The 143,147-nt window shown below is 45.3% G+C and overlaps 4 protein-coding genes across 6 annotated transcripts; 2 read left to right on the forward strand and 2 right to left on the reverse strand.

Annotated features, from left to right (window-relative positions):
- Positions 1–10,973: 10,973 nt before the first annotated feature.
- On the reverse strand, positions 10,974–22,094 carry Hus1 (HUS1 checkpoint clamp component). 2 transcript variants are annotated; one of them, XM_032916705.1, is made up of 8 exons: positions 22,003–22,094; positions 21,465–21,592; positions 21,208–21,384; positions 19,194–19,301; positions 18,121–18,195; positions 13,633–13,732; positions 12,849–12,968; positions 10,974–11,302 (listed from the first exon to the last, which is right to left on the reverse strand). In XM_032916705.1, the coding sequence occupies exons 1-8, from the start codon at positions 22,052–22,054 to the stop codon at positions 11,220–11,222; spliced, it is 843 nt and encodes a 280-aa protein (XP_032772596.1). In that variant the 5' UTR covers positions 22,055–22,094; the 3' UTR covers positions 10,974–11,219. The 2 variants fall into 2 exon arrangements, with proteins under 2 accessions (XP_032772596.1, XP_032772595.1); XM_032916704.1 differs by lacking the exons at positions 10,974–11,302; positions 12,849–12,968; positions 22,003–22,094 and adding an exon at positions 21,661–21,729 and having other exon boundaries at positions 13,299–13,732.
- Positions 22,095–28,747: 6,653 nt separating this feature from the next.
- Positions 28,748–61,762, reverse strand: Sun3 (Sad1 and UNC84 domain containing 3). Of its 2 annotated transcripts, XM_032916838.1 has the most exons (10): positions 61,688–61,754; positions 52,138–52,199; positions 45,332–45,435; positions 44,148–44,188; positions 43,232–43,403; positions 41,166–41,250; positions 35,280–35,395; positions 34,071–34,238; positions 30,599–30,691; positions 28,748–29,154 (listed from the first exon to the last, which is right to left on the reverse strand). In XM_032916838.1, the coding sequence occupies exons 4-10, from the start codon at positions 44,174–44,176 to the stop codon at positions 29,035–29,037; spliced, it is 783 nt and encodes a 260-aa protein (XP_032772729.1). In that variant the 5' UTR covers positions 44,177–44,188; positions 45,332–45,435; positions 52,138–52,199; positions 61,688–61,754; the 3' UTR covers positions 28,748–29,034. The 2 variants fall into 2 exon arrangements, with proteins under 2 accessions (XP_032772729.1, XP_032772728.1); XM_032916837.1 differs by lacking the exons at positions 28,748–29,154; positions 30,599–30,691; positions 52,138–52,199 and having other exon boundaries at positions 33,887–34,238; positions 61,688–61,762.
- Positions 61,763–61,863: 101 nt separating this feature from the next.
- On the forward strand, positions 61,864–74,729 carry C11H7orf57 (chromosome 11 C7orf57 homolog). Its single transcript, XM_032916839.1, has 6 exons — positions 61,864–62,014; positions 65,551–65,736; positions 67,236–67,344; positions 69,332–69,488; positions 72,793–72,890; positions 74,036–74,729. The coding sequence occupies exons 1-6, from the start codon at positions 61,960–61,962 to the stop codon at positions 74,484–74,486; spliced, it is 1,056 nt and encodes a 351-aa protein (XP_032772730.1). The 5' UTR covers positions 61,864–61,959; the 3' UTR covers positions 74,487–74,729.
- Positions 74,730–120,603: 45,874 nt separating this feature from the next.
- On the forward strand, positions 120,604–139,468 carry Upp1 (uridine phosphorylase 1). The gene is made up of 9 exons (XM_032916741.1): positions 120,604–120,708; positions 121,512–121,586; positions 129,700–129,765; positions 132,857–132,977; positions 134,470–134,628; positions 136,444–136,558; positions 137,984–138,193; positions 138,425–138,571; positions 139,254–139,468. The coding sequence occupies exons 3-9, from the start codon at positions 129,719–129,721 to the stop codon at positions 139,391–139,393; spliced, it is 939 nt and encodes a 312-aa protein (XP_032772632.1). The 5' UTR covers positions 120,604–120,708; positions 121,512–121,586; positions 129,700–129,718; the 3' UTR covers positions 139,394–139,468.
- The last annotated feature ends 3,679 nt before the right edge of the window (positions 139,469–143,147 follow it).

The following is a 143,147-nucleotide window of genomic DNA, read 5'->3' on the forward strand; positions in this document are numbered from 1 at the left end:
CAGAAGCATCTCTGTTATACAGACTCAGTGGGAAGCATCCTGGGCTCCTCTGTGTTCTCTCTCTTGGTACCTGTTCTCTCCCACACAAAGGATCAATTGTCCTGGATATTTGTCATCGAGTTTCCTACTTTGCCATTCTGTAGCAGGGGACCAGATCCTCTGTGGTTATAAAGCAACTTCTTATTGCTTATGAAAGTGTTGGGTCGTTCTCCTAATTCTAATTTGCAGAAACTTGTTTCTCAACCTCCAAAGAGAGGCTATAAAACTTAAGTCTTAGTTTGTCTGACTCAGGAAATCAGGAAGGCTTTCCTTTCTAGAACTGTCTATGAGTGTCTATGACACTCAAAAGGAAAGTATTAATCAGCAGGGTGGAGATGCTTTTCCTGTACAAAACTCCTTTTCAGATGGGAAAGGGAAGGAACCATGGGAGAGGGGAAGGGCCTGCTGGGTTGGCTAATCTACCTGTATCCTGTGTTTGCTGGGAGTTATTTCAACTCTGCAGGCTGAGTAAGCAGAACCTCTAGGCCCCTTGGAGGCTAAAAGGCCCTCTGTTGACACTGGTGTCTTATCTTTCCAGGAAGAGTTGGTGGTGGTCTTTAATCCCCCTTCTTCGTGTTAATTCCCTTTATTTTCTCCCTTCTGTGTTTGCTGTGTACTTTGCAGCTTTATTAGTAATTCAAAGAGGATTTGTTTCCAAGGAAGGAGTAGGATTCAATTCGCAACTTGTTCGGAAGCAAACAAAGGTTTCTCTCTCCAACACCCCACCTCTGAAGGAAGATGCTTTGTGCTGGATCTAACACCTAAAGTCTAAAGTGAGTCCCAGAGTAAAGACACCTGCCACCGAGCCTGCTGGCGGACAGCCACATCCAGCATCAGGAACTGCTGGCCACCTTTGCCCTTTTGAAGGACTGGATGTAATGAAGATAACAGATTGGAAGATTGTGGTGTCCTCACTGCTAACCAAAGGCCCCAGAAGTGACAGGAGTTACGAATGTGAAATACACAGCCAGTCTCTTTGAGGTAAAATGTCCCATCATTAGACAATGATACTATGACTTAACTACAGGAGGCAGGAAATGGCCATTGCCACAGAGCCAACTGGCAGCCTGTGCTTAGCATATTCACCACCTCTCTAGTCATGTGGGTGCTGTGTTCTCAAACTGCCCATATCCAGCTAAAGAGTGGAGTCAGCCTGATTCCCCGTGGTCTGGGATCTGCTGAGCACTTTGCTAATGTGATGATGTGGAGCAGAGTACAGAGGAAAACCCACAGTGGAGGCAGAGGCATGGTCCACCCATGTTGAGAACCAGTTGAGATTAGGCCAGCAGAAGGCCAGGTGACACCCTAGAGACTACTCCAGGCACACACATTCTGGATTCTGGACGCAGTAGCTTCTAAAGACAATGCATTGAAAAGCCAATACCTCAGCTCTTCACTGAGGAACCAGCAAAGTCCTAGACGCTCTTGTTAACAGAAGAAATGAGGAAAAGAAGAGATGGCTTCATTTCTTTGCATGCAATTAATATGTGAGGACAGAAACCCTGCTGGAACGAGCCCCAAGAGAATCTTGTGGAAGACACAAAATGAAAACAGCTACCCAACTCCCGCTGGTCTTTTCTAGGCTTGGAACAAAAGCCATGTCTTTTGAGAGCATTCTTGGAAACCACAGATTCTGCGCTCAGATTCAATACACAACCTTAGAGCTGGATAATAACTTAAGGGGTCCTTCTTGCTGCACTAAAGGGTTAAGACATTTAAACTGTATACAATGCAAAGGACGGATGGATACTTAAGTGTAAATAGCACCTCCGAACAACTCGATAGTCTAAACAAAATGGCAAACATTTATTTACACAATTCGCAGTGTAGAGAATGAAGAATACCTGCTGTTTCAAAGGCACAAGCACTTCCAGAGACACAGTCCTTCTATGTTAGGAGGCTGTGGATGGCATTTACAACCCCCTTCAGACCTGGGCAATAACCCATTCACAGCTATGATCAGTGCCCAACAAAAGGTACAGGGGAGAGGACTCCAGAAGGACGAGTGTAGGAGTAGCCAGCTTCGCATCCAGGTCTCGAGCCCAGACTCTGACTAGTATTACCCCATGGCTAACATTTGCTTTCAACCCAAGCTTGCTGGGAAGGTCCCAAAGACTGATCAGCATCACTCCACTTCTTACTCATAAGCAATGCGAAGGCAGCACAATTGCCAGTACCGATTTTTGCTCTGTTCCTAGAGATTGCCTGTAGATGTCTCCCATTGCCTGTCTTTGGATACTCTGCATCTTTTACAGTACCATTCCCCAGCACCAGTCACTCTTAGGATCCCACCACGCATCAAACACAGTGTTTGGGCAAATTGTAGTAGATCGTGGTGGTGCAGCGTGGGGTTGGGGATAGATTGCTCTGATTATGACAGAGCTGAAACTCACGGTTGGTTGAGCTGACTCCTGGAGTGGGATGCTCTAAGGAGAACAGGGCCCAGGCTGGGATGATTACCCTCCAGCATATTCTCAGGCAACTTCCTCCCATGGGGTCTTCTGCTCAGCATAAAGATCACAATTGGAGTGCTGGTGGGAGAGTGCCTACAAAAGGGTCCTCATAGAGGCAGGCCAGGCCCTCCCTCCCTCCCTAGGAGCCAGAGCCTTGATCCTTCCCTGCTTTTCATTAGCATATTACAGCAATGAACCAATGGCAGGTCACCCCCCACCCCAAACATCCTAGGCAGAGGAGCGCTGGGCAGCTAGAAGGCTGTTTCCTTAAAGGCGAGCTAGTCCTAAAGGGACAGAGATCCACAGTGGCTCACTAAAGGAAACAGAGTATTGTGAAGAATAGCAGGGTGGGCTGTCATCTGTAATGCCAGGTCAGGGCACACTTTAAAGGTCCTCTTTAAATGAAAAAAACAAAACAATGCAGTAGCAACATCAGTTTTTCTACATCTGGAATCAACAGTGGGACCTTTAGGGATGGAGCTGTATTCGGTGATAGTGTTTCTAGGTCCTGGGCTCAGTTCCCCACTAGAAAGAGAAGGATGTGGGAGGGGGGGGTTGGAGGAGGAGGAGGGGGAGAGGAGGAGAGGTAATTTGTCCTACATAATTGAATTACAAAGGATGTCTATCTCTTCTATAATCTTCCTTAGTTTTCATTTATTCAAAATCTAAACAATCGTCAAGGTCTCAATATGCTGCCTCAAAATGGGCAGACACCAGTCCCTAACAGCTCTGCCTGGACAGCATCAGTAAGCATTGCAGAGATGAGAGCAATGTTGTAGGGTTTGGTGGCCACTGTGATTTCTCTTCTAATAGCTGCTGTGAGCACAGGGAATGCACATGACCACCTTCGTGTCTGCATAGTTTCAACACTTCTTAAGAAAAGCACAGCACACATGCATTCTCAGGTGTAATTTATTAGAACATCTTTTTTTTTAATACTATAAACTTTTCTTCACCTCGTAATATAATACTGTGAGATACATTTCTCTCCTTTCCCTTCCTTTCTCCAATCCCTCCCGCCTCGGTTTCATTCAAATTCATGTTTGTTTTTCGTTTTTGTTTTGTGGGAGACAGTTTCCTTGTGTAGCCCTGGCTGTCGTGGAACTCCCTCTGTAGACCAGGCTGGCCTCGGAACTCACAGAGATCTGCCTACCTCTGCCTCCTGGGTGCTGGGCTTTTTAAAAGGAAGGATCACCACCACCACCACCACCACCACCACCACCACCACCACCACCACCCCCCACCACCACCTTTCTTTAATTGCTATTTCACACCACACACACACACACACACACACACACACACACACACACACACACACACACACACCCTAAATATATAAATATAACCTGCTCGTTTTATATATTAATTGTACGTTTATGGTTTCAGGACTGATTATTTGGTGTTAGATAATGGACTGGTGTGCTCTTCCCCGACTCTCCCAGTCTAAGACTTGGGCTTTGGTTGCCTGTAGACTTTTGTCTAGGGTTGGGGCCTCTCAAGCTCTCTTCTATTAGCATGTCTATTGGTTTTGTACTTGTTCATGTCACGCACAGCTTCCCTGACATTTCTAGAAGACACAATCTCACAATAAGCTTCCTACTCCTCTGGTTCTCACATTCTGCCTGCCCCCTCGTCTACAGTGTTCCTGAACCCTAGGTGCAGTTTTGATGTAGACTGGGTGCTAGAACTCTACATCTTAATAACTTGTAATGTCTATTGCAAGACGAAGTTTCTTTGATAAGGGGTGAGGACTACACTTACCTGTGGTTTAGAATGTAGTTAGGAATTATGCTGGTTTATTGAAGTGCCAGTTGTAAGACTTCCTCCAAGATCCATGACTTCACTATCCCGGAGTAGTGGGCTAGGTTTCCAGGACCAGGGGGTTGGTCTCTCTCTTGTTGAGTGGTCTTAAGTCCAATTAGAGACCTGTTGACTACCAAATAGCTATGTGTCCCACTACTGTACCCTTATGGTTATATTAGAATAAGTATATTTTAATTGCTTACAATAAAATTGACTTCCTGTGCCTACTCCCAACTTTGCTTCCACTCCTGCTCTTTTACTTGGAGTGCTTTGCCTATACTAATATAAATGCTCTGTGATACAGACACTGGACACATGCATGTATTATGAACTGTATCAATTGAAACACTTGTGATACCTTTGAAAATCCAGATCACATACAGACATTCTGGATCCACAGTGCAAAGGCAGACTAGGGACAAGAGTTGGTGTCCAGTGCATGGCCTTTCTCTCCTCCCGACACCTACGGGGTAAAGCTGCTGTTCTTTTTCCTGGGAACTTGCAGTTTGCTCGGTCAGCAAGAAAGACCATTGGGTATGTAGGAGGAATAAACACTGAAGTCACAATGAGAACCATATTCTTGATTTGAAATACAGCATGCTCCAGGAACTGAGCAAATATATATTCATAGGTTCCAGCGTGAACACGAAGTGGGACCTTGAGAAGGGAACACTGGTTCTAGGCTGTCCACCTACAAGGGCTCCTTATATTCCTCACTCTTTGGCAGAGTCCTTTGCAAACCATGAAAGAATGTTCAGATTAAAGTATAGACATTCAACTCCTTCTTGTTCTTGCTTCTGACGGTCACTTGCGTTTTTTCCCTCAGGTGAGGTACCTCACAGGATGGGCTTCGTGGATGTTGTCTTAAGAAAGATAATGGCAAACAGTTACATGTACGTGAGATGGCAGAAGTGCTTAGTGTGTTTACACATGGAGTCTCTGAAAACATGAGTTCACAAACAAGCCTGGCTTAGGAGTAGAAGGCTGAGTAGAGAGCCCTATGGTCATTGAATGCATTGGAAACACTGACCAAACCAGTGAGCTGCAGAGAAGTACGTCTCATTGAATCCTTTTCCTATACTCATAGGCAAAGCAACTACACATCCTGTGCTATTGGGAGCTCATGACCATCAGAGCCCTGAAAACAAGGTCACTTTCTAGGTTCTGTTTGTAAGGCTACAAGTATGACCCATGCTTTCTAATTTAGAAATAGGCTTAAGTTCTGCGTTTTCTTTAACTCCAACCACTTACTGGTAGCCCCTCTGGAGGCCCATTGATGATGAAGGATTGAGTGCTGAGAATAGCCAGGTCTTAGCCTGGGGTGCTAGAGGTCAAATCCAGCATTGTGCAGAGTGTGCTGCCAACAGGGCCCTGGACTCCAGACAGGTGGCTTCTCTTTGTTTCACGGTCCCTGGGCTTGTCTCATTGATTACCCAGTGATTTGTGAAGAAAACTGGTTTGCAGAGAAACCAAGAAACCAAGCAACTAAGAAAACATGGTTGCTCTGGCAAGGGATCACATTCAAAGACCTTCTTCTAGGTCTATGTGATCTGGTTGGAATGCCGACGTGCCACACACCTTTAATCATGCTGGCTGGAATCCACACATGTCCTTAGTATACATCTTTAATCCCAAACAATCAAAGTTTGTAGAGGGAGGCAGCCATATTTGAAGTAAAGTCTAATTGAGGGGCAGATGAAGTGGCAAATCAGAGAAAGATTTGACTGAATGAGTCAGACATAGAATACACCCAATTCTCAGAAGAACGGATGGGAGAGGTCCACTTAAAGAGCAGTGAGGGAGACAGTGGAGTTCAGTTTAGAAGAGTTTGGTTCCGTTCAGTTCATAGTGGAGCAGTTCACTTCAGTTTGCGGAGTTCAGAGACAGATTTTCCAAGCAGGACAATTAGGTCAGAAGCTGAGAGAAGCCAATTTGAATCAGTCAGCTTGGAGAGGAGTTTGAGCCAGAACGGCCAGTTGAATCAGCCAGCCAGAACTCAGAAAGGGCTAGAAGTGGTGAGTTCATTCAGCAGTAAGTCTTGGAGGCTGAATGAAACATTCTAGGCTTAGATTAGCAGACGGAGGCTGGAAGCTGAAGCCTTCAAGGTCCAGGCTTAGAGAAGACTAGACTGCATGGAGGTTGGAAGTTTGAGGCCTAGGCCTAGGGATAGTCAGATAGAATGGCTCTAGGCTCAGCCCAAGCCATGTATTGGTAAAGCTTGGGTACAGCTCTCAACTTATCACTTCATCTGAGGAAATAAAAGCAGCATTTACATTTATACTGGGTAGCTGCTCTCCAAGAATGCTTACACTACATCCTTAAGAAGAAAACACTAAGTTTCCTCTAAAGACTATGTTAGACACCAGGTTTCCGCTATTAGACAGATTAAACCTGGGATATCTCCCAAAAGTTGACACATGGATTTGATCTCCAGCCTTTGGGCTACTTGGATGTGAAGGGGTCTGTAGGATGAGGGGCCTGGATGAGGAAGTTCGCAAATGGGAGTGTGCCCTTGAAAGGGACATCAATGTCTCAACCTTCCCTCTCTGTTTACAGCCTAGTAGGAGGTAAATTACACTTACTTAGTAGTATATGTGTGTCTGTGTGAGCATGCATGTGTGCCATTACATACATATATGTGGAGATCCGAGGATAACTTACTGAGAAGTTGGCTCTCCCCCTCCACAGTGTGCATCTCGGGTTCAAACGCAGGTAATTAGGTTTGGCAGCAAAGTACTCATACTCACTGAGCCATGCCAGCAGCCTCAGCCTTTCTTCTTATACTCTGTCACAATGAAAGATAGCTGGCTAATGTGTTCATGCTGGGCCCATGATGAGAATAATTCATTGGGGCTGAGAGATGGCTCAGTGGTTAAGAGCATTGACTGCTCTTCCAGAGGTCCTGAGTTCAATTCCCAGCAACCACATGGTGGCTTACAACCATCTGCAGTGGGATCCAATGCTCTCTAATAGTGTGTCTGAAGACAAGAGACAGTGTCTCACATACATAAAATAAATCTTAAAAAAGAAAGAATAATAAGAGGGCCTTATTAATCCAGGACCCAGTACTATGAAGCCAGTATAAATTCAACACGACACAAAGCCTAATCTCCCATTCTAGCAAATGAGGATGTGCTATGAAAATTAAGTGTACATTAAAGTATAATGTTCAGGAAATTAAAATTGCCAGATAAATTATGTGCACTAATAAAGAACATTCCAATTAAGAGTTAAATTATAAATATTTATTTTGTTCTATAAAAATATTTTCATTAAAAGGTTGGTCATGAAATTGTTAGAAAATACACAAATGTAAAAAGACTGAAGTCAAGAACACCCAGAGATAAGTGGGTTTCGATGTATGATTCTGGTCTTTAATGTCACAAGTGGACACCAACAGCCCACTGGATTTGTTACCATGTAAGCAGCACTTTATTGTACCCGCATTAGGGTACGATATTACATCACAGCATAGATCAACTACCAATTCCCTTTCGTTCACATTAGGAAACCTTATTTATAACAGTACCAAGCATTGACTGTAGCCTGTGGAATGAATCTCATGAGCATAGGTATTAAATCAGAGGGAGTGGTTTTGAGCTTTCCCACGGAGAGTAAGCAGTCAGGAGGCTTCAGGAGGCTTCATTAGTGCTGCTAATGCCCTCCTACCATTGATGTCCAAGTAACTCCAATCTGTCATCCCCTAGTTGAACACTGTTCTTAGAAGAGAACCGATGAACTCAAGCTCCCTTTAGACTCACTGTCAGAATCCACACAGCAGCACAGAACTGGAGTGTGGCATTAGCAAAATGGTGGAACACAATCTTCTTCAGGTCCTCACGTATTTCCAACTAACAACCTTCCAGCCGCAAGATGACCACCCTGAATTCTCCAATTCCAGAGTGATGCTGCGCCACCCACTGGGCCACAGAGAAATGCAAAACCATGAGCAGACAGTCAGGGAGTTTACAAAGCTGCTCTACCCAGCTCATAGCACCACACATGGAGATACTCCCTGTGTAGATTCCACAGTGGCAAAATATGGCTTCCCCATATTCTGAGACATTGTAGGAGTCTGGTTGGTCTGGTCTGTTCACATGTGACAGTACGAGAACAGAGCAGAGCTAGCCTACCCATGGCCATTTAAATATAAAATGCAATGCGCCTCCCAGCAGTCAAAGTATGAATGCCGGGAGAGCACCCTTGTAGAAATGGCAATGCCATCAGGCTTTGCAATGGTGCAGTGCCTACAGGACTACAGAACTTCTAGACTGATTTACTGTGCAAGGATGGACATGGGCAAAAGCCAAGGTGCGAGGCCGGGATCAGTATACATTTGATAGGCAGATAGTGAGAATATGACCAGAGTCAAGAGCACTGGGGCCCTCACGGCTGTAGTAAGGAATGGTGGTTCCCGAGGCCTGGGCACCAGGGGAGGAGGTTAAAAAGCTGTCCAGGGCAGGCAAGTATAGAAACTGGGAGTAAATAACGAGGTGCCCAGGAGGGAAGGCGGAGTGAACGGTGGTGGGCTGAGTGGCAGCTGTAGAACTCTGAACCATCTAACAATCCTGCAGCTTGCACACTGATACCCCAGCGAAATCTAAAGTTACAAAGTACAGAACTGTATGACTTAAAAGCAACAGATACTCCACTAATTGGGTAACGTTCCCCAAGAACATCATCGGACACTGCACGTGGTGAAGAGCCGGAATTCCTGCCCAGAACTAATGCTGAATTGCTTTTCAGGCTTCCAAGGGCAGGATTCTTTGTGGCAGGATGCACAGCAGGACAAACCAACGCAGTGTGGAGAGCGGCTGGGTAGGAAGGTGCCTGCTGGACAAGGGAAGGCCACAGGACAACGAGCCACTCGGACATTGGCATAAGTGACTGCATTAGGAATTCTGCCTGCACTCCTGACTGTCTCAGGACAGTCGTAAAGTCTCAGCTCAAGGCATAGATGGCTACCAGGGATGTGGGTTCTGAGCCCTGGCAGGTGTGTGTGTGTCTGTGGGGGGTCCCCTTACTGGCTTGCATATATATGGAACACTCTCCAAACCTCAGAGTCTTAGGCAGTCACAGTAAGCGAACGTCTCCAAACCTCAGACAACTTGCTCCTTCAACACACGGTAAAATGTCTCCCCCAGTTCAGGATGGGGCTCCACAAAGCAGCTTCAAGGTCCCACAGCCCAGCACTTTCTCAGCTCCCTCCCTTGACATAAGCTATGAAAGGATCACCATGCAGAAAGTTGTGACAAGAACCAGAAAGACCACAGCCCTTGGCTGCAGTGGAAGCTGCTTCTTCCCCACGTTGGGTCAGTGTAAAGTAAACCACATCCGGTATGCAGTGCAGCGGTGAAATTAGTGACTAGTGAGGTTCTGGTAGTTCCGGCAAAAAAGACAAGCCCGAGGAACAAGGTATAGGGAGTGTCCTGAAATTCCATCTGCATCATGATTTTGACTGATTTTTGTTACGAGCTTTAACAATTAAGAATCCCTAGTTTTAAAATGTAGTTTAAACACATCTTATTAAACAGCAGAAGAGCCAGTGGTATGATGGCTCCTATCTGTCATGGCAACACTTGGGAGCAGGAGGTGGGAGGCTCAGGAGTTCCAGGCCAATCTATGTACAGCTCATCTGAGTCCAGCTTGACTTACACAGAACCTTTCGGGTAAAAATGGAAACTACGAAGAATAATCCTAACAGCCGTTGAGAAACAGTTTTACTAAATAATTTGAAAAAACCAAAAAAGAAATGTTCTTTTTGTTTACTTTTCTTTTTTCTTTTTAAATCTTATCCTAGGCAACTTAGGTCTTGACTTTGTGACATGAAAACTGTTTATGATGCCACCTCACGGACACCTGAAACCTGCGAACACTGTCTTTAGAGAGTGAGGAATCACGTTGCCCTCTCCAATTCAGGAGCAGACATACGCTCATCGCTTCAAATGTGACAGCCAAGCTCAGACTGCAAACACAAGGTTTTATAGATGGGTAGACCTGAAACTTGGGAAGATTTATGCAAAATTGTGGTATAAAGGACTGGAGATACAGTTTGGCACAGAGCGCTTGCCTAGCATGTACCTAGTCCTGGGCTGGATCCTGAGTCCTACAGAACAGGGAAGTAAGTTATAACCTAAAGCCAAAGTGGGCTCAGGCAGAAAGTACAAAACGGACAAGTTCAAGATGGGAACTGTGTGCGGTCGGGTGGGTTTCTGGGTCCTTTAGACTCCGAGGGACCCATTGTTCCAGGCTGGAGGCTCTGCAGGCCGTGAGAGTCAGTGGACCTGAATCTTCAGTAACCTTGCAAGGCTCCACATGCTGCAGCTGTATACTCAGTGTGGTGAGAAACCGGGCACGCTGCAGGCTCAGAGGGGCCGTCCATCTTGTACTGAGCATCCAGATGTGTGGGTGGGAGAAATGAGCACAGTAAAATCTGAAAGCACACAGCTGTGCTATACCAGGGAAGGAGCTGGAAGCTACCTGGGTGGCGCTCCTGTGAATTATGACTGCGACATGAATTTTACAGATATGATAACTTTTGCAACTGTAGTAACAAACTGCTACTCAGATTTTCGATAGGAATGGGGGCAGCTCAGTGGCAGAGCATGCGCTCAGCACAGGAGGTCCTGGTCTCATCTCCCACACCAAAAGAAAACAAAACAACAAAAACCCTATAAAAAATAAATTCTCTTTTCTTCTTAATGGCTTAAAGGGCGAAGGGGTTGGTACTGAGTCATATGAAGGAATGACTATCCGACTGTGTTTCAGGACTTCCATTTGTGTTTAAAGCAGCATAGGGAGAGAAATGAGCCCAGTTCAAATGTGAGGTACTGTGCGGACAGGCAGCTGACTGACCATATCGTCCAGTGCTTCTCTCATCACGACAAAGTCCTCTGTCCTCCTGGGTCAGCTGAGATGGTGCTAGGACAAGGCTGGGATGAAATACTGAAGGGAGACGTCTTCCAGGAGCAGATCAAAGTGAATAGTTCTGTTATTGACGATATCTAGGAGGAAAAGACCCAGATGTCAGAGAGAGTTTCATCCCCACCTATCACAAGGCTTATCTGCCACGGCCACCTCTTATGCTTGGTGTCTCTTCCCTCTGAGGGCTCCAGAGGGTCACAGCATAGGTCACGGCCACCCACCGGGGACAGAGTGGGAGGTGAAGAATGAAGTTGCCCAGACTTTAGGGGGAAAAAAATCAGGCCAATTTAACCAAATTAACCTTCCTGGTAAAAGCATGTACTCGCCATGAGGTGACCAAAGTACATGGGCAAGGTCTGAGTGTTTGTGCCCTGTGCACACTGGGATAGGCTCTACCGCAAACCATCAAACTCTTCTATGGGTTCTGATCCCATAGCCTCTCGGAGGCTCTTCTGTGGTTTCTCACTCTGTGCTGGCTAGCTTCATGTGAATTTGATACAAGGTAATCATCAGAGAGAGGAGAGCCTCAGTTGAGAAAATGCTCAAGACCGGGCTCTAGGCAATTAATTAGTAATCATGGGTGAGGGCCCAGACCACAATGGGTGGTGCCACCACTGGGCTCACGGTCCTGGGATCTATAAGCAAGCAGGCTAAGCAGGCTACAAGGAGACGCCACTCCTCTGCAGCCTCTGCGTTAGCTACTGCTTCCAGGTTCCTGTCCTGGCTGCTGTGGCAGTGAATCGTGCTGTGGAAGTGTGACCAGATAAACCCTTTCCTCTCTAAGCTGCTTTTGGTCATGGTGCTTCATGACAGCAATGGTAACCCTAACTAGAACACATCTTCTTTTGTTTTTGTGTGTTGTGTGTGTGTGTGTGTGTGTGTGTGTGTGTGTGTGTGTGTGTGTCATTTAGAAAGGCTGGTCCTTGGCAGAGCTACCCAGAACTCTGTTTTATTATTTTACGGTCTAGTCCCAGATCATCTTCCTCAGCCTTGCTGACTAATGGATGAGAGGTCAGCCTGGCAGCTTTCCACAGAGGGAAGGATGTCACATTCAGGCCATTTCCTATGCCTTTCCTTAAAACAACAAAAACAAACACAAAGCCAAGGACACACAGAGCCTTGGGAAGCTCTTGGAAACGGCCTAGCTCAGTGGGGCGAGCACGTGAAGAGAAGCAGAGCAGGGTGTAACCTCCGAGTCAGGGCCAGGCCCAAATCATGAAGAACCAACACCTGAGGAGGAGACTGTGTGGTGAGGAGGGCAGGCGGGCGCTGAAAGGAACGAATTTGAGCTGAGGCTCAGATCTAAGCCAAAGCGTATACAGGACTGGTTATGTAAAAGCCGACAGACTCGGCTGCTGTGAGTCAGCCCTGTCCTGACAACCGCAGGCACAGAGCCCACTGCTGACAGCAGCAGCTGCAGCCACAGCCGGTCCAGCATGGCTACCAGCTTTCTGGCTCTACAGCGCTCGGCATCAGTCTTCTTCAGCATCTCCAGACACCTCCGGCTGGAGGAAACTTTCAAGCCTGACTGTCCCAGGGAGCTCGAGTGCCCAGAACTGGGCATGCTTGCCCATGTAGGACTGTGTGCGTATCACACAGGAGCTGAGTAGTGGCGAACAAACTCACTGCACACCGCCTTGGTGGGAGCCACTTGCTGTCCGGCAAGAAACTGGAGGAGTTTCCTTATGTCGATGTGCACCTTGGCCATGTCGTCTGGGTGTCTGTTTTGAGAGACACTGTCAGAGGCTGCAATGACATGAATGGTTTTTCTTTTTTAAGTCCAACATCCCCCTAACAAGGAACTCAGAAATGTGCATGGTGCTTACTTACTGACTGATAGGCTCTACAGCTCTTTTGAGCAGCCTTGTAGACTGCAACTCGTGAATGTCACTCATTCAGCAGACATCTGAACTAGTTAAAATACTGTAATTTGACACCAAAATAACTCCTGTCAGGGCTGGGGAGGTAGCTCGGCGGTGGATCGCTTCTCTGGCATGCAGAGGCCATAGACGCAGTGAGTATTCTGAACACACACACACCACCAAGAACACCGAGGTCATCCACACGTATGGGCTTCGCTTTCCTGGAGCTATGTGTCCCTCACTACAAAATAAATGTTTCTTGCGGGGCTAACAGTAATATTTGTGCCTATAAAGAAGCAAATCTGGAATAACCAATTATACCTGTCACAGTGACAAAGGAAGAGCTTGGAAGTCAGTGTTTTTGACCTGAATCCCAAAGGAGGGAGCAGCCTTCTGCCTGGTAACTGCCTAGCTAACTGCCCTACTGCGTCACAGGGACAGGGAGCATAACCTTAGCCCCTTCCCAGAGTGCAGCATGTTCATGGAGAACTCAACGGACAACGAAACAATTCTATTAGAAGCAAAATATAGCCCATAAGAAAACTCACGTAGTAGAGGGTTTTCAAGATCCTTAAAGTGCGTTGTCACACATACTGACTCAGTTTCTATCTTTAGGTTTAGTTCTCCTTTTAGGTTTGCTTCAATAACCTGCAAATTGAATAAAATTCAATATTAAAAGGGGGAAAAACAACAATGTGGTACCAGCTTCAGCAAAAGCCAGGTAACAAGGCAAGGACACAAACCTCGGAACGCCTCACAGGGCACTGACGCCTCTAAGGCGTCAACCACTGAGAGCCATTCTGAGAGCCCAGATCACAGAAATCCCCTAAAACAACAATACCTCCCTAGTGGAAAACTCAGCCTGGCAAAATGGTTCAGACACTGCTGAGGCGCTCTGCCAAGGATCAGGGCTCTGGAGGCCCAGCAAAGTGAGGAGGGCCGAGTGGGGGAAAGGGCTGCTCCCTTACAGCAAGCATGGAAGGACCCTAACGAATAGGATGAATGCTTCGGCAGAGGAGAGGAAGGAAGTTACATGGGGAGAGGTAGAGCAAGCATGGATCAGAGTCTGGAGAGTCAAACCATCAAAACATGCATCCCTTCAGAGACGCCTGTCTCTGCCTTTCTCATTGAAGCAAGAAGCAACTGACATGGTGGGCTGTGTCTACGGCTCTTGCAAGGAGAGCCCCCGTCCTCACATTCTATGCATGAGAATCCCCAGGGTCTGGCTAAGATGGAGTGCTGGACTCAGGCGTGTACCCAGGCTCCATACTTCTGACCAGTGTCCAGGGCATGCTCACAATGCTGCCTGTCTTCCCACCACACCCACTCACGACGCTCGATGATGTGTGCCCCACTGGAGGTGATTTCAGATGCGATCCTGGAAACAGCTTTCCTGGAGCAGCGTAGGGAAGAGCGAAGAAAGGCTTTGGAGGAGAAACACTGCGAGGAGGTGGGAAGCCTTTGGAGTGTTCCTTAGGGTAAGTGAAACCTGGTGCTGGAGACATTATCTCTAAAGGGGCAGCAGTCCAGCCGTCACAAGCATTTTCTTGTTCTGATGAATTTAGAGGTAGTTTATAGCAGGCACCAGTACAAATTAGTCAGAGGCCAACTGGTGGCACTTGGTGGTGACTAAGCCAGTCACTGAGAAACGTAAGTCTTATCTTGGTGCTTAGGAAACTGGGTATGTGGATTCGCATGATAGTCCAAGAAACTGTGACTTAAATCACCTCAGTTACTGAAAGCAGTGTTAACATGGAAACTTCTTATTCCAAGGAAATTACTTGAGTAGAAGGCTATGAGCTTGGGGAACTCAGTATATGTCAAAAGCTCAAAAAAAAGAACTTAATCTGACTTCAAAGAACCTAACTTGTTTTGTCTCTAGAATGAGGAAGATTTGGAGTTCAGAAATGTTAAGGAACAAGCTTGGAAGACTGTGGGGCCAGGAACCATGGGACAGAGAGGAGTCAGGAGCAGAGGTGGGGTCAAGTGGGGTCCAACCCTGGAAATCTCATCTTGAGAGTGGTAGGAAGTTAAGACCACTCCCTCCCCAGCTTCGGACGTGGTCCTGCACCCCCAACCTTTGCCCACACCAGAGGACGTCACCAGGTTAAACTCCCCCTCTCTTATAAGGTCTTGTTCATCAAGCTCCTGGAACTCCTGCCTATCCAAGTGACCACCTGGCCCCAACCAATGCTGAACACCCACCTCATAGCCTCTACTCAGGGTCAAAGGTTCAAAACGCCTCTGCTCCTCACATTAATGAGCTGCTCTCTGAAGCCTGTTTCTCATGCTCACCGGCCTCCTAAGGTCTCCATCACCCCTGGTTATTCTCACCTCCCTTCTCTGGATCCCTGGTTGTGGTTATGTAGTCACTAAGGGAGAGGAAGTGGGGTGAGAAGGACAGGGGACACCACACTGACCAGTTCCCAGGTGTGCTAGTGCTGCGTCCTGATGCTCTGGGCCAGCAGGGTGCCTTCCTGTCCTCTCACTTACCCAGGACCCTCTGCCAGCAACGCACACAGGATGGTCCTGCTGACATAGGTGTTCCTGTTGGCAGAACACTGACAGCAGACTGTATGGTACCCTACAGACCAGGTAGCCAGCTACTAACAACCAAACCAGAAACGAAGTGTGCCTTGAACAGGTTGGCAAACCTCCCTTCAGATAAAAGAACCAGGATGGGCATGGTTGGAACTTAAGGAGAAAGGAGATTGCTGTGAGCTGTGGCAACAGTACCAGAGCAGGGAGAACAGGAATTGAAGAGTGGGCCCCGTGGGGAATGAGTGAGTGTCAGAGCTGAGTCCTCTCTCCCGGTTGTTCTGTCAGGACTGCTGCTCTGTCCTGGTAGGCAGCAGCCTCGCTGGCCCCCCTAAGTCTGGCTTCAGCTATCACACATGCAGTATCCTTCGTACAGGACTCAGTCATGATCCCCTACTGAAGGCTGTCTGTGCACGAGTGGGCTTCACTATAAAGGTGGAGATGGACCAAGATGATTCCCTAACTTTGCAAGTTCTTTATTCCACAAAGTATTAAGACTCTCCCAGAGACACCTACTTAGTTCTTCAGACTCTGGCTCTCCAGGTACACAGAGAGACCTCATTAAGCAGTTGGCCACTCTAGCTCAGTAACTTCCTGTTAGCATTTTCCCAGCACAGAAGAAAAACAACTACCACCACTCTCACTGAAGCCCCCCCTCATTCTCCACTTTGCTGACCGGCTTCTCAGAACAGAAAGAACAAGCAAATAGATACATCAATTAGTTACCTGACTTCCCTCTGGGCCTCCTGAACCTCCTACAAGTTCCAGGGTGCCTTAGAAGAAGCCAGCCTGGCAACCAGAGCAATCCCATGGCAGCGACAGTGAACACTACTGCCAGCACAGTGCGTGCCACTTCCAGAAACTGATTTCCCTTCAGATGGCAGCTATGAAGGCTAAGGAGAGTCTCCAGTAGGACAAGCTCATGGCAGCACAGCGCTGAAGTGAGAACGCAAGAGAAAGATGACTAAGGACAACAAAACACTTCCTAGGCTTCAAAAGCCTTTTGTGATGTAAAGATTCCTACAAGAGCTAAAAGCTACAAACCATAGACAGACACAAAGAAGCTAAGTAACAAGGAGGGCCCAAAGGGTAGGGGGTAGGAGGGTGAGGAATGCTTGAATCTCATTGAGAAGGGGAAAGAGATTAGATATTGGGAGTGGAGAGAGGAGGGGAACTGGGTCAGGAAGGGGGTAGGGATGAAGAGGATGAGACGGGGGTGGGGGGAAGAGGGAGAGAGTTCTAGAAAAGACAACTGGACTGGGGGCGGGGCGGGTGGGGAGAGTATCTCTAGGACAAGCTTGAAACCTAGGACAGTGGAAACTCCAAGGAATCTGTAAGAATGACCCTACCTAAGACTCTTAGCAATGGGAAGACAAGGGGCCTGAACTAGCCATCTCCTGTAACTAGGCAAAAGTTCCAATGGAGGATTGAGACACAAACCCAGTCACAAAACCGTAGACCCTCAATTTGTGCTGCCTACAAGATATGCAGGGGTAAAACTTGTACAGGACTTGAGGAAAGGGGCAACCAATGACTGGCCCAGCTTGAGACCCATGTCATGAGAGGGAGTCCACCCTTAACACTGTTAATGATATTCTGCTATACTAGCAGACAAGAACCTAGCATAACTGTCATCAGAGAGGCCTTGTCCAGCACCTGAAAGAAACTGATGTAGAGACCCACAGCCAGACATTAAGTAGAGCCCGGAGAGTCTGTGGAAGGGAAGGAAGGACTGAAGGAGCCAGATAGGTCAAGAATGATACAGAAAACCCACTGAATCCGCCAACCTAGGCCCACAGGGGCCTATAGAGACTAAACAGCCAGCCAGACAGCATGCACAGGACCGACCTTGGCCCTGTGCATATGTAATAGTTGTGCAACTGCGTCTTCCTGTGTGCACAGGGGCTATCTGTGACTCTGCTGTCTGCCTTTAGATCCCTTTCCCCTAACTGGGCTGCCTTCTCCAGCCTCCATAGGGGAAGATGCACCTGTTCCCACAGCACCTTAATATGCCAAGGTTGCCTGGTATCCAGGGAATATCTCCCCTCTTCCTGAGAGGAAAGTGAGAAGGCAGGAGACGAAGGGGAGGTGACAGGGAGGGACTGGCAGGAGAAGAGGGAGCCGAAGCTGTGCTGCAATGGAATGGAACATAATGTACTCGGGACGTGACATAAGTAAGTGAATTAATAACAATAATAAAACCTGCAGTGTTCTGTCCGAATTACAAGAAGCAAAATACCAGAACTGTTGACTGTGCTCCTGATATACTATAAACATGAGAGATTAAAGGCAAGTTGAACGCTTTCCCCAGTGAGTAAGAGCTAAAAGGTCCCTAGAGGCCAAGCTCTGTCCTTCCCCGTGGGGCCTTAGTGAAGAGAAACCTTGTGTCTCAGGCGACGGAGCGCCTACCCCGGGGCCTAGAGTGAGCTGCCTCCCAGGACGAGCCGAGCACAGAGCTAGGCTCACTCGCAGTCTTTTCTGAAGGAGTAATAACTTACAAGGTGATTGCTGATGTTCCTCATTTTATCCACGACACTCTTCATTGTCTTCAAGGCTGGTAGACAAATACTGACCTAAAAACAAGTAGGAGAAATCACAAGCCTTAGGAATCATAACACAGTCTATAATGACAGGTATTCAATCAACAGCTATGAATGACGCTCATATTTAAAAACTCAGAATCACATTTTAAAAAAAAAAAATCCAAATAAAGTTGCTTTAAAACTTTAAAAACGTCGCTAACTCAGTCAAGCAAGTAAAGATACCTGAATACCTGGCTCTGGTTACCATGGCGACCATACTCCCAAGGGCATTGTTATGGTTCGAGAAGGAACACAGTACTTCAGCTGAGATGCCCACACGCAGGTCCAAGGGGAATGCACGTCAAGTGCTGAGCGGGAAGCCTTCCTCTGGGAAACATTTATAGGACTCAGGGGTCTTTGGTGTACTGTGTTTAAGAGTACAGCCAGACAGCATCACCTCTCGTTTGAACTGTCTTACCAACAGAGCTGTCTGCAATGCTGGCTCCCCTCAACCTGTACAGACTTTCTAATGACTGTCAGCTGCACATTTCATTCACTCCCTGAGTAATTTCCTTTCACATAGGCAAGGCAGAGGACCAGTCGGCATCCTCTTTGCTTGCATCGGCTCTGAGGTTCCTAGAAGTGCCATAGCCAACCTAAGCCTCAAGTCAACAAAATGCCTTTTCTGGCTCCTTCATCAAGGCCTATGAACCATTGGTGCTTACGGCCCAGGGTCATGATAAACACAGACTGTCTTCCAAAGCACAGCTTAGGCTGTTTTCTTTTGTATGTAGGCCGTCACTGAGCAAAGGCACTTGCCCTCCAGGACGGAAAGTGTGCCATTTCTAAATGGGTATCAGTTCTTTTCCAGGATTTACAGATATAGCGAAAGGCACTTACTCGCATCTGGAGTCTTGTTAAACGACTCGCATTCTTTTCAGAAACTATACAACTTCAAATAAAACACACTGTAAGACCAACTAGCATTAGAGAATTCAATCCCTGCCCTTTACTGTGTGTTCAACCACTGGACTGCAGACAACACTTACATCAGAGTCTGGGATGGAGGGTTCTTGTAAGTCCTTCCACAGTCTTCTCGGAATAACCTTTATGGGGATATCATGTACCACAATTCGACTACTGCTTGATGAAGACAACTGCTAAGAAAAAAAGAGAACAGTTTATGCTGTCAATGCTAAAACAAAGCCAAAACACAAGAACTGATGCTAAACATTTTCAGGTCCGACTAAGATGTTCTTAATCCGTTCACTCAAACTGCATTCAATCAATGCTCTTGGTGTGCGGTGCCTGTTCTACTCAGGGTCCTGTGAGTCTCCCAACAGTGTGGTGACTGAGACAAAATGGATGGACAAGAGAGCAGGCAACCACAGATGTACTGGATACTCATCGGAGCCTGAGGAAAGCACATCAGCGACGAGGCTGAAAGGTGATGGTGGGGAGGAGTGAGAACCTTTGGGGTGCTGCCTCAGAGGACATCAACACTAGAGAGGCAGAGGACTGTCAAGAAGCTGAAGGTAAGGTGACAGGGTTTCAGTCAGAGGAACAGTATCAGCTTTTGTAAACCTGGGAGACAGAAAGAGGCAAATCCGCCAGGCCACATCCTCGGTGTGCTTCAGCTTTTGCAACACTAAAAGGATAAACCATGTTTATTACTAGAAGCATTTCTAAAACTCGAAAACCAAAGTACTGCTGGGCAGTGGCGCACATCTTTGATTCCAGCACTCACGAGGCAGAAGCAGGTGGATCTCTGTAAATTCAAGGCCAGCCTGGCCTACATAGTGAATTCTAAGATAGTCAGAGCTGCATCATGAGAATCTGTCTCAAAACAAGATAACAAAACAAACAAACAAACAAACAAAAAAAACAAAACAAAAATTTTTGCATTCTTACTTAGAAAAGTATCGAATACTACCATCTTGCTTTTGCTTAAGAAACTAAATAAATCCACGAAGCAGTGGTGCATGCCTTTAATCCCAGCATCTGGGAAGTAGAGGCCGGTAGATCTTTGAGTTTGAGGCCAGCCTGGCCTACAAAGCTAGTTCCAGGACAGCCAAGGCAACAAAGAAACCATATCTCAAAAACCAAAACAAACAAAAGAACTAAATAAATCCAAACGTACAGTTACACGGAATGCTCTAAGAACACATACAAATTATGAAGGCATGCAATTTAACTTCTTGAAATTAATTAACAGCTTGAAAACAAATGCAATATTGGTCCACAGAGCACGTAAGAAAGGAAGGCTGTACAAATAAGGAAGACCCAAGTGGGTTGGGGCGAGCACTGAAGGAAGGGAAGGTCCTGGAGAAAAACTCCACACGGAAAGCCCAACCAATGTCACTGGTACGGGAGTTGGGCAAAAAAGACATACCTAGAGAGGCGCTCAGAAGCTAATAATTGATGGTTTGGCTCCAAGATTGCTTGAACCATACGTGAAAGACCATGAACAAGTTAGGAATGAAAAAGTCCATCTTATACACGTGCTTTTGTGTATTCTGAGGAGAGGGCTGTGCACTACACTCATCTGGTAGTAGCATCTAGGACAAATGTGTTACTGAAGTATGAGGACTGTTTAAGAATATCACAGAAGACAGGAGACGAGGGGGCAATGTTAAGGTGAAAATGGAAACATCTAGACAAGGTGACAACACTCTAGAAGAAAGAGATGCTGTTAGCAGTTTCACTGTTTGGGAAAAGCGGTATCTCATAGAACATTGTACCATCATGACTGTTGATAAATGACTATAACAATTGCACATTTCTCATGCATAAGTTATGAACCAGATCTTCTATTTTATTTTATTTTGATACAGGGTCTTTATGTCGTCCTGGAACTTACAGAGATCTTCCTATCTCTGCTTCCTGAGTGGTGCCATTAAAGACATGTACCACCATTCTAGACTCAGATCTCATATTTTAAATAGAACTAATTCACTTTTACGAATATTGTTTGAAAGCTCGGGCTGGTAGCCATCTATATACCGCCTAGACCAAGGCACTTGTAAAAAAGGAAAAGTCAGAAATCCTTTTCTTTCCACTTACCAGCTCTACGGACACGGTTAGACAGGGAAAGTGCTTGTTAGTAAGCTTGATTTTCAAGGCTCTGGCGTTCTGGGCAGTCTTCAAGGCTCGAGCTAAGTTTTCCGACGTTAATTCTAAATAAATCTCATTGTTTTCTTCAGAGACTCCTTCCATTTGGAATTCACTAAAAAAGTTCTCCTGCAGGACAGAAACAGGCATTTGTAGCCTTCCCAGCATGCTTAGCTGGAGACCAGGGTCACCTGGGCTCTCCTGCTCACCTGCTCCAGCTCACACCACATGCTCACGCCTCCACTGGCCAGCTTGTCACAGAGGATGAAGTTCAGCTTCTCTGGGCTGATGCGGAGGGTGCAGGTTTTGGCAAGCTTGGCTATCATGTTACTGACTCCTACAACGAGGGGGTACACAGTTAACTAAGCAGCATCTTGTGGAACGAACTTCTAGCTCACAGATCACCTTTGGACGTCCTGCCAGTCTCCCAACATCCTGCGAGAGACAGCCCACAGCACCAGAGTTCAAGACGGAAACAGAATTTCTAAGGAAACAGTCTCAGAAACCAACTGACAACCGGGAGCCGGGCGTACATTCCACAGAAACGTAAGATCAGCCAGACACTGCAGCACAGAACTGCTAGCAAGGTTAGGCAAACTCCGGGCGGAAAGAGGAGTGAGTGAGGGCAGCAAAGGAAAGGTCCCCGTTAGCCCTCCTTCCCTCTTAGAGCCGCCCTCACCCCGCCAGTCCTCTCACAGGGGCTGCAGCCACACTCTCCGCTCGCTCCCCGAAGCCCTGCCAGCTCACGTGTAAAGTGATTCAGACAAGCCAGGTCCACAATCTTGGCACGAAACTTCATGGCGGATACCAGGCCGAGGGCGGCGTCAGTCCAAGGCGTACCAAAGTCCCTCCCCGAGCTTCCCGGCGGGGAAACACGGACGCGCGCACAGTGGTTCCGCCCGGACCGTGCGGCCGGAGAGGTCCGCCCACTACCCGCCCTGGATTAAGTTAGGCGCGCTCGCTCGCCCACCCACACTCTCACACCCCGAAGGCTGCAGGGAACCGGATCCGAAAAGTTTAGATACTTGGCAACACAGCGTTTTAATGTTTTGAAAATTGTTTGAAATTGTTTTTTTTAAATTTTGAACACTTTACTTAGTAGTTACCTCTAAAAACAGATGTAGTGAAATGATAATTCTGCACCTTTGTCTCAAAAGAAACTGAACGGAACCTATAAAATACTTATTAGCCCCAGCTAATGGGGGTGCTTAGGCAAGAGGATCTCAGATTGGAGACCTGTCTGGATGTCTTAATGACGTTATGCCAACAAATATTATTTTAAAATGAAAGAAGGAAGGGGGACAAAGAGGAGGAGGAGAATGAAGAGAAGGAGGAGGATGAAGAGGAGGAGGAAGAGGAGGAGAATGAAGAGGAGGAGGAAGAGGAGGAGGAGGAGAAAAAAGAAGGAAGGAGAAGAAAAAGAGGAGAAGAAAGAGGAGAAAGAGAGAACACGAGTGGACTTGCTGAAAAGGATTGTGACCTTTGCACTAATCCCAGTACCACAAACAAACAAAAGCCCTCTTAGTGTAGCAGTCTTAGAATTGTTTTAAAAGAATTTTAGACCCAGAATAGAATATTTTGGTTTTACGAGGATTATACCTGTAAAAATTTAAAATGGTGTTGGGATTAATGTCCCCCACCCCAGCTCCCCACTTTCATGGTAAGCACTCTTTCCAGTGCACCACATATCCAAACAAAATATTCTGACGGCTCAGCTGGTAAAAGTGTTTAGCATGAAGGCCTGAGTTTGGGCCCTGGAATCCCAGGTGTAATTTCAAAAGTTGTTCTCTGACTTCTGTATGTGACTTGTGTATGCATCAGCATGCTCACTTCCACACAAAAACAGTAAAGAAAGATGTTTTTCCAAAAACTGTCTTTACCTTGAGACACAGAGTTAAGATATTAATAAAACAGCTGATGGTGCAGATTACTGGGAAAGTAAAAAATAGAAAAATATATATAACAGGAAGCTATACTCCACACTCTGACATAGAAGTGATTGGCAAGCCAAATGTCATTAATTTTGAAATATCAAATGTCACAAGAAGTAAGGTAATTGTTACATATATTGTGTGGTTAAAGGCTGTATTGTCTGTGTGTTCGTGCATGTACATGGGTCGTCCATGCCTTGGAGCCCATGGGAAGGTCAAAGGGGAATCTCTGGTTCCAGTACTAAACAACCATCTTGTTTGAGTCGGTCTGTCTTTGCTGTCAGCTGATGAATAACCTAGGCTAGCTGAAACATAGCTCCCGATGATTCATCTATTTCTATTTCCCATTTCACCATAGGAGCAATAGAATTTCAAATATTAGCTAAATCCATTTGGCGTGTGTGTGTGTGTGTGTGCATGTGCGTGCACGCGTGAGTGTGCTAAGTGAGGATTTGAGCTTGATTTCCTGTGATTCAAGGCAAGTGCTTTATCCACTGAGCCATCTCCCCAGTTCCAAAAGACTGTATTTAAAAAAAAAACTTTGTAAGAAGAGCTATTATATCTGATCTTTAATATAAACAGCTTAATATTATGTAATAAAATGGCAACACATTTTAAAAATATTCCTAAGAAGAGATTTATGTAATGATGATGATAGTGTGTTCCTTACTGATGAGTCTCAGGAAACATAAGAATTTTACTTAACAAAAATATAAGAAAACTCTGATAATCTTTTCATAGAAGAAAATGCTAATAATATATTCTAGCAATTAGGCTAAGTAGGTTTAGAAATCGAAGCCAGTGATTTCAGAGCTGATAATTAAATATATTGACATTCCATATTTTCCTTCCAAATGATTTTGTTGACAAAAGAAAAAACACTCTAGAGAGTTCCGGAAGTCATATATGCCAGAGCATTTTCTAGTGCAATGTCTGCTTGTTTTTTTCCATCTAGCCAGTAAATGGATTTTTGATTTTATAAAGGCCAAATCTCCAGGGTGAGCAATTCAGTCACATGAGGATCTGTGGAGCAATGTTGGTGTTGTGTTTACTTACTGGGGAGGAAAACATCTTACCTGATCTGGTCTCAGGAAAGGAAATACATTACACAAAGAAAGTTATTCAGTGTATACAGCTAGAGGTCAGAGAAGACCCTTAGAGCTGCGGGGATATACAACCCGGGTTGGCTACATGCCTTTACTAACTGTCACCCAAAGCTGGCATGGCAGTGCCTGTCAGTCCTTCTTCACTAGTCTCAGGGGGAGAAGAGACTAATTTATTTGCAGGCTTGTTAACGGTTAGTGTCGGAAAAATTGCCCCAGAGGGAAAGAATGTGGCATCACTCAGAAGTTCTACGGCAAATCTGGAAGTCAATATTTGTCTTAATTTCTACACGAGAAAACTGTGAGGCAGAAACTTAGACTGTAGAGGTGGCATGAGCAAACGTCTCTTTGAGGACCACTGTCACCTAAGGAGTTTGTTTCTACTTAAGCAGTCGTTCAACAGACTCCTTATCTTGTGCATGTCAAATAAAAATTCCCTGGGTTTTTAAAATTGCATGTGTGAGACCTGGCAGAACACTTAGGCAAACTGCAGAGGGATGAAGACTCGAGAAGGAGAATCACACCCAACCCAGGAGGAACTAAACCAATATTTGGTGGATGTGGACCATGGGAACCAGTGTTGACTGAAAAGGTGCACCTAGGTTGAACACTCTGCAGACTGATTAACTGCTTAGAACTTCCTCGGAGGGTTATTAGTATTGCTGCCTTGAGAATGCATTAGAAAGACGCGACTGTGTGGTGTGAGTGGCTGACATGTTTCCATCTGAAGATCTCATTTGCAGTGCCGTTATTTATGTAGAATTTTTGTGCCTCTGTAGGCCCTAGCCAATATCATCCAAGAATTAGCTCTGGGTTTATTAGGGTTTTTATGACTTCACTGCCCATTTGTAAATATTTTACCGTGTTGTATTTGAGATTTATCATATTGTCCAGTAATAAACAAAGAAGCAATTTCATTCTCTTAATGGCTAGATAATTGTTTAAGCCATTTGCTTTGTTTCGTTCAGATGTTACGCTTATGTGGTTTGTTCCCGCCCTCGTGTAATTTCTGTTATAAATATTAGTAGGTGGGAGCACTAAGCTGTGATTATAGCTCTGTTGTCCATTAACCGTTTATATGGTTAGGGGATTACAGGTTACCACCACGGTGGACTGACATAAAAGCTAGTTTGGCCAGGTCTTATAAGCTCCTCCCTCTTCCCATGTACTACTCAGTGTTTCCAGACTACCAGCATGAAAGCCACTGACAATAGCATCCTTTGGAAACTGTACCAGAACCAAGGACAGGAAAAAAACAAAAACAAAAACAAAAAAAACAACCCTCTTTTGATTATAACTTACCAATCTGTAGTATTGTAACACCAGCAAGAGGAATCCAAGATTCCTTGTCTGTGAGTCTGCACCTTGCTACATACAGGATACCCCACACAGATATGTCTAGTCTTGGACTTGTCTGCTCCACTGATGTATCGGTATGCTAATACCACATGGTTCTAAGTATTGTTTTAAGTGTTTGTCACGGAACTTTTCCATCTGATATTTCTCTCAGGTTTCCATGAATATTGCAAAGAGATGTGAAACAAGATGGAGAGATATCTGTCACTTGTGTTACCAAGGTCAGTCTTTCTAATAGATTCCCCCCCCCCGAAATAACAGATGCATTGTTATGAAATTTAGATACTTTTGAGGTTTTAAAACCATGCATATTTTGCTCTTCTAAGCCAAATTAACATTAGAACACTGGCATATATGGATGTATATAGAAGAGAGTGACAGTCCCCGCCTGACAATCCCTGTGGAGTAGCTGTATTCATGCCAGTGACCATTGCATACCCACCTTCATTTTCCACCTTCCTCCCTATTTTTTCTTCCCTCACAGAATTTAAAACCAGATCCAGGATGGGTCACTCCACGGGTGACTATTTAAAAATGTAAGTCAAAAGTGAAGAATATCCCTTTTAAAAATGTGAGCCATTTGATAAACAAGGACACAGGAAACATTTCTCCATGTATGTGTTTTGTGTGTTCCATGTCTATGTACATGCCATAGCATGTATGCTCTGGTCTGCATGCCATGATTTGAGGGGTTAGGGTTGGATATTATAGGTTGTTGTGGTGGTTTGACTGTGCATAATCCAGGGAGTGGCACTATTGGAAGTGTGGCTTGTTGGAGTAGGTGTGTGGCCTTGTTAGAGGAAGTACGTCACTGTGGGGTGGGCTTTGAGACCCTCCTTCCTTCCTGGAAGACAGCAGCCTTCTCCTGTCTGTCTTTGGATGTAGAACTTCGACCTACTTCAGCACCATGCCGGCCTGGACACTGCCATGCTTCCTATCATGGTCACCTCAGAACCAGTAAACCAGCCCCAATTAAATGTTGCCCTTATAAGAATTGCCTTAGTCATGTTGTCTCTTTACAGCAATGGAAACCCAAAGACAATTCTCTTCTTCAACCATGTGGGTTCAAGGGATCAAATTCTCCTTGTAATAGTAGCCAGTATTTGCTGGTGAAAATTTGTTTTTTATTTGTTTGTTTGTGTTTATTTTTTCTTTCTTTCTTTTTTGTTTTTTGGAGACTAAGTTGAGTCATGAGATGTTTTTCTGGAAGCTGTCTTATGGAGAGGATATTTTGCTGAAGCAGACATATGAAAGGATATTTTGCTGAGGCAAATGCTTTTGAGGACGTGAGATGTTTGGAAAGAGTGTAAGTATAACCCAACAGACAGTGAACGAGGCTCTTGCATTGGTCCACCTTACGACCTTTTTGCTGGTCTTCATTTGATCTTCGCTTGCTATGACTTCAGAGAGAGAAATGTCCCAAAGGACTTCTCGTGGTGTTCCAGCTGCTTTTTTGACATGCGGACTCTTGTCAATTTGGCAGAACCTCACTGTTTCTGCTGGACTGAGCTGCAGCTTCCGATTAGTGCTTGGTGTTTTAGACTGAACTGCTGGTAAACTGACAGTGAAGATTGGAATTGCTGCAAAGAACTACTTTTAGACAGGTCCACATCCGCCTTGTCTTATTGACCAACTTTCTTCCCTACCTTTGGTTGGTTACCTTTGCTTGGTGGGCTAAAAGGAAGGCTTGAAGCTTTAAAGAACCCTAAATGAAGTAGGCTCTGAACCTAGGCCTACAACCCGTGACTGGCTGAGCCATCCTGATGGCCAAAGCACGTTTCTTATTTGAGACAGGTGTGCCTAATTAATCCTAGACCCACCTCAAACTCAGGTGCTCCCTGCCTCAATTTCCCCAATTTTGGAATCCCAGGTATTCTAACTCTACATACAGAAATAATTTTTTAAAACAAGGTGATAATATTATTTTTCACACAGATACTATCATATTGTTTTTCAGAAATAATTCATTCACATTGCTTCACTGGTAGGGTTGGAACCCAAGGTCTCGCACATGCTGGCCCCATGCATGGTCACTTTCCTGCAGGTGAGCTCCGTTACCCTTTACGGCCTTGTGACTGCTCCATAATTACCATAACTTCCTGATTTTAATTGAGATCGTTATGGTTATAAATTAGGTCAGAAAGGATTGGTGTCTTCACAGCTGAGTCAGGAATGCCCTCTATTGAGACCTTTTAATCATTTTCCGTTGCACGGAGCCTTTCCCACCTTCTCCCTTGTTTTACCTGACGCTTATGACCTTTGCTATGGCTTTTATAAACTATGCCCCTGGTCTGATCATTGTATTTGTGTGTAGCTTTGATTTACACGTGGCTGTTTCACATCTAACAGAAACACTCATTTGTATTTTTTTTTTAAGTATTATATTTATTTGGTGTGGGAGGTCAGAGGACAGTTTAGGGGACATGGTTCTCTCCTTCGGCCACATGTGTTCTGAGGACTGAACTCCGATCATCAGGCTTGGCCACGAAGGCTCTTTACTAGCCAAGCTATCTGGCTGACCCTTCTGTATTTTTTAAAAGAACAGTACACGATTCTGAGGAGTCCATTGAGTTATCTTCGAGTATTCGTGGCCAGAACCTGTCATTGACGTTTATCTCTAGGCTTTACAATTATGTGGCTTCACTTTCACTACCCAAAGCCTGCAGCTCAGGGTTGGGAACAGTGGTGATGCTGGGCTTTGTGCCTGATGTAGGGGATGAATAACTAGAAGTGCAGAAGCCGTGGTGAGGATGACTCCCTTTTTATTTACATTTTAAATGTTATCCCATCTCCTGGTTTCTCCTCCAGAAACTCACTATCCTACACCACCCCCCCACTTCTATGAGGGTGCTCCCTCACCCATCCACTTCTTCCCTCCCACCTCCTCCCCGACACTCCCCTACACTGGAACATTGAGCCTTGACAGGACCAAGGGCCTCTCCTTCCATCGATGTTCGACAAGACGATCCTCTGCTACATATGAGGACGGAGCCATAGGTCCATCCCTGTGTTTTCTTGGGATGGTGGTTTCGTCCCTGGGAACTCTGAGGGGTCTGATTGGTTGATACTGTGTTCTTCTTATGGGGTTGCAAACCCCTTCAGCTCCTTCAGTCCTTTCTCTAATGAGGATGACTTCCTAATGAGACCCTCTTCTACATACCCAATTCACCTCTCAATGCTCAAAGTTAACTACCAAAGGGTGGTGTTGGATTGACTTTCATTGTTTTATTAGTAAAATTCATTCACTTCTTACTGCCTAGTAGGAATGAGTTTGGGGTTTCCCTCCCACTCCCAATCTTTGATTCTTAGGGGTGCAATATGACATAAGGGAATAATAAACATCCTTGGACATTCTGGCTGCACAGCCCCTGCCTTCTGCACCAGCTCCTCTAAGTGTGATCACTGGGGATGCCATGGACTCTAAACCGGTACAAACAAGTATACTTTGGATGTCCCCAGTTGCTAAGGATCTGAAGTTTCACACATAGCAAAGATTCAGAAGCTTCATTCTGGAAACGAAGAAAAGAAAACACGGTGACTTAGTGAAGAATCCCAGTGAGCACTGCGGTAATAACGTGGGAGCCCCCTTCCTTCCCTAATACACGTGCATTCAAACAGAGCACTAATGGGTAGGCAAATGTGTCACTGGAAAGAACGACCCCATGAACAGGTGAATACAGAGAATGAATGTGCTCAAAAGGTCTAGGTACAGCAATGGCTCTCAGTGCTTCTGTCTCTCCTCGTACTTCCTGCTGTGCCATTGAAAACCAGACCTTTAAAACCAACTGTGAAGGCTGAAGTAAAAGAAGCATGAGTTGAAGGCTAGCCTGGGCTACCACAAGCAGGATCCAGTTTCCTAAAATAACATCTAAAACAAAAATAAAACATCCTCAAACAAAGCCCAAAGCCAAATATGAATCCAAGTATGCACGAATATTCAAGTTGGACATAAAACTCTACAAATGTGTTAATGTAGGACAGTCAGTCGTCCTTTGGTATCTAGAAAAATGGCATCCAGAACCTTCTGTTGATGCGTGCTCAAGTCCCCTATATAAAATAGCATAGTATTTGCATACAAGTCAGGATTGGCTCTCCATGTAGTTCCATCTCAAGACATTTCATAATGCAAATTCACAGTGCACATGCTATATAAAGAGCGATGTTGTAGTGTCTGGCATACATCATCAAGGAAAGTCTGTAGGTGCTTAGTACAGTCTTTTGACTCTCCAAAACATCTTTTCCCCATTGATGGTGTGATTGTTTGGGCATTTGGTGGGGGCAGGGGGTGGGGAACTCAGATCACTTTCATTGTTGACCAAGAAGTATTGTAAACACAGATACAACCCTTACAGAGTATGAGACATTTTCTGCCTCTCTCCCATTACTTCCTGTGGTTCGCTTTAAGTGATGAGGACATGTCTTACACACTTTAGTGCAGTTCAGAGAATTTATCGGTTAACAGTTGGTGTTCTCCCTCATTGGCTTAGGAAGAGAAACCTTACCCATGTTATCTAGCATTAAATATTGACTGAGTTCCTCTCTCCCTCTCACAACCCCCTATTATGCCTTCAAAGCCAACCCATTTACTAAAGGTGGATGAGACAGTCACTAGCAAACTGAATTGTGCGTGAGGAAGATTGCTTCCTGTGCATGTGCTGTGTGCACAATTTAAAAGAAAAAAAGGAGTGAGAAATTTAATGTCTGGGGAAATAACAAATGAGATTGAGTTAGAAATCGTCTTTGTAATTGCCCATGTCTTACAATTAATCGTGCCCCGATACCATACAGTTAAAGGACGGGCATTAAGGTACACGCAAGTGTTTGAAGCAGAGGGTGAAAGCTATGGCTCCCTCCTTCAGCTTGGGCTTTAGCTTGGGCTTATGTCATGGCTGTTTCCATGATGGCTCAGTGATGAAGCCAAACCTGACTTAGCATTTCCCCATGGATAATTACCTGGAGCTCAAATGTTTGAACGGTCGCTTCCATCTTCTTATAAATAAACCGACCTAGGAACATTTCTTCTCCCTCACACTTCTTCGTAACACCCTGCAAAGAAAACAACCAGCACAGAGGCTGCAGTGGGCAGCTTCCTGGTTGAAAGAAATGGATGCAGGTGCTCAAGCCAGCAACGGTTCACCTGAAATTGCACGTGCTGGAGCCAGGGAGATAGCTCAGTGGTTAAGATTGCCTGATACGTAAGGCTTGAGTTCAAATCCCCAGCACCCCTGTAGAAATCTGGACAGGGCTGCCTGTGCCTGTAACCCAAACATCAGGGGTCAGAGATGGAGAGAACCTGAGAACCCACTGGCCAGCAAGCCTTGCCAAGATGACAAGTTTCCAGTTCAGTGACAGACTCTGTCTCATAGTAGGAGGGCCAAGAGCCCGTGGTTCATCGGTTCTGTGATACAGAAGAAACAGGGGAAGTACTCATTATTGCTAAGTGACTTTTGCTTGGAGGAACCAGTCAGAATGCCTGCAAATAAGGAATAGTAGTGGGTAAACATAGACAGGCAGGGCCAGTCAAAACTCTTTCCTAACTAAATACTGCCGTGCATGTGGGCATCAGGGGTTGGAGTCAGGAAGCCTCAACAGCACAGAATTAGAAGCATTGGTGGTCACAGGAAGTGGGCCATATCCTCCTCTGGCCAGTGACATCAAAGGACAGAGGTAAGCCTTCGAGGAAAAAACTGGAGTAGGCAGACAGACAAATTCCACGGGGAAGGTCAAGGGGCAGCAAACAGATTCCTGTGGCTTGAGGTGGCACTAGCACCGCAGGGACTCAGGCTGCAAGCCCAGAAAGGGCTCAGGATGTGGGCCATGGTGTGCCAGAGGACATGGAGGGGAGGGACTGAGAGCTGAGGCTTGGCTGTCCATCATTTCAACAATCCCTGGTAACCCTCGGTCCATGGCAGTCATTGCTCACCACCAGCCCATGCCAGAGCTCTCTTCCTAAGCCAGCTGCTTGTGCAGCTGAGGTCCCCAGCGGGAGCCAGCAAACCAGCCAAGTTGACACTTCCCGTAGGAGGAAATCCTTTCAGACTGGACTGTGTACCTAGGCTGTGGAGGCATCGAGACATTCAAGGGAAGCTACTGATTAGATCAACAGAGACCCTGTAAACAAACAGAAGAGGAAACAAAACTCCGAAATTAATTAGCATTTTCAGATGCAAAGACGACTATACTGCAGACGCGAAAGAACGTGAATAGACTCTAAATAAGCAATACCTGGGGAAACCAAAGTCTTCGTATAATTATGACGGAAGAAATGAAACTTTTTAGGTAAGAGTTAATACACGAGGTACAGTCTTTCAGAGATGGAGCATACATCGGAAAAGGTCCGTGAGAAACAGCCTTCAGGATGCAGGAATGAGACCCCACAGTAGCAGCCATACAGCAGGCTCATCTGCCACCATTCTAAGGGAGTCAAACTGTAGAAGGGTTCAAAAGACGTGGCTGAGAGGAAGGAAGGAGGGAGAGATGGAAACGCTGTTTATCTGACCAGAAAAAACAACAGAGGAACATGCACCTCTGATGGGTGTATTAGAAACAGAAATGTACCAGCGTGAGCAAGTCAGACGAACGGGTGACAGATACCTTTGGAAGTATTTAAAATGTGAACAGTGAAGAAAGCTCAACAGCCAGCAACGCTGAGCTGACCGCTGACCGAAACCAATGAACAAAGAGCCACAAATCTCCTCAGGGTCTCAAACACGAAACACAGACCAAGGAGTTCCGATCCAATATGGATACCATAGAAACAAAACCTAACATCCGTGGTAAAACCTTGGACACAAACATTCACACTCTCATTATTCATAAAAGCCCAGACCTGCAAATAACTCAGATGTCTGCCAAGTAATGGATAAGTAAAATACAGTCAAGTATTTATCCTTTGGTTTAAAAAAAAAAAAAAAAGAAGTCAAATACTGACATCTGCTATAACGTAGCTGAACCTTGGAAGCACTCTGTCAATCATGCACCGGAGAGCACATACAGTATGACACTGATAATGTCCAGAATAGGTGAATTTATGCATCAAAGTCCATTAGTGGTTGCCAAGGCCTAAGGATGTAATGTGGATGGGAGGTGAAAATAAACAGTATTGGGCTCCTTTGGGAGGCAACCAAAATGTCCTAAAATTGTGGTGGTGGCGACAAAACTGTGAATCCTAAAGAGACCACAGTGTGGCTTCAAATGGGAGGGTCACATGCTCTGTACGACGTACCTTTATACCCTGTTTGTTTTTTGTTGTTGTTGTTTTTTTTTTTTTTCCCAGAGCTGGGGACCGAACCCAGGGCCTACCACTGAGCTAAATCCCCAACCCTCTATATCCCCTGTTAAAGACAGAGATATTGGACGGACAGAGCCACAGAAGAGAGGTGGTTTTCATCTTTTGTGGGAGAGGAACCATTAAATAACAGCCAACGCAGAACATCAAGAAAAGACAGTAGAAGAAAATGCAGACGCATGCATCTCATTAGCAGATGAAGTTGTTGCTAAGCAAAGCTTTGAGACAAAAAGAACTGGGATCAGGGAAAGGAGGAAGGTGAATTGTTGGGGATTGGCTCTAATGCTTTGTCTTAATTCGGCTCCCAAAATCACATGGGAATCTACGAGTCCAGATACTGAGGGTCCCTGTCCCCAATTGGCTTTTCATTGGTCAATAAAGTTACTTACAGCCAACGGCTGGGCAAGGAGACAGAGGTGGGACTTTTAGATTTCTCTGGACAAGGACAAGGGACAGACGAAGGGAAGAAGAAACAGAATTACCGTGACAGGGAAGCAAAGAAATCAGACGTAAAGACCTGCCGAGAGGTAAGAATTTGGAAAAGTGGCCCCAGGGGCCATTCACCCAATTGGGTCTAGGGTAGCAGAGATGAAATAAGTATAACTCAGGAAGTGGGTTTTCCACATGGAATTAGGGAGAAGCCAGGCCACTGCACTGTTAAAGCATAATAAAAATTAAGCTGTCATGCCTTCGTGCATACGTGTGTGAATGTGTGTGTGTGAATGCGTGTGTGTGTGTGTGTGTGTGTGTGTGTGTGTGTGTGTCTTTCATTCATGAATCAAGAGCTCTTGGGCAGGTGCAGTGAATTGTGATTGATGTTTATGTAAATAGCCAACATTTCAGGTCTACATGTATAGCTTTTTAGTTGTAAAGCTGTAATATAAAGTCAAACATAGGTAGTCCAATCCTCTCTGTCTGTAAATAACACGAAAGCTCTAGGAGTCAGAGGCACAAACATTTAGTGTACAATTAAAAGGCAAGTCCAGGGCTAGGGTACAGGTCAGTAGCAGAGTGCTAGCTTGGCCAACAAGAGGCCCTAGACTCAGTCCCCAAGGATACCAGTCTAGCTCGTCATTCCCAGTCAAACTCCCTCTATATCAACCCACTCTGAATGACAGATTTAGATTGGCTTCTCACATAGACAGAGAACTCCTTTGGTGCACTCGAGATGTTTCCTGAAGGGGACACCTTCTCCGAGATGTGCTCCATGGTAACTGCTGTTGGGATGATCTTCCTGGCCAGCTTAATCAGGATGTGACCCTGGGAACCGGGAAAGGCCCAGCACTTTCCAGGGTGGACATCTGGCTAGAAAGAAAACATTAAATGAATCTCTATTCTGGGAGCATAGATCTAACCTTCCCATATTGAGCAACTGTAAGGCTCTTAGGATTAGAGCATGAAGCCTCAGGACACAGATCAAACGGGAGACATTTTGATTGTTCATCAAGAGCACTTTATGCTTCTGTCCACCGGAACACAGAATGTGTTTTCTTTCCCTGCTAGACTAGACTGAGAGCTAAAAAGGCAGCTAGAGGTTCAAGTGCTGATGATGTTGGCGCTGATTGTGTTGGTGGTGACTGGGGGTGGTGATGGTGCTTGCTGATGGTGGAGATGATAGTGATGAGGGAAGAGACAATGGTGTTTATGGTGATGATGGTGGTGATGGTGATGGTTGGTGATTGATGATGTTGATGATGAGTGATGAGGCAATGGTGTTTATGGTAGAGGTAATGACAGTGGCAGAGCTGAGAGTATGGGACATGAAGGTGATCCTATCCATAGTTGATAGGGTTGATGGTAATTGTGGGTGATGATGATGATGGAGGTCTTGGTGGTAAAGAAGGAAAACAAAATATTTCTTTTACTAGATATAAAACCATATCCTGGCAAAGAGATTGGAGATTTGTCCCTGAATATACTTGCGGCTCACAGTGTGCCATCATGATCTTTCCAAGTGAATGAAAGAAGGGTTTAGTGGGAAATTCTACTGTAGTCAACCCTGTGAGGATGTGTGATTGGCATACCACTTAATGCCAGGACAGCCTCTTTTAACTAATGGTTGTTAAATGTCTGAGGTTTTCAGTGAACAAAGGAAGTCACAGAATCAATAAAAATTAAAGGTATGGAATTCGATGTTCTGTAAAGTCTAGTTTTCTGATCTTTAAAATGTAATGATTAATAATAGTTTAGTACTCTGTGATAATTTGTACAATGTAATAGTGTAGAACTGTAAGAAGTGTGTAAGGCAGTGTGAATGTTCTTGCCTACATTTTAAACATACAACCATGAGGTTTTAGAGCAACATCTTAAGGTAGACGTGGTGGTGTCGTCCTGCTTAGCACTTACCTGAAGAATCATATCCGGAGGCATCTCATAGTTGAGGAACCCTATCCCATGCCAGTACAGTTTTGCTTTATTATTTTTGTAACTCTCTGAAGTCCCAGCTTCAATGACAGAGGCTCCTAAAATTGCAACATATTTTAAACTTACATACAAAACGCAATACATGCCATCTAGATTTTAGTGATGTTCCTGAAACGCTATCACTGGGCAAACTGCTAAGTCAAATTTGCCACTGGGATTCAGTTAGGCCAGGGCTACTGATATCCTGTCAGTTTCCAAAAGGCTTCGTTCATTTTTCACTGGTTTTGAAATAGGGTCTCACTGGGTACTGAGGCTGTCCTTGAACTCGTAGCAGTCCTCCTGCCTTGGCTTCCTAAGTGCTTGGAGTAAAGATTCGTGCCACTATATCCAGGTGGAAGGCCTTGTTTCCCCAAATCTCTGAAACTAATTTGTTATAAGAAAAATCTTAAACACTGGAGCACCTTCGAAGCTAAAGCTAATGTGTATGTTATGTTTATCACCGTCCTGAGAATCGGGCTTTTCTGTCACACTCAGAAATGGAGGCTGCAGCAAAGTCACGCCGTGCACGGCCTCCACCTTACGCTCGTAACAGTAATTACGTAAATTCGTCAGGCTTCAAGTTTCTATAGCAACTTTAATTGTAATCAGAGGATTGTAAAAGCATTTGTTAAACATTATCCCTTTGAGTTATTTTACCTTAGGAGGAAAATGCATTTTAGACATGAGAAATTTAAAAATGCAAATTGCTTCTTCAAATTTCACTCGAGTAGAACAATGTAAAACACTGAGCCCGTGCACTTGTGCGACACTGAAGTCCACGAGTTTGTGTGACACTGAAGAACCTGTCCTTATGTCACACTGACCAGGCATCTGGGTTCTGCACATTTTCTTGGATAACACAATTTGAAGTGTTAAATAGGGATCCATGGTTGCCACATGCAGCAACGGGAGCTACAAATCTGTCGTGTAAACCTGTAATTTGGACACTGAATAATATTTGGGAAGCCGGATAGATGGCTCTGTGGTTTAGAGAGCGTATTGCTCTTTTACGGGGCCTGAGTTTCATTCCTAGCAACCACTTCAGGTAGCTCACAGTCACTATTGACTTCAGATGCAGAGATGCCAGTGCCTCTGGCTTCCATGAACACTGCACACACACACACACACACACACACACACACACACACACACACACACACACACACTTTAAAACATTTTCATAACAGTCCCGTCATATCATATTTAGGGCGCGTTTACCTTATAATCACTTGCCATCTGTCCAAAACTGAAATTAAAGCGGGCATCTTTTATCTTGTCAGTTACTACTTCTACTTGTATGGCTAACTGGACAGGAAGCCTGTTTTGCATTATAAGCTATAGAAGTCTGATACCTTCCATAATCCTTTCATGAAAACAGAAACTGAATGGGTTTCTGTAGGATGATATCATTATGCAGGTGGAGGCAGGTACAAGATAGGAGGAGGCTTGTCATTGGATAAGGAGGGAAGGATGGGCAGGAGAAAAACTTCAGAGGAGGAGGAGAGCGGGTTGGGGATTTAGCTCAGAGGTAGAGCGCTTGCCTAGCGAGCGCAAGGCCCTGGGTTCGGTCCCCAGCTCTGAAAAAAAGGAAAAAAAAAGAAAAAAAAAGAGAAGCAGCAGAGAGAACACGAACATGGATGTTAAGATTCCTCTCTGCACATTTACAGGTTGTTATGAATATTGTTAAGGGATGGATGTGTACAGGGCTTCATATGTCTAGATGAGCAAATTATATATTATTATAGGTTATTGTGTTGTGTGTTCTTTCATGTGGTGCTTTAAGTTCAAGAGGGTGTGTGGTGGCTAGACACGCTAGCCCGCCACGAAATTGGGACGTGTATGTCTGGCATGGTGGCAACCTGCCTTGGGAACTAGACGGGTGGAGAGATTGTTGCCAGGCTCAGAGAGTAGCCGTTGGCAGTGTGATATGGGATGGAGCAAAGCAGGTGAGACGCTTTGCTGACTGAGATGAGGCTATCTAACAGCTATCTTGGGGCACTATGGTGCCGGACCTAGTGTGGGATAAAAGACATGCCTTTCTTATAATTTTACAGCGAACAGGCTTCTCCTGCTGAAGAAGCTCATACTCCTTCATTGCTATCATTCGCTTCATTTTTTCATTTTCATTAGCTCCCTTGAGAAGTAACACACCCATTTAATGGGTTCAGGTCAGTCTTGCTTGCCTCAGAATATTCGGCATCGTGTTGGCCATCACCACAGGATGTTTAGAACTAGCCTGCTCCAAGAGAAGCCTGTAGCCAGTGGCAGCCCTCCCCGCTTTCCTCATGATCAGCCGCTGGCCTGGACGGTCACTGACGTCTTCACACACTCACCTAGTACAGCCATCCCTTTACTGCCCCTTTGCATGACGTCACAGCCTGCTGCTTGATATAAAGCACTTGAGATGCCTGTGGGTAGTGATTATGTTGCCGGCAGCGTACTTGCGTCATCTGTTCGTGGGCACTTCTAATTTTGATGAGTATCAGTCCTACAGGTATTCTCATAGGGGTGTTTTCCTGGGTTTTGAGGTGCTGAGGCTTGAACCCAAACCCTCTGTATCCCGAGCAGGCAATCCTACTACTGAGCTATACTCCCAGCTTTGTCATGCGTGTTTGGATGTAAATGTAAAATTTAACTCTGAGGTCGATATCCAGAGGTGCCACAACAGGGTCACCAGGGCTGTTTTTAACTTGAGAAACAGTTGTCTGGACCACCTTCCAAACATACCACTGAATGGCCACACACACACATAGGTGGTGGACGAAAGCCCGGGACTTCCTAGTGTCTGCGGCACTTGGCAGGCTCCGTCTGCCGCTCGGATAGATGTGTACTGATGGGTCACCAGGCATTTGATTTCCATCTCACTAATGAGTAATAGTGTCTAGTATTTTTTCATTTCCTGTTCACGTTTGAATTGCTTTAATAAAGTGTTTTATGTCCTTTCCCCCCAGTTTGAAAACTGGGTTTTCTGTTTTATTATGAGCAAAGTTTGAATGCTTCCATAAATTTTAGATCCAAGTGCTTTGCTAAATTGGCGTGTGAATATTTTCTTTCCAGCCTGTGAGCTGTCTCATTTCCTCAATTGTCCTTTCTAGAATGCAACTTAATACTAATGAGGTCCAAACTGTCCGTTCTTTTCCTTTTGATCCTGTTTCAGTGTTTTCTATAAGATGTTTTGTTTTCCCTAGACTGACAAAGGAAAATTGATAATTCAAGGTCAAAACTGGGCTGCGATGTGGGTTCAAGGTTAGCTGGACAGCTTGTCAAGACCCTGCCTCAAAATTAAAAGTTAGGTCAGGTGTAGGGACATAGCTCAGTGATAGGGTGCTTGTCTGGCAAGCAAGAGGCCATGAGTTCAATCCCAGGGCAACAAAATAATGAATAAAAACTACACACCTCTTTTCTCTCACCTTTGTCCCAGACATTATATAAGTTCCTGCTTTGCATTCAAACTTAGGTTAACTTCTGGTCACTGTGTACCTTTGTACCAGAACGTCTGGCTTCACTGTTTTGCTTTACCAAAAACCCAATTCACAGCATTCATGTGGATAGACTCCGGACTAGTGTTCTATGCCACACTGTTTTTTTTTCTTCTTAATTTAGGTTGCTTTATAAATAATAATCCTGAAAAGCTGTTACTGAATGTTCCAGCCTTACACACACACACGCACACACACACACACACACACACACACACACACACACCAATATAAACATTGGTTATTTTAGTAAGTATTTTGCCCTGTTTGTGTGTGTGTGTGTGTGTGTGTGTGTGGTGTGTGTGTGTGTGTTAGCAATCATGTTGCTTATAAGTTGAAATCTGTAAGTTCTCTTCTAACTTTTTTGTCTGGTCTCTCTTTCTCCCTCTGTTCTATTTCTTGCCTGGGCACGTGGGTTTGAACTTCAGTGCTAACGTGAACTAGGAATGGTAAGAATAGGCATTCTCAACCCTGCTTATGATCTTAGGAGAAATCATCCACTCTCCATCTTATGTTAGCCTGTGTGTTAACATAGATAATATGTAGGAATGCTTCATAGGTTGAAGGAAATCTCTTTAGTTTAATGAGAGTTTTTAGTCATAAGTGAACTGAATGTTGTTAAATAATTTTATCTAATTTTATCACCTCAATGACAAGATTGTCGATCTATTCATGTAGCAAACTATGCAGATATATCTTCAAAAGATAAACGAGCCTTTCGGTCCCAGAAGATGCCCTGCTTGTTCCCACACATGTCGTTCTTGTGTATTCCTGGATTCTGTTTGTTGTAATACATTACAAAATGAAGCCAGGTGTGCCTTTAATCACAGAATTTGGTGGGGCAGAGACAGCAGAGTTCTGTGAGTTTGAGGCCAGCCTGGTCTGCATAGTGAGTTTCAGGACACCCAGGGGTATATAGTGAGACCCTGCCTCAAAACAAAGAAACAAAGGGCATTATAAAATGATAAAAAGGACAAGTGGCAAAGGAAGTGGGGAAGAGGGACTGGGAGGGGAGGAGAGAGGGGAAACTAACACACACACACACACACACACACACACACACACATCATTTCATTACTGACTTTTAAAATCCTTTAAAGACCATGTGTGTTAATAACACATACCATGTAGACACACCTTGGGCATCTGGTCTTTCCAGCAAAATAGGCCAAAAATGCACATGGGAAATATCCTTTGGTAATTACTATAATAGTGCTACTCATCCCATTAAGGTGTGAATCTTCTTGACAATTACTAGACAATTTCATTAGCTACAAATGTTTTGTCTAAAATAAAAGCTTGTCCTCAAGCTCTCTCTTCTGATTCAAATTCCTAAAGGTTCTGCTCCTATAGTGTTGTTTTTCAAATATTTGTGAAGCTTTTGACATTTTGAAGGTGAAATCTGCTTTTCTGTGCTGATTAAACAATTAAAAGACTACAGTTTTAAAGGGGGCAAGTGAACCATTTGAGCTTAGATCTATCCATCTATCTATCATCTATCTATGTATATATCTATAAATGTATTTATATATCTATGTATTTACCTATGTATCTATCACTGTATCTACCTATGTCTGTCTGTCTGTCTGTCTGTCTGTCTGTCTCTCTCTCTCTCACTCTCTCTCTCTCCCTCTCTCTGTTGATTGATTCATACTACAATTATCACAGGGCTCAAGGTCCTTGTATATACACCAGGTAAGCACTCCACCCCTCAGCTATAGCCCTGGACATAGTTTTCTTTTTAGAAAGGTTTTAAGGTCACAATTTCTCTAATCAGCACATCATTATCCACTTCTATTGAATGCTTTTTGATCATCTGTACATTTTGAGAAATTAGTCCACTCAACAACATTGTCTCTCACACTGCCCTTCCCCCTCTTCCTCTGCACTGCCCACGGACCACCGAGATTGCAATGCACAGTCCAAGAAAGCTCTTGGGTTTAACTTCAGTCGGAAGGTGTTGAGCATGTTACTTTGTAAACCACCTTTAAACACCAGCATTTAATCCCCAACAATGCACCCGCATCTCTGTAAGGAATGCCATTATGGTCCACAATAATACCCAGCGGCTTCTGTTTGCTAAGCCTAACTGTTCTCAGCTTGCTTGGCTTTCTTGTGGCATCTCAGCTTTCTCTGTGGTCCTGTTAAACACACGCTAATGAAATCCTTAAAGCAAGCCGCGACTCTCATTTCTGGAATCTTCCTTAGTACCTAGAATTGCTAATTTTGCCCTTTCTTGATATCATACGATGGGTGTCGTTTTCTAATAAAGAATTTTAAATGTTCTTAAATCATTCCTTCTTTTTTCTTTTTAACACATTCCTCTTTCCTTTTCTTTTTCTGTACTTACCAGCTGATTTCAGGGCATAATCAGCCAGCTGTATTTGGTCCCCTCTGAACTTTTTAAGTACATAATGTACCAAGTTTGACATTTCCTGTAAAGACAGTAAAAACAGTTTTTCTGTTATTAATCTTTACCAGCTGCTTGAACATTTACCCTTTGTTCCATGGATGTGGACCTGAACTCCCTAATCTGCAGAATTTTAACAGTTTGAACAGCTCCCAGATGCTCTCAAAGCCAGCCACTGATAGGCGTAGATGTCTAATCCGCGGCTCTGTGGGAGCAACCCTTCTCAGACAACGGATAAAGCTAAAGCTAATGTATGATGTGTACAATGTGAGACCATAGTCACACAGAAAGGTGGATCTGGGGTTCCTTCTTAAGCCCTTCCCACTGCACCGTGGTACCCTCCCATTGGCTGAGATGGAGCCCACTGTACCATGGTACCCTCCCATTGGCTGAGATGGAGCTGCCCACTGTACCGTGGTACCCTCCCATTGGCTGAGATGGAGCTGCCCACTTCACCGTGGTACCCTCCCATTGGCTGAGATGGAGCTGCCCACTGCACCGTGGTACCCTCCCATTGGCTGAGATGGAACTGCCCACTGCACCGTGGTACCCTCTCATTGGCTGAGATGGAGCTGCCACTCCACCGTGGTACCCTCCCATTGGCTGAGATGGAGCTGCCACTGCACCGTGGTACCCTCCCATTGGCTGAGATGGAGCTGCCCACTGCACCGTGGTACCCTCCCATTGGCTGAGATGGAGCTGCCCACTGCACCGTGGTTCCCGCCCATTGGCTTAGATGGAGCTGCCCACTGCACCGTGGTACCCTCCCATGGAGCTGCCCACTGCACCGTGGTACCCTCCCATTGGCTGAGATGGAGCTGCCCACTGCACCGTGGTACCCTCCCATTGGCTGAGATGGAGCTGCCCACTGCACCGTGGTACCCTCCCATTGGCTGAGATGGAGCTGCCCACTGCACCGTGGTACCCTCCCATTGGCTGAGATGGAGCTGCCCACTGCACCGTGGCCCACTGCACCGTGGTACCCTCCCATTGGCTGAGATGGAGCTGCCCACTGCACCGTGGTACCCTCCCATTGGCTGAGATGGAGCTGCCCACTGCACTGTGGTACCCTCCCATAGGACAACATGGAGCTGTGTCAGGTATGCTCCTTACCATGTCCCTCACTGATGTCCTATACTTAGCAATAAAGACTGGGATATTCCATAATTATCTGAGAATCAGGCAGCTTGCAAAGGCCAGATAATTGCCCATAACAGCAATTTTTCACCCACTGCAATGAGAGTTGGGCTTTGCAGGATTCAAAAAACAAGCAAGTTCCCCGAGCAGGACCAGTAGTTGGAGTTACTATTGACGAAGTCAAACATTGAGCCACAATGACAAGGACAAAATGGAGCCTGGAAGCTGTGGAAGGCCAGGGTTAGATTTCCACACATTTCAAACATAGACTTGGGGAGGAGAAATTGGTAGAGGTCCAGGAAGAGGGAAAGCAACACCGGGAGGCTTCCTGCCTAAGTCTGGAGCTCACCAGAGGCATAGTTTTTAAAGGCAGAATGGAAACTTCTTGCTAGCAAGTATTTGCTATTGAAGTACAAAGAGCACGGTTTCTGAGTCACTGGCTGGTTACTTTGTAGGACTTAAGTTGTATCGCAACATAATATCCTCTCTGTGACACAGCATTGGTGGAGAGGTGGATTCCTAGGGACAGCACTAATAGAAGGTGCTGGGGTTCTGGTGCACACAAGTTAATGTCAGTTAGCACTAAGTTGCTCTAGACGAAATCTACTTGGTGGAAGTGAAGCCATGATAGCCATGCTGATGTGTGTGTGTGTGTGCGTTTACATATTTAAATATAAATAAGTTATATGTAAATATATAAAATAATTTGTATCTACATATTTATATGTAAATATATGTATAGAAATGTATGAATAATGTACATTTTATTTGTAAAAAGCTGACTTCATAAAGCTTTGAAATGTGAAAGAAGAGGTGGAATGAGCGTCCCATGGCTGTCTCCACCCCATCCATGCCCCAGCCCGCCTTGCCTCATCTAGAACTTCAGCAGTGGCCTGGTCCTGCACAGCTTCTCGTTGGGCAGGCCAGCTTTGATTGTGTACGCCGTCCTTCATGTCTCTAAGCAACGCCTTCAGAAGATCTATTTGTTCAATTAAAAACAGAATTTCACGAAAATTGTTCTCCAAAGTCTGGCTTTCCTTCCTGTACACAGAAGAACCACAAGGTGAAAGAGGAAAGTGTTAAAGTTCCTGCCAACAGCGTCAGGGCCAGCAATAGGCAAAGGAGTCCGCTTAAGGGGAGGAAGGAATAGATTTGCAGGGATGAGAAAGCAGGGACGCACATTTCTGTCTGCTCATCACATTTCATTGTGCACGAGAAGCAAAGTGGATAGACGACGCTCACAAGACGAGAGTCAGGGCAAAACCTTGCCTGGCTTTTTCTACACTGACCAGACAGGATGCAGCCTGTCTCACTTGTCAAGTGATTTCATGCAGGTGAATGATAAGTCCCAATGCCACCCCTTTCAAGTTGGGATGTCCTACATTTCAAAAGGCGTGTTTTTCAACCTGTAGCCTGGGAACCCATGCAATGTCCATCCTTGAGACTTTATTTATTTATTTTCCTATTTATTCATTTTTATTTGAGACAAGCTCATCCGTTGTTGCTTCAAAACCAGGAACTTTTTGTTTCAGCTCCCTGAATATTAAAATTATAGGAACGTTCCCGGGCTCAGCTGAATATGGTATTAAAATATTAAAACAGATCTGACTTTTTGTGATGGTTAAGAGGAAATAGCCAGAAAGAAAAAGGACTCTTGACTGGCATGATATAAAAGGCATAATATAGGAAAGCTATTTTAGTTTTATAAATTTCCAAAAAAACAAACCCCAATATTTCGGTGTTTGGAGTCACGGCCTAGAGTGGCATAGTCAAAATCCCACTCACTTTAAAAGTTCCTGTTGCTCCTTAGGCATGCGAAGTCTGGCCTGGAATAAAAAAAGAAAGAACTCGGAATCTTGCCTCTTTGCTCATTTGTCTTTCTTCTGAAATACAGTGTGGACATAAGAGCACCTTACATGTGTGTTTTCCTCAGCATGCCACACATAGCATTGTTACCATGTCTGTCAAGGTGGCCATGTCACACACCCAATAGAAAGAGACATTTAATGTGAATTGCAGAATGCAAGCCTTATTTGCTTTCCAGAAGTGGGGAAAGTAGGGACAGAAGAAGGAAGGGACAGGAAGGCGGGTTACCACTGGTTAGTGTGGATGCATATTTGTATTCCTGAGGGTGAATTAAGGATCTGGACCAGCTCCTTGTCCAAGACCAAGACTGTGAGGACCTTGAGCTGTAGAAGTCATTTCAGGTAAACTGTCTGTTGGGTGTCATGTGGTTGACCTGTTGTCCAGGACCAAGGCTGGTTGCTAACGGGAAACAAATTGGGAAAGGGAAACCTTCACTGGGAAAACATCTTAACCAGATTGCAGATAAGCAGTTGGCATTTCCTTGATTAGTAATTGACATGGAAGGGTCCAGCCCACTGTGGGTGGGGCCTAGCCTGGACAGGAAGTTCTAAGTTGTAGAAGAAAGCAAATGGAGCAAACCATGGGGAGCAAGCCAGTAAGCAGCATTCCTCCATGACCTCTGTTTCAGTGCCTGCCTTGAGCTCCTGCCTGGATTCCCTCAATGATGGACTGTGATGTGGAAGTATAAACCAAATAAATCCTCTCTCTTCGCTCTTCTGGTTGTGGTGTTTATTGTGGCTGTAGAAAGCAAACCAGGACAATCATGGATGCTAAGAAGTGCTCATGAAGAATGGGAAATCTCACTGAGATATCAGGAGCTTCCAGGCAAAGGAGAGTACTACGCTGGCTGGAGATGGAAGGCTGGTCATAAGGAATCATTTGCTTTTTTTCCTTTTCCTGGAGCTTCTCCTAGGGAGTCTGCAGGGTTCAGAAGGTATGGAGAACCTCTGTGAACTTTCTTAGCCATAAAATCTAGTCACAGAACTTCACTTGCTGTAAGCTCTTCTCACAAAACCAAGATGATACATTGCAAGCTGGACTTACCTTGTGACATATTCAGTTTTAAATCAGTGGAATGCAACAATAATTTAATGAACCATCACCTGGTAATTGTGGAGCCGGGAGCCATATTCTGCAATGACAGTGTATAATTGTCTGGGTTTTTGAGGAAACTCTGTTTCTTTAAGCCACTGATGATTTAGAAGTCCTTCAAAGAAAAGGCAAACTCTGATTAAAGAACTTATCTAGAAACACAAAATATGTTATATGTATTAATAACTGCTTCTGTGAGTGTGAAAGTGAGATAGTTTTGAAAATCAGGAGGAGAAGGCTGGGGCCGGGACTCAGTAACAGCATTCGCCTCATGTTTGACCCCCAACACTACAGAAAAAGAGGAAGCTAGGGTAATGGTGCAGTGGACAGAGTGCGTGTTGTACAAGCATGAGGTACTGAGTCTGGATCCCTGGCAGCCACCTAGAAGCCGATGTGGCTCCGTATGTTAGAATCCCAGCTCTACAGAGGTGGTGGTGTCTGAAACAGTCGGATGCCTGGAATTCTAGCTTCAGTGAGAGACGTTGTCTCAAAAAGTAAGATGGAGCTAAACAGGGGAAGACACCGGGACATTGGCCTCTGGTTTTTGCACACGCATACAAGGGTTCATGCACATCTGCATACACGTGCATATACACACATACATCACACAAATACACATACTCATGCACTTGCACAGGCTGAGAAGGGCAAGGAGACAGGAACAGATTTTCAGGTGGTTCATAGAAAATGGTGAAGGAGAATGCCCAGTCCTCCACAGAAACCGTCATAGCAGAGAGAGGGAATGGTAGGGGATGGGGAGGAGAATAGAGGGAGGGAGGGACACAGAGAGGGAGGGGGGACGAGAGAAATTGAGGCTGGTCAGCAGCAGCTCTGAGATGCAAAACAACTGTAATCCTGTAGACAGAGCAGAAAGATAAAGAAAAGTGAGCAGAGTCAGCCAAGACTGAAAGACATGAGATACACACTATGTGGATCACGTGTTCTACCCTGAAAGAGGAAGAGGAAAAAAGAGAGGAAGACCGAGAAGAACAATGGCTGAAAGGCTTTCAGATTGATAAAAATAACAAATCTGTCCACCGAGAAACCCAACAAATGCCAAGGAACCCAATAAATGCCACGGAGAACAAACTTTCAGATTCCCCACACTGAACCATATAATCGAACTGTCAGAAGGCAAAGGCACAGAGGACGACTTGAAAACAGCCAGAAACGAATGCTTTGCCATGTATAACTAACTGTTCTTGGCAGGACTGTAATTTGGTTTCTCATCAGAAACTGTTGAAGCCACAAAGCAGTGGGGTGAGGTGTGTGAAGTGTTGAGAGTACTATTGATCTAGTCATGGTGCCAGAGAACTTCACATTCAGCAAACTAGAGGCCTGCAAGTGAAGAGGGAGGGAGGGGAGAGGGACTGGGAGAGGGACAGGAAGAGATGAGGGAGGGAGGAAGGAAGTAGAGGGAGAGGGACTGGACTAGGGAGAAGGACTGGGAGAGGGAGAGGGACTGGGAGTGGGAGAGGGAGAGGGAGAGGAACTGGGAGAGGGAGAGAGACTGGGAGAGGGAGAGGAACTGGGAGTGGGAGAGGGAGAGGGAGAGGAACTGGGAGAGGGAGAGAGACTGGGAGAGGGAGAGAGACTGGGAGAGGGAGAGAGACTGGGAGAGGGAGAGGGACTGGGAGAGGGAGAGGGACTGGGAGAGGGAGGAGAGGACTGGGAGGGAGAGACTGGGAGAGGGGAGAGGACTGGGAGAGGGAGGGGAGACTGGGAGAGGAAGGGAGGGAACTGGGAGGGAGAGAGACTGGGAGGGAGAGACTGGGAGGGAGAGGGACTGGGGAGTGGGAGGGAGAGAGACTGGGAGGGAGAGAGACTGGGAGGGAGGGAGGAGCTGGGAGAGGAGGGGGTGGGAGGGAAGAGAGGGAGGGGGACTGGGAGAGGGAGAGGGGGACTGAAGAGGGAGAGACTGGGAGAGGGAAGGGAGAGGGGAACTGGGAGAGGGAGGGAACTGGGAGAGGAAGAGGAACTAGAAGAGGGAAAGGGACTGGGAGAGGGAGAGAACTGGGAGAGGAATGATCAAACATATCCTATGGATCTGTTGGACTAGTTGCTGTTTTTCAGAGCAAAAGGACATTCTGTGGGGCAGCTCAATGACATATGAAGAAACCAAGATGTCCTATTCAGGTAACAAAATTAAGAGGCTAAAATTATAATAACTTTGGGGTCAATTACTTTTCTCATTGCCAACAGAAGGAACTTGCAGGAGGAGACATTTATTCTGGCTCTGTTTTAGAGGTTGCCATGTATCACAGTCGGGAGGGTGTGGCCACTACGGCAGCATCGCACATGATAATGGGCGCTCTTGGCAGGGCTCGTTCACATCATAGTAGATCAGATAGAAAAGTTCTTGGCCCAGAGCAGAACCAAGTGATAACCATCAAGCCTACCCCAGTGTTCTACATCTGCTAGCTGCATATCCCAAATGTTCAATAACCTTCCAGAAGAGTCCTACCAGCTGGAGACTAAGTATTCAAACATGAGCCCGTGGGAAACATTTTCTATTCAGGCTATAACAGCTGGTAAGTCAGGTTTAACTTCTTAAATGTTTTAAAAGATCAACACAGAAAACATAACGGTGAATCCAGACTAATGGGTAATTGGGTGTTTGCGTGATTTATAAGTTAATTTGCTATGAAGCCATTTTGTTATCTGTTTTGGCTGTTGTAATTCTTGTGGTAATTACTAAGAAAATATTTAACATGTCTGTGAGGAGAATCTTCAAAAACTATGTTACAACCAATTCGACACAAAGGATGGCTGTAACAGAAGAAATTAGAAACAACAAGAGAGTAGAAGATGTAAAGGAAAATAGTGAAATGGCAGAAGAAAACCTTTTCTTGTGAGTAATTAGTTTAAATGTAGATATAAACAGGTCAAATGCACCACGTCAAAAGTGGGGGTACATACGTGTAATCCTAGCACTTGGGCAGTTCAGGAAGGAGGATAAGAGTCCAAGCCAGGGCCTGGAGGTATGGTTCACCAGTGAAGAGCATTAACTGCTCTTCCAGAAGACCCAGGTTTGACTCCCAGCATCCACATGTCAGCTCACAATCATCTGTTACCCCAGCTCCAGGAGATACAATGCCCTCTTCTGGCTTCCATAGGCCAGAGATATATCTCAGTGGTAACATATTGGCTCTGGGTTTGATCCCAGCAACAAGCCAACATAGATGTGTGCATGTATGTGTGTGTGGGGGGAATGGGAAAGACCTAGATATGTTGGACTTTTTTGTCAGGATCCAAGATGATTAAAAATATCCCTGTAGGAGAATTATCTCTTCAGCAAATGGTGCTGGTCCAACTGGATAATCAGGTGCAAAAGAATGAATCTGAAAGTGTATTCTGTATCACATGACCATGTCATGGGCCAGTGACATGAATGTAATTGCCAAGACCACAGGACTACCAGAAGAAATCAGCAAATCTTCACCGTTGGGATTTTGCAATGTGTTTCTTGATAAAATGTCATCAAAATTACAAACGTTTATGAGCTAAAGGATAAAGTGAAAGATGAAAAGACAGTGTTCACAAGGAAAGAAAGCATTTTGAAATCAAATGTCCGAGATGGGCAAATATGGTAAAAATGAAGAAAAGACAAATAGACAGATCTCCAGACAACACATGCCCAGGGCCTATAAACCCATGCAAATCACTCATTAGGATAATGCAGACCACAATGACCAGTCTAAAGCTACGGATTTGACTCTAGTAAATAGGAAAACGGTAAGAGATGGTGACAATGTCAAGAAAGTCAGTCCTGAAACATTGCTGGTGGGAATGGAGAGTGGGGTGCCCACTGTGGACAACCAACACCACTTCTTTCCTGGCATCCCCACTACTAGGTATTTGCTAACACAGAGTCTAAATGTTCAAACAAACACACTTGCACATTTCTGTAGCTGCATTAAGCCTAAGACCCAAATGGTATAATATAAGTCTTATACCTTATAGACCAAAAGGTATGTAGTCTAAATGCCCACCAATGGGCACACTGATTTTAGAATGTGCTATGTACAATCACAATGCAATATTGTTAGGCCTCAGAAATGAACAGAAAAACCTGATACACTCTAAAGCGAGGCTGACCCTTTAAACATTGGGATTAATAAAAGCAAACATACAAGGAAACTACCATTTTGCCGCATATTTGAGCTAGGTAAAGAGGCAGGATGCAGGCTTGTGGTGAAGAGAGAGAAAACAGGAAGCTACTAGTTCGGGATACAAGGAGTTCCCTTTAGGAGCAGTGAATAGATGTACTACCTCAATAAAGAAAGTGGTTGCGTAACACAGTACACCCGACAGCACTGAATTGTCATTTCAATTTAGTGGAGAACAAAAACGACAGCGGCCGCTTTAATTCTTCTGAGATTTATATGCATCAATGCTTAAAGTTGAATCAGCACATCCATTGGCAAGTTGGCCAGCTCGAAAGTAGGAAGTAGGGAGAAGCAGTTTATATCCATGATAAAGACTTCAATGGCTATCTTTAAAAGATGATGCCTAGGCTAATGTGTCAAAGGCTTGAACTTCAACTTGGCAGTACTGGAAGGTGGTAGAATGTTGAAGAGGTGTGGCTTATTAGGTGGGTAGGTCATTGGAAGCATGCCCTTGAAGGGAACATTGAAACCATGCAATATTAGACTGCCAGGCAAGAGGTGCTTACTGGATCAACAGTAGCTTGACAACTATGAGATAACTAACCACGTTCTCATTGAACTTGAGACCTGCCCACAGGAGGAAATTTTATACCTGGTGCTATAATCCTAGTCAAAAGTTCATGGCTGGGGAGGTCATGGGTTCTAGGGTAAAAGCTATTACTTATATAGCCATGCTGTCAAAATGCCGTCTGAATATTTATGTTTATCTCCATAGTCCCGGGCTGCTCTCAACCATGCTGAGATAAGCCTCTTTCCGCAGTCAACAACAGTCAAAGGAGAGATGAGAACATGAGACTGAGTGACCAGCCCTGAATATCAGTGTAAATCCCACAAAGGCTCAGGGAATGTGGGAGAGGAGGAGGTAGCAAGTAGAGAACTGTGGGATGGGAGGAGCACTATGAAATGTTACCAGTCTTCTGGACATGACGGTTGCATCCACGAACTCACTGAAGTTGTGATTACCTAAGATCAAGACAACCAAAACTCTGGCATCGATGGGGTAGACGACCCACTGGCTTCACCATTGCTAAGGAACTATTATCGGTAGTGGGTAGTGGCTAGGGCAGAGGAGAGCATTCTGTTTTGAGGACTGGTAGGTTTCCATGCATTTTGCGGTAGGATGGGTCCACACCTAATTGCATTTGGGCAGCACTAACTGGACTTAGTGGTTTTCAAGTCACAAGTCATAAAGTTGGGGGAGAGGCACGAGAAAGATGGAGAGGGGAAATGGGAGAAAGATACAGTCATATTTCATCATGAATTTATGAAATCCTCAAAATAATTAAAATTTAAAGTAAGGACAATAAGAACAGCATATGCATGTATTAACGAGCCACGACGAAACATGTTATTATGTGTAATTAATGTGTGAATAAAAGATTTTAAAAGTTGAAAAAGTCCCCAAGCTGAATCACTCAAATTTAGAAAAGGTAAAATAGCAGATATTTTTATGGGAACCATATTGGGAATTCTTTCATGTTTATCCTATCTATCTATCTATCTATCTATCTATCTATCTATCTATCTATCTATCTATTATCTACCTATCCATCCATCCATCTATCTATCTTCTTTTTTTTTTTCTTTTTCTTTTTTCTTTTTTTCGGAGCTGGGGATCAAACCCAGGGCCTTGCGCTTGCTAGGCAAGCGCTCTACCACTGAGCTAAATCCCCAACCCCCATCTATCTATCTTCTATATATGTTGAAGGGTGAGTGTGCATATGCCAAGGCATGTATATAGAAGTCAGAAGACAATTTAATGGAGTCACTTCCTCCTTCCACTTTGTGAGTCCAGAGACCAAACTCAGGTTGTGGGTCTTGGCAACAGGGGCCCTCAGAGTCACTTGTTTGTTTTTTGTGTGTTTTGGTTTTTCCAGATAGAGTTTTTCTGTGTATCCCTGGGTCTCCTGCAACTCACTCTGTAGACCAGGCTGGCCTTGAACTCACAGAGATCTGCCTGACTCTGACTCCCTAGTGGTGGTATTAAAGACGTGTGCTATCACTGCCTGACTACCCATATTAGGGATTAATGTCTGCGCAACTTCTGTGTTCCTTTGCATATATATTATGACTTCCAGTTTTATGATTTTTATGGGATTCCTGTGTATAAACACGTGTGTCTTGGCATCTATGTTTCTCATGCTTTTGTTTATTTTGTCTTTTCTGACTCATTTTATTTTATTTTTATTCTTTATTATTATTACTCTTTATCTTATCCTTACTTTTTTCTAACTAAGATAGATAGGACATGGAGTTTGAAGTGGGGAGGATCTCAGAGGAACCTCAGGGGAAACTATAATCAGAAGCTATTAAAAATCTATTTTAAATTTAAAAAATAAACTGAAATACTTACAGAAAGATAATCTCCCAAGTCACCTAAGAAGAGCTTATGTTACTATTAAAGTGCGACACGAGGGGTTGGGGATTTAGCTCAGTGGTAGAGCGCTTGCCTAGGAAGCGCAAGGCCCTGGGTTCGGTCCTCAGCTCTGGAAAAAAAAAAAAAAAGTGCAACACGAAACGGGAAAGAAGCTTGCAGATTGTGTAGGTGACTTCCAATGTGACCAACATGCTCCAACATGTGTCCCCTGAGCTCTTTCTTACCACATAGTGTGCGAATCAGTTTAAGGACCGTTCCTGCTAAGGCTTACCAACAAGAAGAAAAGTTGATGCAAACACTGTACTTAGGATAATCTTCCATGATCCAGTTAACCTACAAATGACGAAGAACAGTAAGAATTTAACAATGTAATCCATTGCTGTTAACTTTTAACTTGAACTTTAGTCAGTGCACCCAAGACAGCAAACTTGATTTGTCTCATGCCTGGCTGCTGTAGATTAATTCCTAGGGCTTATTTCTGGTCTGTGATCGTGGAAACTGACAGAGAGTAACTTTCATCATGGTATATGTGCAGATAAATTTACATCCCTCCACACACATGTGGCTGTGATGCTCCTGGACTCTTATTTACGGCCTTTAAATGCTTGTAAGCAAGCCAAGTTTTTCTAGAAGTCAAAAATTGATAAATTTACTAAATGACAAATGACCGACGTTAACTGAGTTCACCAGACTTGTCCGTAAATGATAAGATTGGTATCCTTATATGAGTGGAGGAGGCCAGGCTGCCGTCCATGTGCCATCCGGACAGGGTGAGAAGGTCACTCACTGTTTTTATGACAGTCTCCACCAGAGCCATAGTCGGCTAAAACCTTGACTTTGAGCTTCCTTGTTTCCCAAACTGAGAGAAAAAGCAATTGTCATTTTTAGTCTCCCAGCTTCTGGCTTTTTTACTGTGACCCAAGAGACAAATCCAGAAAATATATCAACAAGCCCTCTTGGGTTCACAACTTCTACTCTCAAAGTGTCTCTTGTCTGAGCTCTGTCCCTGCTCCTGAGGTGTGTCTAGTTCTGTACTTCTGTGAATGGGCATATGTGGATCGCTCCATCTGTCTAGCCTCTCTCAGCACTATGTTTGCAAACCATCACACTGTTACCTGTGGTTGTGGCTTACCATTCCTATGAGTAGCAAGTAGCTTACCACTCGGCTATACCCCACTCCATCTGTCTAGCCTCTCTCAGCACTATGTTTGCAAACCATCACACTGTTACCTGTGGTTGTGGCTTACCATTCCTATGAGTAGCAGGTAGCTTACCACTGGGCTATACCCCAAGTTCCCATATTCAACCTTAAGAAAAAAATTGTGAAGGAAAAAAAGGATGCTAAAGCCGTTTGAGTAGTCCAGGTTTCCAGGTTAAAAATGGATCCTTAAGAGTTAGATAAACCAGATGGTGATGGATTACTTGCTACTTGTAGGTGGCAAATAGATGCTACAGGAGAAGTCCTGTGTCAGAATTTCAGAAAGACCAATGATACCTGTCCCAGCCTGTCACATCATTCCGCAATGTGACTCTCAGCTTTTCGTCTTGTCTCTGAAGTAGACTCCATCGACCAAAAGGCAGGGTTCTAAAGAAGCTCTAAGAGGGTGACCTCATCCGGAAGTGATGTAATCTACATGTCAACACCCTCCTTTCTTTAAAATTTACTTCTTTAGTAGTATGTTCAACAGTCGGTAAACAGATTACTTACATGGCAAGTTAGTTGGCCAAAGGGTGTCGGAAGTGAGTCTCTCACCAAGCCACCTACACAAGTATGACGTCAACTGGGCTTTGTGAACCACGGCTCACAAAGAGAAACTTAAATTCCCTGGATACAGAACCTAAGCAGCCTCTACTTGATCATGCTGAGCAACAACCAGGGCTCAGTGGCAGATCTCAGACAGTGCTAACCGCAACTAAGAGGAGAGTTCCTCCTCCCTTTCCCTCCGAGGTAGCATTTCTTGAAACCACAGATCGAAGGAGGCTTTACTCTCTAGAGGGTGTTGTTTAGGCGTTAATCACAGCTCTGGTGAGCTGAATTAAATTAAAATTACTGCACTAACGTATTTTCCAATTTTTTTTCCTATTTTTTTTTTTAAGCTAGAAAAATTGGCTCTCGGGTTCCGCTTTGTGAAAATCTTTCTATGCCTTCACGTAGCCTGTGGGATCTTGCCACTTAGGGCAAGCCTGCACCATTACTGTGATGTTCGAGGCTCCTCTTCTCAAATAAGGTCACCCAGCAACAGTCTGTTTCTATAGCAGGCAGCATTCCTCCTGTGCAGGTGTTCTCTCTGTTTCTAATGGTGGCTATTACAGTATTTTCGCCCTCCTCTCCTCCCGATAGGGGCAGCAGACTTGGTTCACCCACCAGACTGGGCTCCCCTTTCCTTATGGGAAGTGTGTTCTTACCAGAGGACGTACCATTGTTAGCTCAGAATGTACGTCAACCCCTGGGTTCTTCATTCTCAGCCAAGGGTTCAGTAAACACCTCGCTGGCTTAGTGTGCAGAGGCTGACCAAGCTCTGGATAGGCCGCTGCCTGGCTGAGGCCGTGGCCACAAAGCATGTCCTCTGTATGGTTTGTTACCACTGTCAAGGTCCATTCTTCCAAAAAACATGGCTTCTCTGTCTTAATCTTTTCCCCTTGTCCACAGTGATTACTCAGTGTTCAACAGAGCAAATGGCCGGTGTACCACAGGAAGTACTGTGGTTGGAAGCTTCAGAGGAAACTGGAAATGATTTTCTCCAAGAAGGAAGAACATTTGTTGGGTCATTTCACAGGTAGCTAGGCCACCAGTGTACACAATTGGCATCAGATCTCAGCAGGGGATGCTGGCGTGATCCCAGAATTAGTCTGAGAATTGCCCTAACTTAAGGTCATCCTGGCCTATGGTCTGAGGGCCTGTCTCCAAGATCAAAAGGAAATCATTCTGCAAAGTGACACAAGTTCATGTTCGGGAGCTCTCGCCCTGAGGTACTGCCGGATTCTTCAGAACAATCCTGCTGCTCATCCTTCCTCTGCTTTGGTCTTTCACTCGTCTCTTCCCACAAGTTACAGAGAGCTCACAGATCGGAGAACGCCATTCGTTTTCTCATCCCGACTTTATGAAGAGCAGAAAGCCATACGCGTGGGTTTTAATATATATCTTCTTACAGAGACGTCTGCTCCAAGATCCGAGCTGGGAGTGAGCGAAGTCTGAAACGTCCATCGAGTCACTATAGCATCACTCTTGGTGACGCCTCACAATGGCCAACTGGTCGCCACACCCATGCAGGGGCTATGCACACATAAGCCTGCCCGAGTGTTTCTCTGCTTCCCGTGTCTGACCGTGCCAGATTTCAAACCTAAGGAACAATGTGAAGATCCTCTGTGCACCCACCCCTTTGCTACAGAATCTCTGGCTGCTTTGTTGTGTCCCTTTCAACACGCAGAGATTGGGCATTGAGTTTGGAAGACCCAAATCCCCCAGTCTCACTCCTCTCGTTTCCTCTGTAGATAAGTAACTTGAAAATTTTAATAGTCTTTCTATATTTTTTGTGTCCAAAGTAATGTTATATTTTTAATACTTACATTAATATATTAATAAAAGACACTCTACTACGCTTTGTTTTAATTTCATATGTCCTGAGATATATTAACCCAGTTCAGTCATTTCACTCGCTCTATAGTATTTTATTATACAGCGCTTCATCTGTTCATTCTCCCATAGATGTAATCTTAATTTGTTTTCGGTGATACGAACTGTGTTTACTGCCTTTTTCTGCATGTACACCAGAGTGCTCTTTGGTTGCACATCTAGAGACAGAATTGCACATGGCAGAGTGGCCTGGCTTCTTTGGACCCTGAAACTCTAGGGCAACAATTATTTGACTCAACACTCAATGGCCTCTGGTTATATCTATTTTAAAATTTAAAAATTTTGGACCCATGTCATCAAGGTGACTTGAGAAGAGGTCCCCTGTTCTTCTATATCTCTAAAGTCCATAGCTTTGGTGGACATTGTGGATAATGGTGCTTCCGTACTAGCTTTAGGATCTGGGTGGGAAGTTTTGAGATACTGAAGAGGGACAATGTGAGAGGGAAGACTAATTCTGCCCAGTGGCAGAATTACCGTGGCCCCAGCGAAAGATCCAGAAACAATTCTTTCCACTTTAGAACTGATTGCCCATGCACTGTCCTCAGTTCCACCTGTGAACACAAAAGTCATCTGGGACCAAATAAGAGCTTCTCCCCCAAGGCAGAGTCTGGAAACGATCCTGATAATCCTGACAGCACAGGGATTGTAGGAGAGACACATGCATCCTATTAGCCCAAGCAGGCATGTCGACCACCCAACAGCATATCTTGAGTCGTCTCTGTAGCACAGTTCTAGGATGCTTTAGCCATGATCTGGTCTAACCAGATAGACAGCAAGAGAATGGCCATCTATCTCCCAAGAGAAAGTCCCACTGATCTTGATCCCATGGAAGATCCTGACACATGCCTGCCACTCTACTTCAGTCTGTGAGCTGAGGTCCAAGAGCAGTTGTCATACCTACCCAGGAACCTGGTCTTATCCCTAGAGGCAGGTCTGCTGACTTTAGTCTTCAATGTAGGCTCCAAAGCGGCCTTTTGACTTGGTTTCCAGTCTTTCTCACTTGTGCCTAAGTCACAGCAGAGGCTATTCAGGGACCTCCCTCTAGACCCTGCAGGACCTGTATCTGCTCATGTACCAGATAATATATCTGTACCTGAAGACACTACTGTGGACCTTGAACTTGATTCACCACACTGCCAATTCCATTGGTCAATGCTCTGGAAGCATTCGAACCCACCTAGGTGCAGCGCATACCTTAGCCTCTAGCAACAAACTTTGCAACTGGAGACCCAGCAACTGTTGAGTTGTTTGGTTAAAACTTGCTTTCCATGCATTTCTATCAGCTAAAGACACGACTGGGTGGAGCCTTTACTGGCTAAAATCAGTCTGTAAAGACTGGGAAAGTGATTGCGACCTCAGAGGCACGAACACCTTGTCACCTGAGTGACAAAGAACCAGGCAAACATGATCTTGTCCAAAAAAAAAAAAAAAAATGTTCAAGTAAACGACCTCAAAGAAATCAAGATCTACAAATTGCCTGATTAAAAAGACATACAAATGATGAATTTAAAGAGACAGTGAAATGGCAGAGAACACAGACAATGAGACAAAAATCAGAAAAACAACACAGGCAAAGCAAGAAGAGATTGAATAAAATAGGTATAACGCCAAGTGACCAGAAAGCCTTGATGCAAACTTACACTTATGGCCTGAAGTTTCCCCATGGAGAGACTCAGCCACAGATTTCAGACGTATGAAGAAAGCAACAGGGAGTCACAGATATTCCACTTGAGGCCTAACCAAATGTCTCAGTGGGTGGATCGTGGAAGCCTCACGGGGCGGAAAGAGAAAGTCGACTTCTGAAAATTGTCCTCTGTTCTCTACACACACCGTGAGACATGTGGACTCACACTCATTCACACTAACAATGAATGAAAATTAAAACCCGGGCTGGAGAGACGGCTCAGCGGTTAGGAGCACCGACTGCTCTTCCACAGGTCCTGAGTTCAATTCCCAGCAACTACACAGAGGCTCACAACCATCTGTAGTGGGATCTTTGGCGCCCTCTTCTGGTGCACAGGCATATATGCAGGCATAACACTGTACATAATAAATAAATAAATCTTAAAAATAAAAGGAAAATTAAAACTAAAAAATAGGTAAGAAGAAAAGGGACAGTCCATTTGAAATGAATCAGTGGGAGGTGCTAAAAGAATGAAGTAAATAAAACTTATATAACAATATAAACATGAATCCATGCACAATGAGAGCCCCAAAGGAGAAAAGGGAGACAGACAGATTATTTAAATAAATACCGATTGCTAATGTCCTGTATCTTGGCAGTCATTGTGACATTTAGGTTGTGATACTTCAACGTCAAGTAACATTAACCCTCAAAATACAACCTAGAGATATGGCAACCAAATATCAAAAGACATAAAAAGAAAAGCAATAAAAATTACTGTCACGTACCACAGACTTTCAACAATAACTGGAGAGGGGGAAATGCTGGGCTCAGAATCTTGAAAGAAAACAAAGCTGGAGAATTTGTCCCTCCAAAATACCTGAGGTGGGGGCTGGAGAGATGTCTTGCGGTTAAGAACACCTGCTGCTCCTGTAAAAATGCCTGGGTTCGGTTCCCAGCACTCATATGTTGGCTAGGCGCTGTAATCCCAACTCCAGGGAACCCAACACCTCCTTCTAGCCCAATAATTCTCAACCTGTGGGTCTCAACCCATTGGATATGTGATATCAGATATCCTGCATATCACATATTCGCATTACGATTCATTGCCATAGCAATGTTACAGTTATGAAGTAGCAACAAAAATAATTTTGTGGTTTGGGGGTGGTCACTACCACGTGAGGAACTGTATTAAATGGTTGCAGCATTGTGAAGGTTGAGAATCACTGTTCTAGCTTCTGTGGGCTAGAACATGTATGTGGTACAGACATGTAGGTAAAATACGAATGCATGCGTGAAATTTAAAGATTAGAAAGGAGATAAGTGAGATAAATAGGTTGTCAGAAACAGTGCAGAGGGGGGTCATCGGCACTGGTGGTGACGTGGAAGAATGACCTTAGAAGAAGCACAGGTGACTATTCACGTTTGAATTACAGTGAGTTAAGTACCAGCATGCAAGCAGAAAACTCACTTGTAATCAAACTTCCTACGGTAACACTAGAAGGGTGGCAGACAGTCAATGTAACTGGAGTACACGTGGTAGAAGATAAAAAGACCATAACCGCCACATCTTGTTATAAAAAAGAAACAAAATATTTAATATTAATATTAAAAAAAAGAGGTCTGGGAAAATGAAAGTGCGGTTCTGCGGGCTATTGAAATTATCTCTTTAAAGCAGGCCATTTTAACTGTGGTGTTTTATGTGTACTTCACAGTTAGCACACATAAAAAGAAGGTGAGAAAAAAATCACAGCATGTAGCTACAAAAGAACAGAGAGAGAGAGAGAGAGAGAGAGAGAGAGAGAGAGAGAGAGAGAGGCTTATAAATAGACAGCCATAGAAAGTAGGAAATCAAGTCATATGTGACAATATAAATAAACCCAGCGGACAATTTTCTAAGTGGAATGAGTCAGACACAGAGCCTACTCTGTGGCTTTGCATGTGGAATGCAAAACCTCATATTTACGGAAGCAGCAAAATGGTAGTTACCGGTGGCTGGCTGAAGGGGTGAGAGCAACAAGAAATTCGGAGAGCCTGCCAAACATCTCGATGCTAAGATGTGGACCACGGGGAGCCAGCATGCGGCACCATGATAGAGCTAACCCTGAAATCTGTCAAGACGGTAAAGGTAAGTGTTCCTCTCCCACCACAGACATGGACAAGTGTGAGACTATGGGCATGGTAATTAGTTCGGTTGGGGCAATCATTTCACAGTGTACACACATGTTGAATGCTATATTTAATTAAACATGTATAAAATGTTCATCGGTCCTACCTCAAAATGTAGAAATATATTATAATGTCCGACTTTCCTTGTTAACAGTCTTGATCTAAGCAGAAAGACTTCAACGCACCCTGCAGGGCACTGCAGAAAGTGGGTTTCTCTGGATGCCTACAGACAAAGATGCTCTTGTTTTTCTGACATGGCTGACAACCAAAACTGTTATGTGACACAAATATATGTCAAAAGAAAGAGTTTGACCTTTAAAGTTGTCCAATGATCGCTGAGCAGAGAGTGATAGAAATAAACCATCTCCCGTTGTGAAAATGGGCCATACCTGCCCATTGCCTGATCAGAGGGGAGAGCTGGAGCCCATAGCAGGAGCCAAGGGCGGGAAAGTGGCTTGCATTTAGGCCTTTTAGCTCCCTAGGAGGGCACTAGTTAGTACCAAGGAACTGGAGAGCTGCAAAATCCTCACCCACATCAGCGAGGGTGAGCCCCCAGCAGAGACCCGGCAGGCAGGAAGGAGTGCCAGAAGGCTTTGGGACTTTGGAATATGCACTTACACACTTTTCCCTTTTCTCAAAATGCCCATGAGCAGGAAATGTCTACATCTATCTACCAGCAAAATTAGATACCATGGGTACAATCTGGAGATTTCACGACAAGGTATAGCCCATGCTTCTGAAGCCTGAAGGCATTCTGTGGCAGGGGCACATGGGAAGAAGCTTAGAAGACAGTGAGAAGTCATTCCGTACAAACTCTACTGTTGAGTTGTTTTAATCTGCTTGTGCCTAGAGTCTCTCTGATACTGCATCTGCAAACTCCTTCCCTCAGTAACAGAGCAAAGGTCAAAGCTGACTTTAAAGCACTAGCACCGTCTGTCATCACTCAGCTTATGAGTTCATCTTGGTGGTGTGCCACAGTCATCTATCAGAGCCGAGACTCAGAAAGACACGCTTCAGCCACCAAGCTCCAGCTACTGTGATCAGCTATTTTTAAAAATAAACTCTCTTGATCTCATGACCCTCTGGTCAGGTGATGTTGTGACTTCCAGGAAGCCCTTGCATGTGTGGATAAGTTAAGGACCTACAGACCGTGGAGAAAACATACTGCTCTGTACATAGCTCTGATAGCTATGTGCCTGGGCAAGCTGAATCTCTGAGATCGTTGTATGTTAGAGCTGGATGGAGCACGCACGCACGCACGCACGCACGCGCACTCCTCACTTAGTCGTACATTTTCTGCCTTATGCTCGATTTCTAAGGCTTTACTTTGATAACAGAAGCAGGTCCATTATTTCAAATTGTCAAACACCCACCATTTCTAAAAGGCTTTAGTTTTAAAGAAAAATTTAGCGGGCTGGAGAGATGGCTCAGCGGTTAAGAGCACTGACTGCTCTTCCAGAGGTCCTGAGTTCAATTCCCAGCAACCACATGGTGGCTCACAAGCATCTGGAATGAGATCTGATGCCTCTTCTGGTGTGTCTGAAGACAGCTAAGTGTACTTATACATAAATAAATAAATCTTTTTTTCTCAAGACATGAAAAGTATTTTAGGTGATAATTTGAGTATTGATCCAGATAGCAGAACTGTCTACTTTCTGAATTTCTCACGTATGTATCAGTGTTTCTTTAATGCAGTTAACCAACTCATAAGCCAATTTCTAGAACTCAGTATGAAGTCCAAGATGAACTCTTCCTCTTTCCTGGGCATCGTAGGTGTTGGGATTACTAGCCTTTGTCAGCCTGCCCAGTTTTTGTTTTTGTTTTTGTTTTTGTTTTTGTTTTTGTTTTTCCTTTCTCTTTTTCTTTTTTCCTTTTTTTAAGAAGAAACAAATCTAACTCTTGTCTGATTGAAGTTATTACCGCCCTTGTAGCGACCTCAGGGAAGGGTCTCTGTTGTGGGAGCATTTAGGCAAGGCTCTGTTCTCATACCCCGCCCCGCCTCGCAAGGTGGGGGCAGAGGGCGGTTGATAGACGTCTGCACTCTGCTCCCATTGGCTCTGGGCACACGCGCCACACACGCTGGTTGGCTGTCCGGCCGTTGCCCAGGCGACGCGTGCTACTGTGTTTCCGCGTCTCTCTGAGAGTTTCGAGTCGGTCTTGGAGCCAGTTCTCTTGCTACGAACTTCAGCTACAGGGGCTGTAAATCCCAGATCTGGAGAGCCGGGAGTCTCACAGTGACCTCGGTGCCTGCCAGACCCTGCGACCCGTGATGACTTATAGTACACTTAATATAGTCCCGCTGTCTACGCTGCGTGCACGTGCCCTTGCTGTTTACCCCGCTTAACGTGCCGGGTGCTGTCTACCCGCTTGCCAGATCCCCTGTGGTATACTCACTGAATGCGCTCTGCTGTATATTCTGTCGCATGTGCTCCTCCTGGGTGTTCAGCGTGGACACCGTGCTGCCGTGTGACCGCAGTGGCCGTGCCAGCTCCTGGGCGTAAGGCGTCTGCAGGTGTGTCAGCTGGAGGCGGGTGGAACCACGAGCGCGCTGACTTTGCCCCTGCAGCCTCTGCTCCCATCGGGCCGGTCTGTCGGCGGCTCCCAGAGAACCCGGGCTTAGCAGCACCTTTCTCTTCCGGACGCGGACTTGCTCACCGCACCAGACCATGAGGAATACCAGCAAGGAGGTGCAGAGCACCTCTTATCGCTACGCTCCCTGCGGTGAGTGAGGACGGATGAGGGGGGGGGTGGTAAAAGTTGGAAGGGTAGGTGCCTCTGCTTTTGCTGTTTCCATTGCTGGGGTTGAAGCCAGGACCTTTGCATACAAGGCTACATAAGGTGGGAGGCCATTGAAATTCGGTTTGCAGCAAGTTGACTCTCCTAACTCCCATGTCTTGGCACTGACTGTAGCCTGAAAAAGCCTCATTTTTGACAGCACCCGTCAGGAATATCACAGACATCCTAACTTTGGCTCCTAATTTAGGCCCCAACCAAGACAAACATTTCCCGCTTGCAGTATCTAGATCCGGGAAAGATGACTCCAGAGAAGGTTCATAGGTTGCGCGGCGCACATCAGTTTTGGAACCCAGTAGGGAAGGAAGACATTTCCTGACGCTGTCATCACTCACTTTTATTTTTCCTCCGTGTCCAGAGAAGGGCTGGGGACAGAGGGAGAAAAAGGAGTCTGCAGCTCAGCTGGGAGGCACCAGTTGGAGCCATGTCACCTGCACAGAAGGAAAGAGCGTAACCTTTCCTCATAGTCCATGCACGCGAGCCCCATGCCACTGTTGGTGACAGCCAGCTGAGAATCGGGATGGGTTGATGCAGTTCAGGAGGCCTGCCCAGGTCTTATCCCAGGCTCCGTAACTATCCTGAGACTCTCCTGGGTCCAGAGGAAATAATCCCATCCCTGTGAAGCGTGCCGATGGACAGGAGTGTTCAGCAAAGCCTATGTACACTAGTGCATTTAACTTCTTAACACCCATCCCCCAGCAAAAATCATCACCCCATTTTAGAGACCGGGAAAATGAGGCATGCTGAGTTCAAAATAAGTTGCCCTTGGAGTGAGTATGCCTGCCAAGAGTGTCCTTTTCTCTACGTCGTACAGCCTAAAGCTGTACTCGTGCTCGTGTGTGTGTGTGTGTGTGTGTGTGTGTGTGTGTGTGTGTGTGTGTGTGTGTGTGCTATGCCTTCTGTTTCCCTATTCAGAAAATGAGAGCATCAAATAGGGAAGCTGGAGAGAGAAAAGCAGTCAGTCTGCGGTTCATCCGGTGTCACGCAGGTACAAACCATCTGCCGTGATAAGAGCTAAAGGGATACCTCTGTGTCCCCTTAACCGCCTATGTGTGTGTGCTACATGCCAGTGGTTTGTGCTTACTGCTCAGGGCCCTCCACTTCTGAGTCATCCCTGCGTGCACATTAACAAATGCCTCAGTGTGTTCAGTGCCTGTCCAAAGCTTGTAGTAATGAGGTGGCAGAAGATACACCGTTCTCTGTGGATTAATTAGTAATCAACGCCCAGAGGGGGGAAAAAAATAAAGCAAGAACCAAAGGCTTTTCTGTAAAAGAAGAAACATGAAGCCGAGACTGCCCTGCAAACAGCTGCCGGATTCTGATTTTCATGGCTCCGACATCCTTTGTGCAAGTTTTCAAAACTAGATCATGTTGGTTCTAGTGACGAATAATATCCTTCAGACATAGAAGCTTGCGGGTGAAATATCCTGCACTTTTAGTCAGCAATCCTAGCTCTAGTTCTAAGGAGAAACGGGCATCTGAGCGTTTGGCTTCAGAGAGCAGTGACTTGATTCTATGTTTATGACGGTTTATTTGTTGTTTGGCTCCTTCTGCCCAGGCTCTGTGAGCAGAGTCAGCTACCCACCTACCTGGAAAAGCAGAGAGGACTCTTTTACACATCGGCTTGCCCAATTGTGAGGTCCGTTAGGTACAGAATCTGCAGGACAGGTTGGAGAGCAGGGGGAGAATGCAGCTTGCAGATCAAGTTCAAAGTCCGTCTGGAGTCGGGATTCCTTCCTCCCTTTCTCTTAAGGCTCAGAGGAGTGGTTCTCACTCTGTTGCAAAGAATCATCTGCTTTACTCTAAGACCTCTGATTTAAGTGATAATTAAAAATACTTTCACAAAAGCAACTTGAATAATAATACGCATCCTGTGAGACTATACTTGGACACTGTGGCTGAGTCAAGCAAGAAGGCACTAAAGTTTGCCACTACCCTACCACAAAAGACTAGGTACCGTGGCTCTGAATGTCACCAGTCAGGCAAGGGCTATGAAACACAGCCAGCATCCATGCCACAGAAATTGCAACTTTCGTATTATTTTTGTTTTAATTTACTTCTTCTGAGACTTTGCTTCCAAACTTTTTCCATGGATGTCTTTGTATTTTGGCATGTGGCTGATTTCTAATGTAGACTTTACCTAAAGTGCCTACAGTATGTATGCCCAGGTTCTCCTGCCTCTGTGTATGCATGCATGTATGCATGTCGTGTGTGTGTGTGTGTGTGTGTGTGTGTGTGTGTGTGTGAGAGTGTGAGAGAGAGAGAGAGAGAGAGAGAGAGAGAGACTCTGCTAATCCCTCTGCCCCTTGACTGAAGTTCCTGCTCTGTCTTCAGTGAGTTTATGGATGGTTCCAAGTCAGTCTGAAGAGTCTCCCGCTCTATGCCATCAGCTCCAAGTCTAGAGAGCGTCTTCATTTCTCCTGGCCATGCCCAGCTCCTCTCTCTTTCTGCCGAGAGCTTATGTCACTGTGGGGAGGAAGGAGAGCAGGAGAGCCAGCTGTCCACACTCCTGTCCTTGCTTCCTGGGATCTGTCCCCTAGTCCTTTCTTCAAGATAGAAGTCACAGTCTACATTCACCACCACCCTGACCCCCCAGTCTTTCCCAAGGAGAATCTTCAGACTCTCGGGCTCTCGTCAAGCGATTGCTCTGGCCTGGTGAATACTCCTTTCAGGATACATCTAGGCCTCTGTTGCTTCCCACTGCCCACTGTAGCCTCCAGCACAGTGCTCCTGTGCAGCTGGGACTCAGGGTTGTCTGGCAGCTGGAGGGTGTGGGAGACAGGTGTTGGCTTCCAACACAGCTGTTAGGCAAGCGAGGGCCACACCCTGGCCTACTTCCTTCTGCTCTTGTAAAAGTGACAAACAAGTTTGGTCAGACTGTGTGTCTGTGGCCGAGTTAAAATATTAACATTTGAATATGGGAAGGATAGCAAATCCTGGTCAATATCTGGCTTACCATAACGGTTGAAATTATTTGGTATTTATTGAAGTGTGAGTGTCTCCTAACATTACTAGACATACAGCTAAGTGTTTTTTCTGTGCTACGGAGGACAAGATGGAGGGAGAAGAAAAATGAAGGAGGGCAAGAAGGAAAGAAGACAGACGCAGGAGTTTTTGATAGCTCCTAGAAATGCTACAACCATGGAATTGGCTAAGCCCTCGGCTTTGGGAGAAGACCTGAACCGGGAGGACAGGGAAGAGGTGGTATTCTTTCTATTTGCCTCAGTGCCTGATGTACTTCGGGGGCTCTGGAAAGTATCTTCTAGGTCACTCTGGTGGTGTCCTCATTTGTCACATATGCTCCAGGGCAGGGAATCCCTTTCTTGCTTGTGTGCTCCATGGCGTGTGCTGCCCTGACAGTGTTACAAGCACAGAGATAAGACCGGCGTGCAGGAGAGGGCCTCCTGATCAGGTGTCTCCCTGTACCCCTCTAACGGTGTGCTGGCCTCCTCCCTCCTGTCTAGATTGGTATTACCACCTACCCGTGAAGCGTTCCGAGAAGCCTGTGGGTGCCCCACCAGCATCCCAGATCCCAGGGCTCAGCGACATGAGAGACTCCCCAAGTGTGAATTTGCCCCGTGCTCGGAGATACTGGATAAAAGAAACGGACTCGGAGTACGTGAAACTGGCCAAGCAAGGTGGCAGACCTGGTAAGCCCAGTCCGCGGAGTGGTCTTGTGAGCAGAAATGGGGGTGCCGTTTCTAGGATCCTCCACATTCAGTAATACTGTGGTATCTATGTGCTTTGGATTTAGAAATGTGGGTTCATTACTTAAGGTTAGGTATGTAAATCTTCGATAAAAAAAAAATCGGCTTTTGTAACAAGGAAGATATACTGAGTTTAATGGAAATGGCTGGTCAGAGAGACAAGGGACCACATCCCAGATGTCTCAGCCAGGCTTTGGAGTACTTAGTACTGAGAGAGACTGAAGTTTTCCTTTCTTCCCTTTGGCTGTCACTGTCCCTACATTGAACGTCATAGGTGAAACAGTGGCCAAGTCTGCACTTGAGCATTCCAAGCCTAGACCACACTACTTGATTGGCTCAGCCAGGGACGTAGAGGGGCAAGACCAAGGCAGCCCTTTCTTAGATCACCTCCTTCCTCTTGGTTCTAAGAGACCAGCAAAACCTGATGGAGGACATCTATGACATGTGACAGTGTCTTCACCATGCGGCCATCCTGGGAGGGCTAGCTTTTGTGAGCAGCAGCTAAGGCACAGAGGATGATGGGAAAAGTGCGCCTGCGACAGGCTGCTCAACAGAGACCCGCAACGATGGTGCTACCAGTGGGGGATGTGGGGAGAGAAGAAAAGAGTGGACGTGTGTGGCAAGCCTGGGCTAGGAGTGGAGAGGAGCTTACACCTTGCTCTCAGCTTACCCCCTAAGTCTGAAAATCTTAACAACAGAAGGACTTTAAAGTTTCAAGAGGAAAGTTAAAGATTTCTCACAGAGAAGATTAAGTCAGTACATTTTCTGCTGCTACATTTCTGCTGATGGGCTATTTTGCTGTCAGAATTACCTGGCAAAACTAGTTCTTACCAGCACTGCTCTTGGATACTGGTAGGCAGGAGGAAGAGGAGGAATGAGAGGAAGAAAGGCATCAGGGAGTGAGGAACCAGCTGGGAAGGAGCCCGTGCTGGGTACCTGTCTGTATAGCTCTAAAGGCACTGATACATCCACCTGGGGCTTCTGATCTGGGAACCTGGGGGGAAGGGGACAAGTTCTCTAGGAAACAGCCGTGTGTAGGGGAGTGCAGTGGGGCAGACCCACAGTGGTGGACCAAGATGATCAGACTGCTGTAGGGTGGAGAGGAGCCCAGGGGTAGCTGGAGGCTGAGGAACATGGTGCACAGCCCCTGGAGACCTCAGAAGTGGAGAGGTGAGCCCTTAAGAGAGCGTCAGTGGTAACTGGCACAGATGCCAGCTCCAGACCAGGAGTTCTTCGCACCCACAAGAGGAGAGGGCATGAGAGGTCCAGGGTGCACGAGGGATATCTCCGTCCGAGTGCCAAGCAGAACACTTAGCTCTCGGCCCGTGTACAGGCTACCCTAGGGAACATAGCATTAGCTCCCAGTGTGGAGCATTGGTGATGTCACATGCCCTGTGGGCAGAAGGACCAACCACTCATAATTGTGTCCCTTTCTCCTGGAGATTTGTTGAAGCACTTTACTCCTGGAACCAGACAAGGCTCCCCAGTCGCCTACTCCCTGCCAGACTGGTATATTCACCACAGTAAGCCTCCAACATCTCTCCAGCGAGAGTGAGTATCTCTGAGTCTCCCACGTTTTTGTCTATCACATGTCTACAGCCGTCTATCTGTCTCTATCTACATATCCCTCTATATAATATATATGCTTATGTATATAAGTAGTGCCAGCAAAATGGTTCAGCAGATAAAGTTGCACGCTGACAAGCCTGACAGGTCTGACAAGCTGAGCCTAGCTGCCAAGGCGCCACACTGTAGAAGGCAAGCGCTGACACCTCAGTTTGTATTTTGACCTTCGCATGCCCACCGTGGCGCGTGCGTGGCTGAGCACACGCAAATAAAAATGTAATAAAAACAATTCAAAAAAATCTCAGTTTGAATTGGAAAGTTACACACATTTACTGCTACCAGAAAGCACGTGCTATTTTGTAACAAGTTGACAGGAAACTCCAGTCAAGGAGACGCAGAGCAATGTCCCCTCAGGATGAGGTTCTTTTGGCCACTTATTAGCCAGTAGCCTTAGGCTTTTAGCCTTTGTCCCCTGGGCCACATGTCTGCCTGTCACAGAGCTATCTGCCCCAAAGCTTCCTTCTCACTGTAGAGGAAAGGTACTTCAGCATACATTCCTTTCAGTCTCTAAAATGGTCACAAAAGATGGGCAGAGCCATGGCCCCTATCCTGATACAATGTCTAACAGTTGCTACCTGTGGCCATGCAAACTCGCTCCAGATACTTCTTTTGATTTGAGAGGAAACATCAAAAATAACTTTAGGATTTACTTTTCTGCCTTTTAAAGACTTGCCTTTTGTTCTGCATTATTTTTCTTGAAAGACTGGATCAACACATTTGCCTTCCAGCACAGCTAGGCAGTGTCTTTTGACTGTCCCCAGGCACAATGTGGGCTTTTTCTTGTTTTCCCTTCAGGATTCTGGTATCTTTTGTCTTGGTTGTTTTTTGTATTTTATTTTATGCTCTGTTGTTTTTTCTTGTAAACAAATCCCACACTGTTTTGGGGCCTCAGGATGTGAGGTCCAGGCCTACCTCAAGCTCACGATCTTTGCGTCTGTCTCCCAAGTGCTGCTGGGATAAGAGGTAGCCACCACTTAGGTTGGCTTAGTTTTTTTGTTTTTAACGCATAAAATAAAAAGAACACATAATGCTTTTGCATATGCAGAGAGTAGATGTTAAACCGCTACCATGTTTTTACAACGAATAGTTCATAGTCCAGACTTACGGTACACAGCTTCGACCCCAGCATGAGAGAGGCAGAGGCAGGAGAAGCTTTGAGAGGTTAAGGCTGAGTTCAAAGCTAGCCTGAGTTCTAGGCCAGTCGGGGCTACATAGTGAGGCCCTGTTTTTGTTTGTTTTGTTTTGTTTCGTTTTTTGAAAAGTTTCTGCTAAGTTCAGAAAAGAAAGGGAATCAGGAAGAGAGAGAGAGAGAGAGAGAGAGAGAGAGAGAGAGAGAGAGAGAGAGAGAGTATGTAAACGAGCAGGCAAGCAAGGACAGGAGACCTTGCAGCTGACACTTCCCTATGCATTGTGGGAAGGCCAGTCACGTGCTTGCGTACCCACATTAACTGGCCATCTTACAGCAGCAGGATGTTATCAACTTCGACCATGGTCAATGGTAAACATTTGGTGGGTACTTATCTCTTTAAAGGTCACAAAGTGGTAAGTGCTAGGCTACAAGAAGTAATTATGCTTTATCTGTTTTATGAGTTCATACGTTAGCATGATCACCCTATGATTTCTTCTGTTGTGCTGGGGATCTCAAGCTTGAAGAGTGTCTAATGTGTTTACTCAGGAGGAGAAGGGACTTGGCTACTTCGGTCTTCAAAGAGACAGAGGAAGCTGAATCGAGAGGCCTGAGAATAGATGGGGGAGAGGGAGGGGGAGGCAGGAGAGAAGAGAGGGAGAAAACGAAAAAGGAGGGAGAGGACAGAGGGAGGGAGCTGAGCAGAATAAAACGAAGAGGAGAGAGAGTGACACGGTGCCAGGTGCCCGGCTTTAACTTGTCCTGTCCACCTGTCCATCCTTGCAGAGTCCCTGCGGTCTCCATTCCAGAATACATGGTGTATGAAGAGTTCAACCCCGACCAGGCCAATGGCAGCTATGAGTCCAGACAAGGCCCCTTTGACTTTGACAGGAAAACAATTTGGCAAAGAGAAGCTGAGGAGCTTGAAAATGTGAAGAGAAAGGTAACTGGGATGGCCAGTGGGCGTCCACCATCCACATCTGCTCTGCTTTTGTGACTCCATGATTGAGGGGGTGCGGCTGCTGCTGTCTCAGGAAGGCTCCCTGCTCTGTGCTCCATGCTCCAAGCTCTGGGCTCTGTGCTCTGTGCTCTGGGCTCTGTGCTCTGGGCTCTGGTCCCTGTTCTAAGTTTGGAGCTACTACGAGGCAAGCTGCCATGTTTTCTTTTATTTTCTTCCTGTGTATGTGGCTGTATACGTAAGATTGCTTTTTATTATCAGATGTCTAACCAGTTAATGGCCATCTTGGGGAAAAATACCTAACACTTCATATTTAGCATGTAGAGCAGAGATGCGTTTATATGTGCTCAATATCCCGCTTCTGGATATTTTTACCTTATTTAAGTCCAGATTACCCACAGTGCTCCTTGATGATAATGAAGGAAGGAAAGAGGAAATACTTTCTTCTGCACAGAGGTGCGCAGTGGTACTTCGTCTGTGAAGTCTTAACTGACCTGAAAGGGGAAGGAAGCCTTATCAGAAGACTTGACCTATCTGAGCAACTGGGAATCCCAGAAAGCAGCCAGGACGGCCAGAGGGTTGGGATCTGTCTGCCTGTATTTGCAGGGCCCATGAGAACATAGTCAAGTCCACCACACCTCCGGGGGCTCTACATTGCTGCTAGTACTTTTAGCACTTGACACATGAGGATTTATGACTGAGGAGATGGCAGTGAGGTTTTATGTCTAAGAATGAGAGTGGGCACCATCGTCATTTGAACAGCGAGGAGACCAGAGTGTCTTGAGCATACTGGGCCTAGTTTCTCAGAGTCTTGGGGGAGGGGGGAGAAGATGGCTTTAGCTCATCTGTGGACTTCATAACTGAATACCACTTGGCTGCAGTGTTTGCTCTTCATGCTGCCCCAGTGTCTGTCTGTGGCTCAGGCTTTGGGTCGCTACCATGAGCACTCCTAAAGGACCCTGCTAAGGACCAGGCCCGTTTCCTGATAATACGTGGCCGATTGTGTGCAGCTGAACATTGAGCATTAAATGGAAGGCTTGGCTGTTAACCAGGGTTTCCAGTAGGGAGGAAACAGTAGGGAGGGCCCCAATTGCCCTAGGGACAGAGTACCCCTCATCACCACTGGCTACAAAGCTCCCCTGAGTGTCTATTCTGCCAAAATTGGGGAGTTTCTCCCTTCTCAAGTCTTGCAAAACCACTGGGCACAGACAGAATAAGGACTTTAATGAGAAAATCATTTCAACACTTGGCTATTGTCTTTGCCATTGGTGTGCCACTCTGTCCTGTCTGTCCTGCTGCCACGGGTTCCCTGCCTCTCAGAGACCTGCCTTCTCTGCCCTAGGAGAGGCTGGGATACCTATTGAATATTCTGTTTCTGTCCTGGCTGTCACTCAGCCCGATATAGACGCTGACCCGTCCTTAGGACAGATGTGTCAGCGTTCTGTAGGGTGATGTCATCTTCCACATGAGGCCATTTATACAGAACACGGTTCACTTGTTATACAGTACTGAGCTACACGTTTTGACAAATGCATACTTCATGTAAACACCAGAGACGCTAAGGTGCAGATAAGTTCTGTCACCTCTAAGATGTCTCAGCCCCTTTGTCACCAGACCCTCGTAACTCCCATCTCTAGCCGTCACTGATCCCTTTTATGTCTTGTACCTACCTGTTGGGCCTTTTTTGTCAGCTTGATACAAGCCAGGGGTGTGTGAAAGAAGGGACATCGATTAAGAAAATGCCTCCATCAGATTGGCCTGTAGGCAAAGTTGTGGGACATTCTCTTGAGTAATGACAGATGTGGGAGAGCCCAAACCACGGTGGATGGTGACACCCCTGGAAGGGCGGTCCTGGGCTGTATAAGAATGCTGGCTCAGCAAGCCATAGGGAGAAAGCAGAAGGCAGTCTTCCTCCGTGGCCTCTGCTTTTAGTTCCTGCCCCATTGTCCCTCAGGATTGGAGTGTGACCTGAGAATTATGAAATGAAGTTGCTTTTGGTCATGGTGTTGATCACAGCAACAAAACCTGAACCAGGACAAGTCTTCAGAGCTTTTTCCTTTCTAGGGTATCAAGTCAGTGGCATGAAGTGAGTGACCATAGACCCTTCCCTTCAGCCCGCTTCCGCCATATGGTACCTTGTGTCAGAACCCTGTCCCTTTGTCTCCTTGAGTAAGGTTTTGTAGAGCAAATACTGTTTGTTTATGCATTCCTTCCTTGGTGGGTATTTTGTTTGTTTGTTTCCAGTTCTTGGTGATTGTTACAAAACTCCTGTATGTTTCCTGTAATTTAAAAATGCACCCATGCTCATTGCCTGGTACCTGCAATGGCCGTCTCACCCAGCTCCCATGGCTAGCTTCGCCAAGCCTCTGCCCAGTCAATGCCCTTTCTCCGGCCCACCTGAGTCACTGCAGATGGAAAACACCGGACAGCCTTTATTTTTTAAAACTAGCCAGAAAACTCAGTGGCTGGGCAAAGACTATCCTGCCCCATCCTCCTTAGCCTCCACAGCAGCTTGACAGAGGCTACAAACTATCAGTCCCCGAGAGTTACATGTCTGCTACTTTCTATCCACTCCACAGCCTGGTCCAAATCCCTCCCCCTCCCTCTCCCTCTCCCCTCCCTCTCCCTCTCCCTCTCCCTCTCCCTCTCCCTCCCTCTCCCTCTCCTCTCCCTCTCCTCTCCCTCTCCCTCTCCCTCTCCCCTCCCCCTCCCCTCTCTTCCTCTTCCCTCCCCTCCCCCTCTCCCTCTCCCCTTCCCCTCCCTCTCTCCCTCCCCTCTCCTCCTCTTTCTTCTGGGACCCAGAAATCCCACCTTATCCTTTGCCCACTGGTTAGTTTCCGCTGTCTTTATTGACCAGTTAAAATGGGGAGAAGGTTCACATGGAATTCCCTGAGTATGTGATCCACTCCTCATAGGGCAGCCCCTCTTGAGGAAACAGAGTTAACATCAAAATCCAAACAGCACCAGGGCAATCCACGGCACCAGTAAGCCTCACCGTACAGGCATTTCCATTGTTTATGGGCTGCTTGACCCCTTCCTCCAGCAAGATCCCTCAGGATATCTGGTATCCCCAACATTCACTGACTGTCCCCCTCCTGAGCGGGTGGCATCTTTATTTAAACACAGCAACGCTGTCCCTTTCCTAAGCCAGTTGGCCGAATTAGCGATCATTTGATTTGACTTTATCGTAACAGCCCACAACACTACTGAAAGTCCAAAAATGGTGTATTTGCTGCTCTCGGAAACCTTGCTTTTACTCTAGCTCATAGACCTGCATTTCTTCGCACAGGTGAAACTGCCAGCTATCAATTCCAAGAACTCAAGCAAAGAGGGGACCCCGGTCAGCAACAAAGACTCCGATAAGAGCAGGCTGTTGTTGCCTCCTATGTAAGTGTCCGACTTACGAGAATGAATGCTGTTTGTCTGAGGTTTGTGTTGATTTTCTGTCCTTTACCCAGCTGACAGCTGTGAACTGGTGGCACCCACTGACCTGCCCCAGTCCTATCCAGAGACAGCTTTGCCAATGGCGGCACCTACCTGCCTTGCCCACAGAGCCCTGCCCAGCCTGGCCCGAGAACCTGGTTGCACTTCTGTTTCTTCCTTAACATCAATTTTGCCCCTTTGATCACATGTCTGGTCTCCTGTATCCTGTTTTGCCGCGTAGGCTTGCGGTTTGTGGCTACCCGTTCCTGCTCACGTACTCAGTCCCAAAACTTACTGTCATCAGAGCCTGAGCACCTGGGTCTCCATTTAGTGGATCTGCATTCAACTGGGATTTCCCTAGGCAGGTTGACGCCTGTTGGTCTTTCAGCTGAAGAAAGAAATTCTGGAGGCTACTGCATTGCCTTGTTTGCCAAAGTCTAGTTTGGGAGAATGTCATTAATTGCTGGCCGAGTCTTCAAACAGCTTCCCATCCAGCTGGGGAAAACAATCACATTAACGACATTGTGACAGATGGGGAGGGAGCCATTGGGAAAATCCTCACTAAGATGATTCATAAGTCCGAAACCTGTGGCTTGGGAGGGGACCAGGGCGTGCTTGGCACCCGCCTGACTGGAAGCTCACACTGCTGCCCTGCCACTTTCTGGTGTCAACCATGGTATGATCTGTGAGCTGAAGCAGGTGACAGATGACAGGAGACAGGAGACTCTTACAGTGGAGAATGAGGAAGAAGTCACTGAAACAGGAGCCTCTGTCCTAAGTCATGCACTGTTAGTATGGGGAAGGTGGTGTTTTCCATGTGTAAAACCAGTGTTCTTGGGTTAGTAAGTAAAAAAAAAAAAAGTTTGGGAAACTAGGCTAAGCATGGTATCACTTGTGCATAAGTGATGTGCAGAGACCATTTTTATGTTTTAAATGGGGAAAGAGACTGACAGGAGATTCACAGAGAGACTGAGAGAGGGGGAAGGGGATTGGGGGGGGGCAGAGTTCAGCACCAGTGTTCTCTCATAAGTTCCTGACTGCTGCTTCTGTTTTTCCTTTTAAAATCAATCTTCGAGCTCAGGTTTCACATTTACACGTCTCTCTTTAAGGCCGGGTCCAAAAACTGGTTCACCCACAAACTTTTCCAAACTTATCAGCAATGGCTACAAGGACGAGTGGTTACAGCAGCAGAAGGCTGATTCTGACAGGAGGACTCCAAAGACATCTGAGGCATCTGTGTCCACCCAGTCCACAGAGGACTCTAAAAGTAAAAGTAGCCAGGATACAGAGACGCCCCAAAATCCAGAGACCCCTGAAGGCTCTGAGAAAACTCCAGGTGAGTGTGTTGTTTCTCCCTGTCTGTATGTGTTGGTCACGTTTTGTTTTATTTTGAGACAGGATCTTATGTCACTTAAAGTGACCCGGAACTGCCTATGTTTCCAAAGCTGTCTCAAACTTGTGACAATCCTCCTGTTTCACACTTTAAGGGCTGGCTTCGAGGCCCAGCTCCTTTGCCCATTTTTTAAAACCAGCTATTTCCTTTCTTGTATAGTTTTTTGAGGCCCTCAGATGTTTTGGATACTAACCCCTCACCAGAACAGCTGTTTCAAAATGTCTTTTCTCCTGTTCTGTGGTTTATATTTCTATTTTGTTGATTTCTTCTTTTGCTGTGTATAAGCTTACTAGCTTGATTCTATCTCATCTGACTATTTTGCTTGTGCCCTGTTTTGGTGACACATACACACACATCCAGAGCTGGAGGGATGTGATTTTCAACCTTCTTAATGCTGTGGCCCCTTAATATAGTTCCTCCTGCTATGGTGATCACCAATGATAAAATTATTTCATTGCTACTCCATAAGTATAATTTTGCTACGATTATGAATTGTAATGTAAATATCTGATATGTATGGAGACGACACACAGGCTGAGAACTGCTGACTTCGAGGTCAAGTGCTTACTACTAGGACCAAAGAGCCAAGTTCAGTTCCAGCACCCACACCAGACAGCTAACAGGTGGCTAGCTGTAAATCCAGTTCGAAGGAATTCCACAGGCTTTCCCAGGGGCCTGTACTCCTGAGCTGCACATAAACGCAGGAACCAGGCACACACAGATACACATACATGAAATTAATAATAATAAATAAAACATATCTTTTTTTAAGAATTGAAGAAAATCAAAGCAACACTGGGAGATTCCCCTGTAGTTTTCCCGGTAGCTTTGTAATGACAGGTCTTTTGTTAAGCCTTCCATCCATACCTGGGTATGCCGTGTGGGATGAAAATGCTTTTTATATTTTGTTTATAGGTGTTTGTTTTCCAGCAGCGTTTAGTGAAGAATGTGTTTCTACCTCCTATATATTCTCTAGCCTTTGTTGAAAAGCAAATATAGGTTTACGTAGGGACTGTAACCTGTCTTGTTCTGTGAGCGTGATTTTATGTCATGTAATAAGCAGATATGTTGTAAGCATAGATGGCTGTGTCTCTCTACCATGTCAGAATTAATCGGATACCATGGTTGTGGTAACATTCACGTGCACAAGCAACAATTGGGTTTGTTGGCAGTGATTTGCCACATAGTCCTCAGTCCTTTGCTAGCTGCCTGAAGCAAACCCAAGTTCTTTCATTCCAGTCTTCACTTTCCAATCACACAATGCACATCACACAGCAATTGTGTCTGCAGATATGCACATACGCGGGCCATGGAGTGGCTACCGAGACTATAAGAGGCCACAGCAGAGTTCACAGAGCTCCTAAGAGGCAACAAGAGACTAGCCAAGAGCTGACAGAGATGCAAAGGGATCTCCGCAGGAATCAGGTCTCCAACCGCACTGCAGGTCTGCTGGAAACCATGCTGCAGAGTCAGGCCTTGGGGAGCGGTGGGGTCAGAGCTCAGTCCGGCCTCAAGGACTAGTGAAGCTGCCAAAGTGACATGCAGGCCTGTGACATACAGAGGTAAAGGTCAGGACCGGTCCAGGTGGACACGTGGTAGGTGAATGGACAGCAGGTCTAGAGGAGTGGCTGGCTGGGTGAATGACGATTCAGGTAGGTCACCTCCTTGATGGGGGAAAGCCCCGGCAATAGTCAGATTTCTACCTGTTGGTCCTTTGATGCACACACTGAGTGGTCAGGTGACAAGCTGGAGCCAGCAGTAGCCGTCCCAGTGTTAAATGCCTCCTTTCGGAGGTCTAAGTGAGAATGTCGTACGTACCTTCTCCTCAGCCTGATGTGTTCAGTAAATCCTCGGGCTTGGCTTTCTCGATGGGATTTTAATATGCCTGAATGTTTATAAGGTCTCAATCTAAACAGATGACTTTATCGGGCAACTCCCCCTTGATTGTTAGCAGCAACTCATTTCTCGTCCTGTGCCTCTGTGGGTGGTGCCAGACAGATGCAGGTGTTTCTGTGTGACGGGATGCAGAGTCACTCTGCCCCTGTGTACTCCCTCCAAAAGTAATCAGATGCTGATTTAAAGCTGAGTCCTTCAGGACAAGGCACACCATGGAAAGCCACTGTTTCCTACGGTGTGGAATCACTTAGAGCAGGCCCAGCCTGACACAGCAGGCCCGTTCCGGGCTCCTTTGATCTCTCCAGCTTTGCAATGTGCTTTGGAGTAAGATCATGCCGATGCCTCCAGGTTTACTCTGTGCCTCAGGATTGCTTTGGTAATTTAGTACTTCATAATCCTATATGAGTTATAGATTGCTTTTCTATTCCTGTGGAGAATGTTATTGGAATTTTGATAGGAGTCTATAGCATGGCGTCAGTAAATATCTTGTGGTAGCATGATACCATACTGCCTAGTGTATGATGCCTCGTGTGTTGAAAGTTGGTTTACTCGTCAAAACCACAAAGATGTGATGTTAAACTTTTGAAATGTTCGCACCATATCCATTGAGGCAATCATTTGGTTTCTGTCATCAGTTCTGTTAAAGTTAAGGATAACATTAAGCTGTGTGTGTGTGTGTGTGTGTGTGTGTGTGTGTGTGTGTGTGTTTTTAAATTACCTATGCACACCAAGGATAAATCCAACAATAATGATACATAATCCCTTTAATTGATGGTTACTTTTTGTTTGTTAGCGTTTTGATAAAGATTTCTCCATCTGTGTTTACCAAGGATAATGGCCTGTAATTTTCTTTTCTTGTAACGTCCTTGTCTGGTTTTGGCAGGAAAGTGGTGTTGGCTTTATACAATCAAAATGAAAGTGTGTCTCTCTAACTTTTGGAGAAGCTTGAAAGCCACTGGTATTATTTACCCTTTGAATGTTTGATAGACTCCAGCAATGACTCTGTCAGATTCCAGGTCTTTCTATCACAGCCTTTTTAGCATAGAGGGCTTCAGTTGTCTTACTTGGTTTAGGTCTGAGCACACTTTGTTCAGGATTCGGTCTCAGTAGGACTTCTATCTAGGCGACCCACTTTGTCACCCTGGCTCTCTCCCACTATCCTTCCTGTCCTCTGTGCTGTGCCTTCGCTTTCCGATTTGCATGTTCTACTTACTCTCCACTTTACCTGCAGATTTATCATCTTGTTACTTTAAAAAAATCTCCATTTTCTTCATCTTTTTCCTCGTATCACTTGTCTTTATTTATTCCTGTCTGAAATTATGTCTTTTCTTTTTCCTCCTTTGGTTTTACGGCATTCTCTTTGTAGGACCCAACTTAAACGAGTGCACGTAGTGTGCGCACAGGTCCACCTGCAGAAGCCATTTTGGGATTCTGCATTTTACCCTCAAGTCAATAAAAGTTGCCTCACCATCAGCATAAATCCATATGCACACATATAAAATCTAATCGAGGGGCAGCAAGTGCTTGACACTGCTGGAAGCCAATGAGCTTTCTGGAAATAGGTCATTGCAAGTGTTATCTAACCCAGGTGCTATGGTGTAGTCCACATCTCCACTGGCAGCAGGTCCTGCTTAGTTATTGAAAAACAGTTCACCATCGAAATCAGTGGAACCCTCCATAAATAGCAAAGCCTGCGTGCGTGTGTGAGTGCGTGCGTGCGTGCGTGGGTGGTGAAAGGGACTGGGGACCTACCTGCTTGTCTGGTTTGCTGTTGGGAGGCAGAGTCACCACTGAAATCCTGGCTCCTTTTTACCACTGATCGGCAATTGCTCCTCCGTCTGGCACAGCGTACATTTTATAAACAACAACAATTAAAGCAGACAGCGCCTTCTTTCTCCCTAACTGAAAACCCTCCCTACGGAGTTGCTGTAACTTTGTGGAAACAAATTTACACAATGCTCTGATTAGAGTTTGTTTTCCTCCACCAGACACAAGGTTGGTTGCTATTTTAGCACGCTCTCTTGCAGACATTCTTGATATGCTGGCACAAATAAAGCTGGCCATTAGGTCACAGGTCTCAGGTCCAATTACAGACGGTAGCATGGGTCCCCAGTTAGCGAGGGGGCACGAGACTTGGGAGCAGACAGACAGATGCCACACAAACAACTCTCTCCAGCCACACTGCTTATTTCTGTCCCGTGTGTTGGCAGTAGAAGGTCCGCATCATAGGTAGGTAGGACTCGGGGATGTGAAAGTGTGTGGATGTGATACTCCAGGGCCAAAGCAGCAGTTCTGTGTTTCCCACCATGCTGCAAGGTAGCATGACGTATACTCAATTTTTATAGACTTTTGGGTTAATCCTTAAAAATAGGAGCAGAAATGGGTGTGTTATATGCATTTCAATTAGGAAATTAAAATTTTAATTTTATTAAAAAATACAGCTTTATCTTACTGACTTTGCATTGCAGGTGCAGAAGCTCCCCCACCAGAAGCAACGCCAGAGGAGCTCAAATAACCCTGGATTTGCTATCCAGACAACCCTTTTAGTTACTCTCTGTAGCGTGACAACAGGCAGCTATGTTTACAGGCTCCCGTCCTATTTTATTAACATAGAATCTTACGGAACAACTTGCCTTGAGTATAGTTGAGATGACCCTAGCAAACACAGGGTAAGTGTGGGCTTTTGTTTCTTACATTCCTCCGGGGTGGCCTTGCTGGCCTGGTGACCTCTGGGACCAAAGTCTCCCTGGAGCTGATCTCCAACATCCTGTCCATGGTGTGGAGTGTTGGTGTGAGACTCTGGAAGGGAAGAAATTAGCAAGCTGCAGTTCTTTTCTGCACTTGGTCCCGTAAACTTTATAGAAACAATTTCCCATTGCACAGAAGCAACTAATCCCAGTGTCTCATAATATAATTTGCTGTAACAATATTGTATTATGCCTCGAAGTTTTAAGCATTTCATATAAAACATTATAACATTAGTTTGTATGTCTTTGCTAATAGTCTGAGCACAAATTGAAGCCTAGAAATACTGAAAGTTTATTACTTTATATCCTTTAGGTAAAATATATATATATTATATGCATTAGGCGATTTTAATAGACTACACAACAATATTTTAATAATCAGACTGCTCTTTTTTTATACATTTCATTGTTGTTTCTATGTTAGCAATTAACATTAAGACATATTTTATATTTCATTCATTAATAAAAGAACAATCTCATCAGGAAAAGTTTCTAGAAAGCCAAATAGGGTCAGTAGTCTAGTGTTATCCCTGGAATTAACTTATCATGCACTCGCTTAGTTAAAGTCAATTTTTCATACTGGTTCTTTAACTGAAATACTTAATCGAGCACTTACATCTCTATTGCTTTAACAGAAGGATACTACTGCGGGAAAAAATATATATAATATGTAATAATATGAATGACTATATGTATTCAATAAAAATAATATACCATGTAGCCGCCTCTCTTTTTCATTTCCCTCTTCTTCCTCTTGCCTAGTTTGCTACCTCATTTCTAAACATTCTCAATTTACCTGCAAGATTGTTAAGGAACGGACATCAATAGTCTAGAAGTCTATTTTTTAAAGGTTATTAATGTAACAGAAAACTTCTCATATAAAGGGAAGACACACTTTGAAGTAAAAACCGGCGAACAAATCAGCCTAGGTCACTTAGAGTAGCCAGGGTCAGTCCCAAAGGTGACTGTCGGGTTGGTAAAATACAGCTCTCACGGTTTGGGTGTAAAATGCTCCCCGACACCAAGTGTGTGCCCCAGCTTAAGGTGCTGTTCTTAGGGACCTCAGTGGGTCAGGCAGAGCTGGAGGGACTGGGTCACTGAGGGTGGGTGAGCCTTAATATCCTTAGGTGCTGTTTTCTATTCAATCTACTTCCTGTTCTGTTGAGAGGTAAATGGCTGCCACACGCTCTGGCCACAATGGAGCTGCTACCTTGCTTTTCCTGTTGAGAGGGATAAATACCCCTTCCACTGTGAATCAAAAACAAAACACAAAATTCCTTCTCGGGCCTGGGGTCATGGCTCAGTTGGTAAAGAACTTGCCACATAAACACTGGTTGACCTGAATTCAACCCTTAGGATACAAGTTAAAAGCGGAGCGTGATGCCAGGTGGTTAACATCTTTAATCCCAGCATGTTGGGGGAGGGGGGAGCAGAGGCAGGATGATCTCTGTTAGTTTGAGGCCACTTTCATCTACAGAGTGATTTCCAGGCCAGCCAGGCTGATATTTTTAGATTCTGATTTAGAAAAGCAAAACAAAAACATGGGGCATCGAGTACTTACTTGTAACTGTAGTACTCAGGAGGCAGAGACAAGCAGATCCCTGGAGCTTGTGAGCCTGCCAGCCTAAACTAATCAGGAGAGCCTTAATCCTGCTAAGAGACTCTGGAAAGGCAACAATTGGGTTGGGTGGGACTGGGAGATGGCTGTGTCTGGTGTCTCATGACAGCTTATGACTGTAGCTCCCCACGTCCTTGTCTAGCATCTAAGTACACAAAGACACAAACACATTTTTTTTAAAATAAAGTAAATTAAAAAGATAAAACAAGACCAGAACAAGGGGGAGGTTCTTGATCAACGACATTCAAGGAAACCTTTGGTCTTCACATGCATACACACAGTTACACAGCTACACATACAAACATGTGCACATACATATAAACCTTTACTTTCCTTAAGTGCTTTCTGGCTGGGGATTCATTTGTTCACAGCAATAAGAAAAATACACAGATTGGGAGAATTGAAAACTCACAATTGCATCGAGTTGTTCTGAAGTAAATGACTTTCCTCTAAAAATTAAAACTAGCACAAGACAAAGCTAAATATAAGTTGTCCGTTAAAACAAGCAAGCATTTTAAAACAACTCTAATGTTCACACAGAACACCCTTGGGCATTAGTTAATGTTCTGTTCTGTTGCTGTGATAAGACACGGCAAGCAAAAAGCGATTAATGGAAGGAAGAGTTTATTCTGGCTTATGGTTACAGAAGACAGGAGTCCAACATGGCGGGGAGGCATAGAAGCAAGTGTCATCCAGGCAGCAGACCAGGAAGCTGAGAGCTCGCATCTCAACCTGAGGCTGAACGAACAGCGAATTGGGTGGGACCGTGAAAATCTACTTCCTCCTGCAAGGTTGTTCTTTACCCACTAACTCTCCAGACTGTACCATCAACTGGGGACCAAATGTTTAAATACCCAGGCCCATGGGGACTATTTCTCATTCAAAACACAGTATGCATGGTGAACACACGGGTACATGTTGTAAAAATATAATAATAAAAGAAGTATTAATGGTCTTTTACCCCGCTAGGTCCGCACCTCGGTACCCCAAGATATCTGCTAGATATCTTGGCAGAAACACAGCCCAGCTGCACACTTTCCTACACTAAAACCCTCACATAAAGGAACACACAACACAATAATCTTTGACCCAATTGGTAAGATATAATTGCCCACTTAAACATACAACGCCCGGTACTATCCATCCCTTGAGAACATTAATAACAACCTGTAAATACACAGAGCAGAATCTTAACATCACCTGCCATCTTGTCCTGCCACGGCTTCTCCCCTCTCCTCCGCCCTGTCTCCTCCTCTCTCCCTAGTCTCCTCCTCTTCCTTCAAACTTCTCTCCGCCCCATCCTTCCTTCTCCTCCAATGACAGGCCTCCTTCTATCCTGTACCTGCCTCACCTGTGACATCATCCTACAGGTACTCACATAACCTTCATAAGCTCTGGCACGTCTGTGGCCTGTGTCTAGCCATTTTAGCCCACCACAGCCACAGATAAGTTTAGTTCGAAAAGTTGGAGGCATGTCTTGAATTTTCGGAACCTCCTGTTTCTCATCCACCAATATGGATCTAAAACCATTATTATGGGTTGTGGCAAGTTGGAACATCAACATGCTAAAATTAGAATCACTCAAGTAGGGAGCTTCACCTGAAGAATTAGCTGGATTCATCAATTGGGATTATCCACTCGGATGGTGGGTGTCATCTTCCGGTAAGAGCCCAGATAAGAAAATATCTATTTCAGATCAAAGTTTGTTTTTGTGTTTTTATGACTTGGCCTTCCTTCCCTCTTACCACCAAGTTGCTCTGCCTTGCTGCTGCTGCTGCTGCTGCTGCTGCTGCTGCTGCTGCTGCTGACTCCTCCCTTGACAGTAAAACCAGTGTTCCCAAGCTTTCATCCTGGGTCAGGGACCTGCAGCTCTCCAGGAGCTGCCAGTACTTTTGGAACCAGATGGTCCATACTGAAGCACAGTACTTAGTGGACTGAGTGATTACTGGTTGTGACTCCCAGCGAGACACAGTTATTCTGGAACTAGTTCAACTACTGACACACTCAGTCTCAAGGACCAAGGAACTATAGGATTCTCTGCATCTCAGGTGTGATTTGGCCATTGTTACTGTTTTAAAGCTCATTTAATATATTCTGATACACACACACACACATACACACACACACACACGAACAAACGAATGAATGAATGAATGAATGAATGAATATGAAATCTTAAAATAGTAATAAAAACCAGAAGTAAGCTCTGGTGTGATGATAGGGAGATGTTATCAAACAATTAAGGCAGAAATTCCAATTCTGTATAAATGCTTCCAGAAGACAGATTGAGAGGAGCTTACTCTCATTTCCCAACTTACTGATACTGTCATTAGACAAAGAAAAGTATGAAAACTATGGAAACACATCTTTTTAAAAAGATTCATTTATTTGTTTGCTGTGAATACACTGTAGCTGTCTACAGACAAATCCAGAAGAGGGCATCAGATCTCATTACAGATGGGTGTGAGCCACCATGTGGTTGCTGGAAATTGAACTCAGGACGTCTGGAAGAGCAGTCAGTGCTCTTAACTGCTGAGCCATCTCTCCAATAAATATATCTTTTAAAGAAGGATTTCAACATAAAATCTAAACACCCCTAAGAGTGAGAAAGTTCCCACTCCTTTGTAAGTTTGGGAATACAAGATGGCCTCTTCACCAGGTGCTTCGGTAGCTAGGGCCGAGTTCTCATTGGTGGGATTGCCACTTCTACAAAGACCACGGAGAGACACTGTGTCTTCTGCCACATTAGGCCACAGAGAAACGTTTCTGCCAGTCACCAAACATTCTTGTACCTTAATCTTGGAGGTTTTTCATACTCCAGAAATTTGAGAAGTAAATACTTTTGTATATAAACTACCTACTTTATAGCATTTCTAAGGCGACCTTGAATGGATTAATACAGGAAGAGATAAGCTTCTCTTTGATCATAGATGGTGTGATAATCTAGGTAGAAACTCTAAAATAAGTTACAAAAGCAAAAATAAGAAACTCTCAACACCAGTAGCTAATTTTACCAAGACCACAGGCCAATAACTTGCCCATTTAGCAAAAATAAACAAGCAGAATTTAAAATGTAACCACCAAGGGTACCCTCCAAATGAAATGCTTATATGTAAGTCTAACAAAATACGAAGAGACCATATAAAAAAAATTACACAACTCCAACGAAACAAGTTGAAATGAGCTAACTAAATGCAGGGGTTTGCTATGTCTATGACAGGAAGACTAAATTGTGTCGTGATGTTAGTTGGTGTCATTAAGAGCTACATGTTAAATACAATCACAATTAAACCCCAAGCACACTATTTCATGGATGTTCACAAATGATTAAAGAGAAACAAAGGACCAGGAAAAGGCAGCACGGCCATAGGAACAACGATGTCATAGGAACGACACTGCACGGCTTTGAGACTTGGAGTATCACTAAGGAGCCCACGGTACTGTATTATTGGGAAAAGACTCAGCAGCCAAGGAAGCCCATTGGAGATCCCAGAAACAGACCCACAGGATAGAATCGACTTGCAGAACAGGCAGTCAATGGAGAAGTGGTAGTTTAAACAAATGGTGCTGAAATCACCAATAGCCAAATGAGGAAAAACATCTAGACACGCACCATACACTGCTCACAAAAAGTACTCAAATGGCCACAGGTTTAGATGTGAAATGTGAAGTTATAAGACCCCTAGAAAGTGATGCGGAAGGAGACATAGACAGCCTTGAGTTCTGTGATATTAAAACATAACACCAATTGTGTGATTTATGAAAGGAAGAATTGAAGTGATGACTTCATTAATTTTTTTTTTTTTAGAATCTGTTCCACTCAAGAGAGTGATACTAAAAAGAGAAAGCCAATCAGTCAATCAATCAATAAAGTTACAAATTAGGGGTAATGTCTGCTGAAGGACTGTTGCAAACTATTATATACACTGAACTTTAAAACTCAACGGAAGACAGCAAGCAATGTAAAAGAGAAATAAAAGGTATTTATAAGCACTTCACCGGGGAAGGTAGACAAGGTCCTCAGTGCGGTATTTCATCAGGGAAATTCACACTAAAACAGCAATCAGACACATATATACCACAGGCCACTGTGGAACGCATGCCAGTGGTTTCATATAACACTGAACGGAGTCTTCATTTGGTCCAGGAATTCAGTCCCTTGGTGCTTATGTACAGCCCTGGACCTCACTCTCAATTGCTCACGTTTAGAAGAAATCACAATGCGTATGACAGGTGAGTGGGTGAGAAAAACTGTGGTATATTCAGACAAATAGGTATTAGACAAATGGTTATTACAAAAGTCTGGGAAGGAAGGAACCATGGAGTCATCAAAAGAGATGAAGGAACCAATCAATATTACTAAAAGAAGTCAACCTGAGACCTCCATATCGTGGGACTCCAAACAGTAGGACCTGAGGAGAATGACTGAGTGAGTAGGATATGGAAGATTTTAAAGCTAGAAGCTATCTTTGTACTATACGACAAAAGTAGATTGCATGTGTGCTCAGGGTAAACCCGAACTTGACATGGCTCTGTAGGCTCACTGATTTTTTTTCATCTTTATTAACTTGGGTATTTCTTATTTATATTTCGATTGTTATTCCCTTTCCGGGTTTCCGGGCCAACATCCCCCAGCCTCCTCTCCATGGCTTTTCCCCTCCCCATCCCCCCCCCATTACCGTCCTCCCCCAACAACTGCATTCACTGGGGTTCAGTCTTGGGACCAAGGGCTTCCCCTTCCACTGGTGCCTGGTTTTTTTTTAAAAAAAAAAAAAAAACAAATTCACTGTTCTCATTAGGATGTTGGCAGGAAAAGTTGCATCTATATGGACAAAGGATGAATCTTCTGAACACGTGTTCGTGATTACTAGAAGCCTAAGACTGCTACCAACCGGTTTATCAAGTAGAAAATCAAAATATTGCCTTATTTGTTCATAAGAAAGAGAAACAAAACTTAGAGTTGAGAAAAAGGAAGGGCGGGTGCATTGCATGAGATAGAAATGAACGCCACACGTGAGTGGCTGCATGTGACTTGGGGTTGATGGTAAAATGAAAACAACAGATTAAATCTGAAGGACAGTCAGTGCAATGCAAAAAGAAGCAAACCAGAGGGTGGGAAGCATCTTCAATGCATTATGCTAAGAGCCGAACACAGAGGTTTCCGTGGTCTACATTCTCAGCCTAGATTTCATGCTAGAGTTTTCTGTGAAGCAAGAGGTTTGCCTATGTGTAGGATTATTTGCCTATGTGTCATTATGCAGGTGAAGCCAGGTACAAGATAGAACGAGGCCTGTCATTGGACGAGAAGGAAGGATGGGTGTGAGAAAAGTTTTAGAGAAGAGGAGGAGACTGGAGCAAAAACAGAGGGAGAAGCAGCGGAGAGAACATGGAGGCGGATGTTAAGATTCCTCTCTGCACATTTACAGGTTGTTATGAATATTCTTAAGGGATGGATGTGTACAGGGCTTTGTATGTCTAGGTGGGCAATTATATCTTATCAATAGGATCAGAGGTTATTGTGCTGTGTGTTCTTTCATGTGGCAATTTAATTGAATTCAAGAGTGTTTGTGGTGGCTGGAGACACTGGGCTGCCACGGAGTTGGGATGTGTCTGTCATGGTGGCAACTTGCCTTGGGAACCAGATGGGGAGAGAGATTGTTGCCAGGCTCAGGGAGTAACCATTGGCAGTGTGATATGGGACAAAGCAAAGTGGGTGAGACGTTTCACGCGCTTTGCTGACTGAGATGAAGATATTTGGGGCACCAAGGTACAGGATAAAAGACAGTAATTATTTTATTTCACAGCAACACCTATGTGCTTTCACAAGCACAACAGTGTGTGTAACAAATCTGCTTGTGGAGCTTTTTCCACATGCTAAAGCACAGCGATATAGTGCTTCTGTCTGGAGACACACTGCCTTACAAACTGGTCATCGATAATTAGGAATGCAAAGAATTGACACTAGACGTGCTGTGTGCACTGGGGCATTAGTAAAAGATTTGTAGCAAAGAACACTCTAGGAGCCAGCTCTATGGTAAGGGTGTGCTGGGAAACCATGCAGACATAAGTTCAAGTCCTCAGTACCTCTGGAAAAAAGTCAAGTGTAGTAACAAGAAATCTATTCTCTCTCTCTCTCTCTCTCTCTCTCTCTCTCTCTCTCTCTCTCTCTCTCTCTCTGTGTGTGTGTGTGTGTGTGTGTGTGTGTGTGTGTGTGTGTGCGCTGTGGTGTAGGCTGAGAGAGGTTTGAGATAGATCCTGAGAGCTTACTGACCAGCCAGTGTAGCTGAAATAGTGACCCTCGGCTTCAGTGACAGACCCTGTATCAAAAATATAAAGTGTAGAAGTGATTGAGGAAAACTTCTGGCTTCCAGCTTCCACATATCAACACACACACACACACACACACACACACACACACACACACACACACACACACACACAACACACAAACACTCCTACATTCTATTTCTTTGAAAGTGTACATTCCATTTTAGTATCTACACTTTGATGTATAATTGTTCTTAAAATGTATCTTGGACACTTTCTAGAAGTTGCAATGAGAGTAACTAGCTAAAGTTGAGTCTCTCCACACTTCACTTGGAAATTGAACGTATCAGCTGACAAACTGAACAGGATTGCTTAACGTAAAAAGGAGACCTACTGAGACCAATCCTCAAGCACAATTATGTCAGCACACTGTGAACTTCAACTTGTCTGTTAATACACAGAACACAAATTTTTCCTCCAGACCAGTCATTTCTAGAGTTTATCCCACACACTCTACTGAGGGCTCAGGGAACATCAGACTCAGGAAGACTCAGACTGAGAGGAGCTTAAATCAAAACAATCTGAGTTTGGGAAAGTCCGTGCAGCGCGAGAAACTAACACGCGTGGGAACAGGGACCAGGAAGTGGGGGTAAAGCGGAGACAGAGCCCATGATGCCTGGGATTCAGATTCTGGAGACCAGCATCAGAGTGCAGATCTATCTTTGTTTATTACATGAGCTTATATATAGCCTTTTAGCCAATTAGGGTATATTTATGTATTCGAGGGCAAATCAGGGTACAGTAGGTGGTGTTCACCTGAATCTGATTCGCCTGAACATGAGCCTCTAGGGGAGGGGCAGTCCTCCGTGGAGATTTCCGTGAAAACAGAGGAAGCAACCACCACACTGGCTTTGGGTCCTTTGTCTTGTCTCACCCGTATGCCGGGAGCCATGTCAGATCATACACTGGATCCATACAGTGGACCAGGACTCTTCAAGCAGCCGTAGAAGCCTGTGGCGGCTCACTCTCCTTCTCACTTCTTCCTCCACCAGGTACATTTCCACGTCCCCCACAGGCAAGGACTGGGAGAAAGGAATCCTGTAGGGCAAAGCAGGGAAGATATGGGAAGGATGCCAGCCCCTGGTCCCCTCGAGAGGACTCTAGATGAACTACAGTCTCTAGGGAAGACCAGGAGGAAAGAAGCGAGGCACCCTCGGAGACAGACAGGAGAAGGGAAAAAGAGGATGCAGTCCGGCAGAATAAAAGCAACGAGAAAGGGCAGCGGCCTCATTTCCGCACCCAACGCTGTTATAGCGGTTCTGTGAAGAAACTGTGTCTCGTCCTCCTGCACATGAAGGCACATCTCAAGCCCACGCGATAGGCATAATGAGGCACACAGAAGGCTTAAAGGTAGAACACCGAGTGAGAAGGCAGCCCTCTACAGACTAGCAAAGTCAGAAGAAACCTCGGAGGTTCAAGCACTTCTCTTTCCCATATTTAGAAAATTAAAAATGCATGCAAGCTCTATAACTAAAATCAGAAATGACATTTCCCCCCCACCAAGGGAGGGAAATGTTTGGAACTCATGTTTGGAATCAAAAGAGTCAAAAATCATTTAAGAACTGAAGGCTATGTTTAAAGATCCACAGGGAAATCAGACCCTAATGAAAATTTAATACCGGGCATTGAGCAAGGCAGCAAAACAAGGAGCTGGGAAATGAAATGGAAGAGAAGCGATGAAGAGTGGGTTGAACGTGTAATTAGATTCCCCGCTGAAGAAAAGCCATAGGGGAGGGAAAGAAACAGAACTAATATTTAGTAACTCTTTCCTAAAAAAAAAAAAATCCTTCAGAAATGAAAGACTTGGATCTACACATTTAAAAGGGCTCATCATATCCTGGGGAAACGAAACGTGTTCATGACATTTTAATTAAAGAACAGTAGTTTATCATAAAATGGTGGTTAGTCTCTCTAGGTCAAAATGATCTACTAACTTACAAGGTCAAAGTGTTGTGTCAGAAGTCTCACTAAAAGTAAAAGAGGAGCCTCAGTGGTGACGCAGTAGTTGAAAAGACTCAATGTTCTTGCAGAAGATGCCGTCAGTTTTCAGCACCTATGCTCACAGCTACAGAAACTCCTGCTCCAGGGGACTCCCTGCCCTGTTCTGAACTCTGCAGACACCTGCACTCATATGCACATACCCACGCAGATCTACACACGTGCACACATAATTCATTATTAAAAGGAACAGAAATAGTTATTTAAAAGTGAATATAGGGCAGGCTGGGAGCAATAACACACAGCTTTAATCCCATCGCTCAGAATGCAGAAACAGATGAGTCTCTGTGAATTCGAGTCCAGCCTGATTTATATAGTGAGTTCCAGACTACCTAGTGAGAACCTGTCTTAAAACCAGCAGCGCTCTCTCTCTCTCTCTCTCTCTCTCTCTCTCTCTCTCTCTCTCTCTCTCTTTCTCTCCTGCCTCTACTACCCCTTGATTCCCCTCTCCATGCCTGAATAAACTCTATTCTATACTATAAAAAAAAACTACAGCAGCAACAACAACAATAACAACAACAGTAACAGTAACGGTAAGTGTAAAGGACAGGGTGGGGGTTGGGGGAGACTTGGTCAGTAAAATGATTACTGTATAACCAGGAGGACTCGAAAATTGTTTCTGAATAAAATAAATTCATCTTAAAACATAAAACAAAAGCAAAACAAAACAAAGAGAGACGTTGAAGAAATAAGGGGCAGCAGCATTGGGAAAGCAAAGACAAGTGTCACTCACTGCTACTTAGCCATTCCTAATCGGGAAGCCTCTGATTAGTGAAAGACCTCATCTCAAAAATCAAGTTGATAAGTCAGATGGCGGTGGCACAAGCCTTTAATCTCAGCACTGGGAGGCAGAGGCAGGCAGATCTACAGAGCTAGCTCTTGGGCAGTGGAGTCACACAGAAAAGCCCTGCCTTGAAAAACCCAACAACAACAACAACAACAACAACAACAATAACAACAATAACAACTTCAAGTTGATAGCTCTTGGGGAAGACACCTGAGGTTGTCCTGTGGCCTTCACATGCACATGAGGTACATGCGTGTGCATCCAGGCATATGCATGCATTTATACATATGTACATATATATGTCACCCATGGGACAACAGTCATAAGAAAGTAATAAAAAGAATATACGATCCAGGAATAAATTCTGCCAAGCTGACATTCAGGAATCAGGACTACAGAAGATCAGCTCCAAACACCTAAAAACAGCCCTTGGTGAAACATCAGAGAACAGAGGGATTTCTGGGTAAGATGATGTATCGGAAGCTGCATCTGTATGATTGGGGGAAAAAAAGGGCAAAAGTTAGTTCATATTCCTATATAAGAAAGAACCAAAGATAATACAGATGAGCCTACATGGGGATTTCCTTTGCAAAAATGAACAAACAAACAAACAGCAAGTGGCAGCCATTCAGCACAGCTCAGGCAGAGTCAGCAGCAAAGAATTGCTTACATGGGTAAATAGAGAGCTGGAGAGAGAAGTCTGTGGAAATGGAAGGGAGCCTGGATACAGCACGGCTGGAGGGGAGCTGGGGACACAGCAGGCTTTGGAAACAGAAGTCAGGCTTGGGAACCTGAGGAAGAATAGATTCATTACTTTTCTGTCTCTGCAGCAGAAAACTATGACCAAAGCAACTTATTAAAGGAAAAGCCTAATTTGAGGGCTCACAGTTCCAGAGGCTTGTGGTTCATGGCAGGAAGCATGGCACTAGGCAGGCAGGCTTAGCACAGGAGCAGTAGTTGAGAGCTACCTCTGATTCACAAGCAGGAAGCAGAATGAGACCTACTTGGAAATGGTACGTGGCTTTTGAAACCTCAAAATCCACACTTAGTGACATAACTCTTCCAGCAAGACCATACCTTCTAATCCTTCCCAAACAGTTCCACCAACTGGAAACCAAGCATTCAAATATATGAGCTCATGAGGGTCATTCTCATTCAAACCACCAGAATGCGAGATAATCAGTAGTGCTCAGAACCTAGTCTTTAGTGAAGTACCCTGTGTGTTGGTATTCTGTCCCGGCCCACAGGAACATCAACGAAGTCCCTGGAGAGGGAATGGGATGGATGGGACAAGAGGCACGAGAAATGGAGACAAGACAGTATTCTGATCAAGTCTCGTTTAATCAAGCAAAAAAGCACTTGCTTAAGCAAAAAAAAAAACCCACACAACACAAACTGGTAATCAGGGTAACGATAAACATACGTCACATCAGAAACCAATGGCGTAAGTTTTGATTTCCCAAAAACTTCTTACCTACAATACATTTCAATTTCCTGAAGTTTCTAACTAACAATAAGAGTGAAACTCATTCTTGTGCAGAAGCAAGCTACCAGGAAGTCTCCAGTATTCTTGGCTGGTGGTAACCCCCACCTATGTTACCTGGAAACAAGGGCCCATGAAGTGGAAAACACCTAGCTCAGGCAAAGGCAGCCAGGTATGCTCTGCCTCACAGTTGCCTAGCAACAGCCAGCTGTGCCTCACTATATAAGGGGCTGCTGGCCCCTCCTCTCTCTTCTCTTCCTTCTTATCCCTTTTGTTCTTTGTTCTTCGCTGCTCTTGCCTCCTTCCCCACCCCATCCACCCCCCTCCATGTGCCTATGGCCTTTCAGCTTTTCTGCTCTTCTCTCATTAAACCTCTCCACGTGGAACCATAGTGTTTGGGTGTTTTCTGTCCAGGCACCAGATGAATCAGGATCAACCAGGAACCCTAATACCATGACTTTAGCACCCTGTGTGGGGTTATAGGAAGTGTATTACAGAATCGATGGGATAGCTTGACAGATGTAAGGGATACATGAACTCCAGCAACAAAAGTAAACAAACAAAGGAGGGCCAGCCTTCCTCATGCCTTCAGACCTAACACCTAAGACAAGGTTGTAATATGCAGGGTTATTGGGGAAGGAAGTAGAAGTGATACCTCAAACCAGGCAATTACATCAGGAAAAGGGTTTCAGTCAGTCACTGTTTTCCTCTGGAAGGAAACTGACAGTAGCCCTTCCCGCCCTTGGGGACTTGATGATATTGAAGAGAACTGTGGTGGTCATGCACTTGCTTGAAGTCAGATGTGTTTTCAGAAAAGAGCGTTAAAAGCATGGGAAAATTCTGAATGGAAGTCAGGAATTCTGGAGATGAAGGAACTGGTCAATCAAAGTAAACACATAACAAAAAGTATTGTCAACAGATGAGTCCAGGCGGGCAGTGGTGGACAAAGATGAAGAGTAACACTTTCAGACATACACAAGGAGTAACTTGGTAAGTATGACCAAAGTCTGCCAAGGATTCTGGGAAATGATGTTTGCAGTGGAAAATTCCCAAAGGTAGAGAAAAGCCATGAACATCCATGCAGAAGAACACAGAACCTCGAGTAGATGTGAGCTGAGAAGAACTTCTCTACAACATATCATAGGCAAGATGTCATAAGTACAGAACAAAATCAATATTAAAAGCTAAAAGTGATAAAGTGTCAACTAGCATACAAAGCACAGACATCCAAATAATATCAGATTTCTCATCAATACCCTTGAAAGCCAGGGAAGTATTGTTGGTATTCTGTCTAAGCTCCACTCCCACAGTCGCCTAGCAACAGCCAGCTGTGCCTGACTATATAAGGGGCTACTTGCCCCTTCTCCACCTCTTACCCCCTCTTGTTCTTTGTTCTTCACTGGTCTTGCCCCCTTACCCATCCCCCCAACCCCCTCCACGTGCCCATGGCCGGCCACCTTTCCTCTCTTCTACTTTCCTCTCATTAAACCTCTCCACGTGGAACCATGGTGTCTGGGTGTGTTCTGTCTGGGCACCTGCGGGCAGAGATTCGAAAACCTAACATTGGTGCCAAAACCTGGGATGGAACCAGGAACCCTAACAGGTACGAAATGATATATTCAAAGCTTCCAAAGTAAATAACCATGAATCAAGACAGGAGTACCCAGCAAAGATATCTTTTAAAATAGACAAATAAGATCATTTCGAGGCAAGCAAAAATTAAGTCACAATGCATGATAACTAAGCATGGACTTCACAAAACATTTAAAGATTCACTGTGCTCACCGGAAAGGAAAAAAATCTCATTCACAGAATTTAGGGTAAAAAAAAAAATGCATCTCATGAAAGCTCTGGAAAAACAACAAAGAGAAGGAATCTATCACATCTGGTGCAGCCAACTACAACATCCCTAGTGATTATGGAAGGAAAGAATCTGACTGGCCAACAGAATCCCAAATAGGCAGTATAGTCATCTCCATAACAACCTTAAATGCAAATGACCTCAGCTCACCAATGAAAACACTGGGACTTGCCAGGGTTAAAATAGTAGACCCAACTACCTACTATCTTTAAGAAATACACCTTACTGGAAAGATGTCTCAAAATTGTGGGTCAAAGGTAGAAATCAACCTATGTGGCAAATGGACTACAAACAAGGTGGCATAGCTATTTTCATATCTGATAAACTTAAAGCTAAAACTAGTCAGAAGAGGTAAGGGAGGCCACTATGTAGTTTAAAAAGAAACAATTCAGCAAGAAATTATGTTTGTAAACATTTATGCACCAAAGTTGGACTTCCAATTTCATAAAGCAAACACCAAAAGGCATAAAAGAAAGGTCAGCTAGGTCTTGATAAAATAAATGTAGGAGATTCGCATCTTTGGATAGAATTCTTAGGGTAAAAAAAAAAATCAGTGGAGAAATTTCATATATAAATCATACGACAGATAGACAGATAAATACATATTCTCAGCAACCAATGAAAACTTTCTTCTAAATTGATGAGATGGTAGGTCATAAAACAAACTTGTCAAATGCATATAAATCAAAATACTTTTGTACCTTGTGAGATTATCACAAAACAAAACGATAAATCATTAGCAAGAAACAGCATCAACACTGTATGAATATTTAGAGACTGAATAATACATTCTTGGATAAATGGGTCATTGGAGAAATAGAAAAGGAAAAATTTAAATTTCTAGAATTAAAGAGAAATAATAAAGCAATACCAGAACTCCGTAGATATGTCTATGTCTAAAGTGCTGCTTATAATAGTCACATCGGTTTACATTAAAAAATCAGACTTCCAGGTTCTGTCTGCGCCCAGAGCTGAACCGGTCCCACAGCACGCTGTACCCAAATTCTGTGGGGAAGAGATCTGGACTCTCAAAAATACAGACAATTCTGAGAGCTGAGAGGAGACAACTACTTCTGCTCACATTCCTGGCTCAAGAGAAAGCCACCTAGTGCCTTCTGGGCTCTCTGGGCACAGGATAATCAGGAGCAGGTCCCTTCCGGATTCTGCCTGCGCCCAGAGCTCAAAGCCAGTCACCTGGAGTGCTGACACACCTGAGAGCAGATGTAAAACCAACTTTTCTGCTCCAAGTGTCCCACCTGCAGGCCTCAGAACACACAAACCCAGGAGCAGTCTGGGACAGGACCCTTCCAGTTTCTGACTGCACTCTCAGCTGACCTGGTCCCACAAATCACTGTACCCAGATGAGGCTGAAAGAAAGCAGGTCTACAGAAGTGCTGAGACACAGGCTTACAGGAGGGACAAACTATTGTCAGAGACAGCACAACAAGCTAACACCTGAGACAACCTGATGGTGAGAGGCAAGCACAGGAACATAAGCAACAGAAACTGAGACTACTTGGCATCATCAGAGCCCAGTTCTCCCACCAAAGCAATCCCTGGATACCCCAAAAACATCAGAAAGGCAAGATTTGGATATCATACCTCATGATGATGATAGAGTACTTTAAGAAGGAAATAAATAAGTCCCTTAAAGAAATACAGGACAACACAGGTAAACAAGTAGAAGCCCATAAAGAGGAAACACAAAAATCCCTTAAAGAATTACAGGGAAATACAACCAAACAGGTGAAGGAATTGAACAAAACCATCCAGCACCTAAAAATGGAAATAGAAATAATAAAGAAACCACACAGGGAGACAACCATGGAGATAGCAAACCTAGGAAAGAGATCAGGAGTCATAGATACAAGCATCACCAACAGAATACAAGAGATAGAAGAGAGAATCTCAAGGGCAGAAGATACCATCGAAAACATTGTCACAACTGTCAAAGATAACAGAAAACGCAAAAAGCTCCTAACCCAAAACATCCAGGAAATCCAGGACACAATGAGAAGATCAAACCTAAGGATAAAAGGTATAAAAAAAAGCAAAGACTCCCAACTTAAAGGGCCAGTAAATATCTTCAACAAAATTATAGAAGCAAACTTCCCTAACCTAAAGAAAGAGATGCCCATAAACATACAAGAAGCCTACAGAACTCCAAATAGATTGGACCAAAAAAGAAATTCCTCCTGTCACATAATAGTGAAAACACCAAATGCACAAAACAAAGAAAGAATATTAAAAGCAGTATGGGGAAAAGTCACGTAACATATAAAGGCAGACTTATGAGAATTACACCAGACTTCCCAACAGAGATTGTGAAAGCCAGAAGATCCTGGGCAGATGTCATACAGACCCAAAGAGAACACAAATGCCAGCCCAGGCTACTATATCCAGCAAAACTATCAATTAACATAGATGGAGAAACCAAGATATTCCATGATAAAACCAAATTTACACAGTATCTTTCCACAAATCAAGCCCTACAAAGGATAATGATGGAAAACTCCAACACAAGGAGAGAAGCTATACCATATAGAAAGCAAGAAAATAATCTCCTTGCAATTAACTCAAAAGAGAGAGAGAGAGAGAGAGAGAGAGAGAGAGAGAGAGAGAGAGCCACACAAGTGTAACTCCACCTCTAACAACAAAAATAACAGAAAACAACAATCATTATTCCTTAATATCTCTTAACATCAAAGGACTCAATTTCCCAATAAAAAGACATAGACCAACAGACTGGATGCATAAAGAGGACCCAGTATTTTGCTACATACAGGAAATACACCTCAGTGACAAAGACAGACACTACCTCAGAGTAAAAGGATGGAAAATACTTTCCAAGCAAATGGTCTCAAATCCTGTGATTTCACCTTATACCAGTCAGAATGGCTAAGATCAAAAACACAGGTGAAAACAGATGCTGCAGAGGATATGAAAAAAGAGGAACACTCCTTCATTGCTGGTGGGATTGCAAGCAGGTACAACCACTCTGGAAGTCAGTCTGGAGGCTCCTCAGAAAACTGGACATTGAACTACCTGAGGACCCAGTTATACTACTCCTGGGCATACACCCAAATGATGCTCCAACATACAACAAAAGCACATGCTCCACTATGTTCCTAGCAGCCTTATTTATAATAGCCAGAAGCTGGAAAGAACCAAGATGCCCTTCAACAGGGCAATGGATACAGAAAATGTGGTACATCTACACAGTGGAATATTACTCAGCTATCAAAAACAATGACTTCATGAAATTCATAGGCAAATGGATGGAACTAGAAAATATCATCATGAGTGAGGTAACCCAATCTCTCTCTCTCTCTCTCTCTCTCTCTCTCTCTCTCTCTCTCTCTCTCTCACACACACACACACACACACACACACACACACACACACACAAGGTATGTACTCACTGATAAGTGGATATTAGCCCAAAAGTTCAAATTACCCAAGATACAATCCACAGACCACACGAAGCTCAAGAAGGATGACCACAGTGTGGGTGCTTCACGTCTTCTTAAAGGGGGGAACAGAAGTATTCATAGGAGGAGATATGGAGACAAAATTTGGAGCAGAGACTGAAGGAATGGCCATTCAGAGTCTGCCCCACCTGGGGATCCAGCCCATATATATACAGCCACCAAACCTAGACAATATTGATGAAGCCAAGAAGTGTATGCTGATAGGAACCTGATATAGCTGTCTCCTAAGAGGCTCAGCCAGAGTGTGACAAATACAGAGGTGAATGCTAGCGATAAACCATTGAACAGAGAACGGGGTTCCTGTTGGAGGAGTTACAGAAAGGAATGAAAGAGCTTGAAGGGGCTCAAGACCCCATAAGAACAACAATGCCAGCCAACCAGAGCTTCCAGGGACTAAACCACTACCCAAAGACTATACATGGACAGACCCAGGGCTGCAGATGCATATGTAGCAGAGGATATGGCCTTGTTGGGCACCAATGGGAAGAGAAGCGCTTGGTCCTGCCAAGGCTGTACTCCCCAGTGTAGGGGAATGTCAGGGTGGGGAGGCTGGAAGTTGGGGTGGTTTGGGAGGGGGAACACCTGCATAGAAGAAGGGGGAGGCGGAATGTGACAGGGGGCTTATGAACAGGAAACTGGGAAAAGGATTAACACTTGAAATATATATAAAATATCCAATAAAAAAATCGGAGATATCTCAAATAATCTAATAATGCACTGCAGGGTTCTAAAAAAACCCAAGAAGCCAAACCTGAATGCTATAAATGTCAAGAAATGCTAAAGACTAAAGTAGAAACTAATAGAATAGAGACAAAGAAAAATGCAGATACCAACTGAGTCAAAGGAACTAAACTGACCAAACCCTAGACAAAGAATCAAAGAAAATGAAGTCCAAAAGTAATCAAAGTTAGGAATGAAGAAGTTGTCATGACAGATTTCCATGAGATCCACAGGAGCATTAGGGAGCATTTTGAAAATGTATTTTCTCCAAATCTTGACAATCTGGAAGAAATTGCTAAATTCCTAAACACAAGTGACCCATCAAATTAAATAAAGATGATACAACTTAAACGGACCTGTAATGGGCAGTGTTGCATATTGGAGCAGTAATTAAAACCTTCAAAACCTTTCCTTGTATCCCACCATCCAGGGAAAACCCTCTGGTCTTACTTCCTCTCGGCTTTAAGGCAACCAATGGCCATGTGGTATGAGTGGTCATGTGGTAAGAGTTTAATAATAACAACTTTAACTTACTGTGCTCTCTGGGCTCAGACTTGTCATTTTTTTTAAAAAATCTTCTCCAAAGTTCTCTCAGAGAACAGGGAAAATTTGGGATGGTATAGGAGAAAGGCAAAAAACAGAGAGCCATTTGATGTGATTAGGTCTAACACTTCCTTAGATCATGACAACTCCATGGAGTTACTTTCCTAAGTGATACAGGCAACACACAACATTGCCAAGGTTTTAAGTTGCAACTACCTACTTTCAAGAATCGAGTTTCTTTCTTTAGATCTACATGTTTTTCCCTTTGTTTTTATTTTATGCATATGGGTGTTTGGCCTGAGTGTGCACCATGTCTATGCAGTGACCATGGAGACCAGAAGAAGGTGCGACATTTCCTGAGACTGCAGTTGTAATGCGGACTGAACCTAGATATTCAGGAAGAGCAGTAGTACTCTTAACTGCTGAACCATCTCTCCAGCCCTCCAAAGATGATTTCTAAGGGGCTTAAATTCTGGCCAACATGGAGAGTCACAAATCTCTCTTATCTCAAACCAAGCCTCCTTACATGAGACAAAAAGGCAACAAGGTCACTCTCTCCTTCTCAGTATCTCCAGGTGCTCCCTGAGCAGCATCACTAGAAGCAACATCCCACTGCTTTCCAATCCACCATGAGTTCCTTTCCCAGAAAGATCTAATACACAGTAATCCAGAGGGGATCAAAAGGAGATCCACATAGCAGCACTTGGCATTCATAGTTATCTATTGTAGTAGACTTGGGTTGAGACCATGAAATTCATTCCTTTGTTTTTTTGTTTGTCTGTTTATTAGACCTATGTGCCTAGGCCACGTATCCTGTCTTCTCCTATATCTGCGATAACCTAACTCAGAATGTTTTATACACGTAAAGAAAAGGGGTGACTTCACATTTAATCTGTGAGCTACATGACTTCCATAGGGACTCATGTCCTGGTTGGGGATGGCTCATGTTATCACAGGGCTGAATTTGCCACAAACAACCATGTGGCTTTGTCTTGACTGGTGACAGCATCAAGATGGCAGCAGCTGTGGGACATGGCCACCACCTTGGTTAGGGACATTAAAATGATGAAGGGCACTGAGCATGGTGGCATATGACGTTAATACTAGCTAGCACCAGGGGGACAGAAGCAGGCAGATCTCTGAGTTCGAGGCCAGTCTGGTCTACAGAGTGAGTTCCAGGACAGCCAGGGGTATACAGAGGAACTCTCTCTTAAATAACAAAACAAAACAAACAAACAAACAAACAAACAAACAAAGAGATGGTGAAGACTATGTTGAGTTCAGTATGTTGGTTAATGTAACCATATTGCATAAACCAAAATGGTGGCACCCTTAAAACTTTTCAGTGTCACTAAGCCCTCAGAGGATCTCTGCACCCCTAGAATCTTCTACTCCATAGGCATTCTTGTCCCAGTCTTCTCTCCTTCTGCATTTTCAACTTCTTGGATACCTAATTGACTAGAGAACTGGGTAACCCAGAGGAAACTCCAACAAGATTTAATTGCCAAGTTACTGGACTTCTATGGAGGTGGAGGTTTTTTATTTTATTTCTATTTGTTTGTTTGTTTGTTTTTGACAGTTGTTTGGCATAACATCCGGGTGCCAGAGGAGACTTAGCCTTTTCTCAGCCATACTAGTCAGCAATGGAAGCTAACACTTTTGTATGGGTAGACCTGTGAAAGGCATATGAATCTGCAATGGCCCAGAAAAGCTCAGAACCGATCGGGATACAGAGGATGGGTTGCTAGGTAATAAGCAAGCTGATGCCAGTGGGCAACTGCTATAACCTGAGACAAAGAGGGATCCACTTGCTTAAGTCAGATGCTGTGGATACAGACTCTGTTGAGTCTCAAAACCTGCTCTTCTGCTCTCCATCTCCGAGCCCATCTTCCTCTAAGATAAAATATTCTTCCCTTTGTTCCATGTGTACTGTAAACTTTTATTTCTTCCCCAACAAGCCCTGCTTAGCCTCGGTTTTATTTTGACTTTCCCGTTTCAGTGATATAGACAGTCTAACAAATGAGAAGAAACTGATGCTGTCTCTTTCCAAGTACCGTTATATGTCACTGGTTTCCACGTTCCATACTCTCTAGACTATGGGTACTAAATAAAAAATAAAATAAAGTGAAAGTTGTGACAACCAGTTCTTGGAAAGTACAGAGAGGAACTTGGCGATAATGAAAATTATTTCACTTGTAACTTCGGTGTCTCGGTTTTAACAGGACTTCCTTGACTGAGTTCTGTTGGATGCTGGAACCGTCACTTGATTGTTTGCTATGTGTGGCTGGTTCCCTGTCTGCTACTTGCACTCATTCAAAACCAAAAGCATGGTTACAGGAGGTCATTCACTGTACTGTACAAAGCACAGAACAGATATTTTTACTATCTTGTGTTTTTCCTATCTCTGTGGTTTAGTTGATAACTTTAGAAAACCTTATAGTTTACGAGTTGGTAGCCAGGTGACATTCATTCATTACATTATCCTTGTGTGTACTTTGGATTCAACAATGTCCTCCGATCCAAGTGACTACCTTTTTCATAAGCCTAGCCATGTCTGCTTATGAAAGATCATCACAGTTTGTTGACTGTTGGTGTACCTTCATAGAAGAGGGGGGAAGGAGGCTCACAGGACGCCCATCTGAGCATCCAGTCATGTATCCCATTGGTTGTGTACAATTCTGCCCCAATTCTACATGGCCCCAAGGGCTTGAGGAAGAGCTAGGAAGACTACAGAAGACTAGGAAGAGGAGCTTCACCTATGCAGCTGTAGGGCAGCTCTCATCTGCTGGGTGGAGACTTTCCAGGGAAGTTGCTTCCTGGTTACTCTCCTGTCAGTGACTCCTCATTCGTGGTCTAAAATATGCTCAATAAACTTATAACTTCCCCAAGATAAATTTCGGTGAAATACATCTTAACTATGCCATTGAGACTGTATGAGGAGGGGTAGACATTTCTTGGTTCCCCTTAGGGATGAAATTCTTACAACAGATGGTCAATTTATTGGTTAATGTTCCCATGTTTCATGGTGTTAAGAAAGCCAGTAAGAGGAAAACATTATAAGAACGAATAGGAAATATTTAGTAAAGGATTTGTGTGTGAAGGTTTTTTAAATGTAAAGAACGTAGAGCATAAGTTACAATGGTCTGATCAAGTCATATAAGGTATGTAAAAGACAAGAGTTTATGTATGTACATAATATTAAATTCTCTAAGGTCAAAGTTCAATAGATTTTATATTAAACATCTTCTTAAGTCAGTGAAGTTATCAGTCTGTTTGCCATAACAAAGCTCTTTAAATGTATTTGAGCTTTGCCCTAGCTTTATCTAAATACTACACAGTAGTTACAAGTAACTAGATTGGTGTAACTGACCGTTTCAGTATTTAATAACCATACTTAAAGGCGTCTACTATCAGGGTCAGTGAGATTAAATTCAGGACTGTATTTTTGCTCTTCAAGGTCAGTTAGATCCCAGGGACTGTGTGGCTATCTCTTGAAATGTTCTGTAACTGTGGGGAGTCACCTTTGCTCTTGTTTGGGAGGTCATGGAGACTCTACCCACTGAACTCTAACTGGTGTCTGGTCTACGAAGAGGAGAGTTAATACAGGGAGAAATTCCTTTAATGCTTTTCCAAGCAAAGCCATGGTCAAGCAAAGCCCTTGAGTGACCTTCTCATAGCTGAAACAATTGGTAAAAACAAAGGCTGGAAAGCCAGATATTCCTTCTGAGCCCAAGTGATCCAGATACTCAACTGGCCTTGATAGGAGGGGAGAGGGCGGCAGTGGAAGGAGAATGGGAGAAAGGGAGAAGAGTTAAATTGACTATCATCGAGGTCTTAACCATCCAACAGGAAGTGTAAGAGAAGATTGAAATGATTGGAATGTCCCTTTAACAGTCCAAGGGATTGTTCTCTCACATATCAGACCTAAATTTTTATGAAATGTTATTTAGGCAACTATTTCTCACTAATGATTTTTTTTTTATGAGAAAAATACTACCTAGGAAAAAGATTTCAGATGTTGGCTCACTGCAGCAACTACCTACAGTGAAGAGGGGCAGGACCACTCTTGTTTTAACCTACAAATTAAGTGATGGCTAAATTTTTTTCTTTTTCCCTCTCTAGAAACCATCTAAGAGGGACCCCATACTGATTCTACTCTCTGCAACTGCTTTCAAAGGGCTTGTAAGCAGATCTTGAGTTTATCCCCCTGGATACCGGTTGTGAAGGCCAAATAAAACCTGAGGAGGAGCCCAGTGGATAGATGACCTTCTGAGTCCATCCAGAAACTCTAATGGATGTTGATCTCACCATTTACAAAGTATCCTATGTGCTAGCCTCTCCTGGTTTTTCTCTTAGGACCAGGTACACTAATAACTCTTGCCTTTATTTCTCCCTCACATCACTTCCCAGAAACCAGTAAGAACATTCTTTTCCTCTCTACACCCAGCTATTATATAAATAAAATTGCTGCTGTACTCTTGAGGTCTCTTAGATAGGCAGACTGGAGGGGTACCCAGCTGCCATACCTGATACCCCAATTAAGCTTGCAGTACTAAGATCAGTCATCAGTCAAATTCCACAACAGCAGTTAGCGTCATCCTCTTTGGGGTTGTGGGTGGGGGATAAAAACCAGGAAAATAGAAGATGAAAATTGGCTAGGCAGTTTAGGGTAAAACAATTGCAATGAAAAGTAACCTGTCTGTCTGTCCATATGTCTTAGGGTTTCATTGCCATAAAGAGACACCATGACCACAGTAACTCTTTTTTTTTTTTTTTTTTTTTTTTTTTTTTTTTTTTTTTTCCGGAGCTGGGGGACTGAACCCAGGGCCTTGGCTTCCAGGCAAGTGCTCTACCACTGAGCTAAATCCCCAACCCCGACCACGGTAACTCTTATGAAAGAAAATATGCCATTGAGGTTGACTTACAGTTTTAGAGGTTTAGTGCATTATCACCATGGCAGGAAACATGGTGGCATGCAGGCAGTTATGATGTAGAGACAGCAGAGTTCTCCATCTTGATCTGCAGGCAGCAGAAATGGACTATCCCAACACTGGGCACAGACTGAGCATATATCTGAGACCTCGAAGCCTGCCTCCACAGCGACACACTTCCTTTAACAAGGCTACATCTACTCCCACAAGGCCATACCTCCTAAAAGTACCTAAAAGTACCCAATGGGCCAAGCATTCACACACATGAGTCTATGGGGACTATATCAAACCATGATATTCTGCTCCCTGACCCCCATAGGCTTGTAGCCATAAAATAATGCAAAATGCACTTAGTCCAACTTCAAAAGTTCCCATAGTCTATAACAGTCTCAACAATGGTTAAGAGTCCAAGGTTCAAAGTCTCTTCTGAGATGCATGCAATCTCTTAACTATAATTCCCTATAAAACCAGAATGGAAAAGCAGATCATATACTTCCAACATACCATGGCCTAGCATATATATGACCATTCCAAAACATAGGGGAGGGAGCACAGTGAGGAAATACTGGACCAAAGCAAGACCAAAAAACAGCTAGGCAAACTCCAAACTCTGCATTCCTGTTGTAGTAATAGTAATCTCAATTGGCGATGTTTACCCTGACTTTGATCATTTGGTTTCCAGATAAAAGACACAAAACCTTTATATTTATGATAAGCTTTTAAAGCACTAGAGCTGGCCCAATATCTATCCTCTAAGCTCTTAATATCTACTTCCCTATCAATAACTCTGAGTTATAATTCGCTTTGTTCTTTCTGGGCTGCTCCTATTCCAACTGGCCAGCCCTCATGGCCATGTTTTCAGGATTTATCTATCCCATGGCATCTTCTCTCTCTCTCTTCTCTTCCTCAGACCCCTAAGCCAGGAACTTTCTCTGCAGACCAGGACAGCTTTAAACTCAGAGCTTTGCATGCCTCTGTCTCTGGAGTGCTGGGATTAAAGGCATGCACCACCATCTCTAGACCTAAGCTTTTTTAAAATTCCTCTCCACAGGATTGGAAGCTCAGCTGGGTGGGATCTTGTCCTGAGATCACCACTCCCCTTAATTCCATTTAATGACTTTTATCTGTTTGTCTCCTTACTCACAGGATTCAGCACCATTCCACTTCCTGGTGCCCCTTTAATCCCTGAACCATGCATTTTGTATTTTTCCTTTCACAGTTTGCAGTGTTTCCTCAAAACACTCTTCGTAAGTGTGAACCGCATGACAGAGTTTATACTATGCTTTTCTGAGATTTCCTTTGCCAATGCATCAATGCATCAATCTAAATTTTTTTTACTTTAGCATTACACGGATTTTTTTTTTTTTTTTTTTTTGGACAAGGGCAAGAAACAGCCACATTCTTCACCAAAATATTCCAAGAATGATTTCTAGGCAACATACTAAAATTCTCCTCTGAAGCCTCTTGATCCAAATCCCCACGGTTCAAATCACTCTCAGCAACACTCTTTTCCCTGCTCCTTAATGGATGGCCCATTAAGCTCCACTAAAAGCTAATCCAATGTCCAAAATTTACATTCCTCCAAAGAAAAATATGGTAAGGTCTATCGCAGCAATACTCTACTCTTGGTATCAATTTGGTGTTTTTTAAAAGACTCTAAGTTCAGTAGGAAAATATACTATGTTCAAATGTGCAGACATAGCTAAAAAATATTGAAAGTAAAATTCCTAGAACTTGTTTTATATTTCCTACATTAGAAACTAAGAAAAGTCTTACGTAATTAAGTTTCAATCTTAAGAAACTGCACTAGGGTTGTGAAATAAACATCGAACAGGATGCAGGGATGAAACAATAAAAAAATCAGAGAAGCCAGGCACACACAGCCCAGTGCTTTTGAGGCTGAGGCAGGGAGGTCATGAATTTGAGGCTCCCTTGGGTCCTGTCTTTACAAACAGAAATATCAGAACTGAAGTCAATAAAATTAAAAATAATAACAATAGACAAAATGAAATGTTTCCTTTTTAAAAATAGGTTAATAAAATTAACAACTACTTAGCAAGACTGGTTAAGAATAAAGAACAAGAAGATACGCATAGCCAATGTAAGCCAGGGCAAGCCAATGGCACACCCTTAAAGAATAACAAGACTCTACTTACGGTTCGAATATCGTTTTTATGTAAACCAGGCCTCTTACCCATGAGCCTTTGGGAGAAATTTATCTAAATTATAGCAAGACTAGTATACAGACATCCATTACTTGAATATAACAATGAACACAGGGAAACAAATTTAAAACAGCACCATTTATAATCAAACTAAAATAATGGACCCTTTAGGCATATGCACAACAAAACACTTACTGGATGTGTCTGCTGAAAATTACCAAAGGGAAGTAAAAGAAGGTACAAAAGAGATTTGCATGAATAGACAGACAAGCTTCATTTGCTCGTCAAAAGACACAGTATAGCAAAGGTTTCATTTGTTAACAGAACAAATTACTCATGATGCTTGTTACAAACTGTAAGGAGACTTTACAAAAAATGATTGGAATAGATGTATGAACCTGTTCCATGAGGTTTCACAGATATAAAGAGAGACTAGGAGAGCATAAATTTATAACCGAGGCATAAGCTGGGGGCTCAGGGTAGAAAAGAAAAGAAAAATGTCAAGACGAAGAGAATTCTGACTAAACTGGATCAACAGGATTTGAACTAGAGGAAAGCCCAAGGGGACAAGACATCAAGGTGAGGGATGAAGACTCCGATCAGATATCAAGGATAGGAGATCTTTGGCTAAACTAACTGTATTTGTGTAATTTATGTTATTGTACCAATACTTAGCACTAAACACTTTGTAAAGAAAAAAACCTTTGTCTTGTTCAAGTTCCCATAAGGGCATGGTACCTTCATTTGCTTGGCTTCAGCGAAATTCCCAGATGTACTTCCTGCCTGCGCACCTCTCCCCTGCATCTAGTCAGGGGTAAGCATATATCCTGACCTATTTCCTACCTACAGACTCCTCACCTATGTGCGATCAAGCACATCCAGTGCTTCCTGGTCAAACAAACTTGTTTAGGGGAGCGAAACCGAAACCTTGTGACTTGTTATCTCACCGAAACAGTCTACAAGTATTCAGGAAGTGTCTGTCCTTGGGCGAGGGGCTTAACAGTTAGAAGCATTTGTTTGATGCACTTCTTAGGCTCGGTAATTAAAACTTAAAACACAGCTTTAGCTCTCCCAGAGTCAGCTAGGAAAGCCACTCCCTGGTAGTAAGGTCTACTGAACATAGTGATGGAAACAATACAGTATTGAGAGCTAACTAAATTCTGAGTTAGGTGCCAAACAATTCAACAGAGAAAGGACAGCCTTTGCCAGAAAATGGTGCGGGATCTCTCAGGCAAAAGAGACAGATTGCAACTTAGTCATGGTTGGTGTTCTGTCTAAGCTCCACCCCCACAGCTACCTGGCAACAGCCAAGTATGCTCCGCCCCACAGTTGCCTGGCAACAGTCAGCTGTACCTGACTATAAAAGGGGCTGCTTTTCTCTCTCTGTTCTTCTCTTCTCTGCTCTTGCCCTCTTCCTTGTCCCTTCTCTCCCCATTCCTCCGCCTTCCCTCCACGTGACCATGGCCGGCCTCCTTTCCTCTCGTCTACTCTTCTCTCATTAAACCTCTCCATGTGGAACCATGTTGGTTTGGTGCACTCTGTCCAGGAAGCAGGCTGAGATGGAAACCCTAACAGTCATCACTTAAAAGTGGGCCATGAACATAAATGTAAAACATACAGCTATTCAAGTCTCAGAAGAACATATGTGGCAAAAATTCTCAGAGTTAGGAAAAGCATTCTTAGATTTGATAATGAATGTACATTGGGACAATACAAAATTGCTGGCAGTAGGCCGGGATGGAGACATCTCAGAAGCCCGCGGCAGCTCCTTGTAAAGTAGGGTAGTGTCTGGGACCCTGAGAAGCAGGAGACATGTTCCTCCAGGGGACAACACCATCTGAAATAAGAGGCTGCCTGCAGTAGGCCGGGATGGAGACATCTCAGTAGCCCATAACAGCTCTTTGTAAAAACTGGTTGTTCCCATTTCTCCTAACCTTAGCCCTGGACAATGGCTGCATAGATTTCATTTGTGCATGACTGCCTTTCAGTTGGTCTTGGTGTGCATAATTATTCTATTATATCTGCCTTTCCTACTTCTTTCTCCTTCTGCTCTGGTGAATTCTGTGAAACTAGATGTTCCTTGATGTTATGATTCTTAAACAATTGGAAAGTGAGGCATAGGGGCACAGTACAGCGCTAATGGCCCAGGTGCATGCTGTGTGTTCTCATCTCGGAAACAATGCAATAACTGCACAATGGTAGTTCCAGATTAATGCTTGACTTGCAAAAAATCTTTAAAGAAATTCTTAGAAAATGAATTAGAGCCAACACTGGGATCTTAAGAAAGGAAAAATTGAAGTTAGGAAATAAGTTTTACATAACATTTGAGAGTGGTTTCTGGATAAGGAAGTATAAAATATGCAAAACTAAGTCAAAATACTGGAACTCTTAAGAGGGTCATTGCGTGTACAAGGAACAGAATGGTAGCAGAACCAGTGAGTTAAGGGTTAACTTGATTCTTTCTGGCCACTGCCTGGCAGCTTTGCCCATGTCATTTGTCATTAGAGCTTCCCAGGAAAATGCAAGGAGCTGACCTCGGAGTATAATAAGTATACTCGAAGTATAATAAGTCAAAAGTTAAAGTTTAAATAATGATATTTGCAATTATTATTATTTTGGTCACAGGCCTGGGAAAAGGGGAAGCCTGAAACTTTGGGGAACAATCTTTGTGGGGTGTGGTTATTCTTTTGAATTTGATTTGTAATGATTATACAATGTCCTTTTTTCTACCTGCTTTTGGATGATCGATAGAAGACTGGGGCAAGAGAAAGGCTGGAGAGCATGTGAAGAGTGAATGAGAGAGCATATGAGGAAGCAAACGTAAGAGCGAATCTGAGAGTGAAGGTGAGAATAAATGAGAGAGTGAGTCTGAGAGCAAATGTGAGAGCGAGGGAGAAGCATGAGGAGAGCATGTGACGAGTGAGTGGAGAGAGAATGTGAGGTGTGTATGAAGCGTGGGTATGAGAAAGAAAGGGTGATGAACAGAGGTGTGCATGAGTGTGGGAGTTGGAGAAAAGAAAAGCAAGATAGGAAAAAAGCAGAGTGCACAAGAGAATGCAGAGTGTGTGCAGCCTCAAACTGAGAGAGAGCGAGAGCGAGCGAGAGAAAGAGAGAGAAAGAGAGAGAGAGAGAGAGAGAGTTTAATCCTTAAAATCACCTGTCAGTTTGTATCCAAAGAGTAGTCTGTGTGTATTTATTATGCGCCTTTCCAATATCCCTGCTTCCAGTTGAGAACTCCGATCCTGTGTCTCAAGGCTGGATCCCAACACAAAATGAGCTCAAATACTGCCAAAATGTTTTGTTTTGTGAAAGTTTGTAAAAGGAGGATAAAACAAGGGGTTGGGGATTCCCTCCCAGCCACCCACTGGGAGGATATATTTGCAAGCAATAGATTAAATGCAGAGTTCACAAAGAACCCTCGAATCCCAGCAAGAATAAGGACAACACCTAAAACATGCAACTAGAAAATGGTGGGAACAAATATTTCACCGGTGAGGAAAAAAAAATAATAAAACAAAACAGAACAAGATGCCGTCAAGGCCTCCCAGGAGAACCCCAGCATCTGTCCTCTGCTGAAGTGCAGACTGAACCCGGGAGAAGACATTGTGGCACAGCCATCAAACGGGATGAAGTGGGGTTGGGGATTTAGCTTAGTGGCAGAGCACTTGCCTAGCAAGCGCAAGGCCCTGGGTTCGGTCCCCAGCTCCGAAAAAACAAAAACAAAAACAAAAAACAAACAAACAAAAAAAAAAACAAAAACGGGATGAAGTGGGAATGGCCACACAGAATGCCACTGAGAGGTGGGTGTGCAGGATGGTTTAGATGTTGTTGGTGAGAATGAACCAGTCTGAAAGCCCACTGTCAGGCCGTGTATATGCTCATTCGCTCACTGTAAAAGGCAGCAATTGCATTCGCATTTATCCAAGAGCAGTGAGAGATTCTATCCAGACACAAAGCAAGGGTGTGGCGGGTTATGCCAGTATCGTTGCTCTTGTTCGTTTGCTTGATACAGGGTCTAGCTATACAGCTCTGGCTGTCCTGGAAGACCAGGCTAGTCTTGAACTCATTGAGATCTGCCTGCTCTGCCTAAAGAGTGCTTGTTAGCATTTTGTCTAAGCTCCACCCCCACAGTTACCTAGCAACAGCCAGGTATGCCTGACACTGTAAAAAGGGCTGCTTGCCCGCTCCCTACTCTTTTGCTCTTGCTCTCTTGCTCTTCCCCTCTTCCCCCTTTGTCCCTTCTCTTCCCATTCCCCTCCCCCCTTCTCTCCACATGCTCATGTCCGGCCTCTACTCCTGTACCCTTCTATTTCTCTCCTTTCTCTCTTTCTCTGCTCTACTACTCTTTTAACTCCCCTCTCCATGCCCTGCATAAACTCTATGCTATACTACACCGTCCTGTGGCTGGTCCCCTGCGGAGGCACCCCCTTTCCTCAGACCTCCATAGAACATATCCCCGCTCTCCTTATCCTTTTATAACACTTTATACGGTGCCGTGACTCGCATTTAGGAACTCTGCAGGTTTGCACACCACTGCTGTCACATGCAGATCTAGCCTAAACTTCAGAGAACTAGTAAGCCCCCTTCCCCACTTCAGAGTAAAAGTCCACAGGGTCCCTGGGGAGCGTTCTTGAGCTTAGAGCTACCCCTGTGCTACCTCTGAGGATGGAGCTTTTCACAGACCCTTGTTCTAAGACCTTTTCCCTTGGGTGAGATTTTCCTCTCTCCTTCTGAGACAGTTTCTTTCTCTCTGCTGAAAATGCCAGGCAAGGTCTGGATAAACTGCTCTCTGGCTCAGGAGCGCCTGCCTCTATTCTCTTATGCGTGGGTTTGTCTTCGCAGCCTTGTTCCTATTTACAGGGATGCTTTGGTCTAATTCACAGTAGGAAGAAAGCAGTATCTCTATGTGGCCACTAAACTGAAGCACAGGCTTCCCCCTCCTCCCTTCCTCATTGCTGCTGCGCTGCTGTAGCTCTTGGTTCACCGCCCCCGGTAAAGCAGGTCTGGTCCTGTCCCTTGTGTCCTGCCAAGGACTCTGTCTATGAGACTAGTTTACCCACGCGTCTGCTACCCCCTACACTTGGCGTACCCTCTCACACGGGGCTTCTGAGCTCTACCTGCTGCTAGTTCGCAGCAGCGGGGGGTGGGGGGGGAGCAAGTCTGGCACTGTCCCTTGCATACTGCTAGGGACTCTGTGAGACTTGCTTTCCCAAGAGCGCAACCATAGGTCGCCCCTACACCCGCTATGCAGCTGCTGCCTCTTTGCCCTACGTTAGGAGCGCTCTCCTGCGCACACGCCCAGGGCAAAGCGGGTCTGGCCCCACCCCTTGCCCTGCCAGGGACTCTGCTGGCTAAGCCCACGTGTAAACAAGCTCTCTCTCTCTCTCTCTCTCTCTCTCTCTCTCTCTCTCTCTCTCTCTCTCTCTCTCTCTCTCTCTCCTCCCTCTCCCCCTCCCCCCCTCCCCCCCTCCCTCCCTCTCCCTCCCCCGTGACTTTACTCCTGTTCTCTGCCCACCACAGCCACGAGAAAAACAGCTTTTGCCCTGTCTTTTCAGTGTGCTCACACCACCCGCTCACTTAGGGCTCTTCATTTCCCCCTACACACCATAGGGTGGGGCATCTGAAATCACTGATCATGACCTCAGGCTCTCAGGAGGAAGCTCCGCCCCACCTGCCTGCATCCTAGCCGCTTGCTCTACAGAACCACCCTAGTGCCCAGTGCCTCAACTGCGTGTACCTGCCGTGCGAGTGCCCGTGCCTCTCCCATACTCTACAGATTAGCCATTCCAAGGCTTGCTGTGCTCAGTGTCACCGGCTTGAATCCACCTTCTCTTATTCCTTTTCTTTATTTGCCAAACCTGCCTCCTGGCTCCAGGGCAGCTCTAAAACCAGTGAATTTTGAAAAACTCCAAGAGGTCATCCAGGAAAAACAAGAAAACCCATCTCAATTTTTAGAATGCCTCACAAAGGCCTTGCTGCAACCCACAACCCCACTTTCACCCCCTGACACTCGCCAGACTCTGTCCTATTGTCACCAAGTCTTTCATCCTAATGGCCAAGCGCTGTCCTATTTTGTTAAGACCCACCTACAGCCTACTCCTGAGGATTTAAGTTTCTTAAAATCGATCACTGCTTCTTGCAAAATCTGTCAGATGTCAGACTCCAACTCAAGGTGTCATAGTGCCCCTTTTCCTACCCATCAGGCCAGACAGGGGTTCCTGGAACCTACTGGCAACTTGACTTTACCCACATGCCCACTGTCAAACGTTCCAAGTACCTCCTGGTCTTGGTAGACACCTTCTCAGGGTGGGCAGAGGCATTTCCCACAACTAACAAAAGGGCTCAGACAGTCTCTGATCTCCTCCTCTGAGAGATCATCCCCGATGTGGTGTCCCAGTTTCCCTCCAGTCACACAAATGGTCCTGAATTTACCTCCCAAATCACAACACCACTGGATTGGACATGGTCTTCTCATCCTTTCCCTGCTGTTTGTCTCCACCCAGAGCAGCAGACATAACTTCTGGAGATGTGGAGGTTCAAGAAACCCCCACAGAGAACAGCCTTTCCAAATGGGGTCCGGAAACTGCTCCATGGCCGGATGCCAGGAACCGATCCACATTGCTTTCATCCCTGTGTCGATTATCCCATCTAAGTATTATGATCTCTTTGCTTGCTTTCTCTTTGACCAGACAAAGGACAATTGTAAAAAAAAAAAAAATGTCGGGCTGGAGAGATGGCTCAGTGGTTAAGAGCACTGATTGTTCTTCCGGAGGTCCTGAGTTCAATTCCCAGCAACCACATGGTGGCTCACAACCATCTGGAATGGGGTCTGACGCCCTCTTCTGGTGTCTGAAGACAGCAACAGTGTACTTATATATTATAAATAAATAAATCTAAAAAAAAAAATGTCCAGAGGAATGTAGGGGGCTGCCTGTATTGGTCTTGTCCGCTACATATGCTAGGATCACGGACCAGTCACTTCTATCAACAATGCAAGACACTCTTTTTCTACATAAAAGACCCAGGGACTCCTAGGTGGGAGACAGGAGTTGTTAGTACTCGCTACCGTAAAAATCAAACAGGGCCCCCAATAAGTACTATCCACATTCAGAGAGAATATGTCTCAATTGTCCAACCTCTAGATATCAGAAAAGTAGGGCAAGTAATCAAACACTTCCAAAAATCCTTATCTCTTTGACATCCCCCCCTCATAAATGGCACTAACTTGTCATTTCACCTCTGACCTCGGCATACCAACTCCTTAATGTCACCCGACCTGGTTGCTTTAAAGATTGCTGGCTATGTGCAACCCCGGGAACTAACTCACAGCTGCCACTTCCAGCTTCTCCAGTGATACTGCGCAATAACCCCACTTCGCCTTTTGTCAGCTGCCCTGACTCCGATGTCGCCATGACACCATGCCTTCCCTCTATCCCTCTTTTTGGCATGGCAAACTGTTTTAAGACATCTGGGGGTTGGGGATTTAGCTCAGTGGTAGAGCACTTGCCTAGGAAGCGCAAGGCCCTGGGTTCGGTCCCCAGCTCCGAAAAAAGAACCAAAAAAAAAAAAAAAAAAAAAGACATCTGGGACATGCTCTGTAGGAACACTGGGCTCCCTAGACTGCAATAGAACCACAACCCTGGATACCTCATCTCTGCCACAATGCCCTGCAGTCCAAAACATGTCAATTCTTTATGGCATTCAGGTATATCATCGCCAACCTGCCAGCTGGTCAGGAGTTTACACATTGGTACTCCTTTTTCCTGAACTCAGAGTAATCCAGGGAAACCAGCCCCTGACAATCCCAGGTGGCAAGGAGGACCCCCAATTTCCCAAGTAGAGCCTGGCCAGCCTTTGTGGGATAATGGGGTTTCCTAGCTGACATACAAGATAAGACTTTGACCCTTGGGCGAGTATTCCCTCGAAAGCGGCTCTCTAGCCCCTCCCCCTTCTGGAAAGCGGCTCTCTAGCCCCTCCCCCTCTGGAGAGCGGCTCTCTAGCCCCTCCCCCTCTGGAGAGCGGCTCTCTAGCCCCTCCCCCTTCTGGACTCTTGCAGCTGTTTAAAGAAACTACTGGGCCTGGGTAGAGAGGCTTTCTGGCGAGGCCGGGACTCACCATACATGGCCTCTAGAGGGTCTGAGTGACGACTTAGAATCTAGCCTGGCAGACATTTTGGGTGTTGAAATTATTCTCCAGATGCCTGTACAAATAATTCAATACCTCCCTCCATGGGTAACTCATTGTCTTCGAACTCAACTTCTCTTAGCTATGAGGCACCAGATGGCAATACAACCCTCGATCCAGCTAACAGACCTCCTCCTCTCTGCTGCAGACCTGTTTGCACGCCTCTGAAAATCCAAGCCTCCGCCTCAGTTTCTCTTTCTCACCAGGCTACCCCAGAGCCTCCTTGCTTGACCTCCTCAGACCCCTCTCCTCCTCCTGTGCCAGCTGTGGAATACTCCAGTTGCCCCTCATTGGCACTTACCTTCCTTCACTCCTCCAGTCATCCACTCCAAGGCCACAGCCAAACCCCCAAGTCCTTCACCGCCAGGGACACCTGACCCAGCCCCAGTCCTTCTTTTAAGGGAAGTTGCTGGTGTAGACGGCCTTGTCAGGGTACGTGTTTCTTTTTCGCTGAATGAACTTTCTCAGATAGAAAGAAGACTGGGTCCCTATACCTTTAACTCCTCCGCCTTTATTAGAGTTTCAGCACATTACTCAGTCTTATAGCTTGACTTTCCACGTTGTACACACGATGTGCTCTATTTAGATGTAACCAATCAGCATAGCCCTCAATCCTGTCAGAAGTCTGGTAATTACTAATATATTTAAGTTTATGATAGACAATATGGGATGATGTCATTATGCAGCTGAAGGCAGGTACATAGAACATGGCCTGTCATTGAATGAGAATGGGCGGGAGAAAAGTTTGAGGGAAGAGAAGGAAACGGAGGGAATGGGAAGGCAGAGGAAGCCACGGAGAGAACATGGAGGGTGATGTAAAGATTCCACTCTGTGTATTTACAGGTTGTTATGAATGTTCTTAAGGGATGGATGTGTACAAGGCTTTGTATGTTTAGGTGGGCAATTATATCTTATCAATTGGATCAGAGGTTATTGTGTGCTCTTTCTTGTGGCAAATTAAGCTTAAGAGAGTATGTGGTGACTGGGACACTAAGCCACCACAGAATTGAGACGTATATATCTAGCATGGTGACAGCCTGCCTTGGGAACTGGATGGGTAGAGAGATCGTTGCCAGGCTCAGAGAGAGGCCATCGGCAGTGTTATATGGGATGGAGCAGAGTGGGTGAGAGGCTTTGCTGACTGAGATTAAAATAGCTATCAGATATCTTGGGGCACTGAGGTGCCAGACCTAGTTGGGGCTAAAAGACAGCCCATTTTTATAATTTTATAACTGAGAGATAGAGTTTTAAACTAGCTCAAAACTCAGCAACAGGATCTGACTCAGGAAGACAGATGGTTAAAATGCAGGAGGACTGGTGCAGACTCACTGACCCTCCGGATGTCACTGGACGTGAGTAAACGAGTAAAGGGTTCTGTTCTGCCCCTCTGATGTTTGTTCAAGCCCCCATTGTGCCCTACAGATAATGTTCCAGCCATTGTGTCCTGCAGATAGTATTCCAGGAAACCGGGGCCGAAGCCTAACCAGATGTGTGTCAGACGCAGATGCTTCATCAACTCTGACAAATATTTACCCTAAAGGACAGGAATCAAGATCTGTTCTCAGAATGAGGGCTTGACTTTTCCCCTGATTTAAATCCTAGAGTCTTAAGAACAATCCTGTGACTCTGAGAGTTTCCCCTTGTGACATTTTTGGTATTTCCTTTTGACATCTCCTCATCTCCTGGGGCTTGTGACTTCTTCCTTTAAATAGCCCTTCCCCCAGCCACTCAGGGTCGACACCTCTGTCTCCTGCGTGGGATACGTGTCGACCCGGAGCTCTCCATATTAAACTTTGCCTCTGCTTATTGCATCAAGATTGATCTCTCCTGTGTCTGGGGTCCACAACTTCTCGAGAATTGAGTGAGGGTCTCCCTTCGGGGATCTTTCAATAACAACAGACAGAATCTCCCAAAACCTTTAATACAGCTTCAAGAGTCTGCCTGGATTGTTATATGATTGCCACTGAGAAACATAGTGGGCAAAACTGGATACCCTCAGAGTCAAATGATTTCTCTAAATCAAATAAGTCATTTCTCATGTCACACATATCCATCCATTCCACAGAGAAAAGCTCTGCGTCGTCTGGGCTTGAGAGCCAGACTGACTCCTTCCAAGTTGCCATGAAGACCACAGAGACCACAGAGACCACGGGGACATGTTGGCTAGCTCGTAGGCTCTGTCGTTTTTTTTTTTTTTTTTTTTTTTTTTTTTTGGAGCTGGGGACCGAACCCAGGGCCTTGTGCTTGCTAGGCAAGTGCTCTATGTCATTTGTTTGTTTTTTTTTTTAAATAATATATGATTAACATGTTATTAGATATATTTTAATTTTCTCTTCCCCAGATATTAATTCACTCTTCCCCAGATTTCTGACTACATTGATAGCTAAGGTAAGTGCAGCTTAACAACTAAGAAACAAACCTCTCAACTCAGTTTCTAACAACTAGTTCAGATGTAAGCTTTCACAGATGTAGTACGTTACTTCCTCACCTGAACTCAGTTTTCGCTGGTTAAATGCTTCATGTTTCCTCTTTTTGCTAAACTCAACACTATACGATCCAACTGTAATTACAAATTCTTGTTCCTTCCGCTCCACAAAAGGCCTATCTTAAAGAATGTTCGTGTTGTTAACTCATATTGTTATGTCTTTTGTAAACTTATGAGCTACAGGTAACCCACTCAGACCCACCTCTCATGGACCAAAGAGACTCCACCCAGACAAGTACATCTGCCTAAAGTTCCGACTTACTACCTGTTCCAGAGGGTGGGATTGCTCTGGGTTTCAAATGTACATCTAAGAAAAAAGATTTTCTTTCTCCCAAGTGCTCTTACTCTCTACCTATAATAAATATATACATGTGTTTCAGCATCTTATCAAGCCCAGGTGCTTACTACACCCAGGACAGCTCCAGAGAAGTGACCTCCAGTTGTTCAATCTTCTCTCACAGACACAGACGCTTCTATTGGACCTGTTCCTCAGACCCTGGACAACAAGGAAACAGCCAACTCTAAGACTGGACAAACATCCCATACCCACTTTTCTAGGTTCCCTAGAGACACATCTCCCCAAAACAAGCACGAAGCGGTCAGAGATCACAATGACCCTATACCTGCTAATGACCCATTACCTCTAATTTTTCTTTCTTAATTAAACCAAAATAGGGGAATGTTAGCATTCTGCCTAAGCTCCACCCCCACGGTTACCTGACAACAGGTATGCCTGACAGTGTAAAAGGGGCTGCTTGCCCCCTCCTCAATGTTTTGCTCTTGCTCTCTTGTTCTCTTGATCTTCCCCTCTGCCCCCTTTGTCCCTTCTCTCCCCATTCCCCTCCCCCCTTTTGTCCATGTGCTAATAGCCATGGGCTGCCTCTATTTCTCTCTCTCTCTTTCTCTCTCTCTCTCTCTCTCTCTCTCTCTCTCTGCTCTACTACTCTCTTAACTCCCCTCCCCATGCCCTGAATAAATTCTATGCTATACTACACCTTCCTGTGGCTGGTCCCTCAGGGGAAGGGATGTCTCAGCATGGGCCTGCTGAGCCACTCCCTTTCCTCAGACCTCCATAGAACATATCTCGCCCTCTCTTTAACTTTTTATAAACACAACAGTGCTGGGATTAAAGGTGTCATTATGCCCTGCTGGTCCGCTGAAATCTAACAAAGCTTCTCTTTAACAGCATAATAGTGTTGTGGTTCTTTATGCTGTGGAATGGTGCTCCAAAAGAAAGCCTTATGGGCTCAGCTGTGTGGACAAGCTCTAGTGAGTTAAGACACAAGGAAAAAGTCCATTACTCACAACAGTTACTCACAGTTCCCCGTATATATATATATTATTTCCTTTTTACTGTGACAAGAATTGTGGGAATGTAGGACAGGCAAGTGAAGGCAGGGTTTAGGTTTGTGGTGGGGGAAGGCGGACTTGGAAGGAAATGGATTGGGGATTAGAGAATGGCTGTACGGATTCTTTGTTAATGGAACTCTTTAGTATCTTGACTGGGAGTCTTCGTAGATGCATAGTGTGAGATCTCAGAGGGAACATAGGAGAAACTCAGCAAACCTGGATAGTGTTACTGTCCAGTGATAACTCCTTAAGGTTTGTGAGGTGTTTTTATTAGGAGAAATCGGAGGGAGGCTGAGAGAGATCCCTCTGCACTATTCGTTACAACTTCACAATTTTCTCAATCCAAAAAGAAAAAAGCCAAAGGAACTTGAAGAGTTTGAATGTCAAGGATAGGGTAGTGGGCTAAATCCAGGGCGGGAGGGCTCTCAGAGGCGATCTGTAAGGGAGAGTTCTAAGTGGTTTTCTAAGCAGGTTGGGTGCTTGGAGCATTCAGAGGGCAACAACAGGCAAACAGAGGCTGGCAAGAGCCACAGGTTGCCTGTCAGTTTACCCAACAAATTCTATTCCTAAGAGGTTTTCCGACCCTAACTCATTATTTCTCTGCCACTGGGGAAATGAACCAATTTAAACCAGATTAGATTCTATTAAAGGCAGGTTTATTGGGAAGCTGCTCTCAGGTAGTTGAGTTCACTGAACCCCAAGGGCCAAGGGCAGGGAAGTAGCCATGAGGACAAGGGGGAAGGCAGAGGAGGGAGAAAGAAAGAAAGGGGCTTGTGTGCAGAGAGAGAAGAGAAGAGGAGGGGGAAGGGAGAGGAGGAGGAAAGAGAAGGAAGCGGAGGAAGAGAAGAGACTAAAATGTGTGGATTAAATAGGGAGGAGCCTCTGGGGGAAGGCAGCCCAGCCTCTGGGCTAGAAAGTTCCGGGTTGGGGGCAGGGTAAGCTTGGTAGGGATTGAGGGATGCTGGGAGAACCTGGAGGCCAGGTCTTCTTTGACGTGTAAAATATGCACCTCAGTCTCTTGTCCTGGGGTTGGAAACCAAACGATTATCTATGATAGAATTGGTGGGAGACTCAACTAATTTGCATTTTAATTTTGTTAGTTTTTGAGACAGGCTTTCTCTGGGTAACCTTCGCAGCCCTGGAACCCAGTTTAATTGAACTCCTCTGAAGGGCCAGTCAAAGCTGGGACAGGAGAGCAGGGGATTTCTTGTCTTAGGAAATTCGCAAAAAGTTCCTCGGGGCTTGAGCTCTAAGCCTCTCTGAACTGGGGGAGGGGACAGGGTGGGACCTCTGAGTAATAAGGTCATCTTACCTCCGGCTGTGGACAGCCTAAGTTACTTGGTGTGACACACACATATACGTGCCCTTCTGCACATGAAACAGAGGGAGACCTTCCTTTGGCTTCTCAGGAACTATTAAAAACGTAAGCTGTTACCCACAGGGGCCCCACCGAATGTGGTCAGCTGACTGTTTGAAAATCAGCTTTCTTCAACTTCTGCCTTCAATGAGGGATGTTCTAGAAAGGAGCTCATGGGAAGGGGAGGGAGCCCAGCATCCCTCAGTCCCTACCAAGCTTGCCCTGCCCCCAACCCAGACCTTTCTAGCCCAGGGGCTGGGCTGCCCTTCCCCCAGAGGCTCCTCCCTATATAATCCAGACATTTTAGTCTCTTCTCTTTCTACCCTGGAATAGCGCTGTAGAAAGCTGCACAGGTACTGGTAGCCTCAGAATTTCTACTTCACTGTATGTTAAATTAGTGAGACAGACATTTGTTTAAAAAAAAAAAAAGGAACCGTTTTTATGTACATTTGAACCAGAGCTGGATAGAAAGGGAAAAAGTCCCCCCTGTTTGGTTTCAGACCCCGAACAGGGGACAGAGGGACATATTTTACATATCACAGCAGACCTGGCCTCCAGTTTCTCCCAGCATTCCTCAGTCCCTACCTGGCACACTCTGTCCCAAATCCTCCTCACCCCGCTTAATCCAGACATTTTTGGACACCCCCCCCTCCGCCTTCTCTCTCGTCTCTCTCTGAGCCTGCCCACTTTCTTTCTTTCTTTCCACCCTCCTCCCCCCAAGGTGACTTCCCTGGCCTCTGTCCTTGGGGGCAGTGAACTCACCAGAGAGCAGCTTCCCCCAATAAGCCTTCCTTGAATATAATCTAACCTGTCTTGAATCGGCTCAAAGGAACATCATCACCTCCTATTTTGCTGGCACCAGAACTATAATGAACAAGACCGGAAGCACGAGCCCGTAAAATGTGCCTATGTAGATTTAGTGGTGGGACTGGAGAAAGGGCTCTGGCCCTTCTCACACTCATCTTGTCTTTTACCCTCAGGGAGGGACAGCTGCCACCAGCATCTGGTCCAGGAATGGGAAAAGAGCAGCAGCGAAGGGAAGACACCCGGCTATTCTTTAAAACAGTAATAGCTTTAGGTTGAGTATGACAGAATTGGACGTTGCTCTCCGGTTTTGTTACTTGACAGTAATGAGGCCTTATTCTCTGGTGCTGCCTTGACTTGGATAAGCCCCCTTCCTTGTTTATATCACAGCTTAATGGAGGTCCACCAAGGCCCTAGGATAGGTTGGCTGGCCGACTACCTTGAGCCTTGTTTTTTTTTTCTGCCTCACACAGAGCAGCTGAGGCGTCATTGTGTGGCTAGCCTTGCTCTCCGCCACAGACTTTGAAGATGATGGTTTCAGGAGTGGCAATAGAAACTGTCGAATACGATTATGTGTCCACGAACCTTTTGCGGAGTTTCATCGCTGAGAAGTTAGGCTTTGGTACTCTGTGTCTCGTTTCACTTGTAGATTCTTAGCCTTGTATGGGAGCGATCTTAGTCTCCTGAGGAGCCGGCTCAAGGGCAGTTCTGCTACGGCCCATAGTCAGGAACCCAGGTCCTTGCGGGAGGCAAACAGTGCTTGTGTCCGGCTGGACTCTGCTCCTCCCCCCTCATTCCCAAGCCTTTTTGTCCTTTCGCCAAAGTGCCAGCTCGCTGGGGAAGCCAAGCTAGGGACTGTGTGAGAAGGCCTGGCTGGCAGCTGGGGGCGGGGGAGTCAGTCACAGTGCAGGGCAGGGCAGAGGTGCTTTCTGCCAGATAGCTGAGACTGAATGAATGAGTCATTTCCCCTACTGGGCAAGCGCTCCCCTGGCCTTCCCACAACCACGGAGGATATCCCTGGACCAGGAAGGACCCGGAGGGGGAGAAAATAAAAATCAAAACAAAACAGAAACAGGCCCGAGATACTGAAAGGACACAGTTTACAACAGCCTTGCTCTGCACTCTTGACCGCTTCCACACGGCCATTCATCTGTGGTACCTCCTTTCATCATTTCCAGACAAATGGACCAGGGCCCTGGCGCTAGAGGTGACCTTGGGTAGCCATACAGCCGCTTCCAGATCTTTTCTTCGTCTGTGGAACAGGTGAGATTAGCAGCTTGGTTATGATTTCGTCCATAGGAAGAGGCTATGGAGCTACGGAGATGGCTCTGGATAACTTAAAAGTGTCAGCTATCTCCAAAGAAAACTAGAATGTGGAGGCTCCCGGGCAACTTTTCCGGGTTCGGGTAGAGAAGGTGTGGACAGGGCGTGTCGGGGCGCCAGGCCCTAGCTGCTATCAGCTGAGCCCTTCGGCCGAGCCAGAGCCCCGCGGTGACCCGTGGGCGGGGCTTCGGGTGACAGATCAGGGGAGGCGAGCGGGTGGTCAGCTAGGTTCTCCTTTCTGGTTCGCTCCCTCCTTTAAAAGGTCTGGCGCGCAGCTTCTCTCTCACAGTTCTCCTGCGCGGCCGGCCGGGACTGAGCGGTGAGTGGTCTGCTTTGAGGGCTCCTCTCTGGTTCTTCTGCCTATAGGTGGGGACTGAAGCTCGGGTCCACTGCGGTGATCACTACAAAGACCCCGCAGGGAGTGGCTGGAGGGGTGGAAGTTGGCGGAGCGTAAAACAGCAGGAGCATCCCGCTCCGGATGCTCTGCTAGTTGTGCGCCTGTGACCTCTCTCAGCAGATGAAGGTGCAGGCGCCACACGGGGGGACCTGGAGACCCACCCCCGTGCGTGTGTGTGTGTGTGTGTGTGTGTGTGGCGGGGGGGGGTGTCCCTGAGGGAAATAGGGCGCAGAAGAAGCGAGCGCACGCGAGGTAGGTGCAAGCCAGTGAGGGTCACCCAGGTGTGGGTCAGGCTGGTGACAGGTGAGGGGGAACTTAGGGAAGGGATGAGCTCGCAGGCTCTTCTGGTGCTTCCAGAATATCCAGTCTCACACAGAGAAGGGAGAACCAAAACCTTTGTACAGCGCTGGCCATCCAAAGAATGCGAGCTGCAGGCGTTGGCGTTACACTCATCTTTTCACGAAGGACCGAACAAAGTTTCATTTTGATCACTTACATAGATTTCCTTGTAATTGATTTACCCAATGTTATCGTATAAAATATTGGCTCCGAGTTGTTTGGCTGCAGCTCAACCGGGAAACTCCCCTCGGGTGTATTAAATGTCACTGATTTGCACTGGACCTGTCTCACTTTACTGCTCTCTTCTGTGACAGCCTTCTTGCAGACCTGGCAGGGTGACTCCAGGACTCTGCTGTCCCTCTCACTCTCATATCTCTCTCCCCCAGTCTTGGTGAAGTGACTCACTGGTGGGCCCTGACACTCTGGAAGTCTTCCGGAGAAGTGGACATCAGTCTCTGACAGTGAGTTGCCCACGCACACTAAATCTGGGGTAGAAAGAGAGGCTTCCCATAAAGGCAATGAAGGGTATTTTTAGATGTTGGTTCACACTTAATCCCTCCCAAACAACTTTTCTCCCCCTTTCTCTTTTCTAGCCTCTTCCTGACCTTCCTTCTCTTCTTGCTTCAAGTTTCTAGTTCTCTTTGCCTCATTTTTTTTTTTTCCTTGCTGGTGCTATCTGGGCTTAAGGAAAACAAAAAACGAAAACAAAACATTGGGTCCATTCGTATGCTGTAACCCAGTCCTTTAAAAAACCAGGGTGACTTCCTTGAATGGAGGGCTGTCTTAAGCTGTCTTTGCCTGTAGAGGAGCGATTCCCAGGGCCTGCCATTGTTTCTCTCTCTTTCAGCTTGTGCAGTCTGTGCTCCATCTGCATTTTGGGCTAAACCACCCCCACTTCTCAGCCAGTCAACTATTGTTTCTTTTCCCTTCTCCAGAGGCCAAGCAGACCTTCTAGTCTCAGCGTAACCCTCATTACCGCAGTATTATTAATCCTGCATGCGCTGCTTGGTCACAAATTAAAATCTTGGTTCTGCTATACTTTCATCCCTGGTAAGCATTAGGTGTTTTAGGTTTTCTTTACCTTGGCGGTTTGTAAAAGTATTTACCGATGATAGGAAACTTGAAAATTTATCTTAAGGAAGCAAAATAAAAAATCACTCGTAGCAGAGAGAAGAAACTTAAGGGGTTCCTTTCTTCTTCTTTTTTTTTTTTCCCCCCCGGAGCTGAGGACCGAACCCAGGACCTTGTGCTTGCTAGACAAATGCTCTACCACTGAGCTAAACCCCTCAACCTCTCCTTTCTTCTAGATAAGCACTGGATACTTACTTTGCAACCTCCATCCTCTCCTCTCTCTCCTCTGTCATATGCTAATATACACATTTTACTTTTAACACACATTCCATTCCAAGAATTCTAAATCTTTATGGACTGAACTAAATTGTCTATTTTTCTGACTTTATATCTTTTTATTAGGTTGTTATTTTTATTTTATGTTCGTTGGTAGTTTACCTGCATGTATGTTTGTGTGAGGGTGTCACATCCCTCGGAACTGAACTTAACAGTTGTGAGCTGTCATGTGGGTGCTGGGAATTGAACTCAAGATCCTCTGGGAGAGCAGCCACCTAGTCATCTCTCCAGCCTCCTGACTAATATAATAACTTAAAGATGAAGAGTAAAGTCAGATTTTAAAATCTCACTACTGAGTCAGTGTGGCCTCAGCAAGTAGAGGAGTGAGGATGTCTGGAGAGGGCTAGGGCTGCCTTCTGGTGCTCTGTGCAGCTCCCTCAGGGCAAGCTAAGCCAGCAGGTCCTGTGGAGCAGTGCATGTCTTGAAGAGGCCAGGTGAATGCCTCTCCCTTAAGAAGAAGCTGGAATGGGGTTGGGGATTTAGCTCAGTGGTAGAGCGCTTCCTAGCAAGCACAGGGCCCTGGGTTCCCCCCAGCTCCGGGGGGTTTGGGGGGGGGAGAAGACAGTGGAGTATTAGTGTTGGAGGAAATGCTTTCTGATACTAGCTTCAGTGTGACCTCTTCCCGAGGGATGGAGGTCAAAGTTCACTCATGCAGGAGCTGGTGTAGCCATCTGTTCTGACAACACTGTCGTTCAGGACCAAGGCATAGGGACTGCCCCACTCCCACCCAATGCCCAGTGCTGCTGCTTCACCTTAGACCGCCTTTTAAACTTCTAAATTTTTATGTATGTGCACCTGTGGATCTGTCACTTGTGTGTGTACCCGCAGAAGCCAGAAGAAAACATCACATAGGTCCACTGGAGCCAGAGTTACAGGTGGCCGTGAGCTGCCTGACTTTGGTGCTAGGAACTGAACCTGGGTTCTTTAGCATCAGACGAAGCATTCTTAACCTGAGCTGTCGTGCCAGGTCCGTAGATCTTTTGGTATTCCACAGTGGACTTCGCTGTGGCCAGTCTCTCTCCTGGACGGTGATCTTGGTCTCCATCCTGGGCTTTTCCTAATTGTTAATTCCCAGGTTGTAGACCCCAATTCCCACCTCTCCTGTTACTTACGGAGCAAGCATTAGCTAATGTGGAAAGTGGCTAATGTTATGGCAAGAAGACCAAGGGCCCTAAGCTCAAATCTGACTCTCAATGGGATGGTGGTGGAGGAGTCATAAGAAAAGAGAGACAAACGGACTGCTGATTAGGTGGCCAGGGGACAGTATTCCCTTGGAGGACTTGTGTCCTGTGTATGTGGTTTTTAGCTTATGACATCATTAAGCTGGGCCACCTGGTTTCCTCCGTGTTACACCCACGTTAGGGGGCCGGAGAAATGGCTCAAAGGGTTAAGAGCACTGATTGCAGTTCCCAGCAACCACATGGTGGCTCACAACCATCTGTAATGGGATCTGATGCCCTCTTCTGGTGTGTCTGAAGACACCTACAGTGTGCTCATCAAATCAATCAGTCAATCAATCAATCAATCAATCAATCAACCAATCTTAAAAAAGTAAAAGCTGGTTCCAAATCCTGAGAATTATTAGTGAATGTTCTAGAGGCTTTGTGGCAGGCAACCCGAGTTAAGAAAGTTACTTTGGGTGTGTTCAGTCCTCATGTTTCCCAATGCCAACTTTCCTGTCTCAAGGCTCCTTTGTGGTGACAATGCAGGGTCACATCTACAAGGTCTGAGTTCCTGAGTCAGGTTACTTTAAATGAGCCATCATTAGCCCCATACAAGGGAAGCAGCACTGTCCTTTGGTTGTCTTTGCTAGACGTCAATTAACCCTTAGGATGCCATTCCCCTTTCCCCCTGCTGTACTTAGTCCCCTGCTCTCTCTGAGTGCGCTTTTCCTGTGACTGTCACTCTTCGCCCCCTCCCCCCCAATCCATGTTGGAGTGAAGTGTCAGAGAGAAAACGATATCCTTTTAAACCCAGCTACCCAAAACCTGCAAATGAGATGAGAAAAACAGGCTGATTAGAGAGCACAGATTGCTGCCATCCATGCAAGTAATCTCCATTCAAAGTTCAAAGAAGGTGACTCAGGAAGTGGTTAGAATTTGGCTACTATCTACGGTTTTAACAGGGATGGAAAGGGCCGAGAAGAGGAGGCCTTCTGAAGAGAGTAACGAACAGGTGCTTTTGGAGAAACAATGTATTTCAACTGTTCTGGTTTGGACTTGTTTTTAGTGAATTTTGTTGTTGCTGGTCTGTTTTGTTAGACAAATGCTAGCCGCCTCCCCCACCCCCCTACCCCCCCAGGTCTTGGTGTATGCTAGTGAGTTTTGTTGTTGTTGCTGCCCTTTTATTTTGTTAGGTATGTTGTTGCCCCCTCCCTCACACAGGTCTTGGTTTTGTGCCATAGCCCAGGTTGACCTTGAAGTCACTTTGTACTGGAGGCTGGCTGCAGGCATGAGTAATCTTCCTGTCTCAGCCACTTGAGGGCTGGGAAGATGGTTTTTGTTTTTTGTTTTTTTTTTCTGTCACTCTGGTCCTGGTTCTAAATGATTTCCAAGTGATATTAAAAGCTGACTGGGACTTCAGGAAAAAAAAGAAGAGTGGCCGTTTGGATGCAGCAGGGGCGGCTTAGCTTTTAGACAAAAAGGATTTCATCAACTCAGATGCTCAAAATTTTTATGCCACCTTGTAAGTCATCCGCCTCTCTGTTGCTATGACAAAATCCCAAGGTAAATGCAGTTAAAGGGAGAAAAGGTTTATTTTGGCTTGCTGCTTTGGAGGGTTGTGTTGGGTCCTGCTGTTTGGACCTGTGGTGGTATAATCCATCTTGGTGAGAATACACAGTGAAAGAGGCCACTTCCTGTCACGAGGACCAAGAAACAATGGACTGGAGAGATTGGGGGTGGGAGGACCCATTATGCACTATGGCCTAACTTCCTCCTATAAGACTCACTCAGATTTCAACCACCTTTCAATAGTGCCACAGCTGGTGGTCAATCGTAAGGGATGGGTCTTCAGGAGACATTTCCAAATCAAAGCAAGGACTATGGTTTACTTTGAACCTCTTCACACAGATCTAACAGGCCGTCATTCTTATTTCCAAAATGCTATGGATCCTTCTCCCTGATACCTCCAGGAGCTCAAGGAGACATACATGTCTGGAGGTCAGCTCTTGTCTGTGTCTCGGGTGCCTTTTGTGTTGCTCAGCTGTTGACCGTCCGTAGCAGAGGATCTCTTTTCTGTGGTCTCATGGGTTTTGTGTTTTCGGTTTCAAGAGGTTTTTCTCTGACACGCACAGCTGACCTTATAGCATGGGAACGGTGGGAATGGGACTGAATCATGTTAGGAACGAGAAAGGTCTCAGCCCTAGCTGACTGGACGGAGATGAGCCTTCATCCAGTGCTCTGAGCACATGGGAAGCAGCTTTCTTCTGGGCGGGGCTAGGGTTTGATAATTGTCTGTTGGTCAGGGTGTGGTTTCAAAAGATGTTTTCCTTCTTGTGCTCTGCATCCTGCCTTGAGGTTTACAGGCTAATGAGTGGTAAGTTAATCCAGGAACTGCTGAGGTGTTGTCTTGCATAAATGTCCTCCTGCCCTTGTGATTTTGTCTCTCGGCCTCTTGATAAGGCTGAGGGACTATGGGGATCCAGCTGCCCAGAAAACATAACCCAGGGTCTATTGTGCCAGCCAGCAATAGGCCTAGTGAACTGTGTAAAGTCCCAGGATGAAAAACACTTGTAACGTGTGCCCCGGTGCCAATTTAGAAGAATTCGATCCAAGGGTTAAGGCAGCTGAAGGGACCAATACAATACAAAGGTGGGTGCCATGGCTTTTACCTCGAAGTGTGTTTATAGTAGAATTTGGGCTTTGAGTGTTTGCTAAGTAAATTGGGCAAATGTTGTCAGTTCCCACACATCATTGATCTTTAGCAAGCTAGAGAAAAGCTAAGAACATCTCGCTTGTCTGTGTGACCCCCCACCCCCACCCCGCCCTGGGTTGGGAACTGGTGAATTTCAGTTTAACTTTGAACACATGCTGTGACCTTGTAGTAACAGGTTGTGTGATGCCCGGTGATTCGGGAGACCTCTGAGGGCATTTTATGGCTGTTCCCTAAGTAACAATACCTCACCTCCTGTCATCTGTATGGTCACCCTGAACCCCCGACTCTCTTGGCTTGGTGTCCCTCTTTCTGTAAACTTTTCCGACCACGTGGCCTCACTGATGTTTTCCAGCCAAGCTATTATCGGTGTGATTTCATAGGAATGATGGTTAGTCTTCGTGACAGGCTGTTTTCCAAATCATCTAGGAGTTTGGAACGGCACAGCACCTGTTGGCTGTGCCTGAGGGTTTTTCCTGAGAGGATTACTGAGACCGCCTTGAACATGGGTGGCACCATCACATTGACTTGGAGTCCAAGATGTCACAGAAGAGGGGAAAGCTGCAGTAGCCCCTTTCTCTCCTTCCCCGATCAACTTGATGTGAACATCTGTGATGTGACCCTTTGCTACCAGAACGCATTGGCCTCCATGCTCTGCCTTGTGAGCCACAATGAATGCTTCTTCCTGAGGCAGTGATGTTAAGTGGTTTGGGCCGCAGTGATGTTAAGCAGTTGGTAACAGGTTAAGGGCCCAAAGATGATTTGCCTGTGTGTCCCTGCATGTATCATCCCTAACCATCTCTTCTTTAGGCTAGCTGCTAGCTGGGATGCGTTTAAGAGCCCGCCATGTTCTAAGAGCACGCTAATTTACCTCTCTAGCACCTACATTCGTTTGTACTAACTCCCTCAAAGAGGTTAGCCTCTGGCCATGCTCTCTTGGCTTTGTCCTTCTCTGCCCTGCATTGGAGCAATCTCCTAGCTTGCATGGTGAGCCACACAAACTTCATGCAGGTTCACAGCGTCTTGGGTCTTCTTTATTTCTTCGTCCCCTCCCAGCCATACATGCTGTAGAAGGGAAGGGAAATTACCCTCATGCCTCCTCAAAAAAAAAAAAAAAAAAAAAAAAATTAACACTTTTAAACAGAGAAAAGGCATGAAAGTTTATTAATATGCAGAAAGATAAGACGGTGGTGTGAACAATAAATCCCAGGCTTGTGTTTACCCAACTGCTTCTTAACATGACCACAAGGGTAGGAACCTGTGACAGTTCTGAGAGATTTTGAATGGTTATGGGCGGAATGAGCTGAGACAAGCTACTGTCTCAGCTATTGGGATTCGAAGGAATCTAGCGATAGATATTTCTTCTGAGTTTCACTCAAGTTTCAAAAAAAACTTTTTTTCTGAGACAGGATGGCAGTCAGGCTAGGGTGGGGAGGCACCCAGTTCCATTGTGCAGTGAGGGATTCCAGTTAGACATTCTGGTTTCCTCCAGATCAGACTGTACGTGCTCAGACCATACCGTAACTTAGTTCTCTGAATCCTAACAGTATTATTAATTACTTCTCTGCTATGATAAAAAAAAAAAACATGACCCGGGTAACTAACTTAAGAGTTTATTTTAAAGTTTATAGCTCTAGGGTGTGTAAGAAAACACAATGGCTGGGACACAGGCTAGCCCGCAGCCTTTGTGTAGGAAGGCTAGGAAACTGAGAGTTTATACTTTTAACTGCAAACATGAAGCAGAGAGAGAGAGAGCATGGCATGAGGCTTTTAGTCCCCAAGCCCACCACCATTGGCATGCTTCTTTAGCCTGGGTTTCAGTACCTAAACCACCCTAAACAGCTCCACTAGCCAGTGCTTGAGACTGTGGGGGACATTTTTCATTTAAGGCACCACATAGAGATGCTTTTACACTAGACACATGCTGGATCCCATTGCCGCAAGGGTCCAGGCACCAACTGCTACTGCGTTGATTCACAGAGTTTCACATTCCTTAATTCAGGCACCACTGTTGTGCTTCCTGGGATCTCCTACTCTTACTATCTTACATGCTAACCATGTTACCAAAAGCACCCAGGCAAACTCTACTATTAAGATAATAGCTAGGGGCCAGCAATATAGCTTGGAAGGAAAACTCTGTTGCTGCCAAGCCTGATAACCCGAGATTGCCCCCCGCCCCAGCCCCCAGAACACTCCATGGAAGGAGATCACTTATCCCCACAAGTTGTCCTCTGACTCCCACATATACAATGTGGCATGCCCATCCTCATGGGTAAAATAAAATAACATAAATGAAAAAAATGAAAGAGACAACTTATGACCCAGTGTCCTGTCCTGAGGGACAACATAGGGGCCACTTCTATCACTACACACGGGCTCTGTCCTTCATGTAACAGTTCTAGGAAAAGCTTGCCCCGCCCCCCTTCTGCCAGTTATAAATGCTCTTTCCCTCCACTGTGCTTGACTTGGGAATGTTGGTATTTTAGGCTGGGGGATGGCGCCTCATTCCCAGCATGGATGGAGCACCTCCCTGGGTTCCACCTCCAGTATCACCACGACAAAACCAACAGAACTCGCTCCCTCCTCTGACTCACTTGATTGGACAGCAACGAGCTGGTGTTTACCTTACCGAAAACGATCAGTGTGTTATGATATGATAATTATAAATACGCTTTGCAGAACCAGGGGGCTTTCAGCTCGGGTTCAGGAAATGTCTCCGTACAGCCTGTCATTTTCCTGAGTGGCTTGTGACCCATAGCTTCTCCAAAGGTTCCGCTTTCCTCACCTCCCAGAGGAGCCCCAAGGAAACCACTGTTGGCTGTGGATGTTGCTTTCCCCTGCAAGCTCAGCCTCCCAGCTCGCAATATCTGTGCACATCAGCTTTAATTGTTCGCCCTCTGAATGGTCTCCTGGAGCTAGTAGCTCTTGTACTTCTGTTCTAATTCTTGTAAACTCTGCTATCCTTAAACAGGAAGAGGATGTTCAAGACTCCAGCAGGGCTAGGCAGAAGGGTGTGGTTGGTAGGGTCAAAGACGTCCTGACCGCTGCTGGAATGGGACCCTAGGAGACTTGATCTTTATTCCTAAACGTCTTTAAGTGTAAGGTCAACCCTTATAGACTTCACACATGCCACATCCCCCTCATACCATGTGTACGTTTCCATAGTGTATATGATATAAATGTAAAGAACCCTGCTTCTATTTTACAGACGTCCCACACAAGCGACACAAGTGATACCTCGTCACCCTAGTTCCTTTTGGGTTGATGCTGTTTTGTGTGATGTTTGTCCCCCAGGTCCCGCTACAGTGACAAAATGGCAGCTACAGGAACTGAAGCAAAGGACCTGGAAAACCATCACAAGTAAGACTGACCCGGGCTGGGCTGACTTGGTTGTGCTGTTCTGTGCTGTGTGGTGCTGGTTTCATTAAGCATCCTCTAATAGACTCACTTATCCAAGTTCTCTACCTGTGTTAACGTGTGACTCTCAGAAGGGTGTGTGAGGGCTTTGGAGGGCTTACAGATTCAGGTCCAGGAGTTTCTGTGCTTAGCCCTCAGGACATGTGACTCAGAAAGCCAGACAGTTTAGTGCTTAGCCATGTGTCTAACAGGTTTTCTTCTATATGTGGCATTTTTTTTCTGAGACAAAAATCTACTGTGTATCTCCTAGGGCCATCTTTTTTCTGACTCTTGAATGGTTTTCTCCTGCTTTGTCGCTTCTGATAGTTCAAGTGTTTCGTGAGTTCTCTTAGAATTAGGTTTTTTTTTAAAGAGCTAAACATCTGTGTTTTTCTCTGACTCCAGTGCGTGTGTATGTGTTCCTGCACATCCACCCCAGGGTTCTGAGCATGCTGTAGTAAGTGCATACTCTACTTGGAGACACACCTCAGACCTCCTGCATGGGTTTGAAGTCCACTGGGCCTTTCTAATTTCCTTACCACAGGGTTTGTCCACTATCTGCTTGCCGGAGCTCTGAGGTGGCCGCCATCCAACTTCAGTGGCTTCAGTAGGGCGAATGATTAAGGTGGCAATAAGCGTGATAAACACAGTTGAAATTGAGGGAGACTAAGTATTTTTGTCCTTGTTTTGTTGAGTCCTTCAAACAGTCTAGCTCACGCACAGGTTAGTGAATTTTGAAATCATGGCTGTCCTCATGGTTATACACTGCTTCCTTCTGCTCTTCCTGGAACTGACGAACAAACAAAGGGTTTTTCTGTGTGTGGCTGAGTTGTCTTAATCACATCCTGTTGTGTCATTTCGAGGCATAGAGTTGGCCCTTCTGTTTCATATTTCATATTCGACGCATCCTGAAGGAGGATATGGCCGAGTGGCTGAAAGATGTGTTATGATGGTTGGAATTTCGGATTGTCCTAGAGATCAAAAATGCTTTCTGGGAAAGTCTAGCTGTATTTGCTGTGCATTTGGTCCTACAAGAAAGAAAGGGCTTCCTCCCACTATTAAGAAGCCAGGAAATCTTGACAGGAGAATTGGGTCAGCAGGTGGGCACATGCTGTACCTTGGCTAGGTGCTTGCTCTTCCCAAAGGTTTCCACAACCTTTGCCCAGGGTGCGGTCAGCAGTGGCCCTGCGTGTGTGACTGGTGTGTGCTGTGGATAGTTGAGCGCTAACCTTGTTCGTGAAGCAGCCTGCCCACCCACTTCTTATGCCCTTGATGAGAGAGCTCTGTCTTAACACTTACCTTTTTGTATAGCAATCTCTTGAAAAGTTTCATATGTTGACTTAATCTGGACATTACTCTAGGGGAATAGACTGGAGTGGGGCTTTAGAAACATGGACGGGGCACAGAGAGAAGGAGAAGAAGGAGCCTCCAGTGATTGCCGTTGAGGTTAACTGACTACCAGAAAGAAAAGCAGTGAGGACTGATGGAAATAATCAGAACAGGTCTGATTCAACCTTCAGCGTTGTGCATCTCTGTCTCTCTCTGTCTCTCTCTGTCTCTCTGTCTCTCTGTCTCTCTGTCTCTGTCTCTGTCTCTCTGTCTCTGTCTGTCTGTCTGTCTCTCTCTTTGTGTATGTGCTCTTGAGTTAGATTGAAGAGAAAGTGACACCAGTTGCTTCTGGGCAGAAAGACTCAGAAGGAAGGAATGGTAGCTACGATTGCTCCATACTCAGGACCTGTACCTGTCTTCATTCTGCCAAGAAAAACCCATTTGGAAACCAGGAGTCATGTGCTGTTGAGGCAGCTGTGAGGGCTGGCTCTGAGGAAGCTTGGTAGGATAGAGCAGGAATCATCCAGTCCGGGGGCACTTGTGTTTGTAAATAAACTTCACTGAAGTATAATTCCACGTGTTTGCCTTTCTTGTCTCTGTTGCTTTCAGGAGACAGTGGCAGACTGTGACAGAAGCTTAATGGCCTAGGGCCATATTTACCATCTGGCCTTCTCTTAAATAAAGTCTGCCAACCTCCCTTTAGAGCAGAATCATGTTGTCCTGTAAAAGTAGTTAGACTCACATACAAAGTGTTTTAGTTGCCCCTCTGAAGAAAAGCAAAATGGTAGGATGTTACACCATGACAAGTTTTTAAAGCAATTTTATTTTTTTATTTTTTTAAATTTACAATCCAGCTTTCCTCCTCTCCTAGTCCCCCCTCCCATAGTTGCTCACCCCATTCCTCCTCCTTCTGCCCCTGAGAGGGTGTTCCCCCACCACCAGGCCTCCCCGTCCCTGGGGCCTCAAGTCTCTTGAGGATTCAGCCCATCTTCTCCCACTGAGGCTAGGCCAGACAATCCTCTGCTACATATGCGTCGTGGTGATGGTGGTGGTGGGGTTTGGACCAGCTCTTTATGTTGCCTGATTGGTGGCTCAGTGTCTGGGAGCTCCCAGGGGGCATCATGTAAGGTTTATTTTATGTGTTTTGTCTGCACATGTGTATGTGGCCATTGAGGCCAGAAGAGGGATGGATTCCCAGATGGTTGTGAGCCACCACTTGGGTACTGGGAGTAGAACACTGGTCCTCCTACAAGAGCAAGTGCTCCAAACCATGGGCCATCTCTTCAGACCCTCAGGACAATCTTGGTGTCGTTAGTGGTAGCTAACGTAAGGCAGGAAAAAGTCATATTGGCATCCGCTTGGAAAGGTTATCTCTGGCAACAGCGGAGACTTTGTTTTCTGTGTGTATTTCCAATAATGAACGTATTACTTTCAAAACAGTCAAGTTTCTGTGTTGACTGTAGCCGAGTGGGGTAGCAGCTAGCATTCTTTGTATTGGATGATTTGCCAGTTTGCTCTTGATAATTCTGTTGGCTCTTCTGGGGTTTATTAAAAGGAAGAAGGCAGGCAAGTAGGGCCCTTGGCAGTGTACGGTATCTTCTTCCCAGAGACGTTGCGTCTCTTCTCCATCATGCGTCTCCCACACCTCACGTAAATGGAACATATCCATGGTAACCCTGGCCTTTACACACCCATGCTCTATAAACCTCTCACTTTTCGTTTCTAGCAGTGACTGCCTCGTCCAGCTTTCAAATCCAAACATAGCCGCGATGAAGGAAGACGTTCTCTACCATTTCAACCTCAGCACTAGCACACATGATTTCCCCGCTATGTTTGGAGATGTGAAGGTAAGAACGCCAGGCTTTGATTCTAAGGACTGTCTGACAGTCAACTTCCTCCTTGATACAGCCGCACCGTCTCACCGCTGACGGGCAGGAGACAAGGACTGCGTTCTATCGTTATTAGACTTCTGCCAAGTGATATCTTGCGTTTGTATGAATTAGCAAGCCAAGGAGAGAACGAGTGTTAACAACGGCAGCGTCAGTTTCTGCCTTGTCTCCTGGGACTTCATTTGTGAGCGAATGCGTGTCAATCTCCTGAGCTGTACCATGGTCTACCCTTAGAGTTTCAAGTACTCCGAAGATGAAGGCAGGAGTTTGGAAGGGAAACCTAGACGATGTCTCCAGAGCTGTCCATTTCCCAACAGTTAGTTGAGAAGAGGGAACTGGGAAGGTGCAGTCAGTCTGGAGACTCTGTATGATGCCCGCCTGCAGCTGAGGGTGTATATTAATATTACTGTTTTTTAATTATCTGAGGGCCGATTTTGATGGAGACACTTCCAGCACAACGTCTTCAGCTCCATGCTCATTTATCTTACATTTTTATAAAAGTCCTTCGTTAACATTTGTTTCTAATCGACACCTAGCTGTGTGTGCATCCTTACAAGGAAAATTGTGAATTTCAATTCGTGAACGTGATGTGAAGTGACAAGCAGGGTGGTTAGTCCGTTCACAACTCAGGAACTGATCCTTCTTTGGGTCGAGAACAATCAGAATCCTAGCTACTGGCTATTTTGCAATTTACATTTGGTTGTTAACTCCAGCGAACAATATTATTAAAATAGCACTCGTCAGTGTCTAATCCTGATAATGACGAATTAACTCATGGAATTAGAAGCCAAGATGGGGTCGGAACCCCCGTACTGGGCCCCGTCTGCCTCGGTAGAGCTCACTTTTGGTAGCAAACAGTGAGCAGCTTTCATGTTTTCTTCATTCGTTCAATTTCCATTTATCCCAATATTGCTAATTTACGTCTTTATTTCACGCTATGGACGTGCCCTTTCAGGTTTAGAGATGCATTTCTTTCTTTTATCTTCAGATCCCAATAAATCACTTTTGATTACTTACTATTCTTCGGCTAAATAAAAATCTCTTAGATGAGACTTTGCAAAATGAAGGTTTGACTTCTCCACCTACAAAGTCCCAACCCACTCCTGGGCTTCTATTCTCCCACCGTGGGGCTCTCCAGTCATTTTAGTCCAAACCCAAACTTCCTTCCAGCACACTAGGCTGCCTCCCCCCTGATATGTAAGATAGCAAGACTGTGGTCCTTGTACGAGTGACACTGGGCTTTGAGTGCTTGTCCTGAGCAGTGATCCCCGGATCAGCGCTATTAAAACTCATCAGGAAAGTGGAATCCTCAGTCCCCTCAGATACACCTGGTACAGGTCAGGCCAGAAAACTTGCTAGGAAGTTCCCAGAGGACCTCAAGGTTGCTGGTGAACTTGGCAGACCCCTGATAGCGCAGTGTCCTAACGGGGCCCCCGTTCTCTGGTTGCAGTTTGTGTGCGTTGGTGGAAGCGCCTCCCGGATGAGTGCCTTCATCAAGTATGTGGCCGCAGAGCTGGGCCTTGACCACCCAGGGAAAGAATATCCCAACATCTGTGCAGGCACTGACCGCTACGCCATGTATAAAGCCGGGCCCGTGCTGTCTGTGAGCGTGAGTACTTACCTGCCTTTCACTTGGATGTGGTCTCCATGCTCTGCAAGGCCCTGTGCCCCACAAGTTTGCATGTGGGAACAGCTGATCAGCTGGCGCCCTGACATTTGTTTACTGTAAATGGCTGGGAGCTTAGGGGACCTGGGCGTGAGTAAGTCCTAGGCTCCAGCCCTGGAGGCTTAGCTTCCTGGAAAGCCTAGGTATACAAAAGCAGATACTCATGCAAATACGCACAGCTGTCCGCTCAGTAGGGGTGGGGGCGGCAGTTCCGGGGGCGGGGCTTCCCTGCCTGGCTCAGGGCTATAAGAAGCGCCACATACCAGGTCTCTATGCCTCTTTTCTATCTCATAGGGACTGACCTACTTTAGGACACAGGTTGATTGAGTAATAAAATCTCCAGTATCCTATTAATGAGGTGATTTTTTTCTAGCTCTGATTTTGATGGCAGCAATATTACATATGATATTACATTGGGGAGGAAAGGGTTTATTCACCTTACACGTCCACATTGCTGTTCACCACCAAAGGAAATCAGGACTGGATCTCAAGCAGGTCAGGAAGCAGGAGCTGATGCAGTGGCCATGGAGGGATGTTACTGGCTTACTTCCCTTGGCTTGCTCAGCTTCTCTCTTATAGGGACAGCCCAGGGACAGCACCACCCACAATGGGCTGGGCCCTCCCTGCTTGATCGCTAATTGAGGAAAATGCCTTACAGCTGGGTCTCATGGAGCATTTCCTCAACTGAAGGTCCTTTCTCTGTGATAACTCCAGGTTGTGTCAAGTTGACACACAAAACCAGCCAGTACTACACACACACACACACACACACACACACACACACACACACAAAATAGAAAACAATGATTTGATAATATAGTGAAAAGCTGAAGATCAGAAGTGGATTCCCTTCCTGTTGAGATTTGTGTCTTGATTCTAGTCAGTTAAATATCCAAGTATATCGGTCATGTGGACTCATCTGATGACAAAGGCATCTTGTGGAAGCATTGTCTGCGTGTGACATTCTGGAAGGGGTCCTTTGGCAATAAGGTTCTTCCATAAGGGCACAGCTGCTCAGGGAGGGGATGGTGTGTTAGGGGTGGTGTGGGAGGGTCGTTGGAAGGCATGTGGAGTGGAGTCGCATTGCAGAGTCAGGGAGGAAATGAAGGAGACAGAAGTCCAGTCCATAGATCGTCTGATGTCCAGGACTGAGGAACCAGACGGGTATCTTGTTTTGCTAAACTGGAGAGGGCAGGTGAAAAGTTCAGTAGGGAAGCCTTCTCCGGTATGGTGGCCTGTGTACATGGCTTCAACTATCAGGAAGAAAGTAGCTACTTCCTGCTGCTACTACGTAGGTTGTATGAGTCAAAGGAGGTCACGTATAAGACAGCTCTGCTTCTGTTTTGAAGTCTGTCTTCATTCCCATGATTTATTTAGTCGAAGTGCACCGCATAAAACATACAGCAGTCTCCTTCCCCGCATGGGCTTTGTTCCAAAGACCCCAGTAGATGCCTCGAAGCAGGAGGGTATCAAAACCGATAAATATGAATATTCCTTTTATAGACACAAACCTCTGGTGCCTTGTACTGTGTGCGTTAGGTATAGCGAAAGGTACAGCTGTAATGACTAATAAAGCAGACTCATTTTAACTGTAATATAGTAAAATGTATGTGAACGTTCCCTCGAAATCTCATCCGTGCAAAGCTTAGCTGATCTTGGGTGACTTGGAATGCAGTGCCCATTGTTTGGAGGGATTTCTGCATGCATTGACAAGAGAGCAGCATTGGGCTCAGCCTCTGCATTTCTCTCTGCTTTCAGCATGGCATGGGCATCCCTTCCATTGGGATCATGTTGCATGAACTCATCAAGATGCTGTACCATGCCAGGTGCTCCAACATCACCATCATCCGCATTGGCACTTCAGGCGGGATAGGTGAGGACCGATGAAGGGTTCTGGCTCTGTGTGTGGAGGGGCCAGAGCCCAATACCAGCTCCAGCACGGTGTGGGTGAATACAGGGTTGGCTAAGGGCCTTCCTTTCTGCCTGTCTCCTCTCATTCCATCAAAGTGTGTATGAGGGGTGGGGTGGGCTATAAAGCTAACCAAGGGATCCTGAAATTAGCTCAAAGGTGCCTAATGATTGACCAAAAAGATCCTATACAAACACACAAACAACCAACCTAAGAAGCAGAGAGGATTTGAAGACTTCGAAACATTGAAGACTGTTAAACTGTGTCCTGATCGGTTTTCTGTTATAAAGACAAGGTCTGCTTTGGCCTTGCGATTATACTCAGCTGAGTAAAGCCTTCCTGCCAGAGTCTAGTGAAGGCACAGGCTTCATCATGTATGAGAGATGGCAGGTCCTGTGAGCTTACCCACCGTTCATTTCAGTAAACGAGTCAATCCATTCCTATGGCGGAGCCAGTCACTTCTCCCAGGCCCCACTTGCTCGAGTCTCTCTATTTCCTTTACAGTGGCGACTAATTTATTGGGGCTTTCAGCAGTCAGGTCTGTGTGTGTGTGTGTGTGTGTGTGTGTGTGTGTGTGTGTGTGTGTGTGTGCTGGGCAGTGACATAACCTAGCAGTAAGTAAAAGTCTCTGAAGCAATTTTATTTTAAAATAAGGGTTGCCATAAGAACTGGTTTCTAGTGATTATTGTTCCCGCAAGGGATATGATAGGAATCAGTAAACATTGATAGGAAGCTGTGTTGACTCTGGGGATAGTACGGCCTTAGATTTCAGCATCCAGGTCTCTACATTTTTCTTGGGAGGTAGGGTTCCAAACTCCCTAACAGCGGCCATATTGCATAAGAAAATAAAAACCTAAGAGAAAAGAGCAGGGTATTTTCCTTATAAACATTCGGGTCCTCCATGAGATCACACCTCCAATGCTGGTACAGTGGAGATGGTTGTTACTGAGTCAGAGGAAAAACAGGCTAGTCAGGAGTTGGAAAAGCTTGAGGCTGTGTTTGGGGGTACATGGCGGGGTATCTATATTTTTCCCTGCTTTTGTTGAAAGTTTACAGAGTAAAGATATAATCTGGAATGGTTAAACTAACCTGGTCACCTGGTTGGTAGCGTGCTAGTCAGAGGCAATACCTCGGAGAATAGAAACATCGGATTAAAGGCTGCAGAGTCCCTGGTGGGATTGCTCTTCTCTGCTTTTCTCTGCTTCCAGCAATGGTGCTGTACAAATTCCCACTCAGAAAAAGCTCTTAGTAGGAGAAGGGATGAATGGCTTTGAGCATACGCGGGGGGCCTCAGTACTTGGCTTTGCCGATGGATTCTGTTGGTTGCGCCTGTGTCCCACTGAGCTGCTTTGTCACCCTGTGTCACCGTGATGCATGGATCTTCCTCAGGTCTGGAGCCTGGCTCTGTCGTCATCACGCAGCAGGCAGTGGATGAGTGCTTCAAGCCAGAGTTTGAGCAGATTGTGCTGGGAAAGCGGGTGACTCGAAACACCAACCTGGACGCGCAGCTGGTACAGGAGTTGATGCAGTGCTCCTCAGACCTGAACGAGTTCCCCACTGTTGTGGGTAACACCATGTGCACCTTGGACTTCTATGAGGGTGAGAGGAAGTGAGGGTGTGTCTGGTCTAGGGATCCCTCGCCTACCCGAAGCCTGCTGTGTGATGGTGTGGCTACCTCTGCTGGGGCATCTGCCTCTTCATAGTATTTCTGTGATGGCTGTAACAGCAGTTGGGTCCCCTCAGCCCCAATGCCTTAATGGCATGTATAGCATAGTGCCCAAGTGTCGTAGGCTTTAACTATGTTCATGTGGTTCTCTTCATGCGCTACAGGGCAAGGCCGCCTGGATGGCGCCCTCTGCTCCTACACAGAGAAGGACAAACAGGCCTATCTGCGCGCAGCCCATGCCGCGGGTGTCCGAAATATCGAGATGGAATCTTCAGTGTTTGCCACCATGTGCAGTGCCTGTGGCCTGAAAGGTAAGCCGATGTGGCCTTTCTCTGTCTCTTTTGCTGGCCCATCATGGATGGGTCCTCCTGAGAGTACCCCAGTGTTGAATTCTCACTTTTTTGTCTCCCTTGGCCAGCTTCTGACCAAGGTGTCATCCCTGTAGTTGTGGTACACATACAATGTCTTTATTATCCCCTTGCAAAACACAGGACAGGATCCTCAGTGTTCTTGCAGATTCCACTGAGAGGGGTTAGAAAGATGGTGATGGGATTGTCTGCTGCCCAGGAAGGTGTTTTTGTTCTTCCAACGGACTTGGCTTTCTAGAGGGCTAATCCATGCTGTTGTCTAGTCCCGAACATCCTTCCAATTCAGCGTTACCTCTCATTACTGCCTATGGTCCATGGTCTGGGACAACATATGCCCTCAGAGCTGCACAAAGCAGCCAGGTACCAGCCCTGGAACCAACTGGATTTTTTTTTGAGACCCAAAGGCAAAGGCATAATCGATAGAGTTGGGCACTGCCGGAGTTGCTAGAAGGTACGCTTTCTAAGCCACTCCAGTCCATCCACACAGCTCTGTCCCTAGACTACACACTCCCGGTTCCCTGAGGTATACAACAGGCTGATCCTCAGCCCCCAGGCCCTGGCCTTCCTCCTTGGTGAACTAAGGAAGGTGTCCACTGTGGGTTGATAAGGCCTTCTTTCTTTGCAGCGGCTGTGGTGTGTGTCACCCTTCTGGACCGTCTGCAAGGGGATCAGATCAACACTCCCCATAACGTGCTTGTGGAGTACCAGCAAAGGCCGCAGCGGCTGGTGGGCCATTTCATCAAGAAGAGCCTAGGGAGGGCCTGAGACCTGTGCCTTTCTGCTCGGGAGACGTTTCTGCAACTCCTGGGCAATAAATCTATTTTTTCATAATGCACCGTGTGACTGACTTGGAGCGTGCACTTAGTGGTATGAAACTGGGTTTTGTTTGCCGGTAAGAAATCTGATTAGACATAACAGATGATTCTCTTAGACATCATCGGAACATTTTCAGACTATTTAAACCTCATGGGGGTGTGTCTTCAGGACCATTCTAAATAAAGGAAAACTGTCAGCCTTTTGTTTCATAGGTGGTCATTAAAGTAAGACATTTGGCAGTTGTACCATAAAACAGATCCCCATAGGTAGCTTTAAAATTCTATAGTCATCCCTTGGTAGCTTGCAGATAGGATTCAAGAGTGACTTTGTCAGGGAGAAGAGCCTAGGAAAGCCATTCCAGAACCTGGATCATAACTTTCCTGTGGGATGTGGGATTTCACGACACAGATCTCATTCCCCAAGCCCCATTTCTACAAGTTATTGACTTCCAAGCTCGGGGTGGACCCAGGCGGTGCTATACCACCCTCTGCTGTTCAATCGAGGTAGTGCAAGCTACGTAACCAGAAATACAAGCACGGAGCCGGAGCCAGGCTTGCTGAATGAAGTGTCTCATTTGCATCTGACTAGCCCCAGTTTGCCTCTGCTGTCACTAGGGAGCTTGTGGAACTACTTGGGTCAATGGGGTCTCTGAACCTTGCAAACACTGTCAAACATGTCTCTGAATCTCTCCACACACCACCAAAGATTAGGCCTCTGTCAACCTACTGTTCTGCCCCACTCTGGCCATTTACTTTGTCCACTGGGCTGTCTTCCTCTTACCTCTCACTCCGTTCCCCAGTGCTGGCCATAAGACTTTCCCCAAAGGAGAAATGACAACAGGGTGTCTTCCAAAAGCAAGCTACACAGAACTAGGAATGTGGATGAGTTTGCCCTAATGGCCATTTAGAAATCCCCAGGGCCCTACTCTGCTTTTGGGCATCCTTTGCATATGGGTTCAGAGAATGGCACCCCCTCCCCCAACCAAGTGAAAACTGCTAATCATGTTGCAGATAGAAATATAAAAACGTTACCACGATACTCCAGAGTTTACTCCCGAAACCATGACATTTGTTCCCATGTATCCCACTGTTCCCTATGTCCCTTCCCTTCCTGCTGTGCAGCCCAGACCTGTGACAGTAATCATGTTACCTACCAGAAAGGAATGGAGTGATGGTGTATTCTTACACATGATCTTTACTACACGTCCTAGTAGCCAGATTTAACCTGTGTAAAAGTGAGGTTTGGGAATTCACCTTTGATCCTGAGCCTGCTGCCTTCACTGCTTGGAGAAATCTTGCATGGCTCAGAAGATAAGGGAAAGAACATTCATGGTAGCGATGCTCTCCATAGCAAAGCTGGGAGCAGTGGCAACCACCCCGGTAGCCAAGAGCAGCTGTGTGGTAAATCTGATGTAAATGGATCCCCTTTTCATGTAAAATGACCTCAGACAAGGAGCGGACATTGTTGTATTCATCATTGGTTCCTGTATAGAGACGTCAGAAACAGGCAAAACTAAAATGATACCACATTATGCAATAAAACTAGGAAAACTAGGGGCAAGATACCTCATCAGAGATAGAGAAACCATTCTTGGGAATCTCCTTTGTGGGGAAGGTGGGCTGTCCTTGGGAGGCTCTGAGACCTTTAGAGTATCAGGCAAGTTCTGTTTTTACATCAGAATTTGCACATGTGAGGTCCTGTTTTGACATTTTTATACATACTTGTATGATCGCAATGAACAAGCCCCTGCCCTATGTATAACTTATCACAACCCGGGCTTCAAACTTGGTTTTTAAAACAAGCCGTGTAGAGTGAGCAAACATCACTGAGGTACCTGTATTAAGTATTTTCCAGTTACTAAAAGTGGATGTTTCTGACCAATCCTTATACAGTGGGTGCACACGGCAGATCAAGTCTTTTTTTAATTTAAAGTTGGTAATTAATACTGGCCACAAAACTGTGACTTAGCCCATCCATGACCGATGCTGCCTCAACCTCTCCTAGTTTCCATTATCCCCAAATATCAATGACATTGAGGCTTTAGGTGGACGAAGTCTCAGTATTTGCATAAGGTGAGAACTGCTTTTCATATACTTAGGTACCCTCAGAAGTGTGTTGTAATCATGAGGACATGTGTGTAGAGGTGCATAAAGATGTTCACATTGGTATGCACGGCACACACCCGTGCCAACATGCACATGTACGCTCATACACAGACACATGAATCTACCCAACAGGAGAAGAATAGAACTCAGTGCTCGTAAGTTCACACAGTAAGAAGGATAGGGCAGGACCCTCGGCCCCTTTTGACACATTCAGTGGTGTGGCACAGCAAGGCTTCATGAGAAGCACATGAGGGGTTGGGGATTTAGCTCAGTGGTAGAGCACTTGCCTAGCAAGCGCAAGGCCCTGGGTTCAGTCCCCAGCTCAGAAAAAAAAGAAAAGAAAAGAAAAAAAAGAGAAGCACAGGAAACAGCCTGCCAGTGAGAGACCTTTCTTCACCACTGTATGAGTGAGAACTCAGAATTATCCAGGAGTGGATGCTGCACACATGGACTCCTGCTCTCATTTATCCAGTGATAAGAACGAAGACCGGTGATAACTTTGGGGCTTGAAGAGGTACCTATTCCTCCTGGGGTCTCTTGCTGGGTCCTCCAAAGGAGAGGATTATTGGTTATCCTAATAGCTAAGCTGAAGAGAAGCTGGATTCACAGACGGAGGCTTGAAAGATGGGGAGTGAACAGGATACGTTTGTGTCACAATCTTGGGTACAACCAGGGCAGCATTGGGTTCAGGGAAGAGGCACCCCTGAAAAACCACAGTCTCTACCACACAGCCCAGCAATTCCTGTTTGCAACAGTGTTTCTCCAGCCCCACCCCACGAATTTGTGAACACATCCTGTGAAAACTGCTGTTACTGGAGGGCAAGTATTTAGTGCATTCAACAAAGCACGGGGACATCACTGTGGGAGGTCTCATGGTTCTGGTGCTACAAGTTCAAGATCAAGACACTTGCAGTGTTGGTTGTCTCTGGCCTGGTATGGCCTCTTTCACCTAGGCACACCTGTGTACTTGGTTTATAGATGGAGACTTTTTGATATCAGTGTACCTATACCCTCCTTGATACAATAAGACCAGGAATACTTTAGAGTCATCAGCATTAAATCTTATGTGATAGAGAGACAGGCAAGATGGAGGGGCACAGCGTGGAGACCAAGTCCAAGTGAAAGGCAAGCACTCACGCTCACAGACAGCACGGGCACGGCTTTATACATGGCGTAGCGGTCAGTGCCTGCGCAGATGTTGGGATATTCTTTCCCTGGGTGGTCAAGGCCCAGCTCTGCAGCCACGTACTTGATGAAGGCGCTCATCCGGGAGGCGCTTCCACCAACACACACAAACTGCAACCAGAGGATGGGGGCCCCATTAGGACACTGTGCCATCAAGGGTCTGCAAAGTTCACCAGCAACCTTGGGGTCATGGAGGAACTGGAGATAAGACAACTGTGACGTATGTGAGAGAAGGCAGTTGATAGAGGAGCAGGTCCTTACTCTTAGGGTCAGTGTGTACCAGCCTGGAACTTGAGCAGACCCAGCCCATGAGCAAGCTGTCCAGCCAGTGATTAACCTGGCTCTGACCAGCGACATGATGATTAAGATAAAGAATGGTCTATTTCCTGGATTGGACCTCTTCAAAGACCTCC

The sequence above is a fragment of the Rattus rattus genome, chromosome 11, assembly GCF_011064425.1.
Source record: "Rattus rattus isolate New Zealand chromosome 11, Rrattus_CSIRO_v1, whole genome shotgun sequence".
In the NCBI taxonomy this organism is placed as follows: domain Eukaryota; kingdom Metazoa; phylum Chordata; class Mammalia; order Rodentia; family Muridae; genus Rattus; species Rattus rattus.

Coding starts and splice junctions, on each gene's coding strand:
- Hus1 (XM_032916705.1), bottom strand. CDS start 22,054: ATGAAGTTTCGTGCCAAGATTGTGGACCTGGCTTGTCTGAATCACTTT. Junction 13,733..18,120: donor GGAACATCAGCAATCACCTT/GTAAGTTATTAC, acceptor TTCAATTTGCAG/GTTATTGAAGCAAACCTAAA. Junction 11,303..12,848: donor TCCCACCAAGGCGGTGTGCA/GTGAGTTTGTTC, acceptor TTTTCCTCCTAG/ATATCGTCAATAACAGAACT.
- Sun3 (XM_032916838.1), bottom strand. CDS start 44,176: ATGCCTAAGGAGCAACAGGAACTTTTAAA. Junction 35,396..41,165: donor TTATGCCCTGAAATCAGCTG/GTAAGTACAGAA, acceptor TTGCAATTTTAG/GAGCCTCTGTCATTGAAGCT. Junction 30,692..34,070: donor CAAAGGAGTTCTCTGTCTAT/GTGAGAAGCCAA, acceptor TTTTCTTTGCAG/GGTGTTACGAAGAAGTGTGA.
- C11H7orf57 (XM_032916839.1), top strand. CDS start 61,960: ATGAGGAATACCAGCAAGGAGGTGCAGAGCACCTCTTATCGCTACGCT. Junction 69,489..72,792: donor TTGAAAATGTGAAGAGAAAG/GTAACTGGGATG, acceptor TTCTTCGCACAG/GTGAAACTGCCAGCTATCAA. Junction 72,891..74,035: donor AGGCTGTTGTTGCCTCCTAT/GTAAGTGTCCGA, acceptor TCTCTCTTTAAG/GCCGGGTCCAAAAACTGGTT.
- Upp1 (XM_032916741.1), top strand. CDS start 129,719: ATGGCAGCTACAGGAACTGAAGCAAAGGACCTGGAAAACCATCACAA. Junction 136,559..137,983: donor TGGCACTTCAGGCGGGATAG/GTGAGGACCGAT, acceptor GATCTTCCTCAG/GTCTGGAGCCTGGCTCTGTC. Junction 138,194..138,424: donor CACCTTGGACTTCTATGAGG/GTGAGAGGAAGT, acceptor CATGCGCTACAG/GGCAAGGCCGCCTGGATGGC.